The 118,408-nt window shown below is 39.1% G+C and overlaps 1 protein-coding gene across 1 annotated transcript; it reads right to left on the bottom strand.

Moving 5' to 3' along the window:
- Positions 1-19,024: 19,024 nt before the first annotated feature.
- LOC139725152 (interleukin enhancer-binding factor 2 homolog) lies at positions 19,025-110,955 on the bottom strand. The gene is made up of 13 exons (XM_071636245.1): positions 110,857-110,955; positions 106,990-107,073; positions 106,272-106,320; positions 105,523-105,585; positions 102,696-102,824; positions 101,212-101,314; positions 98,344-98,526; positions 95,639-95,717; positions 95,163-95,250; positions 93,674-93,850; positions 89,910-89,997; positions 56,136-56,291; positions 19,025-19,318 (listed from the first exon to the last, which is right to left on the bottom strand). The coding sequence occupies exons 1-12, from the start codon at positions 110,862-110,864 to the stop codon at positions 56,137-56,139; spliced, it is 1,206 nt and encodes a 401-aa protein (XP_071492346.1). The 5' UTR covers positions 110,865-110,955; the 3' UTR covers positions 19,025-19,318; position 56,136.
- Between the last annotated feature and the right edge of the window lie 7,453 nt (positions 110,956-118,408).

Raw genomic sequence — 118,408 nt, forward strand, 5'->3', positions numbered from 1 at the left:
TCACATTCCTCGAGTAAAACAAATTTCCATTATATTTTCCACAATTATTTAGTTACAAAATCATTTAAAAACTCTACCAAAAGTATGTATGAAATCGCACGATGACCAACATAAATATAAAAAATCTCCCCACCGTGGGAGAGGGGACACCCCCTCCACCCTCGCACCCTCGCCCGCTTTGCGCCCCTTTACGGAATTCCTGGATCCGCCCCTGACTATACGTGTATACAGTAAAAGGAAGAGTCATATTCGTGGCAGTGTTGCTCAATGACTGCGCTGTGGAATGTACATGTATCACATTCCGTTATGTATTGTAGTCCCCATTAAGTTTTCAGACTGACAGCACACACACATACCCACGCACGCACGCACAAGCATACACACCCTCAAAATTACTTTTCCACGAGGTGCCCCCCCCCCCATGTCTTGACCCACGGTTCGCCACTGTAAAGAATTGACCCTCATTTAGCTTATGGAGGGGGGAGGGGTAGGAGTGGTATGGCTTGTTAATCAATCCCCATGCATTACACGGATACCTCACTATTAGCTCAGTTTGGGAAGGGATAATGTGGCCAGTGGAAATGATTCAGTTATAGCTTCGTACATCATTCCATAGAGGCAAGGGGGTGGGGGTCGACGGGTGAGAGATGATCGTATTCGGAACTCTTCCAACGGACCGAAAGCCGCGCTTGGCAAGATACATAATATGCGTTTAGTTTGCGTTTAGTATTCATCATAGTATAAGTGCATTTTTGTTTATTTTTCCCCTTCTTTTTTTTTTTTCCTCAAAGGTCATGGAAAGGAATAGTACACGGGGTATAACTATTAACATCTGCAAATTTCGGATTTCTCTTTGCGGGGAATGAGATCGTTTAGTAACATAGTGCATCATGCATCGTTCATGGCCTACGCCAGACAAAAAATGAACCCTGCCCCATCAAAGTCCTATGCGTCAGACACATTACAACGTCTGTGTGTGCTAATTGTTCTGATATTCAAAAAACCCAGCTGGCGATGAATACCCTATTCAGACAGTCGTCCCCAACGTTTGATTTCGGTGTGCTATAAAAACTCTCTTTCACTTGCCTCGGATCAGCAGTCTTCCCGGCGCCAGTTTCGCCAAACGAAATATACATTTTTGTTTTCTCTTTCAAGTCACCATAGACTGATTTGCCTTCCCCTTCTGTCTGTTTATGTCAGTCACATCACAGTATCTAATAGAAAAGTTCGGTCGATTCCAGAAATTCTGACGTGGATGTATCGCAAGTCCAAGTAGACATTAACATTTTGTGGCAGCAAGAATGCATTTTTGAGATAATTCAACCAGCGACACTTCTGAACTTGTTTAATAAGTTATGAGTTATGAGTCATAGTACATGCACAAATGCAAGGAGAATCGCAATTTTTTCCAAAAAGAAAAAACAAAGAAACGTGCAAAATATTACAAAATGCTGGAAAGACTACATACAGACATAGTCACATGATACAGCACATTGATTAATGAATTGTTAGTCCTACGAAAAGAAAGGTCTAAGCACAATGGTTACCTTAATCATGGTTTATCCTTTTTTTTCTGGGGGTATATCGACTGAGTCCTTGGTGTTATGACTAAGTCTTGTACGGCGTCTTTTTTTTCATGTAGTTATTAGAGGGAAACTTTTTCGGAATCTTTTAGATGTTTCCAAAAAACCGTGATATACGATTGCTTTAACCGGTATGAGCAAAGAAGCACATGAAGCTAAGCCTTATTTCACTTTAAGTCGCTGTCATAGTCATAAGCTATTGTTATGATATATTCATTAAGTACTTTCCAATGATGTTAGACTCCACCTCTCAAGCTAATGTCATCAATGGGTTATGGCCGTATAACATTCTCACATGCCCCGGCATGCTCTGACCGTCATGTGTCTCTACTAATCCAAAACGAAGTTATCTTTCTAGGTCAAGCGATAATGTTCACACGATGATGCTTGCATGAACTGCATCCCCTCTGCATTTATCTCGTAATACACGGGGAAAAGCGACTTGATCAAATAAAGCGCAAAATAAGAGCAACACTCATCGAGGTATATCGATATGACGATCGATTTTACGTTTGTGTTTTGCTATCCCGACTGGTAAACTCGCGTTATTTGTGGTATTGATTCTTAGGACAAATATTCATTATTTACCCCTCTTTCTCATACAATGTCATAAGCTACTCGTAGGCGGCATGTGAGTGTAAGTAAAACATAAGGGAAGGTACCACAAAAACAAAGCAATAACAAGACATGGGGCAAAGATGGAGAAATCGAAGAAAACGAGGCCTAGTATGAATCAAATGGTCCGTATTCAGATCAAAATCTCATAATAAGTGTATGTATCGAACCTACTGCACATGAACGGTGTGACATTCCTGAAGATAAAATTCCAAGTATAGTTTACAAGCAACTACAACAAATGTCAATATTCCATCACCAAAGAAGAAAAAAAAAGCAGTCTGGCGACAATGTCCATTACACCACTGTTCAGCTGTTATTCAAAACTCAACCTATAGAAAGCGATCGATTTCATCGGAAGATTTTGTTGTTATTTTTGTCTATACCTATACTTTTCCTCACTTGAGAAGAGTGAGTAAGAAGACCTTTAAGAATATCATTGTTTGTTTTCATTTCTTTGCATCTACGTTGCATTAGGCACAAGGATGCGTCAGTAAGTGTTGTCTGTTTTTCTTGGCGGTCATCTCCAGCCCGACAGATTTCAGTTGATGTGGTGACGTTTTCAGACGTATCATCTAATGCCGCGACGTTTCTGTGAAGGTTTTGCTTTTGTTCTTCGTTTTAAGTCGACGTAACAAGGCACATCGGATCATTGATGCGCGTGTTTTGTTTCCCTACGAAGCAGCATCAGATACCGAAAGCGAGAAAGAAATTACATTACTTCCGGAGGACACTAGTCTTGATCACATTGGTGTGACATTAGAGCACATTAACGAGACGACCGAGGAAGCCGCCGAGCCGCCGCCGAGCCAGCCTTCCAATTCACGATAGACTTTATGGCCACGGAGGCAAACGCGCAGAGCAGAAACGGACTGGTCGAATTGGCACCACGCGCGACAATCATTGATTTCGGTATAGTTCACGGTCGTGAACTATACTTTTTGATTCTTGCACGGGGAATCGAGTGTTCTGAACAAATAGTACTATGTTATAAATCAACGTTACGAAATGATACACTGTATCTACTATAGCAAATACACATGCTCTTTCACTCACCGTGCGCATTGATTCTATAGGCCTATAATACACTAAAAAAATGCATAATTAGCCCTCGTGAATAAAGAATAATTAGTGCATTCAAGATCAGGTGTTATCAATGTAAAACAGGTTGAAAATATCGCCCGTTTTTTCACTTCTTAGCGGCAGTATATATGAAGTATGCTGGCCCAGTGGAGAATAAAGCAATTGCTTCGGAACTTTTTCATGCTTTACACCATCAGTTTATTTTGTTGTTGTTCTCTCAAATGTGTCTATTAAACGCTTGACAAAGGGCAATGTGCCCGAGAATTTGTTAATAGAAAAATAAACTGTTGGTGTACATAAATATTATGCAGAATTAAAAGTTTCCTGGTATTTGTTTTCTCTCCTGCTGTTATACATTTGTTCGGCCAACAAGTGGACTATTGAATACAGTTATAGAATTTTTCAAATTTGCGTATAGTGTGAGTGGTATGAAAACATTATTCATGCATTGTTCTTCGCCATCGGAGCTGTATGCCTTCTATTGCCCATCCTCTTTGGTCAACTCCTTTTATTATGCTCCGCGCTTAACCTCACTCCAGACCATTGAAGTAAGAGTGCGTAAGAGTGCGGTGACACTGCGCCAATGCCCATTCTAACAAAGTCTGGCAGATATTAAAGCAACAACATCAGCAGCAACAACAACAACAACAACAACATCAACATCAAGAACAACATTAACAACAACATCAACAACAAAAACAACAACAACGACGACGACGACGACGACAAACTGGACCCATCGTGTCATGTTTTCATGACTCAACTAGCTTAAGCCAGAAAAAAAAAATGTTTCAGTTTAAGTTTCAATTCGTTTTGTTTCTCTACTTGTACAAGTGAAATCATTATGGCAAATCAACAACAAAGTTCTCATCAAAATATAATGTATCTACGAATACTAAGAAGTATCTCTAAAAGAATAAATACGATTACGTGTATAAAGACCATTTACAGTGTTTAAAGATACACAAGTACAAATTTATGTAAAGGAGAAAGTCATCAATTAGCAGTTTACTTGACTGACGTAACGGCCTTGGGACAATATTGTGTCTTGTAATCATCTCTCTTTTTTAATTTTGTTTTCGTTTTGCTTTTTTTTTTACTGAAGGAAGACAACACACATATTGCATAGATTTTAGGTCATGCTAACGGTACATTAGAGTCGTATAGTGTGCGGTGGGCTTCACACTTACCATCTATCAATAATTTTTTTCTCCCTTCTACATTGTTTCCTTTTCTTCTTCTTCCCTTTCCCCCTTGTATACTATACATAAGCCTCAGGGAGACATCAAACGCGACACTTTGACTTTCCAAACCTGAGCTCAAGACCACGCCAGCCTCACGCCCAGCACCATAACAAATGCATTTCATAGGCGGGAACTGCCTTTTTAAACATTGACACTGAACAAGCGTCTCTCCCGTACATCTCTTCATCACGTGCATGGACTTGGCGGCCGCCTGTCTGTATATTTTTTGCCCATGGCTACACTCCATCCTGTCATCTTACCACTCCACGTGCGGTGTGATGAAGTGCATCGTTAAAAAGCATTCAACTCATTACATCTATTTCTTTCCTTTAAGTTCCGTCTTTTCCGTCCTCCACATTATAAATCGCGCGTGAGTACCCGTATTTATATACCCATCTCCACCGTCCTAAATTTGTACACACAAAAAATTTACAGGGAGAATGCGCATAATTTGCAACGAAGGTCGCGTAATTACCATGAGGAGGATTTGATAGGTGTGTTCATTTAACTTGATCGCCAAAACGCTCACAACAAGAACATGTTTTATAAACCATGTCATTGTTTGCAATTATACTCACTTGCAACATATCCCTTTATCCATCAGCACTTCGAAATGCGAGCATTACTGTAATTGGAGTAAAGACTATCTATTATGATAGCAATAACAGTGGAAATTATGACAATTACGATAGAAACAACTACGATGATAATATACAATAGCAATAATGTTAATGATCATGAAAATTGAAATTCTCTTTCATAACAAACTGCATTGCATCATAGGCGAAATCACTGCTGTCTGTCGCAGCCCCCTGCATATAAGCTCCGTTATTACCTATTATTCATAATCTTTTTTTTAATCTTATTTCCTGTAATCGAGGTCGTCTATATGATATCATAACACTCCCGTACTTTGATGTACTCGCCGAATAAACTGGGTCGGGGAGGATGGCCTGAGGACCCAGGTCATTAAGTTGGCTCCTTCCAGACCCGGGCTGCCCAACCTGGTGCACCCATAACTCTCCATTGTATGTTCTGATTTTGTATTATGTATTGATATGTGATTGAAAGCCGAATGAATAATGATAATAATGATGATGATGATGATAATAATAATGATGACGATGATGATAATAACAATAATGATAATAATAATGGTGATGATAATAATAATAATAATAATAATAATAATAATGATAATAATAATAATAATAATAATAATAATAAATATGATATCAAGATTCTGAAATATGTACCCTTTACGGCAGTGTTCTGACCATCAAGTCTTAAACCGACTAATAGACACTAACCCCGTGTTTGTCATCGTATGAGACTCGACATACGTGACGGAAAAAGAAAACAAGCGCAACAATTTAGGCTCAGTCCAGCATGTCGCCATTCTATACCGGAAGCTCTACATCATTTCATTCGCGATATCTAGGTCCTATCGACGGAATTGAAAACTTCCAATACAGTATGTCCGAAAGCCCTATAGCAACACTTCGCTCTTCGCACTGAAGACTCAAGCAGCTGCTTTGATGATAGCGACATATAATCCTGAATGAAGTAGAAGCAGAATATAGAAAAGGCAGAGAGCTGTTGCCCTATTCAAATGCATTGTGTATAGATTGCAGGCTGTCACGTCGGGGGAATAATTAAAGATTAAATGGATCACACTAACAACACCTTAAATTTGCATGACGTTAAGTTACCACCCAAAGAATTGGCGATTTCAGTGTTCCGACCTCCCCGTGCGTTCTGAAAGTTTGATGAGACTGGCACGGACACGGAAGAAGGAGGTAAATACAATAAGGTTGTAAAAAAAAAACCCTCAAGAGCGGTTTAGTTTGTGAATCTACCCTTTTTGTAGCACCGCTGTGTCACGAGTTAATAACTGTCATTGATATTATTGTGTGCTGGGGAAAAATGGGAGAGAAAGGAGTAGTCTGGGAGGGGAGACGTGCTCTATACATCTCATATATATCTTAGTAATTATGCATATTATATATATATATATATATATATATATATATATATATATATATATATATATACATATATATATATATATATATATATATATATATATATATATATATATATGTATATATATATATATATTATAGAAGATGTGTGTGGGTCGGTGTGCGCGTACGTGATGTACGTGTGCGTGTGTACGTTCGAATTCGTTACAGTTTTAAAATTACACTGTAGGCCTAATATCCCGATGAAGTTAAGTGTGTCTGGTTTAAAACGTGTTTTCCTTTCTGTCTGTTCCCCTCCCCCCCCCCCCCCGTTTCGACACATCCATCCCGTAGAAAGCTAATTCAAGAAGTATTATGTCTACAAGGTGTTGAATAATAGTGATCAGTGCTCTTTGGTCATTTAACTCTTTATGTGCCACGTTCGCACGTCCGACTCTCAGTCGACGGCGTGCCAACTTCGCATATTCTGCTCAAAAGCACAAACCCGCCCAAACCGATTTATAAATCGCTAAATGCTGCAGTACAATGAAAGCTTTTCTCACGCTTTCGTTCTTCTCCCATATAGCTTGCATTTTATGTTGTAATAGACTAAGAAGTGGTGTTCGCTACTGGATTTGCGTGTAGATTCTAAGTTTCTGTCACGGCTGTTTTGTGTGCTGAAGTCATGCCTTTACAATGATTTAGCTACTAGTCATCTGAAAAAAAAAAACAATCATAGATTTGTCATACAATAAACATCATAGCAAAGCCTGGCATTTTCTCTACAACTTCACTCACTACATGTCCAGCTTAACAAAAATCTCTACAAAGTATAACTACGTTGGTGTTTCAGAATAATGTGGCACACAAGGGATTTCCACCATGGCATAAAAAGAGTTAAGTTTATAATGCGGGCCTACACACATTTGGTTTGTTCGGTTTTTTTTTTTTCTTTTGGCTCACGGCTATTCGCTTTATGACGACCAAACACTCACGCACACAATCACGGTCAACACGTACTTATTGTGTGGGTGTGTGTGTATATATATAAAAAAGAAAGCCATTAGAGAAAAAAAAAAAACAGGACTTGCATGTGATTACTAGGGGGAACTCGCGAGCAAATCGCGGTTTCTTTTCATCTCTGTTCTGATTTATTGGCCTAGTGCGTTGTCATTGTGTACGACTGCGGTATTTAGATGACAAACAAAAACTGAACGGTCTTGACCATGTATAACGGATCCGTCAGATGTCTTTCCTGTCAGTCTGACATGTGATTGTGCATTTTATACCCTTTGAAAGGCACTGATGGCAAGAACAGTCATGGTGTGAGACGATCTGCCCGCCGCACTACACCGACCCATCTCACTCAGCCAGGGCTTCAGTGGCTTCAGTGGGCCATTGATGCGCTTCCATCATAATTCAATAAGTGAATGGAATTCATGTAAACAAGCATCGCGACCAGAAACCCATTATCATTGTAGTATGCCGCAGTGTCAAGCGCTGAATGACCCACCCTTTATCTCCCAGCGGTCATAATTCAGCGCTGTCTGATGACATGAGATACGAGCAGTAACCATGGCAACAGACCTTAGATGGATGCCTTGTCAAAACTGTGGAGATCAACGAGATGACACGCTTAACTACGAGGTTCACATCAGGGGAAGATTTCACTTCACGACTTTTGACCGACGAGGGCGTATCAAATTAGACAGACTCGCAGAATGGTCTGTGTTGGTAAGACTAAGATTACACGTGTCTTGTGGTAAGAGGGGATATTGCGAGACCAGGCATGACGGGGCGTTTTACAGCATGAACGGTCGCCGCATTAACGCGCACGTGAAATCAGCACGCCTCCCGCGGACGCAAAAAAAAAAAAGACAGAAAAGAAAACAAAAACAGGAAATGTACACAAACACAATTTGCTTCCCCGTTAAGCCCCCGTTGTCCGTTTTGTCAGCCCTTCGGATACAGTTTTCAATAGGGCGATTACACTCACATACATTGTGTTTTCTGCAGGCTCACGCACGCTAAATTGAGTCTGAGTATATTCTTTGAAACTTCCTTCATGATCACGTTCGGTCGCATTCTTTTATTCCACATTTTTTAATGGTGTTTTCTGGTCTCGTTTGGTTTTCTGGAACCTAAAAACTGCTGCGGGCATCAAATAGGTAGGCCCAATACACGTCCGGCGAAGCGTTTTCAAAAGTGGGTGCCCACTTCCGGGTTTCATGAGCTAACAAGCAAAAAAAAAACAAAAACAAACAAAAAACAAAAAACAAAAAAAAAAAAAAATTCTGTTGCCACTTCCGGGTTTCTTCAGCTGACAAGCAAAAAAGCAAAAAAGCAAAAAACAAAGCAAAAAACAACAACAACAAAAACAACAACAACAACAACAAAAGGTCTTCAGCTCATCTTTGTCCTTCCACTACCGGATTTCTTCAGCTGACAACATACCGTTACCGCGCTCACACTTCAAGGTCTCTATCTATTTCTTTCTATTCTTTCTAGTGCCACTTACGCACTTCCGGGGTAAAGAAAGTGGGGGGCTGCCCCTCCCCCCCCCCCCCCCCCCCCCGTTCCGCCGGCCATGCAATAAACAAGGACTAAGAATGTGCTAAAAGAATTGGAAGACAATGACAACATTTTCTTTAACTTCACTACGTAATCATTCTAATAAAAACAGGTACTTGATATATATATATATATATATATATATATATATATATATATATATATATATATATATATATATATAATTCATTATATATATATCCTGAAGAACACAACCCAACACCAGCCACGTCTATGTGCAAGTTTGCTGCCAATTATATCAACTGTCCTTGCACCGCCCCGCCATGTTGTGGTTAAGTCCTTTGCTGTCACTATATATAAATTTACATAAAAGATATATAGACGCAAATAGTGCGTCTATAGGTTGCATCTGATTCTACACTGTTAGGAAGCATCATTTTTTATCAAACGATCGTGCAAGTCAACTCTTGTCCTCCCATGCAAGTCTAATGATAATAATACAAAAAAAAAATTCAAGAACGTGGATGCTTCGTGCATGGTGATCTCTGATCTTTACTCTGGCCTTTGACCTTCGTGAGAAAATCAACTCTGAACAAATGCACAGTATTATCTTACATTTCACTGATTGACACTCTGAGGTATCAAAAGAATTCTTCAGGCGAATTGAATTTGGATTTGGACCGCGGATAGAATTCTCGGGTTTGAACTTAACTTTATTTCTAAGACATTTCACGATGACCCGACCGCCTTCGGTGAGATCGGAATGAAATTAGTGGAATTTTCGTCCAAACATGACATCTGAAAAGAGACACCAAAGGACCTATTCTAAACAACCACTGCGCAGTGTTCTCTTCCACGATCTATTGATACAAATTCTATTGTTACGTCACTACATCCGTACAACGAAACCATGGATGTTCTCTTCCGGTCCTGAAAATGATATTTCGTGTCGATGTGCAGCACTTGTAATGACATCGATACATCCAGAAGCGCACGGTGTGACACAAGCACAGGTTTGACTTTCATGATGAAACAAAGTCTTACCTGATTTATTTTCCGTCTTCTCTTGTAGTTACCGATTCTTTGCCTGTTCTCACTACGTTTCTTTTTTTTCTCTCTTCTTCGTTCCCTTCCGTGTGATTGTTCTTCGTTTTTCTTGCCTCCATTTCTCATGTGGTCATTACTAACTGTCACCACCATCATCATCGTCCTCTTCTGAATTCTTTGTAAAGTTTTTCTTCCCTTCCTTTTCATCCTCTTTGAGTTTACTTCTTTTCATACCCTCTTATTTCATTTCTTTGCCATTTTTTCTTTCATTTTGTTCAACTTCTCTTTCCTTCTTTTTAAAGTTCTCTCCTTTCTCTGTACTTTTCATTTCCATCCTTCCCTTTTCCTCTCTTCTGTCTCCTCAATGATCGCCTTTTCTACATATTGTTCTCATCATCCTTCATGTTCTCCTCATGATCATATGATTTTTCTGATGATGGTTCACTCTACTAAGATCTGGGTAGTCCCAAATTGAAAGGGAAGGCAAACCCAAAGAGCAATGTGGATTGAGTGAAAGCAGCAACATTAGTAGAACACATCAGTGAAAGTTTGAGGAAAATCGGACAATCGATGCAGAAGTTACAGATTTTCAAAGTTTTGGTGTTGGAACTGCTGGATGTGGAGACTACTAGAGGTTATGACGTATGAGTGGACAACGATATAAAAAAATATAAAGGGAATTCCACAAAAATATTTTTTTCATATAAATTACACACTCCATCAACTTGATACTGACATAAAAGGGTAGCAATTATTCCCCCTGCTTTCTCACAGCGGTTAGTCAAGTGCTCTTTCATTATGCTAGAAAAGAGTGGTTTTTTTTTTCAGTGGAATTCCCTTTATATTTTCTTTATATTGTTGTCCATTCATACGTCATAGCATCTAGTAGTCTCCTCATCCAGTGGTTCCAACACCAAAACTTTAAAAATCCATAACTTTTGTATCGATTGTCCGATTTTCCTCAAACTTTCACTGATGTGTTCTACTAATGTTGCTGCTTTCACTCAATCCACATTGCTCTTTGCGTTTGAGTTCCCTTTAAGTGTGTGAATCCCGTCGTACTGTATTAGCTATTTGTTCGAATCACTTGCCATAATTTTACACATGAACGGGCGGCCACATTGGAACGCAACTCTAAAGCCGCGATTATGTCTGCTTAGTCGCCTCTTTCCCTATAAGCTGCAGTAGATTTGGTGAGAGCGAGAAACCAAAAATGATAATAGTTATAATAATAATGAATGAATGAATAAAATATAGAAATAAAAAGTACGTTAACAAAAGGTGCAGGTAAGATTCTCATAGTGATGAATAAGTTTGAAGGGTATTCCTTTAAAGATGAAGGTGGCGCTCAATTTATTGCTTTAGATTTGCGAAAGTATATAAAGCACGAATTTGGGTACTGATTATACGTCGCGAACACGCCACGAAAGCAATACGACTTGTACGCGTTGAGCGTGTCCAGTGTACCTTTAGTCCGATGTCTCAGGTACATGTATTTAGGTAAAATAATGACTACCTTCTCGAGCTTGGCATCGGTAACTCCAACGCTACGACAAACGACAACTCTCTCCCCATCGGCTATTAGTCACTTACTTGATTACAACCTGTACATTAGCAAATACGTCTCCTCTTTCAGTATTCCTCGTCCTAACTAGCGCGTCCAATGTCATCGTCATAACAATAAAGTGCACGTCACCCCCAGAATCAAAGCAGCTATAATATTTTCATCTCTTAACAATATCTCACAATGATATGGGAGATATTGATTCATACTGTACCTGCCTGTGTCTCTGAAGGCTCTGGCAAATTCTTACCGCGAACTACAGTATTCAGAACGTTTTGCTTTATTAAGTGCTCAATCTAAGTTTTCGAATTGTGAACGGAATTCTCCAGAATTACTCCTGTCGGTGATGCTGGCAAAGGAAATGTAAAAAAAAAAAAAAATGTTAACCACATTTCATCGTACAATCACTGCGTCCTCCAGTCATCTTAAGAAGTAAGATGATGTACAGCTCACTTGAGTACATCGTACAACAATTTGACTTTAGGGGAGCGGTTGCAGATGGTCATGATGATAAATTGTAATTACATTCTATGCACAAAACAGGGTAACATTTAATGTGAGAGCACCGTGGCACAATAGAAAACACTCTGCGCGACTCCGAGTTCGAATTCCCTGTCATTGCGTATGTCATTCGACAAGATACCCACTAAGTCTCCGAGTATTATGGATAGGTTCTTGACTATGCCCTGAGTGTTAAGATGGAAAGGCCCTCTGGATAAACCATTCAAACACTTATGTAGCTGCCGTAAGTGTTTAAGTATGCATGCCATCATCATTGTCCCCCCCCCCCCTCCAGCCCATTCCTAAGGGAAAACAGTTGTACCATATAAAACTCTATACATGTATATACGAGGAATAACATAAGTGACCTTTCGAGTGACCTTGACCCGGTCTGATGGGAAAATCTTTGAATATCTTGCCTGTTGGGAGACATTCTAGACCTCCGTCCACGGGTACGGTTTTAAATAGATGAGTGAAAAGGAACAACAACAACGACAATAATCCCAAAGTTGACACGCACTCGCCCATTCCTATAGTCGTTGGTCAGAGTATTAAAGGTCCAGACGCAGAGTCCAAGGATTATCGAAAATGCCCTCTGTATAAAGAAATAATCAGGGGCCGATTCAGGAATTCCGTAAAGGGGAGGCGCCTTTACAAAATTACAGGGGGCGCACGAGCCCCCTTTTTTCTTTTTATTTATTTTGTTTTAAAAAGATAAAGAGGGGGCGCGCGCCCGGTGCGTCCCCCTCTGGATCCGCCACTGATAGGGTCTAAGGTCTTCTTCCCTAGCGGGTGAATCCTTCCACGATGCACGTGGTTAATACCCTTTTCATCGCAAAAAAAAAGAAGAAAAAAAAGGAGTGATATTAAAATGTCTAACACGACGCAAAACAGACAACGAATCTCGACGAATCTTGTGTCTATGGGAAATGCGTGTTGTAGGAGAATCAGCCCGTTCTCAACGGGTTAAAATCAACAACGGACAATGCACAACCCACAACACATGACGGAATGCATTATCAATGGTGTGTAGGACGTCAGGATACTAGTAGTGAGCGATAGCTAAGCTCACTTAGGCCTTTGACTCGAGTCATATAAGCGAGGAAAGCTATTTCCCATGTATATATTCCAAAACGTGGAATAATGAAGTCTGAAAGAATTATGGAAAATCTGGAGGTCTCGCGTAACTCTGCTGGATCACGAAGAGAAACTTAATTTTAAAATAACCATCATAATTTATTGCGCTTCCTGTTTTTGTCTTTATCATAGTATACGCTAATATTCGTATTTTCAGAAGAGCAAGGCCTGCGATTTTTTCCCTTTAAATCAACTGCCCACATCTAAACAAAACAACCGTCCCTCCCCCGCCACCCCCCCCCCCCCAAAATATATATATATATATATATATATATAAATATATCTCCGGTGCATTCTTTCACGTTGACCGTTAATGCAGTCTCCGAATACGAGTTATTTGTATTATGATTTATGTAAAAAACAAAAACAATCAAAAATTTTCCGTTCAGCTACAATTTGAAGGGTTCTAATACATGTAGTCGTACCCGGTAGTCGTACGATGGACCTATTTGATCAACATTGTGAAACTGATTTTATGAAAGCGAAATATTCTACCTTGATAATGGGTGGTCATTGCACAAGACAAAAATTACTAGGGGAAATTTGTGGTCTCTTTATAGAGGAACCCCGTCAATGTCAAGGTCGCACCCTCCCCAGGGACACTCGCTGGCCTGGACTCACCCTGGCCTGGTTCAACGTGCACTGCGTCGGTGTGTGCAGCGGGGATTGGTGAGTGTGTGGGATACGTAATGGCAACTAGCCTAGAAATATTGTATTGCCAGATTATCGCCACATCTGGGACATTCAGTGCAACAAATCCACGGGGATGGAGATAAATCACTTTGTTTTCATCGCAGGTTGGCAGCTACCCGGGAACAATGAAAGGATAGGGATCAGTTTAAACGGGGTGCTATTCTATCTTAATTAAAAAAGAAGATCCCGTTTGTTCTGATTTCTTTCAAGTTCAAAGTTTATGCATGCCTGGATGTACTGTTGATATCAGAACATGGCGTTTTCCCCGACGGGTATGACCGAGAACGTACACGTGAACGAAGGAAGACAGGTCAATGACCCATTAAATCTTCTGAAAATATGGACAGTACCTTTCGATGCATGATTGCATGACCTATTAAAGACCTTTTTAAAGTGTTGCAATGTCAACTTGTTACCATGGAGCTACTACAGCAGCTCCATGTTAATTGTTACCTTAATATTACTCGCATTGTCGCTAGTAGCTCCAACACTGCGTGTACAGCTGTACTCATATTTGCATCATATCGCGAGCTTGGGCACATGAATGTGCATGGTATTTGATTGTTTTCTTTGTGAGAACTTGTACCTATATTTTTTCCTCTCTCCTTTTTCTACTGTCTGTTTCCTTCACGGTTGGCTGAATTGATGAAAAATCTTGATCTTTCCAAGAGTACCTCTAAATTTTGCTTCAAATCATATGTTCAATTCAATTCAATTCAATACACTGTAGTTTATTTATTTCCATCATCACAAAGAAAAGAAAAGAAAAAGTTGACATAATCCAAAGTGATACAATTTTTTTTTTCATTTCTCTTACACTCGTCTGATAAAGGATTTTTTCAATACAATATAAAGTATATTATACACAAATGATGTCGTAAAAAAGAAACAAGGCACTTTGCCATGGCAACAAAAATAGTAAATAATTACAATGATTATTTACGTATATATTTTTATTCACTATTATGTTTAGGTAATATGAGTGGTGTAAAAAGACATTCCACAGGGAAATATTCATTTCTGTTGCAGATTGTCTGGTGACACGACATTTGCTCCTGCGACTATTGCTCCGGTCTTATTTTCTCCATAGACATAGGGTTATGGTTACTAGTATGATAGGGTTTTAGCTTTAGTTTGATGTGAGGATTAGGATTAGAGTTATGGTTATGTTTGTCGGTAAAATTAATGTTTCGCTTGGCGTGCAGATAATTCATGGGAGCAATTGTTGCAGGAACAAATGTCGTGGAACCACTTTGTCTAGAACATTTACTTGCAATTGCACCCTGCCTCCCCAATTTTAATGCAAACAAACACACACACACACACACACACACAACCAACCACGGGAATGGGTCAGAAAAGAAAATAACATTCTGTTGAGTATGACGAGTACTTTTCTAGGGTTGCCCTCAAAAACTATTCAACTTCTCTCCAACCCATCACTCACTCCCACATACACCTTAAGCTTGTCTTTATACTGCGCCCAATCTCATGACATAGATTCGTCCAATGAAAGCAGAGCCACATAGCCTACGTATATCTTCCCAGGTCTCCGACACTGCCATCATATTAGAATTACAAACACATGAATACAACAAGGTTCGCAGCACACCGTTTTGACTTCCCTCATACCTGGGGTATAGGATATCCCCCAACAAGTGTTTGTTCTGTGGCACTGAATTGCTTGCCACACTATCCCTTCTGTTGGATATGTCAAGGACAGAGTCCTCCATAATGTTAACTGAACTATAAAATTGCCAGATATTATATGCACATGCAAATAAGGGGGGGGGGGGGGGGAAAGGGGAGAAAAACCCTCTGTGCCCTGCAGAACATGGATATCTTAAACTTGTCTACTCCAAGGCTTGGTTATTACTGTATTCTCTTCCTTGGTTGGAATTTCACAATCTTTTCCTGTTTGTCTGAAGTTTCACATACAAAATTCAGTCATTTTCTCTGCTTCATCACATTTTCACAAGACGTATCACATCAAGTTTGGAATTCATCTCCTGTGAAAGAGGTCACCGTGGTAAGAAAAAAAAAAAAGGTGCTCATTCAGAAAGGCAAGTTTACAATCTTGTTATACTCAAGGTGTAAATTTCTGTTCTGTCAAATGGCTCCAATGTGTGGAAAAGAAAGCGATCTTTGTGATGAAGAAAGCCACGGTGAGACAGAATATGTACATCAGCAAATGCGAGTTTATTGAAGAGAGACACATAACAAAACGTGATACAAAATAGTTCTTCCTCCTATGCCTCTGCCCCTTACCAATCAGCTTTGACCTGTTCTAATGTACACACTAGGAAAAAGAAAAAGAAAACATAAAGAGAAGGAACCAATTTATACTTAATATTCGTGTAGTTCATTTTCTATCTGATATTGACTAGAGTCTTGTTATTATATCATCTTCATTTATGACATGTCTTGCTTTGCCCAGCAGAGAAATTTTCATCTGTGAAAGTTGAGAACATTACAGAAGCAGAAGATGAGAGCAAAGAAGAGGAAGTGGAAAAAGAAGGTCAAGAAAAAGGAGCTGGACTAGCCATAAAAAGTTTGTTTTCTACATAATGACTCATGTAAATTAATTACACACCACATACAGCCAACCTTGTCCAAGTCCAGTCTTATTTGGACTGAAGAAATAAATTTTACTTTAGAGAAAATTCGACTCTTGCAGGATGAAAATCAAAAGAATATAAAGAGAAGAGGAGACTTAAAAAGACCTTTGACATAGGCCATTACTTCACTTATGCGAGGTTGACTTAAAGCACTGTTGACTGTAATTCCTTTTCAAAGTTGCACCAAAGATTGCTTTGGCAATCATCTAGCCCCGCTGATCATCATTTGACAATCAGCCAACATGTAGGTTTGCTATTAGTTGACTCTAGTCTCGGTCATTCCTTCAGATTTGCCAATCAATTTTGCAAAACTTACGAAGGGTTGGTCACTTTGTGGCACAGAAAATTGTCTTTATTGTCAGTATTTACTGGTGAGCTGGACTACTTGTCTTTTAATATTTCTCCCCTTGTGGAGTCCATCTTTACTGTTTAAATACAGAATGAGCATGGAACATAATTCAATAATATTAGAATTATATGAACTTTTGCTAAAACCAATACTGTACCACAACCTGAGTGATCCATCAGTCACATGGAAACTTTTGTCTCTCATTTGATATTAATACCAACTTTGATGGGATTTCCTCACATGTGGCGTACAGTTTGTACATGTTACACTCCTTGGCTGTACAGAACACCATGGTTGCGTCCATGTAATTTGACCTGCAGTGCACATAACAATATTTTAAAATCTCTTCTTTTATATTTTGATTTTTTGGGGGTCAATTTTCTGAAAAAAACCCCTATACATATGATAACTGATAAGTCTATGTTTTTCTGACCAAGCCAACTATACAGTGTACAAACAACATAAAAGCTTGGAAAATCATTTAAGATTTGGACTTTTCCTTTTGAACTTTGATTAAAAAAACAGCAACAGAATGTTAAATTAAACATCAGTTATGAGAAAACCTTTTGAAAAATGTGATATACTGTATATCTTTTTACACATTTCCCCAACATATTTCCACATCAGAAGAAAAAACATATGACAGGAAAGAAACACCCAGATTCTTTGTCACACAAAATGAAAATCAGATATTCTTATAAACATCTTGAATATCACTGTCATTCAAAAGGCTTGTAAAATGCACAGTGAAATATGGGTTCTATTCATTAAAAAGCACTAAAGAAATGGTAGGAAATTTCGTGTATAAATAGGTATAAAAAAAGACATAAGATATTAACAAATGTACCTTCATCAATAAAATATAAATGGCATTTAATACTTGAAGTCCAAGGGAATATTTTTCTACTCATCATCTTGTTATAAACTTGGCACTTCTGAAATCCACTGCATACAAATTGTCTCTCATCATGGAGCAAGATCAGATGTACAGTCATCAAATCTGCATGAACCAGGAAATTCTACAAATGCAACTTAAGACAGCAAGAGGAACTTGAGTCTTCTAAAATGTATTACAAAGTAAAGAATCCATAATAGATAACTCACAGAAATTAGAACATTTTCCTGAAAACCAGATATCACAGCTCCCCCCCCCCCCCCAAAAAAAAAAGGACAGGAGAAAGTTGTAAATAAAAAAGTTAATAAATCATGCACTATGCCATCCCTGAAGAATCTGAAAATGTCCTTAATTTAAACTGTACTGTGATGTGGTCTGAAACACAATCCTAATCTGTACAATACAACAATTCTACAACAATAGATCCGATAGAAATGTTAAACGAGACATTTCTTTAAAGAAATTAACTTTAGTTCTATTTTTTTTTTTTATTGTTGTGGTCACAACTTACATTGTGCTCTTTTTAATACAATAGAGCAGGGATGTGAAGAAAAGGTTTCTGTTTTAAGAAATGTGTGGTATCAGAAACATTTTCAGGGACAAACTACCAGGGTAGGAATCTTTGAAGTCACATGACCAAAAATACTGTCAAAAGTTCCAATACAAGGACATGAAAATTATGTGGTGACACATGTTCATATATCTATTCCGTGTTGATTCTAATCTTGTTAAAATGCTTTAGATTTCGATCTTTGGAGACTTTGCAGGTGTTTTCTTTTGGGGTAAGTTCCTTTTTTAAATACTGATAAATGTGCAAATTGAAAACAATATATGATACAAAACTATTACAACCTGTACTTCTCTTCACTATGGTGCAATGAAACCGAGAAGTATGCCTAGTTTTCACATGAATTAACCCCCCTCCCTCCCCCCCCCCCGAAATTATAACAAGTTTAAAAGCGAGAAGATTAAGATCCTAAGCAGCGCTAGGAGAGCATTCAAATTAATACACTGAGCTCATTTAGTGCACAAATAATTCACAAAATTTATTTACAAAAACATAACATCACAGATTGAGAGCACATGTGAGAGAGAAAGCCAACAAGCCATGCTACAGGAAAGATGTCAGTCAACCCAAACATCTCAGATCCCCTCCCCCCCCCCCTCCTGTAATTAAATGAATAGACATGGTATGGCACAGACCATTTTCAAAACATCCAAATTTGGGGGGTTAAACTGCACTGCCAATCCGTCGTCAATCAGTTGCCGCGGAAACACAGCAAAAGTAAGAGAGAAGGCCAAAATGTCACGGGCACTCCGTCTCTCCGCGAAGGCTGCGCGCTGGTTTGAAGGTCACCGAGCCCTGATTGATTCCGGAGGGCAATGCTCTGAGACGAGATATCCTCCGGTCTCCTTCCTCCAACGAGATCTCTCCGGCACGGGTAGTCGGCTCTCATCCCTCACACTCGACTATCTGAAGCAAAAAGATGCACCTGCAAGTTTGAGAAAAGACCAAGACAGAGCGGACGTCAAACTTCAGGTGAAACTGAATCAGAAGTATGCATAAAAATCAGTTCCACGCAGCCCCATAACCATACTGGTCAGGAACTCTGGGATTTGCAAAGATTGTAATGGTGTTGAAAAAAAAAGTCAGCAAGTCTGGATACAGATCTATAGGCATTCCTGGTGGCCCAACTTGGCTTTAAAGCCTCTCTAAATTCATATTGGGGGGGGGGGGGGGGGGGTGTATCGTTCTCAAAATTTTGTTTCATGACATCAAAATAGATTGTAAGATATTGAATTTTACATCAAATTTATAAATTACACAAGATTTAGAATTGTGCTTCTGACTTGGCCATCAAATGTGTTTCTTTTAAACTGACCAATGCTGGCAAGAAATGTTCACACAAGTAGACTAGCCACTTGTCACTGGAGTGAGGATACTAAGATGTTGGTGGAAGAACCTCACAGAAAAATAATATTGATACATAGACCTACTCCTATTCAAACACTAAACATAATCTTTAACCATGCTACCTTCAGTGTTCACCTCTTCTGTATTAATATGAGAAGATAAATGTTTCATATCCTGCTTAACCTTATTATCATAAGGAAAATCATCATCATCACCATCATTATCATCATCATCATCACCATCATTATCGTCATAATCATCATCACCATCATCATCATTACCATCATCACCATCAATATCATCATAATCATCACCATCATTATCATCATCATCACCATCAATATCATCATCATCATCACCATCATTATCATCACCATCAACATCATCATCATCATCACCATCATTATCATCATCACCATCAATATCATCATCATCATCATCACCATCATCAACACCTTCATCACAGTTACCATCACAACTTTAGAGTCACAATTATCATCATTTCCATGAACACTATAAATTTCTTCAACTCCTCTACGACCACTATCATCCATGAAGTTCATCATTGAAAGATCTGCTCTTTAATGCAACACAGATAAAATCTCATCGTGTCAAGGTCACAAAAGATGAAATAGAATTACATTTCATTATTACAATTTCATCTCTCAGTAAACCCCATCAGATAACAAAGTCCAAAGCACTAACAAAGCAAATATGACATACATTTGAATGTTACCACTTTTGATTCAAAGCCAACGATATTGTTCCTGCAAATGGATATATCTATGTCACATCTTTGTATATGGAAACCATCTATTGATGACATGCATACTGGTGAAATGCATCATTTGTTATTGATGAAACCATTATGTCTAATGCCGTGAGTTTGAATGACCGATATACTGTCATTGTCTTAGTAGAGACATTCAAAGTCTACGTCATTCTCGGGCGACATTGAAGGCGGTCTGCTGTGCGAAACTCTAGCCGCAGTTCGTGACGCCACGTGCAGACCAATCGCCATTCTGATTAGATTTGATGCGGTAGCGTGACCGCGGCAGAGGAAAAAATGGAGGCAGAAATATGACATGCTTGAGATGTCACTCATAATTGAGCATTTTCCATTCAGTGAGCCGATGCTTAATGCCAGTGTCAACAGCTCCCAGACCATTACTGGCCAGCTAATGGAGCACCAATGCTCTGACAGTGAGGGATTTCTATTATTCAACTAATTTATTTGTGGAATAAAAATTGCTGGCATGCGTGCAAAAATATGGAAGGGGAAAAAGGCTCACAACCTTGGGAGAGGGGATCGTCTCTGCTGAAACGAGTTAATTAACCATACGCTTGTGGAAATATCCTCTGTTTTTATTTGCCCTGCCTGCCTTTTCTCCGTTCCCCTCCCCCAACAAAAAATTATGGAAGATCATTTTTCTTTCTTTTACTTTGCATGAGCATTAATCAAATCTTCTCGTCTATGTTACTGTCTTCAAACAGAAAGTTTGGGACAGCAAAACAAGGAGCAATTGAAAACAATTATAATAAGAAAGTTTTATGAGTGATGTTCTTCTGAGAAACAATATATAAGTGATAACTTTTGCATCATTTGTGACCTAGTTCCAGGTTCAGGAGTTGGGGGGGGGGGGGGGCAATTCACCTCTGAAGCGTGGTTTATTCTGCAGAGCTGTCATTTTGGTTTGGTTTGTTTTTTTCCGTATCCCATCAAGATGATATAATTCTTAAGCTTGACAAGTGGCGTACCTTGGGTTTGCCATAAATTGAGGTCATATTTATTTTTTCTGCCCCACATTTCAGACTTGTTATGAGAGAGCATGTGACATTTCCATGGCAAACTAGGTGAGGTGTAACATATATCATATGGAGACAAAAATTTATTAGAGAGTTTCAGAAGTCATGACTCACAAAAACATCTCCTTTCAAACTCTCATTTGAAATCAATGGTTGTTACATTTTACTATTTTTCCCCTTATTTTTGACAGATGTCAGAGATCAGTCTTTGCCCAGAGAAATGTGCAACCTGCATAGCTTTCCCTAAAAGATATCACACTGCTTTATCAATGACTGCATTTCAAACACCACTATTTTACTTACAATATGTGACCCTGCACCACAAAACCAACAAAAAGTCACCAGACACAGAATTTCAGTTGAGGGCAGATTCTGAAAGAGCAGACTATAAGCTCTAAAATGATGTATTACTCATTTCAAATGGACTCTCCTAACCTATATGAATATTGGAAAGAAAGCACAAACTCCGGGAAAATTGTGAATTGAGAAAAGAGCCTCTGAAGTACAGAGTTTATTCAAGTACTTAATCCTTACAAAACCATTCTAGCTGTGCGATGAATGGGACAAAAAAAACAACAACAACAGGATGTAAACCATCACAGCAACAACAATGAAGGAATTATCAGATTAAGCTGAAATTAAGCATGCGCTATTGACACATTTTGTCCATGATTAATGCCAACTTTAAATCTGTAGCATTATCTTTTCAAAAGTTATTAGAGATTTAAGTGAAGAGTGTGCAAAGGATTTTCAAAAAATGAAAAGGGGCACTTACGACATACCTGATCTCACTACTTTACCCAAAAAAAAAGGTTGTAGAAAAACTGCTGCAACACACTTTCCCATTCATATTATGTTCCCAACCTCAGAAATAATGCAGAAGAAGAGTACCTCTTTCAGAAAATATGGAAAACTCAAGATTGACTTGGCTGACCTGTTTCACCTTTTTTGAGTTCTCATGTAAAATCAAGGGATGCAACTTTTTGTTGGTTTTGTGATGCATGGTCACATATACTGAGCATACAAAGTATGTGATGTATATTCCTCAGAGGAACTGGGTATCTGAATAATTTCCCTGGCCTTGAAGAGGTTATCAGAATATATTGCCTAAGCTAGGATCATATTTCACATTTGGTTTAAGAAAGCTCGGTGCAATGCGGTATTAATGAGGGCAATGTTTTCTAGCGTCACCTCAAGGTAAAGGCCTTTTATCACAAGTCGCTTTGCGCCGGAGTTGAAAAGGGTCATTTGTAATCATGTGTTGCCACCACTTCAGAAATTTGCTCACTCATTCGTTCTGCAAATGTGTGTCATCATCTGTCACAGCGCCAGTCTAACCACATATCTTCAATGATTCTGGAGTTATCTTGTTAATTGATTTGGACTTTTGACAAATTAAGTTCAAGATTATCACATTAAAATTTGTCACATGAGATATAAATACCAACTACTCCTTCATGTTTATCATCTTGCACATATGTATAGCTATATGTATTTTACCCTGCGATAGCTTTCAAATATTGTACCAGTGACTTGTTTCACTCAGCATTAATCTTGTTCTACATTTAATCCAGTTATTGATTTAAAAAAAAAATTATAAAATTTCTCAATGTCACCTTGAACATCTCCATCATTCCTACATGTATGTGTACCTAACCCAAAATTAGTATGAACAACGCCTTCAAAGAATGGCGGTGTACCATGGTTTATCAATTTCTGTAACTGATTGCTGCTCTTAAATTACTGCAAATGATCAAATCAGGACATCTGACCTATTACCATGGATGTCTCCATCCCCTGAAACAAATATTCAATTTTGGCATGAATGGGTATGCAATTAAGAAGTTTGATTGAGCTACTAAAGTCCTTCTCAAGCCACCCTCATAACTAGCGCAGAAATGCAGAATAATTGCACATGAATGAATGGACCAATGAATAGTCAACCCAAATACCCAATGCCCTTTTATTACGACTGTGCGATGTGGTGAAGACCTGGAAAGGTAACCTGGAAAGGTAACCTGAGCATTGCTTCTCGAAAAAGAGCACAGGAGACGAAGCACAGACATTCGCACACTCTATTTCAGGCCGTTTCGGCTTCAAGGACACTCTCTACGTATCTGTTTCATCCCTGTGTAGACATTCTAACAGCTGTGAGATGTGCCTGGCGGTGCACTTTACATGAACGTGCATATATACACAAAAGAAACATGGTTGAGTGGCAAGGGCTGGAAGCATCTATCCATTGTAGTGCAACATCATGTACATCCATTAACAATTATCACACAGTACAATAGCACACAAGGTACTGTTTATACCTCATTCCCTGCCTAACAAGTCATGAGTTGCTCCCAGCTAGGGTAAAGGCTAGATGCCATTTCACTGAGCTATACTTGACTAAGGGTGAAGAGGCCCTCGAAATGTTTACTACATGGGTAATTGAGGGAGTCAAGTTTCTTCATTTCATTCAGCATTGCCCATTTTATGACCAGTCATTTCCTTTCTACCGCCCCGCAAAGTAAAGACCTGGCCCCTCTCTGTAAGATGTTGGATAATTACTCTCTGGACAATAGGCCCGTTCACAAACAACGAAAATCGAAATTTCAATCGCGATCCAAATTTCGATTTTTTTCCCGACCGTTCATACACAGGGAAAAATCGCACTTCGCAGCAAGGAAAGAACGATCAGTGGCCAAACTGCGCATGCGCGAATCTTGCATGACCGAAGACTGACCCCGCAGTCCCAATAGAGTTTCGCACGCGCTACGAACGATGGGATTAAAAATACCGATTTCCGAATCTCGATCGCGCTCACACACACGACGCTTGGCAAAATAATCGCGATTATTCTGAAAAATCGCACTAATAGTGCGAGTTGGATCGCGATTACGATCGCGGTAATTAGTGAGATTTTTCTGTCCACACTGGAAAAAATTTCGAAATTTTGATCGCGATAAGAAAATCGATTTTTAAATCGCACTTTTTCCTTTGTGTGTGAACGGGCCTAATGTTACCCAGCAGTAAAGTGGCAGTTAATCACAGTTATTGGGTCTGACTGTCCTGATGGAGTGTAGCTCGGGGAACACTTCTGAGAAATTATCATCACTGAGATGGAAAGGCAGTGTTTGAGGACGAGGGGGTCTTATTCATAGTTTGGCTTTCGAGGAAAACTTATCAAAGACACTGGGCGGTGATGCAGGCATTGCGGAGGTGGCATATTTTGTGACATTCAAAAATGAGATATATGCACAGTATGACTCCCAAGTGTTTCAGCACTGTAGTATTATATTATAGTATGCATGAAGTGAAAGATGCCGAGTTGAGCAGTGCGCCTCATCTTTCAAAGAGGGTGAAATCTTGTTTCAATGCATGAGTAAGACCTTTCACTATTTGTTTTATATACAACACTTTGTATCAAACTGGATGTACAATGTAGTCTGTACCAATTCTTGAAATAAGTGCAAAAATGGCAACCATTATATTGCAAAAAGGCAAATGGGCGGCACATACAGTCAGACATACATGCAAGCAATCAGTTGAAGTTGTTAACAGGAAAATAAGTGACTGAATGCGTGCTTGTAACTGATTCAGTGTGTGCAGCAAAGGTAAGATTTAAATACTGTGATATCAGAGGTGTGAAATGGTGAAAAAATCATATATAGTTGATCTTGAGTTTAATAGGGAGTCAATGCATATATGGGTGATGTTAGCTGTGGAAAATCTAATTTTTGACAAAATATTCATTTTAATTTTAAATATTTTATTGACAAAAACTGCACGGCTCATCAGCAACAGGAGCAATGGTACTAGTTTGTTGTTGTTTTTTTTTCTGTGTGTCACATGATGGACAACTGACCCAACTGGAAAGCTAGAATCTGCTGTACAAGGTGGCTTAAACTTTGGACTCTAAGAAAGGAAATCTTAGGGTTCAAATTATGCCCAGCAGTTACATCTGTGGACAGGCCGATTTATCCACAACACTATTCTTGATCCAGGTGTACTAAAAGGAATTTGGGTGGTGTTTCACAAAGAATAGAAGTCAATCTTAAAAGTGAAGATCAACTTATAAATTATGGTATACCACTAGTTTCTCCGTTCATTTTCGTCAGACTCTCAAAATCTACTTCAAATTCTTATCAAAATGTATAAAATATTGTCACTTATCTTATTTTGTCTATTAATGGCTGCAAGAAAAAGCTTCAAAATTTTAAATTTCGTCAAAAGTTAGAATACCATTGAAGGCACACACAGCAAACTATAATTCTAAATTACTTTTGACTTTTAAAATCGTCTTAAATTCTTCGTGAAACACTCTCCTGGTGAAATGCTGAGATGATACTAACGGCAGAGCCCTTTGGGAGAACAGAGCTACATAGTGTTGGGAAGGATGAATGCAGCACTGTTTCTCACAGATCAAAACATCAATATACACAAATGCTACACTGAAGATACTATCAGATCCAAGGTATCAACTATAATTCTATTTTCATTTCATCCACATCTCACAATTAGCTCTAAATCTCTGCAAAGATCATCTTGTACAGTTCACAAATGTTCATTTCAGTACCTGGTATTTCAAAGGTGAATAACATTTTCATCACAGGAACGCAGTCTTGTTATAAAGAGAGGGGAAAAAAAGCATGACCTACCCATACGAGAGAAACATGCTACTTTACGTGTAGCAATTTGCTTGGTTAACACCACTGCTTATTTGATCAGGGCATAATTATAATCACACCATAGGCTGATTCTGCAGTGTCACAATAGGCTGAGCACATTAAGACTAAAATATGTGGGAATTAATTGACAGGAAAGGTATTAGATTAATAATATCTGACTGATGCTGTTTAGGCAAACGGTATTAGATTAATAATAACTGACTGATGCTGTTCGGGCAAACGCTACACCAAGCATCATCACTGTGTTACACATTGGGTGTGGGGAAATTAAGTGTGGTTTTATATGCCATGCTGAGTAATTGATTATTGTTATTCCTACATCTACTGGGGAATACAGTGCACATACATTTTTGTAAATTTCCTAAGATGATTGAAAAATTTGTGAACATCTATATAAGTAGTGACGTTGAGAATGTTACATGCAATATACCCTTTGATACCTTCAAGAAGAATCTCACTGCGTTTCATGCTTTGTGCATGAAACGAAACAATATAAGGAGATAATTTCCTATACGTCAATGAAAATGGATAAGAACTTCTATACAAGTAAGGTAAAGGCCTTCTAAATATGAAGACTATCGGTATTTATGAGGTGACTCATTAAATGAATAATTGGCATTTAGACTGCCATCATTTTCTCTATTTTTAAAGACTATTCTCCATCAGGTTCGCTCAGGAGTTAAATTGATGTATCGCACTGATTTCAGCTTGTAAAAGATTGATGCTATCCTTAAAAGTGACAGTGGTGAGGGACGAAAACGTAAATGGAAAGCCCAAGAACATCTTCATGATTTTGCACCCGCAGAAGACATTTATCAGCCAGCACTGCTGTCTGCACAAGTTTGAAATGTCAAACTTTTTTTTTTTCTTCAGTTACACGAACATGCATGTATGCACGGCACTCGTACAAAGCGCAGGTGGTAATGTCTCTGGACATGACAAATTTGCTCTCATGTTTCAGGTGCATTAGGTACATTTGAGAGAGGAATGATTTTTGGAAAGGATGATTCTGTGATTCCGAGTGCTCCATCAACAGCATGTGCAGCATGCAGTCCTACTCTAACATGACACGATGGCTGAAACGTCATATATTCTTCCTTCGCTTGTTTATTTGCTGTTGCTGCTGTTTTTTTGTTTGTTCTGTTTTAAGCAAGAGTCTCAAAAAACCTGACAAAAAGAAGTGCTTCCTGCAACACTATCTAGGGAATCCAGTGCTGGTAATAGCATTTTTGTTCTTCCACCTACTTTCTGTCTCATATTGGGTATTGCAATATGGCTGCAGGTCCCTGCGATTGTTATGGTCGAATGTATACAGAGATGTGTGAGTAAAGCAGACAGCAAATTTTCTGGGCAACTATCTCCTTTTCTTTTTTTCTTTTTTTACCTTGGGCTCTAAAATCGCCGCGGTAATTGCATGTTTCTTTTGTTGGATGGCAGGCGAACTCGACGAGGATTAGCAGCGCATCGAGAGTGAGGTCTGTCTGATGCATGGGTTCAAGGTATTGTGTTCTAAAATTGTTCGCCGAGACCATACGGTCACCAGGACACACTGATGTTCACGGTGTTTTGTTGCACACTTCTGGGAGTTCTGGAGACAACGGCGGCTGGGCAATAGCACGCTAGACTGATACATGAACAGAGCAAATCTGAGTAAAGCCCTTTCAATACATCTTACGCAGAAAAAAATAATTCTACTGCTTCATCCCCCCCCCCCCCATTCCTCTTGAGGGGATGGGAGGGAAAGACAACATTTTATATGTTCTGATAGGGTTCTTGCAATGTAGAGCATTACTAAAATCCCTGCATAATGCAGCTCCCAAGCTGGACTACTGTATACGCCATATGTTTTGCAAGTCTAAATTTTTGCGAATCGGGAATTCCAGATAATTTTGCGAGTGGTTGAATTCGCGATCGTGGAGTCCTGTACTAAACGGAGACATGTACATGCGTACGTCAAATCCACATCGGGATCAGAGTCTTGAATTTAGCAAATAGCACCAGACTTGCGAAATTCGCAAAAATAAAAACCTCGCAAAAAATTCGGCGTATACAGTACCTAAAAATGTACATTTCTAGGCATTGAAATAGAGTGACACTTGAATACATTCTTTGTTTTTATGTTGTTTATTCTAAAAATAAGAAAAATTCTGTTGTTGCTTTGATTTCTCTTTAGGGTCGGGGCATCAATATTTCTTGTTGCAGCAATAGGATGTTTTGAGAACATTTGAAAATTTTGATATGTTTGAGAATTGAATATAATGTGTGTACAAACATAAACACAAACACACACACACACACACACACAAACAAACAGACACAATGTAATAAATATGAGCAGCCTCGCGAATATACTATAAAAGAAGTCTGTTTTCTAATGATATTCACCATGATGATTTGCCCAAAAGTCGAGTGCGGGACCATACAAGTAGCAGAGTGCTAATACTAATATAACACTCAATTATCCATTTTCATTCTCACAATTTTCTTTGATGATATAAATAAAAAGTTATCCCAAGCAGAAATGGCATCTATGCATACAGTGCTTTGCTAATATAAAAATGTATATATAATCAATCTATAGCTAATGGGAATGTGATGCAAAATATATTAAACACAAACAGAGGAAAACTGACCAGAAATGAATATAATTTATTAGTGGAAGAATGAGCAAACAAATGGGATTCCATCTGGGAAAATGAGCAAACAAAATATATTACATAACTAATGGTAATTATGTTATCTGGGAGGTGATGGATCAAATATCCTCTTGTTGCACATTAGTCGTGCGGTCTCCACAGACGGCCTGAGTCTTCGCTGACCACCTTTGGTGTCAATTGGCCACAATCTATCACAGTCAAGATGGACGGATCAATCATTTGCTGTATGTGGCATCACCTTCAAAGCAAACATGCTCTGCACCATTCTTCCTTTTCATCACCCACTACAGATCTATTCACGACACGAGACATCCGCTGAGATTCAAAAGGCTAGTAACCCAGAGTCGCAAACAATATATACACTGTATGCACATTTAATCGCAGATGAAATGATAGTGATAAAATCCAGAGACTCATTTCCACTGATATTTGTTCAAGGAAATTGATTGATGAGTTTGTGTGTTTGGGTGTTAGTGTTAGTGTTAGTGTGTGTGTGTGTGTGTGTGTGTGTGTGTGTGTGTGTGTGTGTGTGTGTGTATGTTTTCAGGAGAAGAATAATGTCATTGGCACTTGGCTCAAACATTCTAATACTACTTAATGTTGGAACGTTGCTTAGATCACATTTTCTGGGTGGGATATATAATGTTCCCCTACACAGAAGCTTAAAGAGTCAACTTGCTTTTTTTTTTAAATTGTTGTAAGCCCTATAGAGCTCTTGGTCTCATGTTTATTATCAGTTATTGATCACCGCTAATACAGCAATCGCCTATTATCAGTGCTTTAGGTCTCCTTCCTGGGCCAACCTGCATGTTGCACTAGCATATTATGGTTCACTATTTCAAAAAACTTATATATGCTATATTATTATATTATCATATCATTCTTTTTTCTTATTTGCCATGGACTTCTATACTTACATTGTGCACCGTATGAGTCCATAGTAGTACAATGTACATGCTGTAAACTTCTAAGATACATGCAATACACTGTATGCAGTACGAGGTACATACATTATTGACTTGGAGAAAACCACACAGCTCACAGTGAATCGAATTCACTGCTCATGGCGAATAATCACTTTGCTGCAAATTCTGTTCTTCTGGAATTAAAGCTGTAAACGATTCTAACAAGTAACGGGCGATTGATTTGCTTTCCAGACGCAACAATGTCTGGCATGGCCATTGCTTACAATTATCACAGACAAGCACCGCATCAAGTAGGGTTCTTTTTTGTTTGTGGGGGGGGGGGGGGGGGGGAGGGAGGGGGGAGTGGCTTACATCCTCAAATGGCAATACGAGTAAACATTTCACCGGAAAGTGAAATCAGCAGAGTTAAGAGTAACAATCATGAGCGTCTGATTTGGAGAGTGGAAGCCGATTTTCATGCCATTTATTGACATTGCACCAACTCAGAGCCAGCAGCGACCACATGCAGACTGTGTGCGATATTGTCTGGTAGTTATCGATCACTATTGATTCCGTGCCCTGCAAATGTATTTTACTCCTGATTTAGACTGGTATCATCCATGTTAACCATTGATAATACCAATATATTGCCTTATCTAGTCTACTCTTGGATTTTCAGTGTTTTTTCCAGCACAAAATACGCCCTTTGAAGTCAACAATTTACAGTACTTCTTCCTTTCCTTGGCAACATCATCTCTGTTTCAAAGAAAGAATCTGTGCTATGAGGAAATTATGGCATTACTGCAAAAAGGGGAAAAAAAACCTCCCCAGTGATGTCAATATGTTTGCGTCAAAAAAAAGAGAGAAATATAAATATAAATTGAAATAAATTGAACTGAATTCTCAAAGATGCAGACATTGCTTTTAAAGATCATGTGAATTGAACATCATCTGTCTAACTGTCTAACTTGTCGCTCCTTACCAATGCAATACTTTGCAAGCATTCACATTGAATACCGGTGCGACAAGACAACTCCCCCTCCCCCCACGACTCCTCTAAAACCGGCTTCCTAATGTGATGCATCACAATCTGTAAGACATTAATGAAGTCTTTTCTGTGTGATACAAACATGTCGTGCAATGGCAGTTTGAGCTTCAATCAAAGAATGGAAATCAATTCACATTTTCTTGTTTGCAGACGCCATCTGATCATTTCAAGAAATTTCACTGTAAATACACTTGTAGATGTGTACTGTATAAATCCCTGTTTATTGTTTTCATACCTCACCAAGGGAGAATAGCTGGTAGGTGGAAACATAATCGGCTTAGATGCCGCACGTCACACACTCATGCTGTTTGTGATTTGAGACACAGTGTCTCGGAAAAAGAATTGAACAACATGTTTTTTGCGCTTTACTTGACTACACGGTCTTTTGTATCTCTATCAATGGTATCGAAAGCGGAAAAAAAAAATCTCAGTTCTAGATGCATCAAATGTTTGAAATTTTGAAACATTTTGTCTGAAATTGTGATACTCTTTGCCCAGTGAAATACCGATAATGGTTACATTTATAATCAATACATACAAATATACACTGTAGATTGCAAGACTGTTATGCTATAAAGGGTTGCCAATGATTCTGCAGATTCCAACTCTGGACTGAAATTGAAGTACACGTTTGTAGCATTAAGTGCTGACTGTCACAAAAATGAACACCAAGCTCACACCCAATTCCAAACACACATTTACATGAAAACAGCCAAAGAAAACATTACCTACTAACAGACAAACACTATTAGGCTTGCTAACAAACACAACATGCTACATGTATCAGCAAAGTTGAACAAACATATTAGACATTAAGAATGGGTTTTTTTTTTTGGGGGGGGGGGGTGGTGGGAGAGGAGGGATGTGATACAAAGATGTATACATCCTTGGGTATAAAAAGCACTAGCTCTACTGCTAGCTGAAGTAAAGTCAACTGAAAGGCCAACAACATCAAATGAATTATTAAGATTTTTTGGTTGGGTAAGATGCCCCCCCCCCCCCCCATTATAACTCCAAAACAACCAAGAACAAAAAAACAATACAACTCATGGTGAGGCATGAAACAACAAAAAACCGTCAACACACCATAAAAACAAAATAAAACCACACCTCTACTGAGTAGAAGATGCTAGTGCCACGTCCTGTCTCTAGCTGTCACTGTACCCGGATGAGTTGGGTGGGGACAGGGCAGCGCCAATCGACTCGTAATCTTCCCAAGCCAAGGATTAAAAACAAAAAGAAGAAGAAGAAGCAGCAAGCCCGAGGTAGCGCATCAAATATGGACGGGAGACGGAGCAGCCCAGGAGAGCGCAGCGCCAGCTTACTCCTCCGACTGGAACTGCAGTGCCGGTGCACACGTGAAACCCGAATAATTTGGTGAAATATTGATAGAGCTTGGAGCGATTGATTTCAGGCCAGGGACTTGTCTCCTCAACAGCACAGTGCTGTAAACACACTCATTCTTTTAGCTCTCACCTATGTGCATATTGACAAGCAACAAGAAGCATTTTTTCCCCTCCTTCCTTAAGTTACCTTCTCAAGCAGACAAGAAAAAAAGGGCAAAGCGTGTCAGGATTTGTATTTCTCCCCAGGTATTTTTGTATAATTTAGCGGTGATATTGTTACAAAGAGAGATCTTCCAGTTTGTTCTGAGCTAAGACACGCATCCATGAAGGAAGCTTCAGTGTTGGAATCTTGCTGAAAAAGCCATATTAACAAAATAAGAGAATACCTGAGGAATGAAATGAACACTCTGTCTCTAAGAAAGTTGATATCATATTACAGTATGTGGTGTTTCTCTGTGGTACTGTATGTTAAGGAACATAGGACATAGAGCTCTCACCACAGAGTCAAAGCTGCTGTCAAACACCCTTCCTTGATAGTTTGCTGCTGATTGTTGGGCTGACTAGCCCTAAGTTTTAAGTCACATGGATCCCGTTTACAGTGCGGGGCTGGGCCGAGCCTAGCAAATTTTGTCCGTTTACAGTGCCGGGCTCGGCCCGGGTTTTCAATTCAAACCTTTCATTTCAATATTTTGTTGTAGTGGCGCTCTGCTTGTAAACAAACGCAATTTGGTATAGTCTGGTTTCCAGACCCTTTGCCAACTGGACTCCGCGACAGCGACGGAGTCGACGCCTTTTCTGAGAGAAAAATCCTTTGCAGGACAAAATCACCTTAAACTATACTAGCTTTCGACTCTGAGGGCGTTAATATCCTGAAAAGCAAAATAGTACGGACAGAGGGTCTGGAAGCCAGACTAAATTTGGTACCGCATATGTGACCGTGCACCTCAAACTGAACATAAAGTCGCACACACTGATTTTGAGTGAGGACTGAAAATATGTGAAATGGGTCAACCTAGCCGAACTTGACTTTTTCATATTTTCTGAAAAGGCGGGTCTTCTTTTACATTATACTAAAATTTGGTATCATACAATGGGCAGGAAAGTGTGTTTTTTTAGCAGTTTATCTCGCACATTTTTGGTAGAATAGTGTTATTATGTGTGTCTTTAGAATCCCTTTTTCATTTCTGAAAAACCTTGTCCACACTCTTCGCTTTCAACTCTAAAAACATTTGAAAGGATAGTGCTACTGCTTTGAAAGTTGGTATTAATTATGGACAGAATGTGTAAATGAGGCATGCTTAATTTCAGTTTAATCTGATAATCCCTTAATTTTTGTTACTCTGGTGGTTTACTTCCTGTTTTTTGTCCCATTCATTGCACAGCCAGCACGGTTTGGTAAAGATTAAGCGTTTGAATAGACACTGTACTTCAGAGCCTCTTTTCTCAGTTCACACTTTTCCTGAGTTTGTGCTTTCTTTCCAATATTTAGATAGGTTAGGAGAGTCCATTTGATTTGAGTTATACATCATTTTAAAGCTTAAAGTCTGCTCTTTCAGAATATGGTCTTAACTAAAAATTCATGTCTGGCGACTTTTTGTTTGTTTTGAGGTGCAGGGTCACATATTGGCCCAGGTTGCATTTACAGTGAGAAAAGGCCGGGCCGAGACTACCTCCAGAGCATAGCCAAATGTGCAGCCAATTTTGGCCCCGCATTTGCTGTAAACGGGGTCTTGGTCACTTGCACTGGAAACGCATATCACATTTAGCACAACAGAACAGTTCTGTGACCAATAATTCCACACCTACAAAATCAGAGCTACAATTTTGTATTAAGATATATCGTAAGGAATTTCTGAATGCAAGAACAAAGTTTCTGACACACTTAGATTCTGGTCAGATATGAGAGCGGATTTCATTCCTCATCACAAAAAAACCCAAACAAACAAACAAACAAACAAACAAAAACCAAACAACACCAAACCAGCAACATCTTTTGCTTTAAGCGTGCAGTGAGGGCAAGACCTTCATTCTAAAGATATTCCTCATAAACAGATAGAGGATATATACACAGACACTTTTTAGTATTAAGTTGAGCGAAAAGAGACACCCTATGTAACCTACACCTGCTTGAGTACATGGTACAAGACTTTCTCAAAATAAAACATCTTGTTACACACTGTTTTGAGTACTTTCCAGTCTTTTCATCTTTATGTGTGAGTGTTGTTGCTTTTTATTTATGACTGGCCAGACTACAAGAGTTCACTGTGCATTCTCTAATATCTTGGCTAGAGAGAGATAAAAAAAAAGAAAGGCAGATATGTGGGAAAACAAGTCCAACAGGACAGAAAACGTAAGAGTTGAGGAATGGAGGCGGAAAAAAAAAATAGAACATCGCAATTTCTCGTAGTAATCCAGCAAAACACATGCTGGTATGAATGTTTTTCTGGGGCATTTCCCTAACAAGGAAGCCATTGCTCCCCTTACCCCTCTCCCTCAGGGTTGAAGAAGACTTGGGGAAAAGGGGTAAGTGTACCGTAATCCCTATCCCGTGATAAGAATCTCACGGCTGCTCCCTGACCCCGAGGCACCTCGGAGGAAAAAAACTCCTTCCCCAAATCAATCTAGGTGTCGCGGATGCAGAGATACAAACACTTTCGGCAGCTGCCCACGAGACGTCGCATACCCTCCTCCTCCTCCTCTCCCGCTTATCCTTCGCGTCACTCCGCCACGATGCCATCGCTTTTGGGATGTCACGCCACGGGGATGGTCTCTCGAGTTCTGTGGATGTAACTCTTACAGTTGCCCGCGGGGGAGGCTCTTCACGTATCTGCCGAATTACAAACACTCCTTCATCTGCACACCCACAACTTGAACAACTCTTCCTTTATCATTAATGCTACAAATGTGAGAATTTATCATTGCTTCATTTATGCTCCGGGCTCTGCTTGTAAAGTCTTACGGAGGTTTCCTTCTTCAACTTTTTTGCTTTGTCTTTGTTTTGTTTTTGTTTTTGTTTTTGTTTTTGTTTTGCTGAAACTACTCTGACTGTTGGGTGATAAAGTGCAGAGATAAAAGAGGCAGAAAACCATTGCATCATCATGGCAATGTCTATCAAAAAGAAGACTCATTATCACAGATTTCCCTGTTAATACTGTGTTCGTAAAATCTTTGTTCGCCACATACACACCTTATGGACAGCTTGCACTTTAACATAATAATACTGATTCGAATCATTTTAATTATCAATTGAGTATAACAACAGAAATTTCAAGACCACTTTTCTTACTCGGCACAATTCTTGGGTTTAATAGTCATAGCTGAATAATTTCAACAACAGAACACAACTTAATTGTCATCACACAGACATCTCACTTGGCACCTTGCACCTACACAAACTGAACAATCTATTCCTGATCTTTCTTTCTTTCTTTTTTGTCTCAGCGGAATTTAATGATGACAGAGTCATTCTTTGCATACTTCTTCACTGATCACCCAATTACCTATCATCAATCATTTCAGTTTCTAATTTTGTTTCCTCTCGGTGGTTCTCCTATACAAAGTCACTTTTATTATGGATGGGGGATAGGATCTTTAGGCGATAAAATTCCTAACTGCATGGCGGGTCAGGTAATGTAATGTGTCGACAGAACAGAGACAATGCCAATTATCGCTGCATTCACACACAAGAATTATCAAGTTTTCGCATCGCAATTAAAAAAAAATGTAATTTGCAACTGTTCACACATGCACACACACACACACACACAAATTAACTTGGCTGCTAATAGAGCGCTTTGAACCTCCAGACTGCACATAAACATGCCTATTAAAACAATGACCGAAATGTGATCCTGGGCATCATTGTGTGTTGTGTGCAGCTAGTGTGGCAAGTTGCATTATGTGGTTTAAAAAAAAGAAAAAAAAAAGAAGAAATTAATGGTCCCTTTGTGTGCATGGCAATTTACGACGGTAGCTAGTGTGACCAAGTATTAGATTGCGATGCGTATCCTGAGAGTTAACTTCTTCTTTTTTTTTTTGTGGCCACACAAAAGAAGAAACTGTTTTTCTAAAACTGTTAATTTCCCGTATGTGTGAACAGAACTGATTACTTGTCATTCAGACTGTTCTCTCACTGCTTGAAGAAAAAATGAGGCGCTAGAGACCCTTGGATAGACAACGGCAGATTACTAAGTATATCTTCGCGCCTTTGCCAAGGGACGGATCCCTCGCGGTGATAATTTCGAGCCAAGAGGGCTGAAACATATAAAGAGAAAATGTGATAGAAAGAGACAGTACTCCAGTTACCACACACACACACACACCCACACCCACACACACACACACACACATGCGTATGCAGATGCGCACTCACTGGCAGGTATGTTTTTCAGGTATGCAGCGTCTGCCTAATCAGGACAGCCAAGGCACGAGGAGGGGGAAATGAAAGCAATTTGCTTATAATGAGGCTGTAATTGGGATTTAGGGGGACTTGATGAGTTCCGTAACTGACGGCATTCACCACTTGGAAATGACCCCCCTCCCCCATCCCCCCCCCCCCCCTATCCTCACCACTCCCAAACAAGGACCATCTGCATCGTAGATCATTTCCAAGTTCTGCTGGCATCACATCGCCCTTGCTTGAATCCCACCCTCAAAGGAGGTTGAAAAATGCTCTTTGCAAACAACCTTGACAGGGAAAAATCTCTCGCTACCCCTCAACAGCTTCACATGCTTCCCAGACACAACTTGAATGTGAAACAAGGCAGGAAAGGTGGAGTTCTTTTGTTTTGTTTTGTTTTGTTTTGTTTTTGTATTGCAAGTGGATTGTTGATACTTTGTCACATAATCTGCAGTTCTGCAAATCAGTATGCATTCTCATCTCTCATCTCTTCTTCCCTTGATATCTGGATCAAATTCTTGCATGTGTGTGTGTACGCAACTCAACTGCAGCTCTTTGACGTCAAAACTTTGTTTGGTAATGTCTGCCTCCTCTGAGCTTATACTGATGAATATTGCATATCATTGAATTATCCAGGAATCTTTTATCCGGAGAGGTTATGACAGGCCATGACACATTTCAGTCTATTTTGGTTCATACTTTAAATAGGAGCCCCTCGATGGATTTGGTGGGCAAGTTCAGTAAATTTCAGACATCCCAGCAGTTTTATGATGATTTAATAAAAATGCCCAGGCATCACAAGAGAAGAAAAATTTATAGAACGTTTCTTTCCAGTGTTAATGTCACATCTCAGTCAGGAAATCACATTTTGTGTGATATTTCTGGATCCATGGCATTTGCTCCTGTGACAATGGCTCCCATGAAATATCCACATGCTAATCCAAACAGAAATTCTATCCATGAACATAACCCTTACCCTAATCCTCACAACAAACTAAACTTGAAACCCTATCACAACCCTAACTCTAAGTCCTTGAGGAAAGTAAGACTGGAGCGATTGTCACAGGAGCAAATGTCGTGTCACCAATGTTTCTATTATGTCTCGTGTGCATAAAGTCTTCAAGTTGGGATCTAGGCAAGAGCACCCCTCCAATAACATGCCAGTCCTCATACTATGTAAGCTGTTATTTTCGCGCACAGATATTTTCGCAAATGAGGTCACAGATACTTCGCGAGATGTGGTTTTTGCGAATTGACATCAACGCTATCGTAGATGCACTATTACCCTAGTGCATGGCGACATTTTTGCGTGTTGTTAAATTCGCGATCCAACAGCAATTCGCAAAATTTGCAAAAATCAAACCCTCACGAAAAGAACAGTTTACTGTAAAACACAATATTTTCGGGAATGAAATTTTCGCAAATTGGAGCCGACAGTCTTTTTTTGCGGCACGAAATTTTCGCAAGTTGCTGCTAAACATTCATTGCATAAAGTGTAGACAAGAACTTTCATGTGCATTTTAATTTTGCAAATCCTGGCTCTCACGAAATTCGCGAAATTAAAATGCACGTGAACACTTCTCCTTTTACAGTATACAGTACTTTTTAAATTTCAGACAAATACTGTACCATCCACCCGCAATAAGCCTGCACGTGACGTGACACATTACTAATTACTGATACAAAATACTAATTACTAATACAAAATATTAAGTGAGGAGGAAAAGGAACCACAGAGAATGAAGCATCACTGTTATGGGATCCTATTGATACCACTTAAGGAAATAATTCCTGCCGCCTGCAGTAACTTCATAACAATTGCCGACCAAGGCACACTGACACACACGCAAGGGAACCATCATGCTTCCCGTTGTAACATTTGTACACGATAGGAGTTAATACTAAAAAAAAGGAAAGAAATTACAGGCACCATTTTATTACTGGCTAATCATGAAACACGACTAGGAGATTGCTGAAAGGCAGTCTCGATTGAGTCAAAGTCATAAATCACTGCCTTATTGAAGCACATAATGATGAATCACAATATCACAGGCACTAACGGGGGAAAGGTAATTGCTGCGCAAAGTGGAAATGGATCATATTACTCCGGCTACAACGGGGCAGAATTTAAGCGCCGAAATGGATCACACATATACAAATCAATTTGTGAGAAACTGCACAGAGCTGTAGGAGTGATTTGCTTTCTTTTTCTCTAAGAAAATCATGAGTCACACTCCGTTTGTTCTTTTCTCAGATTTCTACAAACACAGCTATTTGAACATGACAAAGTGAATTTTGAATAAGAATGCAGTTATATGACAGGACATCAATTAATTTTGTAGGCCCGTAATGAAAGCCTAGAAATATCGTTCGTGTATATTTCAAAATGCGAAATTATGATTGACGCATTAATTGGTATCACAAACTCAATTTTTTTTTTTATTGCTGTGATGAAATGCCAGAAATATTACACTCAGAAGAGAAAATGCACGGCTAAATTTGAATCAAGAATAAACATAACTTTTCAACTTCCTCCTCGTGTCAACACAAACTTTTTGCTTTTGCTTTTCTGCCGATGTTTCTTTGATGTCTGCCGTGTAGCTAATTCAACTCGGATCAATAAAAGCATTCGACAGTAAGTGGCTGAATGGTGCACATTTAAAGTGTACATGAGAAAAGTCATGTTCAGAAAAAAGCAAAAACACAATGATAAGAAAAAAAAATGCTTTGAATACAAACAGCCTTCACAAATTAACGACATCTGTGCTTCCTTGACAGCATAAGTGCTCCTAAATTTTTTTTTTTTCTTTCCCCTAAGAATTTTCAGCATACAAAATTTTGATTTTATGTATTGCAGAGGCATGGGGTGGCACTTTCATAGGGTGTGACATTGCTTTATGACTTTATACAATGAAGGTACTAGGTTAAAATTGAAATCCATTTATACTCTGTGTATGTGTGTGTGCCATTTGGTTCGTTGTTGTTTTTGACGAAAGACAAGACTTGCTAAATACAAACTACAGAAGTCTAAAGAGCGGAGAAAGAGAGAGGGCGAGAACTAGGATCTGAAATATGAGGAATTTGTAATACAATGTTACACAAATGTGTGTCAAAGGTGCAGTGACAGGCAGACAAGAGAAAACAACTGGATTTCAAGTCTATACAACAAAAATCTGTCAGCCAAATAATACAATAGACAGACAGGCAGACAAAATCATGTCTCGAGCTGAAAGTAAAAAAGAAAACAACAACAAAAACTCTTCAACTCTCAAGTTTATCACTCAATGAAAGCTATTCAAATTTAAGAGAAGAAATAAAATGAAACAATGATGCAAATCTTGTAAATCGTTCACTTGTTTTGCCCACAATACATCAAAGAGGAGGAAGAAGTCTCTCACTCTGTCTCTTTGAGAAGACGTCTCACAGACACCAGCAGGGCCAGAGGACCCCCGTATCAGTCAATATCTTGCCCTCATCTGTGCCCTCCACCTGGGCATACGTGATGAGGAGGAGTTGCTGGCAAGTTGCACATTTCACTCCTTGTGGCAACCGGCAGTCCTCGTAAGGAGCCTTGTCAAACCCCCCGCATCAATTCTATTGACACATCTCTTCACAAGATCCAATACTACATCTATTAACTTGTTCTGTGCTCTTCCAGGAGGGCAGAGCTGTGGGAAAAAAGGAGTTGGGGGGGGGGGGGGGGGTTCTGGATGGAGGGAGGATGGGGAAGAACAAAAATATTCATATGTCAGGACAATGGAGGGATTCCTACGGGAGGCTTGCGCGGCGAAAATTGTGGATGAAGGAGTCGCAATGCTGTCCCTCTTCTGTTAATTGTCCATCTCATGAGCAAAATCTATCCTCACGAATCAATACGGGTTGTGCGCATGCAGGGTGTGGGGAGAATTTTTGAGTGACAAATGAAGGCAGAATGCACAATAAGCCACAACTCAAAACCCAGACATACTCTACAAATCAATAAAAATGATTTGAAAATTCTTAACCACAAGGCAATTGAACATTGGGTGACGTGTGCCAAAATGCATTAGGATGTGCCTTTATGCCTGGACTATCTTTCTACTATAAGGATTAAAAGTGGCACTCTAGTCAAGGATGGCAAAATTATCAACAGCACTGCAGTATTTTGAAGGCTGAAGGCTGAAAAGGCATATCTTTCATTAAAAACAGTACTTTTGCCTTTCCTGCAATAGACAGATGTAGTAATATAGAAACATAAATGGCAAGTTACATTGGTATTGGTAATTAAAGCACGCAGTATCAAGAGATAATGAGCATAAAAGTCATTAGGACCATGTATGCTCTAGGTTCATACCACTATGTATGCATTTGTGAAACAATATCAAAACTAAAGGCATCTTTGTTGAAACAAAATTATACTGATTCCACTTTACAGCATTTTTAGATCTCACATGAAATTTTGCATACCTTACCCTTTCCCCTGATTATAACGACTTAAAATTATTTTCTGCCTCATCACAAAGGAAGAACAAAGAACACCTTTCATAAACCTACCATATTTCTCGATTCTTAAGTTGCTCAGGTCCTGCTATTTCTGGATAAAAGCTAGATTTTAAACATGCATGGAAGAAAAAAAGCTGGGTAAGCTGCAGTACATCAAGAGTACATTACGTACACGTTTCACAAAAGATACCTTTTTTTGTAAGTCGGGATTTGCCCTCGCAATGTTCACGAGGTTCAACATTATCAGTTTCTCGAGGATAAGGACCCCATCACTGCCTGTTTCTTGATTACTTGCAAAGCATAATGGGTTTGAAAGGTTTTGGAGAAAAAAACCAACAACACACACACAGGAAAAAACCAAACAACCAGGAAAAAAAAATAATAACAACCTGGCAGCAACGAGCTCGAAAGACAGGGAGAATACCATGCGGTGGTCTGGAAATCATGTGTGTGCAAACATATGTGACACACACACACACACACAAGCAAAATGTGTAAATCACTTTGAAATTCCATCCTTATAGTCATTGGTCTTTTTTTTTTCAATAACACTTTTCTCTCTTTTTTTTCAATAACACTTCTTTTTTTTTTCAATTTGAGTAACCCAATACTTCTTGTGGGATTTACACTGCAGCGGTGGGCTTACACAGCGAACCTGTGAGATGGCATACATTAAGGCACTGCAATATCACCGCAATATACTTTATCGTCACTGTGATAAATGATCGTCCCGCTAGCACTCCACACCAGATATGAGTGCTTGTGCATTTAAGTGGAGGAACTGACAGCCACTTATTAGCGTATCTGATAGCGGTGATTTGAATCACGAAGTCCAAGTGGCAAGCGACGATCCTCCTTGGCTACCATTAATTACAGGAGGTGATGATTTCTATGTACTGTGACTAAGGTGCAATCGGATGTCTTTTCTTAAGTTTTCTATTCAAAATTCCTCATAGCTTTGAGTAGGCATGCACGACATGGCTTGGATATCTCACAATGTGATATCTGAGGTTTTACTTCTTTTTGTGTGTGTTTGTCCAAGATTAAATCACTAAATATAGAGTTCAGTATGTATATAGAGTTCCTAAGCCACATAGAGATAACCAGCACAGTTTGTCACTTTAGGATATTTTTTTTCCCAGACCTTGTGTGTATGATATTACATGAAAATGACGATGTGCTTGCTGCATACACGTAGTTGAGCAAAATTGTCTTTTTCCACTTCTTTTACTATTACCTGATCAATGATGACAGGTTACTTACTCCATACAAACTTTGGCCGATATTGCATCTTGTTAATAGTTGAATCAACATGAGATGATGATAAAACTCATGCATTACCAAGGGGATCATCATTCGTTCTCCACCAGTCACATACCCACAAACACACACACACACACACACACACATACACGTCATGTGACTTAAATAACCTGTGCAAGCCATGAACAGCATTCTACTTGTGCTCCTATTATCCAAAATACAGCAGCAAAATAGCAATTTGTGGATAATCGTAATCAAGGTATTAATACAAGTTTTTATAAATGACCTTTCTAGCACTCGAGATTACTCGCAACCATGATAACGTGAACCTGAAAAGAGTATTTACAGAAGATTGCAGCAATGGAGGTATATGACTAATACAGTCGCATGACCGTGTTTCAACCTTTTGGAATCCCTATGGACATGACATGAGACAAGCACAATGGTTCTGCAATAGGCATTTACTCTTGGTTACAATCTTCTGGCCCTAAATTGTTTGCTAGTTTCTCTTTCCATCCACACCCGAAATGCTTTCATCCCCGGTATCCTCTCAAGAAAAATTTGTTGCTCTAGTTGATGGGCAACACTCAATTAATCTATTCCCTCCTTGCAATAGTTGTTGCGCTATCATAAATTCTCTCTCTCTCTCTTAATCTTTCGTCACAGTTGTCTTTCGATCATCTGCAATTTTTGTCCTCTGGAGAATATGATCCGACGTCGGTGATGACAACAGCAGACACGCGAAGGGAGACAATGCTCATTAATTTCTGATGTTAATAACCCGGCAAATAATTTTTCAGGACATTAATCTCTTCCTCCTGTAGATGTGCATGCATCTCATCTAAACCACGCTCATCACGAGCCCATCATTAATCTGTAATCCTGAAGTGCACACTTGTAGAGAAACACTAGATTGAAAACTATGTAAGTACGCCTACACAAACTGGAGTGCCGATACTATGCAGATATTGCATTTTTAGATGTGTAATATATTACCTAGCAACCCTGTGGGGGTTATATTTTCCCCTAAGAGATTATATCTTCCTATGAAAGCATGCAGCACTGAGGGAAAATAAAGGGAAAAATAACTCCCAAGGGTCTGTCAAATGATATACTTTTATATCACACCAATAGACAAGGCAATATTTGTTACGGTTTACAAAAATACACCTCATTTCATTCTAGCCCCCCTGGACAGCCCGTAAAAGGCTGGAATCACATTACCCGACACAACGTCACTGCATGGCAATGTGATGATTTTGATTCTCGCTGCATTAGTCACGTGACTGCACTATGACCAATCACTGACCAAGTATTTATGCAGATAATTTAATAAAATGTAATACTACCACCATACGTTGCATGAGCGAAATGCCAAATCAGACTTTCATGCTTATAATCCATGTGATGTTGAAGGTGTTGTGGCCAAGTGGACTGCAGGCTGTGCTTTAAGTGAAAAGGTTTAAGATTCAAGCCCCGCCTCAGCACTTGCATTCTCTTTATCCATGAAGACACTTTGTCCAAGTTCCTCCTCACCCAAGTATGTTGAGTATGACCTAGAACGCTGAAGGTTAATGTGGCTGGATTTGGTGTGAAACGTGCCCAAAATGGCAGCCTAAATGGAATATTTCCCAGCTACTGAAGTGGGAGCACTTCCGGTCACGGGAGCAATGATGCATTTGTAAAGCACTTTAAGCACCACAAGATAGTGAAAAGATAACTGCGTAATAAAGACAACTATCATTCACTCAATAACAATTCTATACCTCTTCTTCACATGATTGCACATTCCCTGCACTACGATATATCGAGCCATGCTGAGAATACCATAACTTTGCAAGTGCATGTCCGAGGTTCTAATACTAGTAGTTCACCTGCTCTGACATTTCAGTCCAAACCTCAGCGATGTGGTGATAGTATGTTCAAAGCCAAATGCTAAATAGTTACAAAAGGAGGTGGAGGTCTAGGGAAGACATTGTCATGGCAATGAATAGATCTCTGACATAGGTAGAACATTTATATCAACCATAACTAAAGAATAAAGTACAATAGATGAGCTGCATCTGTATTTGGCCATGTTTGTCTCTACAGGGAGTGAGTGTATATTTAATTTCTCCATATCATATTTTTCACAAATTTTTTTTTTTTAGTCATAGAGAACAGGCCAAACAAAGCCTTAGTGAGGATTCAGTTAAAGGTTTTTGCACAAAGATGTCTGCAATTCAATTTGATTTTGAGCTGCCATCCTTTTTTTTTCCATAGATTTGTACAGTCTACCTTCTGTGCATGTGGTTTTCGCATTGGATAGTCCTTGTTCATGAATGCATCCATTCATATCCAGAGCATGTGAGATCATCTGTGGCATATTTTCTTCTATCTTTTTGTTTTTGTCTTTGTTTTGTTTTTTTGCAACACAGAAATACATGGGACATTAACCGGCAGGGTGGCAGACACCAAGTTCTGAATGCCGATACCGCAAGATCATCACAGAAAGTCAGTCTACGACCTTCAATGACCCCAGTTCCCACCATGATAAAGTGAACTGTCAGTCATCCCTTTCTGATTGATTTGTGCCTCTCCTTTTCATTCTCTTTCATTCTCACTTTTCCTCTCTCTTCTTTCCCTCTATCCTCTCCTATCCCTCTCTATCATGTCAGCTCATTCATCTTATTTCAGTCAATTTCACTCGACAACAATGCCTCCCTCCTCCTCCTCCTCCTACGCCCTCCCAGCTCCATGATTGAAAGATGCGAATCTTACCTCTCCGATCCCCCCTGGTGCAGGTGCGCGCAATCAACATGAGGATCCAGCCCAGCCCCTTTCACAAAACTGGAGCTACACAAGTCCCGATCTTGCATCACAAGAGAGTCGTACGTATTCATTTCGAGGGTCCATGGAGGCAAAGAGCTTTAGATAAGAACAGACTCAGACCATATATATTTTGATGCATGTGAGGTTATCTCTTTCCACACATAAACATCCGCTCAGACACACACACAGTCCACCAATTTGTCACTTTGGGTAGGAAATCAACATCCATCTTTTGACTGTCGCGCTAAAATCATATGCGATGCATCAAATTCTCACGGTAGCACGTGCCACCTGCCGCATACCATGTGATACTAGTGCCTTTTTTTGTTTCCAAACTCACAGGAGTTTATACGGTTTGGCGCTTTCACCAATGGCGCCCTCAGGATCTTATGCATCACAAACTCAGTTGCAAACATGTTTATCTTTTTTGGGTATCGTTCATAATATCAAGAAAATTGCTTCTTTGATTTTATTTCTGTCTAAAATTGAGAAGTTTTTGGCCAGTTTTTGAACACACACAATGAGGGTACTGTTATGTTTCTTTTTTAATTTTGTAAAACTCTTTCTTATACAAAACAGCTGCAATTGAAACTACACAAACAGGAATATTTCTGGGAATCATGATTTTTTTTTCTACGAAAGACACGCTTTCATGATGTTTACCTCGAAACTCTGAAACACTGCTAGGTTGTCCCTATTTGTTTCATCTAGATGGAAGATGTGGGGGAAAAAAACTACTTTACAGTGTAAGCGATACACTCGAACATCTGTGCGAAACTCTGCTCATACTTCACCATCACAGAAGTGAAATATATCGGTGCGATGCACTCATAAAGAAGAGAGAGAGAGAGAAAGATAAAGAAAGACAATTATACCATGCATACATGAATGTCACAAAGTATTTTGTGCAGGGGTACTTTGCTTGTATGAAAAAAACAAAAAACAAAATTAAATACAATATAGTTGGGCTGATGATGGGCGACTTTGTTTTCAGCATGTGGTATCTTCATATACCTGTATTACAAGAGAGAAGATTTGACTCAAATAAAACACACGTCCACATCCACAATAAATGGCTAATTACTCATTCATCTCCCTGGAAATATGACGTCGGAAGCTGTTCCCAGAGCCGGGGAAAAACCGCGGACAATTTGACTGGCGGTGACATGAAACGGGAGTGATGCGACATATGATGATGTCAAAAAATGGCTAAAGGTCATAGATCTTCGGAAAAGGGATGGAAATCGACGATTGACATTCCGCAGATGGGGCGAGCAACCAAGAGGAATTAGGCTAAATTGAAATCTCGTTTGGCCTCAAGTATTACCCATTCAAGAGGATTGAAATGGTAAGATAATGCATACCAAATTTGGAACAGAGAGGGCAGGTCATGCTTATCTTACTAATGTGGATATTTTTATTTCCTCTTTAGTTTTCTATCTCTCTCCCTCTTTCTCTCACAAAACACACAACAAAAACATACATGCACACACAATATTCATCAATCACAGTTTATATACAGTGTATATCTGAGAATGTCTTGAAGTCCCATCTCTTCCCCCCCCCCCCCAACTGTTCCAAGCAAAATACCTGCCTTGCAAAGTTTTAATCATGTTTATTCCTACAAACGTATCGGTATGTATTTTTGCTATGTACATGACATTTACACAAATCTATGCAGGTAGCATAGACAATACCATCTACATCGGAATGAGATACTGTTTTGCATACAGAACAAAATTTTCAGCAGATATTTAAGCACAATTATACAAATTGTGCATAAAATTCATCTTACTGAGGGAAAGAAATGCAATAAATGTAGAAATGTAGAAAAAAGGGGGGGGGGACAAATTTCTCGTACTTAATTAGGTCAGAGATGTTTGTTTCTCAATGAATGTAAAGTTTGTTAAATGCAATAATCAGATGACTAATCCATGACACACCATTTGTAGAGACGGTCCATTCATGGTGGTAATGACAGAGATGATTCAGTTCTTAGGGTCCTGGTACCCCACGTCGACATATGCACACAGCTCCCTTATTGTCAGGTACTGTATACTACTTGCAGTCGGGTAAATGACCAACCAAATATCTCCTAACTTTCTTGCTATCCTTATTACTGTTTTAAAGGCTTCATTCATGGCCTTTCATCTCGCAATATGTGCCGCTGCAAACTCTGGCAAAAGGGCACTCAAATTCACATAAATGTTAATGTGATGGTTTAATATGAACAGTGTTCTTAGGAGAAATGTAAAATGTATCTATACAGAACAAAATGTGTGTCATCAACCTCTGGAAAATGAAAATATTTTCACACTGATGTTCTTTCATGAAACAATTTACAGTATCATATATTATGTTTCCTTCACAATACAAAAAGAGTAATATCATACCACTGTTACACTCACAAGCCCACATTGACCAAATGCTCATTTTTCTTCCCCCGCAATCTGTCTTGCTTATTTCATTGTATTTGTAAGAATTAAAGTAAAAAAAAAAAATCTCCTTTGGGTACGTACCCCACTGGGGGCTTTGCATGCACAAACACACGCACACACACACACACACACACGTTTGTCTCTCGACTACCCCGTCCAAGATTGGGTATCATGATTTTTTTAACTGCGGGGAAAATGAGAAAGCTATCATTATGATTGCAAATAAAATACATGAGAAACACAGGCCTCCAGCACCGGTATTAAGGAAGAAAAACAAGCCGATCAAATTTCGAAGAAGTAAACCTCTCCGATTACAGACTTGCAACAAATTTTATAAGTTATTGGAGGTTAGTGGAAAAAAAGGACTGTTAATATTTTTAGTTAAATGGCATCTCTGGGGGGAAAACGAAATACCAAACCATACGAGTGTGGAAAGAGGGGTATCTAACTTCATTTCAAAATGGGCAATTTCTCCCTTAAAGATTGATTATGTAAGGATTATGTGTTGTTATACTAATGATGCACAGGATAGAGTGTGTTATCCTGTGCATCATTAGTTTTATAAAATGGGTCGAAAACTAACAGCATTATTCACGTACCTTTGTGGGTCAATACCAGTCAGCTACATGTAGCACTCGCTCAAAAGTCAAGATGTCCGAAGATGTTCGTCCCAAACATTTACGCACGTCGCACTCGGAAATCCCGCACACTCACCTAGTACTGTACGTACGTATAAGAGTATACGTACGCCACGTACTGTTTATGCACAAGAAAGGCCGCCGGCTGTTGTGGCAGCCCGCGGCCCGAACTAGAAGTTGTTTACAGGATTGACAGCGCGTATAGTAGCGCGTGACGCACTTGTAACAACTGATTGAGTGCGCACTGCTAGTGTAAAACATTGTGACGTACGTCAGGCCAGGGAGGTGGAAGAGAGACTCTTCTTAGTGCTTACCTGAAGAAAATAATGCACGCACACGTGACTCATTTCAGCGCTTCCAATTGGCTACATTCTTGAACCCATTTTATAATATGTGTTGTCATGTGTTGTTATGTGCTGTTTAAATGCTAAGATTATCTTTCTTTTCTTGGAACTCACTGAACACTACTGTCAGTCCATGAAGGATCTGAATTAATATAATGGCCATATTTCCAAAGTTGTAGGTTCAAAATCTAGGTCACTTAGTATCTGTAAGAAATGCCTTACAATGCACATGCAGTGTATTTTGAGGCCTTATTCACAAGCAGCACACAACATTTAATGATTGTTATCATATCTCATATCGTCACTGGGGCGACAAGACCATGTATCTACACAATGTCAAATGTTCAGTAGAGCTAAAAAATGGCAGCCAAAGCACTATTTGATGATATCAAATGGGATAGCCTTTCCTTTGACATGCTGTGGTGGCTTCATTTTTGGGGTAAGACAGCTCAGATTTGGATGGGACATCACTTACCCACCCGAGTATCTGACCATTAATCCCTGAAAAAGTCATGTTCACCAAAATTTGAGATACAAAGTCTTGTCACCCCAGCGACAGTACAACTGTATATGTTTAACCTGAAAATGATCAGACTAACATGGTTGCTACTCAAGTCTTGTACACCATATTTGAAGAGAAGCATTAAATTCCCTCTGGTAGCAAAATGAATAATGTCTGAATCATATCCCAGAATCCTCAACTGATTCGAAATGCCCTATCTTCACTCAACTGCACATTTGAACCTATTCCCTGAGAATTTGTGAAAGCCTTACAGACAAGGCAAACTAACCATCAGCTTCCTGTGTATAAAATGGGGTAAAGGACACTTTTTAAGGGGGAGACAGATTTCGTTTGACCCCTTTGAAATATTTTAATGTGATATTTCAAAATCAACAGTTTAGCCACTGTTGCTAGTCTTGGGGGGGGGGGGGTAATCCTCTGTTGGCGTAAGTAATCGTCAAAGCATGACATAAGAGTCTATCACACGAATGAAATTTTGCGAAGATAAACACTGTAAGAAGTTCTGCTTGGAATTTTTCCAGTGTGAACACAAACTCCCCTAGTTATCTCACAAGTTAAAACTTGCAAATGATGTTGCGACTTTAAAATATCTCTTTCATGAGTTTTGCATGTGTGTTGGCCTGAAATCTTGCTCACTACCCCTTGATGCATATAATCTCAAATCACCTACAGGAGTAGTACTGTCCTGCTCTGAAGTTCCCGAGAGCTAAAACTACCTTTAAACTCATCAAGCTCGGAATGGGCAAATGCAGTACAGACCTGCAATAAGGTCAGATCTGGAGGTGCTGCAGAATCTTGATCCAGTCTGAACACAGGTATTCAATATCTCACAAGATTATATCTCCCTCTAACAGCGATTGAGAGTAGACACATGTACTAATGAAAACAGTAACGATAATGTTAACCATCGGCCAAGAAGCTCCCAACACAGGTTTAGACATGATGTAAGAATACCCTGGATTTACTCTATAGCTTGCTTTTCATCACATGCACTGTACTCTAATTGTTATATGGCTTGTTGACTGAATGACTCCATTTTCTCAACCTTTATTACTTAAACATGATCTCATTCTTATTCATGAGTGCACACGACAAGATAGCTTTCTACAGCACATCTTGTACCTGCTGTGTGTATGTACAAGCTGTGGATTGCAATTAAGACTTTGTTGCACCATTTGAACGGAATCTCAACTCCCGAGCGTTAAGCCGGAGATGCGGCTGGTTCCACGAACTTGCTGGCGATACAAAGAGCAACTTGGTCGCACATAATGCCTGTGAGAGAGAATGTGGGGATATGAGGGTTCCCCCCCTTCCAGCGAGTCATAAAATGGGAGCAAAGCGTCTCCTCAAGGGTATCACATGACAAGTGAAGGCGATGATTACTCTTCTTTACTGACTTCGCCGTGGAAACTGGAGCATCTCCAATCAAACTGTGGAAATTAAAAAAAATACTCCAGAGATGCTGGCCACACCAGATGACCTAGGATAGCTGCATGGCAGGTCGGCGACAGTTGCAGGCAACAGACCTCCTTTTTCTCGTCTTTTTAAATCTTTCTTTTTTTTTAGCCCTTCCAAGTGCCAAATAATCTCCCCAGCAGATGGCATCAGAATATCCCAGCTTCAATATCTAGATTGAAAGAAATCAACCACTCAAGTTTCATGAATATTGTCTAGACTATTTTCAAATGTGTCCAATCGGTCACCAGAGGATGTATGTCTGTTGACTGCTCAAGCTAGAAAACATTTTTTTCGAGCCTTATAAACCTATCCAGTTTGATAAGGTTGCCAATGTCATACAATGTAGCATCCTCAAACAAAACATCCTAAACTGCTACGGCCATGAAGAGGGGGTAAGCAGGGTAGGTTGTCCACACTGTGCAAATGTTTTAGAGTGGTAGCTAACCAACAGTGAATGTGAAAAGCCACTAGGTAGCTACTGCATCTTAAGATGAAGCAGATTTGTCGCGAATTTCATGAAACCCTGTACTCTACTGTCATGTGAGAATGTGCTCTTTCCTTGGTATTTTTTTAATCGTAATGTTATATCATTAAGAAGTTTAAAAAAAAGAGGAGTAACAATACTTCCTTTCCTACTTTCAGGGTCATACCATCTTCTCTAGTGAAGTATACTGGCAATGTTGTAAGTGCTTTGAATGTCACATCGATTTGCATTTTGCATTAATCATTCATATCTGGTTTCAAGATAAAATATCAGCCTTCATATTTGTTTTATTTATTCATTCACTGTTTGCTTAAATTCTGTAGCTGTTCTGCACACTTCATAGTGCAGACAGCATCATGTTTCGTGTGGTAGTAAGACGTCACAAAGACATGTCTCGGAATCATCACTCCCACGTAAAGAAGACAAACCCATCAGTCCACAGAGATGCTTTAGCTCACAGCGCTGTGAGCGAAGACATCATTTCACTCGCTCATCATCAGGAAGCGCGATGGTTGCTAGTTAGGGGGGAGTGGCATAGTGTGATCGATTTGCGGCGGGATCTTTGACGAATAGGATCTAGCAATCTCACTAAGGTGAATAAATCTGCATGGCAGTATTTTTTTTTTTTTCTTTTTTTTTTTGGGGGGGGGGTTGTTCCTCCTTCCTTGAATTCCTCTCTTTACTCAGGCACATCTGTTTGATACTTTTCAGTCATGTTTATCTCTATCAGTACCTCTTGCAGACTCACTGTGTAACATTTCAATGGCATCTTAAAGGGATGGTATGTAGAGTATTGGTGGAGATGAGAATTGGGCTTTTAACTTTTTGCGAGATTCCAAGAAAACACTTATGATATAGTACAGAGCATACCATTTTAAGAGGAATTTAAAGTTTATTTGACAAAAATTGGGTTTGGAATGACTGAAACATCCAAAAACAAAGTAAAACAAAGAGATTCCCACACTTTATTGGAATCGCTCTTGTTTGGATATCTCAGCCATTTCAAAACCAATTTTCCTCAAGTAAACGTTGAATTCCTCATAGAATTACATGCTCTTTCATATTTCATAAGAGGTTTCTCATTATCTCAGCAAAAAATGTTAGAAACCTGAAATTAGGTCTTAACCAAAACTATACGATCCCTTTAAAAATGATGTTCAGAGAAGGGTTTACTAGAGTGTGTACCTCATGCAGAAGACGGATGAATATGTACCACTGGAAAGCACTACATACCACTCTCTGTAAATGTATGTCGGTGTAAAATTTATTTTCACACGTGGTTCTACACTCTGTTGTGATTGGGAAGGTTATTACAATCAGACCAATTCGAGAGGATTACCAGTGTATCTGCCGAAATCACAATCATAATCTTTCAATTCTTGCCTCATATGTTGTATTTTGTGTTTCCTTTTTTCTTGCTTGGGTCTCTTAAAATAAGCTTGAAAGTACAAATGGCATTTCACTCTCCTCGGGAGTACCCTTAATAAAAAAACAATAACAACAACAACAAGATAGCGTGAATGAAACCTTTCTGCATCATTATCAAGTGAGCTTTAGGGGTGCAAACAATAGCTTCCCATCCTCGCGACAATAATCTTGCTTCAAAGGGCCTGCAAAACAAATCCTCTACTCTATATTCAAATGCACTAAAGCTGGCCTGTCAAAATAAACTATCACCAGAAAGCAGGACTGTAGAGAATATGTATGAAGCCTAATACCTACCCGATGGAAGTTTAAGATGGAATGGAAATTGATTTCGAAAGAGAAATGTACACTTAAGCCCATTTCAATCACCACCACTCCCAGCAGAAGGCATCTCATGTCAACATAATGACCATAAAAATAATCTGAAATGCAACAACAACTACAATAAAATCTGCAGCTTTTACACCAGGATATACTAGTACATGTAAGAGCAGAACTACACTCACTTCGCATTCTCTTTGAACAATCACAGTTCTATAAAAACAACTTTCTTCCCCTGAAAATCCGCATGTGAACTCTTCCACAACTTAGGCATGCAAACAAGGGCCTTCATGATCTAGCCTGTAAAGAATTTAACATCCATAGCACCCTTGTAACTGTATTATCAATATAACCTCTTTACATGATATGCTTGCTACGGCATCTGTTGTTGTTGCTTCTTTTTCCCTATAGTATGCCCAACATGATACTTTCAAATATTCACTGGGGCAATATGATTGATTTTTTTCCCCTTTGTTAGCTGCTAAATTTCATTGATCTCATTTGAAACAATAGACCAGTTCATAACTCCACTTTGCGCATGAGCAGAAAAAGGTCATTTGTACCGACAGGCATTTTGGTTTATTTATAATTCAATGAATTACGCATCTGTGATGTGATGATTATTCATGTGATCGTATCTTAATGGTGCTTGCAGCACATCCACCTGACAGCAAGCCTGGTATTTGGCAATATTAAAAGAAAAAGGTTGTTATTGCATTCGATGAAATGAATGCCTGCTAAAATGTTAACTGATGGACTATTCTGGTCACCTGTAAATTGTTACAGTGGGCAAACTAATAACTACGCCCCTTTGAAAACGAGTAAAGTGCCTAACCAACTGAGAAAAAAGAAAAGTCATTTGTATCAATGTATACATTACGAGCCAATTACGAACTGGCTTATTTTACAGTTTTCATTGCGCATCCTATGCCTTATTTGAACAGACCTCCAATCCTTAAAGTTATCAATGGTAATTTGTTATTTCATTTAAACTGATACCTTCACTGGAATAAACCCACATTACCTCTGATTTCAACACAGATAGTAATTCCTTATGAGTTTTATTGATGATGCTCTTGGTCTGCAATTTTATGTCAATAAAACTTCTTGATTCCACTGTGACACTTGCGTGCTATAGCACCTGACATGTTGTTGTTTTTTTAATACTGAATCCTACAACATGAAATCATTGATTTTCAATAGCTATGCAGTTTGAAAACACTTGGGATTGTATGCTATTGCAATTCATTTCAAATTTTTATGATGTAGTTCCATTGTCTAATTGAGGAAATTAGCATGTATTGTGGAATTTCACACATAATCTGTAGTAATACTATTATTTTTTAAGTATGCATGCTATAGAATGACTGATGTGCATTATTTAGAGTGAGTTTAAACTGACAGAAAATTGCAAATTGAACAATACACACACATACAAACACATTTTTTTTTCTCATATACTGTATACACTGAATATTTCGCGAGGTTTTTATTTTCACAAATTTCGCAAGTCAGGTGCTATTCGCGAAATTAAAGACACGCAAAACTAATGACTCTGATCCCGATGTGAATCTGACGTACGCGTGTACATTTCTCCGTTCAGTACAGGACTTCACGATCGCGAATTTAACCACTCGCGAAGTCGTTGGGAATTCCCGATTCGTGAAAATTTAGACTCGCGAAATATATGTACATGTATATATACACATACACACAAACACATAATGCAAACATACAAACACACATACATATCATGCATATAACATATATATTTTTTTTTCAATACACATATGGAGTATATACATGTATACGTGTCGTGCATATTGGTGACCATCTGCAGTAGGAATGAAGTAGTGGCTGTAGAAGCTCAACTAATGGGACTGGTGTAATTTTCTGTAAGCCAATGCACACTGTGTAAACCTATGAGAGAGACAAAGTATAGATGCTTCTTAGTGTTACTTCCATTATATGCAACATGATGCATGTGTTTTGCCTAGTAGAAGAATATACCATTGCTGGGAATTTCCCGAAAGTGTAAGTATAATCGGGGGGATCTTGTCGTAAGACAGACTTAGTATAGTACTAAAGAAAAAGAATGTGAATATATATTTGGAAATGATCACACAGAGTGATTACCCACAGTTAACAAATAGCAGCCATGCATTATGTTTTTGTACAATTCTAGAGATACTTTGACTTTCACTGGAAAAGAGACAAAATAGTATGGCTGTTCCTATAACGCTGTCAATCCAGTCAAAGTTCAAGACAAGTGCAATGAATCTTTTTTTTTCTTTTTTTTTTTAGATATATAAAAACACATACAATGTGTATGCACACACACACACACACACACACACACACACACACACACACACAACAAAGCTAACTAATTTAGAGCCTTTTTCCTGTTCTTGCTCGAGACCTTGAAGCTGTAAGGATTAAAGATATGGGTTTTGTTTCAAACATTTTCACTTTGTATCTTTGGTGATTATTTGGGTATATGGCAAGACTACTGGCAGCCTGCATTCTCCAGGAATGTTTGGATTCTGATACAGTTTGCAATTGGCACTGACATTCACCAAGTTAATATTGATATAATAGAAAGATAGTTCAGAGTCTAATATGACACTGTTGATCATTGAGAAATGGAAGCTTCTATGGGTATTGCAAACACACAGATTGCTATTTAAACACTGACTTGGTCCATTGCTGACCAAAGTATAAAGCCACAGAAAGACACTCACCAAAAGCATAACCTCATGAAAATGCAAGACGAGGTCAGCCTCTCTTGACAACTAACAAATGGTGGGACGTTGCAGGGCATTACAGAACTTTTTTTTATCACTTGCCTGGTCGGGCAAGCAAATTTTCATACTGTTTCAGAACACTTGCCCGAACATGAATTTTACTTGCAAGCTCGAAAAAAAGGTCCAAAGATATAAGAAAATGATGGAGAAAATCAAATGAAAGTCAATGGCTTAATAAAAAACAATTATTTGAATAGATAGCACATGCTGATTCTTACACTTAAACACATTAAAGTGACAACCTTGGTTCGATCGAGCGTTGATGTTGCATTGCATAGGGGCTTCTTCACCTTAGTGTTGGAAAGTTGCTGAAATGAAATTAAAGTCTGTTGCATCACCATACAGCCACTATCTTTGGGCTTCTGTATTGTTGACTTCAAGGGTTGTGGGTGGGAAGGGGAGTATTAAAAAAAAAAGGCGGCTTCAAAACTTTTTGCTTGCCTAATTTGGGCAAGCATTTTTTCTTATAGTTCCAAAATACTTGCCCGACTTTGGTTTTCACTTGCCCTGGGCAATCGGGCAAGCGCTTAAAGTAGCACCTTGCGCTGAGGTAGATTCATTTACCTCACTGGTCCTGTGACTCCATGGGCGCATCCTCACTCTCCTCCCCCTCGTCCTCCCCATCCTGCCCCTCCTCCTTGTTGTCCACCGGTGGTTCGTAGGCCTTCTCGCTCGGCGTCACAACGATCCCATCCCAGACAGACATTTGGGTTGCTATGCCTGCAACAACAAAGGAAACAACAAAGAATGTCAATCTAGTTTGAAAATGGAAGTATCTTTTTTTCTTTGCCTTATCAGAGGATTTGTTACATACATGTGAACAATGTATCCTATTACTTCCAATTGTGCACAACTTTGGTTGTGCCAGTTGGAATTGTTTGCAAAGGTATGTTTTGGCATAATTTGAATAGACAAGGCAGAGACATACTGCTGTAAAAGCATGTACACAACTCTACTGACACACAGACTAAACCTGTGCATCGCCCGAGTGGTATACAGTGGGCGAACAACCAACTATGGACCACTCCGAGGGAAGGAAAATTACCGGAAGCGGGAAACCAATTTACCGGACACCTGATACTGATTTTACTGGGAGCACTAAACTGATTTGTTGGATGCATGAAACTGTTGCTCAATGAATGAAATTATCAGTGGATACATGATATTAGTGTGGTCAGTAAGATCAGAGGATAGGGATTAAAAAAAAACCCCAACAACATTGTGTTCTACCCACTGTGTGAACAAACACATTTGCATGACCAGTGCTTCACTCAAGGCATCTAATATTAAATGGTTTTTTTCATATTTGTCATTCTTCCTGCATGGTCAACCTCGAGTGCAGGAAGCCGATGATCTGAATTCTTTATGAGAGACCAATATGAAAATCAGAATCTGGCTGCACAAGCTGCCTGTGAGTACATAAAAAACCCCACACACCTTGTGCAAGAATAACAAATCTGTAACCCCTACATCATTTTAATCAGCTACATTGAACACAAGAAGAGCTCTAAAAGTAATAGGCAACCCAACTTGATATTCATTTCTAAATAATGGAAAAACAGGAACGTGGCCAAAAAACTCTTTGTTTCATGAAAGGAAGCAGCTTTTAAAACCAACAATTGCATCAATTTAAATGGGGGAGGGGTTCATTCTCCTTTTCACGTGTAAATTATGAAGAAATTACAGAAGAAAGTTTTCATGCATAATCGCATATATGGTGAGATGAATCAATGAGAAACCTATCTCCTATATTGATGCATTACGAAAGCCACAGAATTTTAATCAAGAGCTTTTTGGGAGGGAACGGGTGGGGACGGGCGCATCCCACAGAAATGCATGAATTATGAAGTATCAAATTGCCTCCCCTGGGTTAATATGTGACCACGGATAGACGCGGATTAGAGCAGATTTCCTCCCGTCGAACATGTGTTACCCCCCAAGTACTGCACTCTCCCTTCCCAGCCCTGGCTGGCTATGGAAGGCTGCAGACTGCACGAATCGATCGGGGTCACCATTTCCCTTGCTCTCCCCTTTTCATCGAGCAAAAGTGCTTTCTTCTCCGCCCCCCAGCTTAAGGGGCTTTCAAGGGAAGCGAAGAAAAACTTGCAAGAAATGGTGGGACAGTGCTGGAGAAGTAGAGGGGTGTGGAGCATCTACATCACCTCCCTTCCGACATAGATCATATCAATCATGAAAAAACGGTGGGGGGTGGGGGGCGTGGGGGAGAGTAGAAAGATATGAAGTATAACCAGGTAGTGTTCATGCCATCGATTACACCCCACCCCCGATGCTCAAATATATCTTTAAATCTTACTCTTCTTCGTCTGCTCTTTAATTCCATTCAATTTTTCCATCTGAGGGAACACTTGGAAAGCGTATAAATCGGACAAGGCGCATTACGGGACAAGGGTAGGGGCAGGGGTCAAAGAAAACCAACTTTTGATGAAGGGATGAAGGACGATCGCTGCAAGACACTGTAAGGGACAGAGAGTGGACGATAAGGAGGGCATGAGGTGCGCATCAGATTTGGCGAGTTAAGTCCCTCTCAATTTGCCTGATTGAAAATAGATTGACCGTTAGTGCCCATGCCAAGGCTGCGGCAGTAGAGAGTAGCTTATATCTATGGAAGCGTTCCCTACACATTTAGGAAACGTGGCAAAAAAGAAAAAAAAATTGGAACAAACAATACAAGATAGACCAAAGATATATTTTCTGACCACTTACAGATTTTTCATCCATTTTTCTTCAAATTTTGTATCGATGTGACCTATCTCACCTTGAATATCATTACCTTGCACAAACCATCACACACACACAAACCCCCACACACACATACACATACACAAGGTAGTGTTTGTACCAGTGAAAATTGAAATTGTTTGTTGTTGGTACCAATAAAGCTGCCAAAAAGAGGAAATATTCCAAATGGAGCATGTAGAATAATCCTTCCAGTACTATTTGCATTCTCAGAGATGCTCTGCAAAGAGATTTTCAGTTGAAAGCAGTCCAAAGTACCAACATCAATCACTCACAATGGTCATACTTTCTCATGATTGTAGTCCTGTTCATTTTGTGTTTTTCAAAACACTCTGTGTAGCTACACTAGTGTACATATCTTTTGCTATCGACGTTTCACCATTTACATGTGACTCTCCCCTGCTCCTTTCCTTCACTTCTAACTACTGTAAAATGAGGAATGTTCGCGTGCATTTTAATTTCGCGAATTTCGTGAGCGCCAAGATTCGCGAAATTAAAACGCTCGCGAAATTTCTTATCTGCACTATATGCATTGAACGCAACTGGCAATTCGCGAAAATTTCTTGCCACGAAAAAGGCCGTCGGCTCCAATTCGCAAAAATTTCGTGCCGCGAATATATCATGTTTTACAGTATCTCAGTCTCTTTTGCCTTTTTCTTTTTTAACTTGAATAAAAAGAACAACAAGAGAAAAAAATCCTCCACACACCCTATATCAGCTTTCAGGCTGCACCACCCTCACTTCCAAATAAAGAGAAAATGGTACAGCAAAAAGGTAACAGAAGCAAGATTGTAGACACACATCATATTTTGATACAGCAAATAACTCATGAAATGATACTATGAGGAAATGGATAGATGCAATGGAATAATCTTTCACTAGTGAGGCTGTCAATGATGATTATCAATTATTGGTGCGTATTGGTAACATCATCAAGCCAATCAACTATTGTTCATAGTGTAATACCTTTCGAATCTAAACCACATAAATTGAAATATAATGGCCTCTAGCAATGATCTAATAATATCCATTTTACCAAATACAATAATGCGGTGCACTATTCTGGTTTATTGTTTATTAACTCAGTCAATGTAAAATCAGTCACCATGCAAATGTTACATATTATCCATCAAAAGCAATTCACTTTTTAAAACTTCACGTAGCAGCACTTATCATCTTCAGCAGTGTAACTACGAAAAAACAAACATTGTCATAATCAATTTTGGTATGTACAGGAATGGCATGTGACAAAAAGAACATTCAGTAAAAAGAATGGGATTTACTGCATTATATACTTGAACCCTTTAGTGTCCTAGCAACGGAAAGATTCACATATGATATGCCAGATGTTGCACAGCAGTGTACAATCCCTCTCTGTTTTTGAATGTTTTCTTTAGACGCGCCCCTTGTGTCGCAGCGCATGAATGCAAACTGGTCGCCCTGTATCTGTTGCAAAGCAGGGAATTAAACACTGAATATTTCATGTTCTAAAGATAAAAGGAGGGGGCTGGAGCTTTACATGTAGATTGAATTGAAGCACCTCCTAGCCCTTTTCACTTTGCTATGCCAATGTTGTTGGTTTGTTTGTCTCTTGTTGTTCTTTTGCTCTATTTTAACTTCCCCTGTCACTCATCTTTGACACCAGACCACTTCAATCGATGGAAAATGGTATGCATGTAATACTACTACTCCATGCTTCTGTTACCAGTTTTCAGCCACCACCTCCATACTGCTGTGTAATTGACACAGATGCTCCTCCCCTCCCCTTCCTATCACAATCAGACCCTCCTGTTAACCCATTGAGGACGGACTGATTTTGCCACAACACGCATTTCCCACACACACCTGCCCAAGTATACTCAAGACTTGTCCTCAGCGGGTTAATACCTTCACGACCACAAGCACAAAATGATACTTTAAGAAAATTCCACACTGGTTAAAAGTTAATCTGAAAAAAAAAAGAGTAAATTTTCATGAGCACAATGGTGAAAATTAAGTGGAAATTTCAGGATGTTATGGACAAACTATATGACAATTGTGATATGACATCATCTACTTACTCATTTGCATATTCACACTGACTGTTCAAAAACTGTGTAATGAAAACTAGCTTCCTTAATTCTTTATTTTTCATCCAATTTTATCAAATTTTCACTCCTGTGTTTATATTTTCTTCTTTCCTATCAGAATAACTTCTAACGGTGTGGAATTCCCTTTTAAATTGCAGACCGGAAAATAAAACAAAACAAAAGAAGGATATGTTGATGGAATTTACAGAGCTGAAGAGATACAGTGAAAAGCTACTTTGGGCACAGGAGAATACACTTACAGTAGATGCTGTTTACTTCAGCAGCTAAGTCCTTGAGAAAAAAAAAGAAAAAAAAAAAGGTCTCAACAACCTCATCCATTATATGATGGGTTCTTGCCTTCCCTTAAATGAGATTTGTTTTGGGTTTTTTTAATTTTGTTGTGTTTTGTTGGGGGTGGAAGCTGCGAAATAAGATTTACAGATTAAATTGTCCTCACTGGCCAGTGGCCAGTTCTCGAATGTTCAAACACACCTCCAGAATGCCATGGCAATGAATAATGGGCCACAAGCAATACAAACTTTTTTAATCAGCTTGCTCAAAAATTTTTATTTTTTTTTTGTCCAGTATTGCATGACCACAGACACCTTTTTGATGATAGCAATCACAATTTTTGAAGGTAGACTAATTGGATAGGTTTTACCTGTGGCTGTCTCCTTTATATTGATGAAGTTTTGCTATTGCTGTTCATTAAAGTAACCATGACATTCACTGATGAAAGGTTCTAAGAGCTTAAAGCCATGTTGGGAGCAGCAAAAAATGTGGGCAACATATTCAGTAATACTCACAATAGAGTTTAATGACTAGCATACTTTGATAGAAATGTTCCTTGTATTTGTTGTTAATTTCTGCTCAGCACACAAAAATGACATGGAATGGGACTACACAACAAGGTGATTGAGTTGCTGTGAAAGACAAAAGTTTGTGTTTACGACAGGTTAGATATGGGCAGTCGAGGATTTTGGCCTTTTTTAAAAACCCTCATTACTGTCATTACAGCCATTCTATGGTTCTTTTCATTAAACTTATATGCCAAAATTCACAATGATTATATTCCTTCTGACATTTGTGTGTATTTTTTTTTTGTCAAAGAAAACAGAATAAAACGAAACAAAGCAAGGAAAACAAATATACACCTTTGTCAGGAAGCAGAGATCTCCTTTAACGAATCAGAAGAAATTCAACCTCAATGAATGAAAAATTCATTTCCCTTGGAAACTAATTTCAAGACAATAAGGAGAATCAGAAACAAATCAGATCATTTTGTGCCTGGAAGCATGCACATGGCTAAATTCTAGTGTCATGTTACGACCATGAAAGATTATCAACTTCAATTGGTCGATAGCCAGCATATCATATGATACGTTTACACTTTTGAGCTATCCTAAAATTCATTCATGCAGTAGCACTTTCATGATGCTACTGCTGTAAGAATGAAAATCCTTATGGAACCTGAAATATTTTCTTGTGCTGTGAGTTTCACATACATACTCAAAATATGGGGAGGAGGGTGTGTGAAGAACAATGTATTTAAAATGTGTATCTGGCACATTTTTTCAAATATAAACGTAAAACTGAATTCAAGGAAATATGAAACAATACCACAATGCTACTGCTGATGTTTTTGTTGCTATTGCTGGTGATTTTACAACTACTATGTACTAGTACTTCTGCGAGAAGAGCAGATTTAATAAGGGTGGGGGGATACTGATCGATGAGGTACTGGGGGCTGCATTTCATGTTCTGTTGTGATACAGAATCAGAATGTTTTTCAGAATTAGTGTTTGTTTTTGTAGCTTTGCCATTGGAATGAATTAACAATCACCATTTTCTCCCGATATTTGTCTTGATTCCTTCTGCTTGCTGCCAGTCAGACAAGATCAACTTCTGCTTTTGACATGCTGTCACGTCCCTCCCTCCACATCCCACACCTTTGTATGGCACCACTGGCCACTACCACACTTCACACTTACTACTTTCTGCTACCAAAAAAAAAACCTACAGTAGTCAGACTGTGACTGCTGCTGCTCCCATCTTTGTCTGCTGAGCATTGTACAGCATTAATTATGGGACGGGATGTGCCCCCTTTCAAATCCGGGCAAAGCGGTGTCCGACATATTTGTCCAGAGATGGGAGTGTTTAGAGTATCAAAAGGAAAAGCTGACCAAACAGTTTTGCTTGTAGGACTTGCTCACATCGAAAGATGCTGTACACAGCTTGTTCAAAACATGCGGTGTACGGGCGAGTCGGCATTCTCCTCCTCGACTCTGATTAGAGATTGTTGACTTACAAGTTACAGATTCCCCAGAGCATGCGGTGCATTCATAAGCTGTTGGGGATGACAGCTAAGGGGTTAATGGGACCAGTGGTGAGGAAGAAGAAGAAGAAGAAGGAAAAAAGAAGATGGGTGTCAGAGGAGAAGGAGACATGGAGGTATTGTCCATCCGACACTAATGAAAAGGGTAACAGACCACAAGCTCAGGCAGAGCAGCTACAGTTGCCTTCTGGGAGGTACATGAAAGAGACAAATTTCAGAGCTGTACACAGGCCGGGTTGCTATCAACTATCGTTAGTCTTGTTTAAAGGCTTTGTCTTTTTTTTCTGTTAGATACACTGGAATCTTGATTCAGAGTGCTTCCATTTATCAAATAGGTCTGATATGCAGTACATGTATTTCATATTAACAAATACAACAGATTTATTTTCTCTGTCTCTCCCCCCCCCCCCCCCAAAAAAAAAAAAAAACACCCAAAAACCAAAAAAACAACCCAAAACATTTTCTGGCTAATGTGAAGCATTCTAGAGAGCTGACTGAGGTTTGCGTGGGATGGGCAAGAAAAAAAAATCAGACAGCTTTGAAGCCAGGCTTTAAAGTAATGTTCAGTGCACTGCCATTTAAAAGCACACATGGTACACAGGGCTGCATATTTGCAGAGGGCAAATAATGAAAACAAAAAATTGCCATCGCCTAAGCAGGGAAGCTGGCAATTGAGCTCTACGTCAATATCCCTGGAACTGGAAACATGACAGAAGCAGCGTTTTTCTGTCAAAAAAGTGGGTCACTATGTGCAGAAAATATTAAAAACTTCACACAGATTGTAACTTCACTGGTCTGCACCATCATTACAATCATTACATCAACTCTCCTGGTAATACCTGATACTTGTTGCTCTGTACTGGCAACTCTTGAACTGATTTATCACTTTATTTTTTTTTTTTTTTTTTGGGGGGGGGGGGGGGGAGTGGGATAGATGAACTCATCTTCAACTGCCAAAGTTCTTCAAACACATCATTTCAGCTCTGCGTGTGACTTGAATGACCCTCTCCCCAAAGGCGAGTCTGCTAAGGAAGCACAAGAATCCTAGCGTGCCTCTCGGGAAGACAGCACCGGAGTTGAACTCCACGCTGACTTTTCTAAGAAACGGCAACAAACCAGGAGGATCACGCCACTTCTAAGCATTTCTGGTGGTCATCAATCTGCGGGATGGCAGGCAGCCCCTTCTGCGCAGAGCAAAGCGGTGTCCTTGCCGATCTGGAGAGCGAACGTCAGCGCAGGCACGTGCCCCACATGTGACGCTGCAACTTACCGACACCGTCCACAACCGACTGCCAAAATCATGCCACTAATACGAGGTTGTCATGATTGGTGGCTAGTCCGCCTGACATATGGAATTAAGGAGAAAGTGCACACAAGGAGGAGACGGAGGAGGAGAGGGGAACCATGGAACAGGCTGAGCTGTCATCAGCTCACATTGCCGAGTTATGCGCCTGGCACATAAATGCAGACACGGCAAATATTTGCCCTGCAATAAATTTGTATACAAATTTGGTGCGGTTGCTGTGTGGTTGTCGCATATTGAGGAGGGAGACGGGATCTAGATTAGATGTGGAAGCACTGATACCGTCAGAGTTGTGCATGCACCTGTTGTGCTCAACCTCTCATTTCAGCGGTCTCTTGATATATATGTTAATATGTTTCTCAGCATGCTCGTCATCTATCAACTTTGCCCATATACAAAAGGTAAAAATCATGTGAGCTCAGTCATAAAGATTATAAATGTTAAATTCCAGACATTTATGTATACCTCCAATTGAAGTTGACTTGCACTGAAAGAATACTGAGTACATTACACTTTAAATGTATTAACAAACATATGCATATATTGTACATCAGGGCTCCACATAGCGGTGGCTTGGTTGCCACTAAAAATTGAAGCCAGGCCACCATATTCCCAAAAAGCATATCTTTTGGTGGCCCAGTGGGGAAGCTAAAATTCAAAATGAAATTGTACATTTTCCTTTATAATAGCCACAAATATTTCAAATTCAAAGATTTTAGGGGGCCAAACAGAACATTTAAAGTTTCTATCAGAAGAGTTTCTTAAGCTTGGTAGATAAGTGTATATATGTATGTATACTGTTAAGTAATAACAGTGCCTATAGATAAGAAAAGTAATGATGATGAGGTACAGTCTGTCCTGGTATGTACCCAATCCACTCGGTGGAGGAAAGGGTTCGTGAGCAAAACAAGTGTTTGTATTTTACTGCTATGATGCCACACAGAAATGATTTGATTACTTGATTACCGAAATTGCACCGTACCAGCCTATACTCAAGACTCAGTGGATAGTTCCAGCACATCTCTTTTCATATTTCACTCAACTTTGAGGTGATATGTACGTTTAAAAGGATGCACGCAAACAAAGAAACGAACAAACAGATATACAAAAGACAAACTATCCAGGGGACTATAACTACAAAGAGTGTCTGCATATGAGATCTACACAAAAGACTTATTTTAACAAGATGTGAAATGCAAAGGAATTGCAAAAGCAGAGCTTGTAACTGCAGGTTCCAGGGGTAATATACATCACAAACTGATCACATATTCAGGCAGATTTTGTCAAATAATATCCCAGATATTCAGATATTCATGTAACAGCAAATCTTACAGAAAAAACACTAAGACAGTGGCAAGCCTTCTCTCCTATGCTATTTCATCACACAAACACGAGTGCATGCTCCTTGGAACGGCATTCCCCCCCCCCCACCCCCTCTCTCTCTTCAAGGGTTGCGCTCGAACAATCAACCGGCTTGTATCAAATGATTGAACGGTAATTATCTGCTGCTTATTTTCCAATCCCAGCACATGATAGGACAAGATGGATGCATGCATTGGATGCTGCAACCATCCAAAATATCTCAATGACAGAAACTCTGCTCCCAGGAGATGGATCAGCCGCATCCAAGCCCCTACCGATATCTACGACATCTACAATGTGCTTGTAGTCATAAGTGGAGTGTAACATGATAACCTTGCAGCAGTCACTGACCCACGACGAAGCGTGAGGTCACTTTCATTACATTGAGTTATCACACAGTTATGGTCATTTGCACGCCCTCTGGCAGTAGACTTGCTGTGTCTCACACAATGGCAAGGGATTTCGGGCCTCAATTCACAGTCGCTAAACCACACCCGGTAATGCGTTCGGAACGAGTCATAATTTCGATGACAAGTGAATGTACTCTCCTCGGCCATAACACAATAACAGACAAATCTGTACACAGGCGGTGAACTTGATAGTGCATAGCGCTCGCAGGTAGGAAATCATCTGGCTGAGCTCATATCAATTGTAAGCTAGTGGCGACCTGATTTTTCATCATAAACGGGATCGACTGAGGGATGAAGAAGTATCTATAAGTAATCTGATGCCATTACGGGACTGACCATCCCCTACAAACACAAGAGCAAAACCTAAAGGTTCAGACCCCCCGTGACATTCTGGGCAATAAGGTTAACATCTATAGATGATAGCTCTTAGTTTTTTTCAGGCAGAGTACAGGAACTGTCCTTGATATCTGACCCCCCCCCCCCATAAATAATGGCTTAAAGGCCCACTGCAACTGTGAGAATGTATCACATCATGTCTACTGCATGGGTAAGTTTTTGGGTATCTAATTTCGTGGCACATCTTTGCTGTTAGCACACAAAAATGAAATGATCTGCCAGCTCACTATTCTGTCCTACCCATACAAGGACAAGCAATGGACAAGCCTGATTTTTGCCACAGAAAACAAGGATTTTTGCAAAAAAAAAGACAAAAAAGAAAAAGAAAAGAGAGACAGATTTCCAAATGTATCATTATTTGAAGCTGTCCACTGCTGCATGTTTTTAAAACCAGTCAAAACCATTTTTCCTGGCTTTTCCACAAGATAATTTTGGATGAAATGAGCAAAAAAAAAAAAGAAAAAAAGAGAAAAAATACCATAAGAGATGAACATACAGTAGCGCAAAAGAACCTCACAGGGAGGTCCAATTACACCTAATGGAATAGTGCCTCTATGCAGTGACCGAAGCCAAGGTCATCAAAATCATCAAAATCGTTACTTTCAGTGCGAGTCTTTGCTGGCCTCCCTAAGTGTGGAAGTGAACCGTAACAGCGCATAACCCGTCACCTGATACTTGCTTTCAAGCAGCCCGATGGCTTCTAATATGGCCCAGTGTTCACGAGAGGAAAAACACAACACACACTCAAAAATAAAAAGGCAACAAAAAATCATATAGGCATACTGTGACATGTGATATTACTTTTCCTGCACGGAGAGTGGGCATCGCGTTAAAAAATCTTCATCTTGGCACGAGTCTCTAAAAACTTCAGACTGCTCTTGATGCAAAATGCCGGTTCATCTGCATTGCAGCTTTATATACCACAGCAACATACAGTGCATGGTGGTCATGTTCTAAGTTTATGTTTGAATTCTTAAGTTTTCTATTCAGTTTACAGAGACTTTCAACAGTACAACTCTACTCTCTCTAACATGAACACATGCATGTACCATTATCTTCTTGATATAGTACATGTAGTAAAGACTTCTTGTATTAGTAAATTATATCAAATCATATAGTGTACAAGGTTCTTCAAAATACAAGTTCTGAGGCAAGGTTAATCATCTCCCTGTACTAGGTGTTCTTGAAGAATTTTCTACACCAAATCTTTAGCCGCATTCACACAGACAAAATAGGGTGATAACCAACATGCTCCAAATGGAGGTTTTTTTGCGCCCATTGAGACAGACAAAAATATCCTGCTTATTGCCGATCGCGATAATTTGTCCATTAAACTACACATGCCCGAAATCTTACAACAGAGCGACCCTGAATTGCATGTGTTTGTGTGCCGTTCAATCATGCATATTTTGAAAAAACCGATAAAAAGATCTTGAGATTTTTTGTTCCAGTGTTCACTATAATCCCTGCAGTGCAAATTATCGTGCTATTTCTCAAATTTGGATGATGATTCTGAAAATAATCAATTCTGACACATGATTCCTCGGAATTTGGATCGCAATGCTGATCACATTATTTATTGAGATTTTTGTGTCCACACATGCAGAACTTCAAGATTTGGATCGCGATGTAAATCTTTACATTTGTATCCCACTAATTTGCATCAGTGCGAATCCCACTTTCATCTACCGGTAATTCCCCAGTAAAAGCCTGACTCTATAATATGTACACAGCTTTACTGTAAATGCCGAAAGAACAAAATCAAAAGGCTCCCTCCATATTGCCAACACTAGAGGGGGCACTGCTGTCACAACAGTTCACCAGCTGTCAGAATGCACACACATACACACACACACACACACACACACATATATACACACACACACACAGACACAGTAACCTTTGATATCACAACCACGCATCAGACAGAACTCTCAGCTCTGAACCCGCTTTTCGGCCAGCAATTCTGATCCTCCCTTCTCCCTGGTGTAAAGGCAAACCAGTTCTTGCAAAGCTGAATATCTTCATGCATGGTCACATGAAATGTCATTTGTGATAAATAAGACCTGTAGTACAGGCAAGTCAAAAGCACAACAAAACAAAATACAGACAAAAAAAAAATGGTTTTGGAGAACAGCAACAAAATATCACCCTTTCAAGCCTCGGGCAGCACCCACCTTCACAGATATTCTCGGAGTACTATTCTCTGCTGTCTATCACTTTAAGATTGTCGATTGAAACTATGCATGATGTTTATCTCTGCCAGCAAGTGTGAAAAGAGGAAAAGTGCAATCACAAAAATTCTGACATCAGAGCTGGAAAAGAACTGGACAAAATGTGTTTACTGAGAGCCGTTTCGAAGAAAGAGAAGGATTTCTTTCGAAATGCATGAGTACTATATCATCAGATTGCTTGTAGTAATGTTTACAAAATTACACAGAGGAAGTTGAACAAATATTATGATGCAAAAGCTTTATCATAGTGGACAAAACAGAGATGAAATGCTTTCAAATATGAGGAGGCCCTTGCAAAGTGACTGTAAATATCTTGGATTACTAAAACCTGATATCCACTAGTTCTATGGAAAGCCTGCAAAGAATTGTGATGGTGCAGTATACTGTTATTCTCACAGTAATGACATCAGCAGAGACCAAAACACATATATGAGGAACAAATGCATAGATGCAGATCCATGAAATAGAAAATTCTTTCTGCAATGACACCTTCTTTTTCAACTTTGTATCCACTTCTAATAATCAATGGAGAGAAATTTCAAAACCCTGTAATCTCTGTAAAACATAAATTTAGGCATGTATAGAAGGAACAAAGCTGCTGCATAAATTGTATGTACATGTAATGTAAGTGAGCAGGTGGAAAAAAAAACACCCATTAATCAAAAAAGGTGGAATTTGATAATTCTTTGTCATAAATCTTCAGACCAAAAACTATATCAAATCAATCAAACCAAATCTAAATCCTCCTCCCTCCACAATTGTGAACAGAAGCATTTTTTGTTCTGTTTTTTTACAATTATTTTGTGTTTTATGAAGGAATCAAAACATAATACAATGTTCAAAAGCAGATATAAACTGACAGGTAACCAGAATGTTAATATCAAAGCAAAAAAAAAAAAAAGTATCAAGCCCTGAAGGACTAAAATTAAGCTAGATGACTGTCTTGCATTCAAGAGTCATCACAGAAGAGAGATGATTTAGAAACCAAGAATGATACGGACATCGAGTACTGGAGTGAATTCAAATCACATGGCAGGGATTTTAACTTTGACGAGATGTCAAAATCCAGTGATGGGTCTTGCTTTCAAAACGGAGCTCAAAACACTTTCCGTAATATAGAAGCAAAGCTCTGGAATCTGAAAGCAAGGACAGCCACTAGACTACAGAACACAGGTGGCGGAAAGAAATGCCACCTGGGTGAATTCCCCTCGCATGGACGACCGAGAGATGAGCTGCAAAACCCAATGAATAAATAAAATCCTCAACAAAGCTCCCTCCATCCATTGAAAGCTGCAAAGACTACATTGTACCAGGGAGGTGAGAGGCACCTCCCTGGTTGTACACACTTAAAAATCAACACCAAACAATTTACCACGACTGTCAAAATTGATCTTTTTATCTGAATCACATAAAGGGAGAGAGTACTTTTTAAGTCTGCAGATTTTATTCAAAACTTTAATATACATTTTTTTTTCTTTTAGTAACTGAATAGCACTCTATGAAGCTCACTTCAGTCAGATTTCTCATTTGATTTTTATCTCTTTCTTTGCAGTATCCTGCAACAGTCCGCTTCTTCAAGTTTAATAAAAGTTTCGTAATGGTTTCATCACATATCACAGCAGGAGTTGCAGATACTGTAAACCATGCTGAATATTTGGGGGCACAAGATGTCTCTGTATCTTGTACAACATATCACAAGAGAAATGGTTCAAGAATAAAGATATTTCTTTTGCTTATGAAAAATTTATGCCATACCTAGTAAGATTTTAGCAAAATTATGAGCATGCCAGCTTTGCCTTACTCAACTAAGTGCACGGAATCACTCTCATGGATAACATGAATGCAAGCACAGGCATGCATGTACTGTATTTGCCCGCGATAAGGCTGTACTATTTTTAACAAAAATAAAGCGGTAAAGTCAGGGTGAGGCCTATACGCCAGTACAAGCAAATTAATGTATTGTCTTTTACAACTCAGAGAATCACCTGCCTATCCGACACACATAATCATGTTTGGGACTATGCAATGTGCCGATTGATATTGCTATTGTTTGGAAACGTGCGGAAACACGTAGAAATACAACGTTTCTTATAAAAAATAATAAAGAGAAGTAATTGAAATTTTGATCAGAACGAAATCCTCTGATCTTTCTGTCTTTTTTTTTCATCACCAAAGTTGGGATTCGGTTTATCCGGCGTTTGCCGCCTTATTGCCGTCGAATACGGTATACATACATACATGTTCTGTCACAAAGAAAGAAGTTTCTTTTCTGAATTCATTTTGGCAAAACACAGAAAAGGGTAACATTATTCAAGGGATGAATTCGATACTTTCAAGGGCAGATGCCTTTCTCACTTTTCCACGGTCCGTGGCATAATCAATGCTCTTTCAAGTTCGAAAGCAATACCTGGCCCAATAAAGAACAGGGTATGGAGTTTCCAGGGTAATGTCTTTTTTACATGCACATCCCACTTGTTATCTTCTTCTATTTCTCCCAGCATTTCATAAACAAGACATCCCTTGGAAAAGAAAAAATGAAGAGAAAAGAGAAGAAAAAAAATAGAAATGGGAGAAATGAAAAGGAGAGTTTCTAGGGGACTACAGCCCTTCTGCTCTTCTGCTTCAAAATGTCCCCTGCCGTGACACGCCAAGCATGGCTATCATACCATTTCATCTCGGATCACTGCCATCTTCGGGGAAATTCTATCGCCGGCCTGGAGAGTATCAGATCTATGAAGAGTGCTCATTACCATCGTCGAGGAGGGATCGTCGCGGTGACAGGAGATTTAAGTGAGAAACTGGGAGTAACTGCATGTGGGGGGGGGGGGTGGTGGTGGTGGTATGGGGGGGGGGGGCAAGGGTTCCTTAGATGGAGGGACGACAGGAGAATTCAAGATTGGCCATATTTTCCAGTCAATTGCCACACTTTCGCACGGGAACACAACAAGTGGTGTATTCGTCACTATATCTTACTTTCTGCCATATGGGACGAGTCTTGGTAAAAAAGACCCTGCTGGCTAATTGCTGCATTCACAGTGAGATGGTTCGATTACAACTGTGTGCTAGTTCTGGCAATAGACACCTATTTTGGTAGCAGTTTTGTTAGAAAATTCTTTATTTGTGAAATCACTGCTGATTCATTAAAGATTGATTCCCACGTGTAGTGGGATCTATTTGCCCAAAGGGCATGTTCTGATGAGTGGACTGTTAATTAGAAAATACCACAACAGTGAATATAGAACTGCAAACAAGAAAGAAACACCGACATAGGAAACTCTTCATGAGGGTGTGTTTGTTTGTTGTTTTTTTTTTAACCCTGCAATTACTAGAGATCACCAGGCGGAATCTGTGTGCAAAATAATAAATCTCAGGAAACCATAGTCTAAGTTAATATGTTGACTTTTATAAAGTTAAACTGAGTGTGTCACAATTGAAAATGATAATTCTCAGGAAACCATATTTGAAGTTAATATGTTGACTTTCATAAAGTTAAACTGTGTGTCACAATTGACAATGGGTGTTAGAACAGCTGCCCACATGTATGGCTAATCACTTGCTGTGTAATACAGCTGCAGCACAAGGTAATTCTGCGAAGGACTCCTGCCAAATTAGTAGCAGCCTGTCAAGTGGAATGGGAAATCACAAGCTTTTTAATATCGCTGCAATACCCCATTCATTCAGTTTATAAAGTTGGACACATGAGCACTCCTGAAGCACTTTGACTTCTGCCCCTTTGAGTTTGTTCACAGAGAGTCGCCGCCTGCTGTGACCACACATGAAGTGGTCGAGAGCAGGATACTGGTAATTGTCATGGTAAATTTTTGCGAGGGCGGAAAATTCACACATATAATCTGTATGCACAACGTGTCCCTCGTACCACTTCCGGGGCAATCTAAACATTAGTGACAATTCATACAGAGTGTAGGGTGCTTCAGGAGCACTCCTGAACATGGCCTCGAGAGGGGCATTACATTAACTTCAGAGTGTTTCAGGGCCCGATTGTCTGTTCATTCAGAATGTAAAGGGTCTCAGGATTGCTCCTGGAGTGCTGGAAATGCCCTGTATAAATAGGGTGTTACAGCTGTACTTCGTTGCTCAGTGGATAAACCTATAGGCTCTTGATCTTGAGAATCCTGGTTACAAGTCCGCTGACAGCAGGAGTCAATGTGCCCATAAGTGACAACACTTTATCCTTGTTGCCTAAATCAGAGTGGGGGTTTGTAGCTGTCAGTCATGTGACTCTTTGCCAATAAGAATGGAATTGCTTCTGTGGTCATATTAAACAAAGTCAGTCTCAAGCCATGTCATTCAACTTCTGCGATGAAAGCAAAATAATAATTATAGTAAATATCTAAAATGTAAAATAAAATGCAAATATGGCCCGGCAATCTCGGTTAACTTTAAACTCCCCTCCCTCTGAAAAAAAGGGAAAAAAAAAGAGAACAAAAAGGAAAAATATCTGGCCATCTTCATAAACAAATCGCCTGAAATGCTCTGTTCAGCACAAATTCCATGTCCCATATCTTTCCAACCAACAAAAAGGATAAGAATGTCAGTTTTTTACTCTGCATTCTCTTTTTTTTTAAAGTCTGTATTAGCAGCTATGCATTCAGTTGATACCTGTTACCTGACCAAAAACGAAAAGAAAAGCTTTAAGTTCACCTTGCTTTACATATTCAAACCAAAACTCTCAGCAAGTTTTTGTTTTAATTTCCTAAAGGGTGAACCTTGAGAGGAAATGGGGGGGGGGGGTGGGGGTTGAGGGTGGATCAAGCTATCATACAAGTGGCTGAAAAGGATGCATGGCTTCCAAGCTGTTACATACTAACATACTGCATCTATTTCTTTGGCACCTTTAACTCTTTCTATGCCACGGTATATGCCTCCTGTGTCCATATCATACTGCCACTGCAAGGCATGAGCACTTTTAGAAAACATTCATTTTCCAAAGCCATGTAACATTTTTTTTTTATAGTCGAAGCACTTAGGCTAGCAATGCAGTACTAGCAAAGTTGCCAAGGACATGCCACGCCTTGATGTGATGTAAATTTTCATGACAAAAGCTGTGGCTATGACGCTTTCAGTGTACTGTGGCATGTTGTGATTCATCGATCCGTTTGTGTGCTGTTGAGCATTTGAGCGAAATATGTAAAGTTGGCAAGTAGTAGTTCTAGGGTTAGTGTTGAGGTGAGCAGTACAGGTAGGCAAAAAGTTACACACATGTTGATACTCATGTTTTGCCTGTTCAGGTTACTAACACACTCGTAAGCACACGGAAGCATGGCGCAAACTAGACGAGAGGGCTCAATAATTCGGTTATGTCGCACGACTGCGACTTAATTGACCTTGCACTGTGCCCTGTCAAAGAGCAATGCCTCTCATCTGCGGTTAACCTAAGCAAGTTTGAAAAGTAATTGAGCTTACTGTTATTTCACACGGCAAATCACCATGATCCCCCAGCACATTGCGATTTGGAATGCTGTGCTCCTCGTATTTGTTACCTCATACCTAGCACATCTGATTTACATGCAGAGAAACAAACACAATTGCCTTCAAGGTCGCATCTCAATCACACTGCAAGCCATCAGAGCTTGTATGAAGGCCTCTGCTCTCAGAGCAGCCTGTTTCATACTTAACATCTACGATCAACCGGATATTCACCTAGACAAGTTTTCTCCGTTTCTCTGAACACTAGGCAAAGTGTCATAATTGTGCTCACACCATTCACACAAACCCGGCACTGGGAAAGTGTATTCAATTTGGGATATTACCAAATTAGCTGTCACTTTAATCCACCAATAGCACTTTCCCTCTTCAAGAACCCCACAATTAAGGCAAATGATAGTTCCTTCTTCAAGGGAATTGATGTCCATCTCCACAAATACTAGACTTAAAGTAAATTCCAAGTTTTTTAGCCATCATATCCCAACCTGAAAACATAGTGTAGTATTGAGACATCTCTGTGACGAGTCCATTCCTATTGATGCAATCCCAAGAGAGGAAAAAAAAAAAAACCAGAGAAAATGGAGGGCTATGACCTCTCAGAAAACATGTTTTAGGGCTGATAACTCAGGCACTTAGCTGCAAATAAATACTTGCTCTGGAGACTCTAAATGTAGTAGTTTGCTCTCCAGCTCCTGAGTGTCATCGTGCTCGTCATATGAATCTCGGGGGAATTTGGGACTTCTGCTCACAAGAGGAGTTGACCACCGTTTCATGGGCGGGACTCTCAACCTGCCGTTGCCCATGGCAACCTCTTCACAGGGCTGTTAGAGGAACCCAACACTCTCGAGCTCGCTAAACTAAAGGAAACCCCTCCCCATAGTATTTTGAATGATAAATCTGCGGGCCTCGCCGGACGTAATTCTGAGTATGCGAGGAAAATGTGCGGGGCATTACCGACTGTTAAGGAGTCATTTCCTACAGATTGTGAGATGGACTGAAACTGATGCTAAAAGGAAGTTGTTAAAATCTGCCAACATTTCCATGCCTTATCAAATCCAGCAAAGAGAACGTATTGACTGAGTCTAAATTCAAACAATACATCAAAGTAACACACTCCTGATGACAACAAAAAAAAAAAAACCCAACAAACAAACCTGGAAGATGTCTCCAACACTGGTTTTATTTTGACACACTTGAGAATTTTGCCAAAAAAAAAATTGATTAGCTCATCAAAATTACTGATGTAGTACACCCAGGCAAAAAGTGAGGCTGACGTTGTAGTTGATGTAATTTTCATATTCCATAGCTCCTTGATATTTAAGACAATCAACATAACACACAATACACCCGATACAAGCACAGAAAGAAAGAAAGAAAGAAAAGATGAAATAAGAGTCGGACTAACTAACCTTCCTTCATTTTCAGACTAAGGAACCTTTGGAATGTCACACCATATAGTTATTGGATTAACAAGCCTTCTGATCATGAACCATTTTTCATCTTCAGACTAAAGAAACTTTCAGAATAACGATGAAACTACAATAATATCTTCAGCCACATGAGGACTGACTCCTTTTCCTCATACGATTCTGAATTAAATTTTCACTTTGTCGCCTTGCTTGGTAGTGATAGAAAAACACAGCCTTCATTTTGATCTACAAAATGATTATGGCAGAAAAGTCAACGGCCATACGAGCTTGCATAATTACCTTACCTTTTGTGAACATGGAGTTATGCAACAATACATTCACGCTATTCCCATTGGCAGTCTGTCTATTTTTACTCTGGGTGGAGTCAACTGGCGATCTTGTACTCAAGAGTTCAAAGTGAAAAATGAATTTTGCTTGACGTAAGTATGGTGTATCACCGCTAAAACTATTAATTGACACTTTTCCAGCAAACATGAACTCCAAAAAATTTTGTAACATCTAAATGCCTTTGAATGAATTGCCATCATTCGATGGTATCCATTCATTATCATGCTACATGCCATATCACAATGATTTCATTATTGTCTCATTAAACAAATAGCATTCAGTAATTCACATTCTCTTGATAACACAAGAGTGAAATAAACTTTGCAAAGAGAAAACTTCAGAAAACCAAAGAGCAGGAGAGTGAAATGGCAAAGGGAAAAAGAGCCAAGAGAACGTTATTCCAAACTCTAGCGATGAAATCCCTCTCCAAAGCTATTCCTCGCATCAGCGACCGCTTGGTATTCATATGGAGATAAATGTTCGGGCAGCGGACCGTGATTATATTACAGGGAAATTAGTGTCAACACCTACGCAGGTGCACATGCAGGCAGAGAAAACCAAGTGAACACGGCATGACTATCACTTTCACAAATTGGAACACTGTGTTTAAAGAAAAGAGAGTGAACACTAAATTGCTCTCCAGATGTTTCGCATGGCCCTAGCGGAACATCATGCTACCATTTTAAGCACTTCACTGTGAGCAAAATGTGCAGATGTATGCTGGTGTGAGGGCATTTGTCTTACATACAGCGAATTGCCTCGGATGCAAGATTATTCCGATCTCGCAGTATCTATGATCAAGAGTGAAAAGATCTCCGACGCTGTCTTTGCCATAAGCGTAATATGCTTGAATCTTATAATTTTGTCTGTCTGGAACTAGGTGAGGATTGTTGGAATTTTGCTTGGAGTTACGTGTGGGGAAAAAAACAAAAGTTAAATAAAGATTGAGACCAGGGATTTCCCTTCGAGGTAACCCAACTTCTCGAGTAAGCTTAGTCGACTTCTACATATATGCGTTTTAAGACGAGGAAATGCATAAGGGAATATTGGGACTTCCATTTCGCATTTGAGATAAGTAATACAGTGCACTCTTGTTATAATGAACACGGTTATAACGAAATTCTGATTACAACGAAGTACAGATGCAGGCTGCAACATTATCAACTCTTACGTATTTTGATTGTTTATTTGTTTGGTTATAACGAAATTTTGATATAACAAAAGAAAACTGCCAGTCCCGAGGACTTTGTTATAATGGGAGTCCACTGTATTTGGCTAATCATGTATGCAAGGTTGAATGTGTTTCTGTTCTTTTCTTTTTTTATTCTGGTTAAGTATTTGTATTACAGTAACTGTAACGCCATACATTTGTATATTTAGCGAATCTCAATTTTCATGAAACGGGACTTCTCGATGATTTTGCGAGTGGTTAAATTCACGTTCATGGAGTGCAGTACTGAACACAGAAATGTAAGTGTGCACGTCACATTCATATTGGAATCAGAGTCCACATTTTCGTGTCTTTAAATTCATGAATAGCACTTGACTCACAAAATTCACGAAAACAAAAACCTTCATACAGTATTAGAAATATATTGGGATATGATTTTCATGCTAACTGATGCGTGTATTTTGTTTTGAATTCATGTTTCATTCACTGGTGTATTCATTTTGAATGTCTTTGAATATTTTTGTGCACACTTTGCATTAATAGGTTTTTGATCATATTGTTTACCATTGTTTTAAAAAGATGCAATAATACAGCCATTTGCCACTTTAGCTTTATCGAAATTAACCTTTTCACATCACATGAAATCAACAACTTTACCCACTGGCAATACATGAAAAGCCAGGCACACAAAAACAAATAAAAATGGCAAAAGCTGTTTTAAAATGAACAAAACATCTCATTCTAAACTTATGAAGTATTAAGAAATTCACATTCAGTGACAGTGGCCTCTTAAAAGGTACTGAAGAAGAAATGAACAAACACATCATAATGGCTTTGAATGAAGGAGTTGGGTGTGGTTTGCTATGAAATTATAAACCATTCAAAACACTTCTAATTTGTCTTGGATTTCTACCGCGACAAAAGTCTAATTTTGTTATTGACATTCACTTGAGTACGCGAAACATGATTACCAAGCAGCAGAGAAAGTGCCCACACATTAGCAAGAACAAAATGTCATGAATGTCGTATTTGTGCAAACCCTCAAGATGTGGACTTCTATTGAGCTATCTTTGGGGGAATGGCATGTTATAGACTATATTAACCACTAATTGTTCAATTATAAACCACAAAACTTTGGTAAACAGCGGAGACAAGGACAATTTTAAAATTGTAATTCCACTCCCTATTCAGATTGGTTCTATTGAACAGAATAAAATCAACAAAGACAGAGAAGGAATACCGGAGTTTGATAAGAACAGTGATATAAGTCGCAACCACAATATGCAAATCAGCTGAGGCGATGACGTCACGCTTCTTTTGGTGTCCAAATGTCCCCCACAATCTCCAACCCACTTCCTTTGTTGAAACAAAATTTAAAAGAAGCGAGCGTCCTAGGCAGCAAATCCGGGGATAATATTGAGGTTTGTTGAAAAAATCTGAAATCAAAATTTTCAGGTGATTTTGATACATGGAAAAAGCAAACTGTGTATAAACTTGAAAAAAAAAATCTGAAATCAGATATAAATCTGAAGAATGTCATGCCTGCAAATCCTTGCTGTATAGCAAAATCCCAATAACCTGACACTGATACACACTTGTGCAAGAGGTGCTGTAGTTGCCAAATTATCAAAAGAAAAGAAATGACAAAAACAAACAAAGAAAAAAAAAGGATTTTATAACATTTCTGTGCACCAACCAAAGGTAATACCTTCACCTATTCTGCATGTACATAGTTGCAATGGGTCTAGGGCAAATACCCCCGGGCAACTACCCCGGACCCTTCCCCTGACCCCAAACCCTAATCCTAATCCTGAACCTTATCCTAAGCCTAACCCAAACTCTAACCCTAAACCTAACCCTAACCCATATCCTTACTCTAACCTTATCACTATAAACCAGTATTTAGCCAGGGGGTAATTGCCCTGATACGAGTTGCAACCATTATCACTGCTCCAAGAACACACATAAACCTTTAACATTCCAAAACTCATAATTGGATGTCTTGATTTTACCTAATACATTTCCTCATGCTATAAACCCAACTTGAAAGTGGAGAGGACTTGCACTTTAAGTTTATCAAAGTGAGAGCCTGCTATGTTCTCCTTCATCCAAAAATAATCAGTCCCCTCCCCTCCCCTCTCCCTACTCCCTCCCCATCTCCTCCACCTCCTCCCCTGTCCAATGAGGGAGATAAATTCACTCTTGTGAGAATATGCACTCCATCATTCAGTAGCACATCTTGAAGGGGGTTGAAAACCACAAAAGCCAGCGTACTCAGAGACAGCCAAATGATGCATTCTGCCACCACCTGTCTCTGTGCTACTAAGTGGTGGTGCAGCGGATGCCTTTTAACTTCCTTGATATTGTGATTGCACGGTTATCTCTTGGAACAAGGTTAAAAAAAAAAACAAACAAAAAGAGTTGGAAGAAAACACACAGTCAGTTCTTCATATTTGCAAGTATAATCTTCAATCAGGAGAAGAAAGTGTTGGCAACATTCAATGTAAACTTTGTGAAACAACCAGAAAAAGTTTGAAAAAAAAAATCAATTGGAGGTTGAATACAGCTCAGATTCGATTTGCTTGACTATCATCTTTAGAAAGAAAGTGTCCAAATGCATTTGTACTGGAAATGTTTTGAGCATACAAGGTCAAATGTTATATTAAGGCACGGGGAACTTTGGTCAAGGAACACTAGATCTTGCCGACCCACCCCATTTGATGGAGAAATCTAGAACTGTAAAATCAAACTTAAACAAAATCTTGAGGTGCTGACAGTTCCTTTCAAACATTGTGTCACATATGCACCACCTTCTTAAATATATATATTTTTTTCCTCTTCTTTTTCTTTTTTTTTCTGGTGGTTCAAATGATGACATTGTCAAAAATTTGAGAATGTAATAACAAATTACAATAGTCACTCCCTGTTATTTGGCTATCATTTTTTTACTGGATTCTACACTCTTAAAAAGAACAAGAGACCCGTGGGTCTCGCGCTCACCTGTGTATCGCAAGTTCACCTTTCACGCAGTCACTAATCTAAATTATTCACAGCTCTACCAAAATTTGACCAGGCATTCTCAAGTAGAAGATGAAAATGTACAATAAGGGCCAAAATTTTTTAAGATTCCTTAACTTGGGGGGATTGGGGCCCCCTGGGGCCCTCTGGGTGGGGCATGGTGCCCTTTTTATAAATTGAGATCCTGACCCCCTAGGGATGCTACCTGCCAAGTTTGACGAAAATACATCATGAGGTTTTCAGGAAGAAGATGAAAATGTACAATTCAGGCCCCCATTTGGACCTTCCCAACCACCCCCCCCCCCCCCTCGCCCCAAAGAGGGGCACCCCTGGATCTCCTATGAACAAACTTGAAACTACAGTCATTAATGTACTCACTCATAGTATTATCTTAGCTCTATAACTTCTGATTCTAGAGAAGATTTTCAAAGATTCCTTCATTTCAGGGGTTTGGGCCCCCCTGGGGGCCCCCTGGGTGGGGCATGGTGCCCATTTTAACAAATTGAGATCCTAACCCCCTAGGGATGCTACCTGCCAAGTTTGGTGAAAACACGTCATGGGGTTCTCAAGAAGAAGATAAAAATGTACAATTCAGGCCCCATTAGGACCCCGCCTCACCCCCCTTCCCTGGGTCCCAAGGGGGGCACCCCTGATTCTGCCATGAACAAACTTGAAACTGCAGTCATCAATGTACAAACTCATAGTATTAACTTAGCTCTATAACTTCTGGTTCTAGAGAAGAAGATTTTTACAGATTCCTTAATTTTGGGGCATTTGGGCCCCCTGGGTGGGGCATGGTGCCCATTTTAATAAACTGAGTTCCTAACCCCCTAGGGATGCTACCTGCCAAGTTTGGTGAAAATGGGTCATGGGGTTTTCAAGAAGAAGATGAAAATGTACAATTTAGGCCCCATTAGAACCCCTCCCCACCCCCCATCCCCCTCCCCTGGGTCCCAAGGGGGCACCCCTGATTCTGCCATGAACAAACTTGAAACTACAGTCATCAATGTACTAACTCATAGTACTGTAACTTAGCTCTATCACTTCTGGTTCTAGAGAAGAAGATTTTTACAGATTCCTTAATTTTGGGGGGTTTGGGCCCCCCTGGGGGCCCCCTGGGTGGGGCATGGTGCCCATTTTAACAAATTGAGTTCCCAACCCCCTAGGGATGCTACCTGCCAAGTTTGATGAAAATTGGTCTTGGGGTTTTCAAGAAGAAGATGAAAATGTAAAAAGTTTACGCACGACACCTGAGCCTTTGGCTCAGGTGAGCTAAAAAGGTAAATCAACATTTAAAAGGGGCAAGGAGTGACAGCATTTTTAAAATGTTGTATTCACCCTTTTATCCAGCTGAATCAAACAGTTAGATACTTGAATGTTGAGTACAACATTTTTAAAACACCGTCACTCCTCGCCCCTTTTAAAACGCTGATTTACCCTTTTCTTTTTAAGAGTGTAGCAAATCCTGATGTCAACCTTGACAACTGGAAAGAACTTACAGTTGGTCAAATACAAATTGAGTTTAATATTTCAGTTTCACAACTTTGAAAAGATTTTGGGAAAGATTAATAAGACTGTGTTTGTTTGTTTATTTGTTTTACAGGAGATATCATCACCAGTCTTGTAGATGGCCACACTATGCAAGCCTTCAGTATGATTCCATCAATACTTGTGGCAACACTACACTACACTACACTACACTACACTACACTACACTACACTACACTACATTACATTACACTATACTACATTGTATGTCCTCTTTCCTTTTTTTTTATCCAGTGATATCAAATTTGCAGACAGGACTATCCACCCTAAATTGGGCTGCTGTAACAAATGTGTCATTGATGTAAAGAGCAAAAAAAAAAAAAAAAAAAAAAAAAAAAAAAAAAAAAAAACTAACAAAACCACTCAACACTTAGAACACTACTTGCAACTTTCAAAATGCACAAGATTTGATTTACACTGTGAACACACTTTGGCGGAAGTCAGATCTTGTCTGCTCTATGTTGGAGATGCCTACCAAAAGAAATTAGGCATTCCAAAAAGTCAAGTGAACTCATGACGTGTTCTCCAACACAAGTCTGATGTCACAAATCTCGCTGTTTATCGCCAAAATCTGTATTCAGTGTGAGACGAAAACCCAAGTATGATGAAGCAACCCGACGTTCTAACCAACGATGCTGGCGAGTACGGTCATCTAGAAGCGATCGTTTTTCGTGATGCAACTTGTGGTCTTTCCATTACGGGAAGCCTGATGCTGCGTGATTGAGGTCAGACTTACCTTTCCATTAACGAGGAAAAGAATGGAAAATCTTCGTGGAGACCACGAGATCTCCAGTGGGCAGTAAAACTTCCTGTAAATTGAATTTGCGTCTCAGACTAACATCCTCATGAGTGGTTTCTGTGGGAGAATCTCCTGATAAAGTGCATAACTGCAATTCTACACTTTGTAAGGCATCTATTGAGTATTCTTTGTCATCGTTACCAAATACAGCCTCTGAATTAAAGCAGTAATTTACCACATCGCATGTTGGTTTCTATACCATGTATGTCTGCAAAAGACAATTTTGCAAGGGTGGCATGGAGTAAGCTATGAGAAGTTAAATGTTGGAAAATAAAATCAACTATCATGCTCTAATTACTCGATACATGTACATGTTCCAATGTTTTACATGACAAAAGTCTATCTAATGAAGGGGGACATTAGGATCTCAGAAATAAGACTAACATTACTTCAGGGATGGTTTACACTTGACTTTAAAGTCTCCAAAATTCTGCCTCTTTATCTCCATGGAAATGTTATTGCCCTCATCACAGTCAGCATACCAAGAAACTTATGTATGATCCTTCAATGAGCCCATATATAGTTTGCAATTAATGTCAGTATTCACATTAAAGATGCTGAATTATGAGATTTCTTTGCATTCGAGTGTTACAAATAATGTGTACCATATGGCCCACAACAATTACCTGTTTGCTACAAACATTACAGCACAAGTATTTCAGTATATCTGCGTGCTCACAAAGGATATTTTGCTGTCCTTTTAATTTTCTTTTCCACAAAATTACTGCGAATAACATGCAAGTACTTACATTATCTAAAAATTCTGGCAAAGCTGAACTCCATCAGTGACAGGTACAAATTGTACATATAAAGTCTATCTTTACCCCCCACAAAAATAGATAAACAAATAAACAATAGCCAAAAAAAAAAAACACCTTTCGTCTTCAAACAACCATTCCTGTGATAACACAGACATCATGAGATTGTGACAGTACATTGTACCTCGTCTACCAGACTTGACAATGAATATTCAGGAGTATTCACGATAACATTAATGCAGCGATGGCCCAATTTGATAAAGTGTAAGTACTCTCTTCCTGTATATATATCAGCTACTGCCACGAACCCTCCAAAGTGTATCATACATTTTGATACACACATTCGTTTCATGATATGATCACAGTTCCACAAAGGCATACAATGTACAGGCTAACGAATGTACATTGTACCGTACAGGCTAAAGTGAGCATGAGTGCAACTACTAAGTAGTAGTTGATACCACAGCCACAGAACAATTCAAGGTCAGAGGTTACAAACCAATATAAGATCTAAAAAAAAAAAATCTCTCTCTTAAAAATACACAGACAAAAAACAACAACAAACCAACCTACACTACATGTATATTAACAGCAGACTTGCAATACCAAGATTCCATCATGTCATTGCAATGATACACAGTATATGCAGAAGTACAAAATGTAACTGTTTCATGATAATCTGTCAAACTTTAACAATTCTTTAATCTCTTTCTACATAGTGATATGTATGTCCCAATTCTATGAAATTCACAATTATGTTTTTAATAAAACTCTCTTGAATAAAAATCATCTTCAGCATAACAAGGTTTATCACACTGATACTATTCATAATGTACAGGGTATGCCACTATAGCATGACTTATGATTCATTTTTGTTGAAGGAAATTTCTCAAAAAAAAAAAACAACAACAACAACAACGCACAGTTGTGCTTGCCAGGATGTCTACATGTATGAAGGATTGTGACCTATTGCTATTGCAATGATACTCTTTCGACTTGTCTGAATCGAATCTGCAGCATCGTTCATAGACCCTACAAGATGACAGAGAATGGACCTACAACCATGCAGAAAACCCCTTCTGGTTCAAGCAGTGCGGCAGCATGTACTTGAGCAATTGCGTACAAAGTTGACACATAGTTTCACTCTTTCCATATGATTTTTGTGCAAAGTAACAGCCCACATTCAGTGTACAGACACAATTGATATGTGCTCGCCAGAGTACTTGCGCCCAATGAGGCATAAATTCAGTGTGCTAACAGCAGCAGCGGGGGACAGGGCATGCCAAATGAACAGGCACAACATTTGACTGAGCATACGGCACACAGCATTGTGGATGTTGGCCAACATAATGCATGTTTAATACACCCTGCTCCCTGAAAGGGCAGCAGAGTACTAGCACAGGTCAGCATTTAACTGGTCGTCATTCCTTTTCTTTTCTGCCCTTTTAATATGCATCTAAAGGAAATGCTTGTTATTAAATCTAAACATTTACATATTGGAGTCCCAAATACAAACAAACATTTAACTATTGTAAGCATTTTCTCATCACATTGCACTATAACATATGCACACACACAAAAAAAAAAAAAAAAAATGGAAAGAAGCCCACAATCGCTCTACAAGATATTTTTCATGTACTGCAGTTATCTTAACAAGGTACCCTCATATCAACAGGTGTAACTGACTTACATATTGTACATGTATACTGTCAAGAGATGCTACAGTTGTATCCTTATATTCTCACTCGATGAATGATGTAATCTACCATTAAAGAAAAAAAACCCTATAAACTAGAGAAGCACTCTCAGAGCGCAGACCTCCGTCAAGCAGCTCATTTCCACCACAGATTTTGTTCTCCCATAGAGATCGGTGACTTCCACTAGAATATGCATGCATGCTGAAAATCACCTGATTTCCCAATATACATACACGTAGAAGCCTTTTATTACATCATCAACTTCAAGCTGCGCTGTGCGCCTCACCCTTGCAGAAACTGCAGCACGCACTTAGGTGCGCATACGCAAACCTCAAAAAATCTGCAGCTTGAACTCCAAAGTTCATTGACCCTACCTGCCAAAATATATAAAATCCTTCATAAAATCTATAAAAATTCCCGGATCACTACAAAATTTTATGATCTGTTCCTTTTGCCATTCTCAACCTTCCCTGTAAGTTTCATCCAAATCCATTCAAAATTTTTGAGTTATTTTACACACAGACAAACGACAAACGCTGATGAAAACATAACCACTTTCCTTGGTGGAGGTAAAAATTGCTGTCTGAGAAGACTGCAGCATAATAGCATTTTATTACATCAAACACAGAAGGTACAGACTATGCAGTTGTATGTTACAATCTCATTCAACTAAAGCAATTTGTGGTCAAGCGAAGTCATAACAGGAAAACTCCATGGTATCTATCTATAGACACTGGATGAGTTTATCAAATGGAAGACATAGTTCTCATATGCCTGCAGCATTGCAGATTTTTGCTCTAAAAATTTACACATATAAATGCATATTAAAGAAATGTGTGAAATAATGCTGTGATAACGTAATTTCAGTTGGGTAATGACGAAAATGTGAAATATTAGCCAAAGGGTTTGTCAGAAGTACTACAGCCTCATATATCGCAACATACCTGATCATTGTTGCCACTTAATTTTTTTTCTTTTATATTTTACGTAATCATCAACAATCATCAAATCGGGCCACAGCAATATCCATCGATCTTCCGCGCTAGAGTGAATCACATGCAGCTTGTTGGGAAATGATTGCTAAAGCATGACAGATCATCACATAACATTCTACCTACCCACTATTCAACGAGGAGGGCTCTTCAGGAATAGAGTCGGGTACTTCAACTTTTATAATTGTACGCTTTCGGTCTCAAATACTCCAGAACAATTCAATATCCTGGCAAATTGTGTCAGCTCTCTAAGTTCCTTGGTAGACCCTTTCTATGTATTGCAAGCTCATTCCAAATGGTGCAAGATAGATTTTGAGTGCTTCTGCAAACTACGTTCTGGTTTTTAGTGGCAGGTATATGTACTATTGTCACAAGTCCATTTTACCAGGAAAATCAGCACTGCTGCTAGAAGTACAACGTGGGGGGGGGGGGGGGGGGGAGTTACAATTCAAGCATTAAAAAAAAGGAAGGAAAGAAAACAACATACTTCTCCTTTCAGGAAAAGCAGACTGTATACAAACTCGACGAAGTGGTAGTCCCAAGCAAAAACACACACACACATGTGATATCAAAAGGGTGAATGATACCAACCCCCTGGGGAAGATGAAAACGATCATACTGCCATCACTGTATATTAAGACCTGACAGCAGGATGATCGGGCGGAGTCGCTTTCGCTTTTGCTCCATCAGCCAATAGGCCTGAGTGCTTCCTTCATCAATTGGTAAAGACAACCTGTAACAACACGCCAGTGTCTGTGGCTGACATTAAAGCCAAGTTATCCCTATCGTTTCCCAGTGGTCTTTGTGCAGGACTGTTGCCATTTGTAACATCGGGGTGTGTGTGCATGACTTTGGTCCTGGCCAAGATTTTAAGGGAACTTAAAGCAGATGGTATAATTGGTTAGAATTAGCTTGGAAAGTTGCAGTACATGCATAAGCTAAAGTATGTACAAAAAAAATCACAATCTACATTAATGTAGACATTAACAGAAACATAGGAATTTGAGGTTTGTGTAGAACAATCACATGCTGATGCAGACATTGAACAGGGGTCCAAAGTACCAGTACCACTGGGTTCTCTGAAGGGTAATATATAAAATCTCAAGTTGTTATCATCCCCTCTGCCCCCCCCCCCCCCCCCCCCCCCCGCTCCAAAATCAATCTATTTGTAGCCTGAGGTTATGCATTGGCTATGGATTTCGATCTCAACATCCCATTCCTTGTAGCTCTGATTTATCATCCTTTGATATTTCACGAGAGATATCATTTCTCAGCTCCCTCCTACCAAAAGTATGACAACCTTGATCACTGTCCCTCTTCATGACTGCCATTAGTCGATCTTATCTCTGACTGTCCATGACACGTGAAACCAGCCAATATTATGATGCCAACGAGCACAAAAACTTCACCCCTCTCCCCGACCCCTCCATCCCCAAGTTTGCTAACAACCACACCTCCTTTGTTACCCCTGCTCAATCCTGTTTCATCTATCACTCTGCATTCATTAATTGACACCATTAGCCCACTTACTCCGGGCACAACACGAGCATTCCCAGACACTCCCCCAGGAGTCCACAGACACTGGTAAATCTGAAATATTAGAGCTGTTTTTTTTAGATTGTGCCAAGATGAATGAGACACTCACTCTATCTCACCATGTCCAAAACACTAGCTGTCATGGATCACAAATCACATACTTTCCCAATGTTGCCATGGGCGCAACGCTGTACTTGATTCACAAAGCTGTGAAGTACTTGTGAATGGCTGTGACATCATCAAAAGGAGGTGATGACACCCTGCATTTAGTGAAGGAGGTGGACACAGCAGTGAGGATGGGGGGGGGGGGGGTTGAAAATGCCACATCTAGAGACAGCGCCCATTAAATTTCTTTTTTTTTTCTTTTTTTCTTTTTTTGGCAGTAGCAGGACTCTCAGCATTATACATTCAGCGCACAGCACATATCATGAACGAATGTGATGCGCATGGGTCGTATAAATGTGCCAAAGCCAACACGGACCATGCTCACAATGACTCTTTAGGGTCATTCTTAGCATTCTGTCATCAGAGTAGAATGTATAAGTGGATGTCATACATCATCACAAATTGATGAAAAGACCTATTGATACCAACGGCTCCTAAACTCAGCACTTGTAGCAGCCGTGCTGATACTTGTCCTTTGCAGGTATCTCTGCATAAAAACCTACACAAAACTTTCATACTCATTTGTCAAGCACCACTGAGATGCAGGTTGCATGCAGACTGAAATCTGAGTGTGGAAACACTCTTATTTGAGGGGACATATGGGAATATAATTCCCCATTTTCAGGACTTTCCAGGCATACCAGAAGAGTCATAAATGGGCTTGCTCTGAATCAAAGCATTTGCTATATTTTCCTTTTCAAACCTAAGCCATGACTCACACTTCTTTATTTCTCAAACAAATACGCCTACTTGTACGGTATATATCTATTTACCTTGGACATGTCATTTGATTTCGGTTTGTTTTCAAAATAATGAAAATGCAAATTATGGCTATTTACTGGTGTTTAAGTGTGACTACTTCTTGCAAAGATCAGTTGCATAAGATTCAAATTACTTTTATAGCACAACTCAGATCCTCTCTAAGAGGGCAGTTCTTCCCATGCGGCCGCATGGCATCATCCCTTTCAATTTAAACAAATCCCTGGCATTTGGGGTAGCTGTCAAAAGGATTTGAGAAGAGCTTTAATAGACATAAGTATATTGGATGCATATCTGCTGTATTGATTACATGTAAGTAGATGACTCATCTCCTTATTTTGAGAAACTTGTCAGTTTCTGGCAATTACCATAGTAACACTCAGTGACGAGAGCTTCTCCACCAATCAAAATGAGAGATTTTACTGATATTGAAAAACACTCTCCTTCTGCCATTTTGCCGGATGTATTCTACTCTATTTATCGAAGCCAATTTGAACAAGGCACAGAATTGCACTGCATACACGTAGCTCCACCGGAAGTCAAAACTTGAATAAAATTTGCAGCACTATATGACCTTTCGTGTCATGTTTATTGATAGCCTGTACATGCAACTGTACAATACATGAGTCTGTTTGTTTAAATCCCTCTACAATTACATTGATTGCAGTACTGTTAACAGTATTCCAGGAACTATGGCATTCAAATTCAAGAATTCTTTTGACAGTTTGTATTGCAACTGACTGATAAATTGTCCTTTGATGCAAAAAACATTTATTTCTGTGTTTTTTGGTAGTGGCCAGGAAAAAACAAAACAAAACATGGGCCTACATACTCAGGCTGGACTAAATCACCTGATATCTCAATAAAATTATAATTTTTCTGCCTAAGACTTTTTTTTTTTAAAACCATGACTACTACTGAAACACTGAATAATCTGTGCTTACATTCTGTATGTTGCTGAAGGCAAATTTGTCAATCATTTGTAACTCGGTTTCTTCTTATGCTTCTTATAGATACAACATCACCAACCAAACATTAATTGCAACCACCAATTTGCCTGAGGAAGGAAAGAAGACCATGAGAAGGGCTTCCAAACATAATATCTTGCAGTTTTCCCACACCTCAATTGGCAGAAGGTACCTGCCCTGATAGTTTGGGTTCCTCTCACATCAAAAGTCAGAAATATTGTGTCAAACAGAGAAATCTGACAGGTATTATGTTTATGTTTTACTCATATTCAGTCAAAAAATACCCCATGCAGACAGAACAGGAGGGTTTGTGAGAATGAAAGACCGAATTACTGTAAAAGTGGAAATTTTCGCAGAGTTGAAATTTTCGCGCATTTTGCGCAACCAGAAACTAGCGCGAAAATAAAAGCACGCGAATATTTTTGCTGGCCATATGTTCCTGTGCGCGACGTCTTGATTCCATGGAATTAAAAACATGCGAAACTCTTCTTACCCGGCCAAGCGCGAAAAATTAGTCGCACGAAAATATCCACTTTTACAGTAATAGAAAGATGACAGTATGAAGAAGAGGATAGACAGATGGAATGACAGAACAGATGAATGGATGAATGGCTTGACAAATTACAACACAGGTTAGGATAAATCCTCAGCACGGCGAATATTTGCATAAAATGAAATACTTTGAAGACAATGAATCAATCTATCCAAGATGTAAAACTAAAACAGATTTGAGAAAAATTATCAGAAAAAATACATATATCAACGATAAAAGGCACTCACTCAAAGAGGAAAGATGTAACACACATAAATAAGCTTGAATGATGTGTATGGCAAAGTTGTACACACGAGGGATACATACCAGCGTCCCCTTCGAAGCCCAGAACTTTCCTGTGTCCACCATGACTCAAGACTCTGAGTAATGTCTGTGCTGTGAAGGCAACCTGGTCCTGAGGATACAAACAAACAAAACAAACATTGGAATGTCAATTTCATTTTTTTTTTTAATCAATCACAGACACTATAATCACTTTATCAGGTTTTCTAATATTGCATGGTTACTATTGAAATCAAGAGTGTGTAGTTTGCCATCCAAGTTACACTTGTTCTTATTTTTTAATGAAGGCATTGTTCAAGGAATTGAAGAGCTGAACATGAATTTCACGGAATGTGTAATTGGTTATACTGTGTTGGTGAATTAAAGGGAAAAGAGCCAATGTTTTCCAAATCATGAAGGTAAAGGTCAAATCATGAAGGTAAAGGTCTAACCAAGAATAGAGAAAGCTACAAGCTTACACACATGCATACATGTGCACCCCCAAACACAAACATGCAAAACATAGTTACGTAAGAAGAATATGATGACAAAAATTACTTGCATACAGTTCTTTTCTGTTCTGACGTATAGGAACTGTAATAATAATAAGTTCACTTCCTACCAAACTGCTCCATGGAAACTTATTTATGTGTTATCTTTTCCATGTTGTTACTTTTACTTATGACTTACGTGTACAGTCTCCATAGTGTTATTCACACTAAGAATGTTCCTAAATCCTTATCACATATTACTTCTACAATCATAATCACATAGATGGAAGCACAAAATAATTACCAAACTATACCAGTAGACAAATTTTCTTTCTGTTGCAGGAGATAGTGCAAAACTAAATTGCAACTGAATCCAGTTTCTGACTCAAAAAAGAAAAGGATATTTTTTTAATCTAGATGGGAGAATAGGTAGGAAATCCATGGCCATTATCGAGATAATTGCCCAAGGACTGGGTAATCATAAGAACAGATTCTGATCTGATGAAGATTATCCCTCTGTTACAACTACAGGGTGCAAAAAAGAAGAGGAATAAGGCAATAGTCCCTCCATGCTATATGCGCTAATCTACATAAAAGGCAGTACTGAGAAGAGAAAATTTGGGAGCGATCGTTTCCCTCATTTTTGCGCTTCATCATCTTCTCCAAATAATGGAGTTTTTATCTTCTCCCTCCATTAGACAATCTCCATCCATAGACTCCCTTGGAAACAAAAAATCTCTGTTAACAAATTTTTTCTCACGAATTCTATCTCCATTGAATCTATTAATGCTATCTTATCCTCTCAAAATAATTGTGCAATTCCTTTAAAAAAGAAAAGAGTTCATTTATATGTGTTATTCAAGTGTTTACGTATGACACATTCATTCCAAGCCACGTGAGAAGGGTGAATTAAGAGCCCCTTTGGTGAAATTATGTACATCTGAATGTATGCATTTATGTTTGAACTTGTATGTATGTATGTATGTAATACATGTATGTATGTAATACGTGTATGTATGTAATACGTGTATGTATGTAGTACGTGTATGTATGTAGTACGTGTATGTATGTACTGCATGTATGTATGTATGTATGTAATACGTGTATGTATGTGCGTATGTATTATATGTGCGTGTACATGTATATGTGTTCTAAACTGCATTATTCTGAGACGAGCAAAGTGATTCTGCATTCAGTCTCATCAGGTAAAGAGGAAATGCTGCACTTTTCTAACTTTATTTCATTGTCATTTTTTTTTTCTCTCTATCACATTATGCATGTGGCATAGTCATCACTCAAAAATCCCTCCTGCTCTCATCTAAACATCCTGTAGTGTGGGGACACCATGGATTGGGAAGACTAGCCCAGCTTGAATGTATTTGAGAATCCCGGTAATGAATTGTGTACAGTTTTATCACCGATCTTTGCGTAAGTACACAGTTACGCAGGTGCAAAATCTTGACTGGAGTGGACCGTTACTGATGAACGTAGGCTTCAATGTACATATTCCCTGACCAGTGCTATTCATGGTTTTTTTTAATATACCCCAGTGGGCAGCAAATGAATGGGGCCGTCCAAGAATCAACACACTATCGGGTCTTAACTCTCTCAGGACTGGTAAAACAAAATGCCACTGATATTGTGAGTAAACAAGTTGCTGATGGGAGTGAGAGGGTTGCCCATGCTCAAGTTCTGCTCAGGTCAGTGTCTTTCTATTTACAGTACTCGTGGGTTCAAGCTCCACGAAGCCCAACACGTTTGCCCTTCCGCAAGGCACTTTGTACATATTGCTGCTCTCTACCCAGGAGTACAAATAGGTACCCAGTACGATGGGAATGTTTATGTTGGTTGATCAGCATGTGTGTGCCTGTAAAATGGCGACTGGCTGGAATGCTCCCAAAGAAGTGGAAAGTGAGCACTGTCAGTGCTGGCGGGAAATCAAACGTATCCAGAGACCGGGGTAATAACAGTATGTATGCGCTTTATGCACTCTACAGAGCGGATTTAGCATAATATAAATTCATATCATTATCATCATCATCATTATTACTCCCTTGGGATAACTCTTTTGCAGATTCTCTCATTAAAAAAAGTTATCCACTAACTCTTACATACACTTCAAGTAATATGCACTGAGGAGTCACAGCTCCTTGGCAGTGATGAGGGTAATTTACTGTGTTCTAATCAAATGTGAACTGACCCCATTTTACAAATGGGTATGGATTTAATATTTATAACAAACCACCAGCTTAACAGTGACACATACAGTGTACACACACACAAACACACACACACACAACACACACACACACACACACACACACACACACACACAAACACACATATCCTAAATGTCCTGTACCCAGTTCCTTTTTCACATGCAAATTTCCTTCACATGACCATAAAGGCTGTGCTGGAGTATTTTCCCTGAGTTGTGTAACCAGGGTTCGAAATTGGCGATGGTCCGCTGGCCATTGGCCACCCAAAATCACGTCGGACTAGCCAAAAATCATAAAATTCTGGCTGTGCTGCCAAAATATTGCTTCAGTATTTTCCGCCTGGCTGAGTTGTGTAACTGATCTACTGAAGAGTGTGTACTGATGCAAAGAAACCATATACAGTTCATTATCCACTGAATTAAGTACATGTGGTATATTTTGTAGTGTTTTCAAGTTTATTTTTTTAAGCAAGTCTACTGATTTTAGTGAAATTAGCAACAATATATGGTTTTCTATAATACAAATGCACTGTCTAGTCTCCAAACTGGGAAATAACTAAGTTTTCTTCTGCTAAGGAATAATATTCATCTATTATTCAGTCACTGTGTTTCTCGATCACGAGTTTAACCACTCCCCAATTCACAAAAGAGAGTCCTTGTGAAATATATGTTGTATATAGTATACACTCAATGCATAAACATGTTCTGCAGAAATATCCAGAGCTGGCAAGATTGTATGCATCTAGATAAAATGGCATCATTTTTAGCAAATTAAATCTGTTTTTCTTTCTTCAGTGGTTGGTAATCTTTAATTTCCAATTTGCACATTGCCTCACATTTGTTTATTAGCAAATATCTTTTTCATAACATTCCCACCAGAAATAAAATATTGAGATCCGCTTACGGAAAAAACACCTTGATATTTAAGCTACGAGAGACGCCTACCCTTTTCAACTTTTTTTTTCAACATACATATTTTGCATCAAGTAGGGATTGAAAACTAAACCACTAAACTGGTAACAAGAGTATACATAGCAACTTGACTTTCTCCTTCTTCTGGTCATCACTATCCTCCCACCCATCCAATATCTGGGGCTGACCTGGTGTTCGAGGGAGAGCGAAGTGTGGATTCGGACGCCGCCGCCCTCGCACGGATCAATGATCCCGACGGACCGGGGCAGGAAGAAGCCGGCGGAGAGGAGAGACAGGCAGCGCCTGAACGCCAGGCTGATCTGGAGTGGGGTGTGGGTGGGGTTGTTCATCACACAGTAGTGTGCCTGGGCAGAGAAGCAAAAAAGAGGGGGAGGGGAGAACATTAGCTACAAGGATTACTCAGTCTTCCTCTGTGTTGTCCTACTTTTCAAAGCTGTTAAAGCCACTATTTACCACTGAGAGCAGTGATTTAAAAAATGCCTGATTTATCACACTTGATGCATATGAATACTTCAGTTGTACAGGTGTATCACAAAACACTAAACCATACGGAAATCTTGCATTAAAGCCACAAATACAAGGAGATATCCCTAATTTTCTAAAGAAACCATAACTGGAGATGGTTTATTCTAAAAATGATTTCGATAAAACCATTGTTCACATTTTGTATATTTAACAATACTTAACAGTGATTGTACTGATTGACATTTTTTATTGGTTGTTTCTATCTCCAACTCTTATTAGAGAACTATTTTAAAGCACTAAAGCTGTTTTTGCTTTTTTTTTTTAATCTGCAGATGGCAAATAGTGGCTTTAACTTTGACCAAATTGAATATTTCCATAACATTGCATAAACACAGAATACACACACTCGCCAAGTTTGTGAGACTGCCTCAATTCTGAAATGAGAACAGGTTTTTCTGTCTTTAAAAAAACCTACGTGTAACTGCTGCAAAAGGAGAATTCCCTCGGGAGGCAAGCCCTTCCAAACCACAAGAAATGTCAAAGTATGAAATAGAATTTTCATAAAATGTCAGAGGCATCAAACTCAGATAGAGTTTTCTGTGTTCCTGTCTTCTTTAGGATAAACTGAGCTCAGCAACTGAGTGACTGTTTCAGAGTAAGAAGCAGAGTGCCACGAGGAATTTTGAAGGTGACTTAGTACTGAAGACTACAATAACCCTCTTGTAGGACAAGAATGATCTGTGCAAATGAGAACAATAACTGTGCCAACTACAAGAGTATGCAGTGTTAGTCTGCCATACACAAACAGCCTACCAGAAGCATGGCGACAAAGTGTTAAGGTCAATTCTGCCCAACAAAATTGAAATTGAAACACTTTTTTTTTCAGTTTCTGATGGTGCAATGGTTCCATGATTCTTACACCACCACACAGGTATCATTTTACTGAAGATTTTACGATTATAATACCATCTGTCTACGCTCAAAGAAAGACCATGCACATGAGTACATCGCATGGCCAGTTTGTTCCTTACATAGATGCTAGCCAGGATGTACAAAAAAAAAAAAAAAGAGTATGAGAGAAAATTTGATTCAAACAAATCAGGGATAAGAGCAAGACCATCAAGTACAAATAGAATGGCATTTTGAGGTAATGGTCCCAAGAGGATTAAAGTAAGGGACAAGTCCACTTACCAGGAGGTCAATCATCCATGGATTAAGGGGCTCAAATCCAGGGAAGCGTGTCTTCAGATACTTGAGGATTCGTATAAGAACCTTCACACTGAAAGAAACAAGTAAGCACTGATATCAATGGCAATAATAATACACTTGTTGTTGTTCTGTTTTGTTTATAGGATACAGCATATTTCACTTATGTTGCATGCTCCAGGCATTTCATAACATATCACTATTACCCCAACCAGTGGAGTCAAGCCTGCACATGTATTGCAGAATTGACATTTTACCTCTTTACTCATAGACTAGATTTGCTTCTCATCTGTATGATCATTACTAAAAACTGTCCATTAGAGCAAAAAGAAAAAGAAACATTTGATATTTCAGTCTGTCTGCTGCCATTACTACATTATGCATGAGGAAATGTCTCTATCGACGATTTACTTTCCCACGAGAAGGTTCTTTCAAATTGATGATGGAAAGAAGATACTCACACTGAGTTTGTGGCATTCTCCTCAAACCATCGAGCATGGCGAATAGCTGCAAGGGCACTCTGCATGGTCTTCATTGGCACTATTCACACAAACAGACAAAGATAGATTAGTTTAGTGGCGAAATGTGGCTGATGCATCAAAGTGTACAGCTGGCCAACACCACAAATACAGCTGCCACTGTTAAGTCAGGACTCAGACAACCAGGACTACTGCTAGAACAGGACACAACACTGTACACTGGCACTAGTCCAACGGTCCCTGACCAGTAAAATCACTGTCACACCAGTGACGTTTTCAGGAATGGACAAGTAAAACATGGAAAAACTGGGTATCTACTGGACCAACCTGTCTTTCGGACCAGTAGAAAAAATGAGTAAGTGTATAGCCCTGCAGGACAATATCTTGTTTCCTAGGCATGTCATTATGGCATATATATACAGGTTAAGTCATTTGTTGATGGGATAAATTTTCTTTCCTCAGATATTTATTCAAAACATAATATTGCATGTAATTTGTCTCACTGAAGGAAGAAAATTAAAAATGTCTCCAACAAGATTTACCTTATGGGCAATAACTTGTCATCGCTTATGGCAGACAAGTAGTACATACATGTACATGTAAATAGGTAGCCTGAACTCATGTGTAATACGTGTGTACAAGAACATGTTATATTGTGATGGATCATAGGGGCCAATTTCTTAAACATTGTTAAACATATGGATGACTTATTTTCTGACCCCTTTTCATTGTGAGTTGCTCAATTGTGACAAAGTATCTACTGACAAGTCCTCCTAACTAAGCAGTGGCCACTGTACATCAACAACTGTGATAGACCATAAAGCATTCACTATAACACTTTATCACTCCGTCATTTACAAGTACATTGACCTGAAATGAGAGTTCATTCTTGATGTGAATCCTGCATGAATACCCATCTAATACATGGAAGTGAGAAACTTACCCAGTATTTATGTATCTAAATGTGACAGAGTGACAAATTTATGCACACTCTCATTCAAACAGCATTGCTATTGAAATAAACTATCATCATATTCTTCTTCTTTTTTCCCCTTTTTCAAACAAGAGCATACACTTTGCCCATGTCATACACAAATATCTTCATAATGTAGCTCCTTTTTTTTTTTAAAGAAAAAAATGTGTCCCATTTCTTGAGCTAGCTTTTCAACATGTGCAGCACTGGGACACATCATATGTACATTGTATACCCTCATGAAATATGCATACACTGTGGTTACACACATGGTGGAATACTGCATCGATCATGGAGGAAACCACGATCATTTAAAAGGCACAAGAGAGTCTCTTTATATCCATTTTCCTGGAAGGTCACATGTTTCCCAGAGGAAATTCATGTTTTAAAGCAAGTGGGAAAATAAAAGAAAGTAACACCAACCACTTGCCAGCCTGTCGATCCATCATAAGTGTCAGCGAGTGATTGTGGGGGGCTGATCTAGTTTAGAAATGCTCACAACTGACTGCAAATGTGTAATTCGTAAGACCCATGCCGACACACTTTGAAGATCGAACTTGACTAGAAGGTAGAAGGCAATATTGGGCGATTTCACGGTCAGACACGGATTACTTTCAGCCTGAAATAATCACTGATACAACAAATGCATGTCAACAATCCGTGTCTATTTTCATCACGAGAAATCAAAATAGGACATAGAGTCATTCCGCAGTGATCTGATCCAAGTGTGTCAACTTTCAGAAGAAAATATTCAAGGCGTGTCTTCACCTACCAAGCCAAAACGTGGCTTGCCAGATAGTCTTAACATTTTAGGGGATTCCCTATGAATCCACACACTAAATCAAAGGAGGGCACCCGAGAAGTCCTGTTTTTGTGATTGCTCAATGCCCTGATGTTCAAGTTACATCACATTTCTATTGGTGATCTAGGAGATGGCCTCACAGGAAAATCACTACACCTTTCCAAGCAGTGATAGCCAACCAGCAGTCCGAAGATCAATATCTACACATTTGGAATGACACAAAACATTCCAAACCTTAAAGGGAACTAATAATTATTGTAAATTGTTGACTCTGCATTGCATGTTTATGGTTTATCGCTTATCATGCCTGTAAGACCAGAGACAAAGCAAGATCTCCTCATACCAGTACCTACATTAACTTTCTGTAGGCAAGTAATCAAGTCATTGCAAACTTGGCTCCCTCACATGGGTTTGGCACGAAAGAGATAAGTAAGACATGTCTGTGTACTGGCAGGCTTATGGGAAAAAAACATGAAATAATTATCTCAAGCCCCCCAAAATGTTATGTGAGTAAACTTATGGCCGATCAATTCCTAGCAGACAATGGTTTCCAACACCTGAAAGAATATAACCTTAAAATTATCTACTGGAAATATGGAATACCCTCAGAATAATTATGTCTTCAGAAATGTCAGGAAGAAACTCCCTGCTACAAAACAAACAAGTTAATTCCATAATATGAGAAACTCACAAACAGCATTCAAATCCAAATTACACCAGAAAGTAAAAAACTTCACAAAAATCACACAAGTAATTAAAAAAAATCAATCTTGTGCATACACTTGGGTTTTTAATGTAAGCCAAAGAGAGTGTAGAATATGTGAGGAAATATTTTGTATGTGTATGTGTGTTCGTGTGTGTATGTGCCTGCGTGTGCTTTGGTGCATTCCACATCCCTTTGAATTAACTTACAGTGAATCGTTGGATCTAGCTTCTTCATGTTGGGCGGAATGGTAGTGACGAGGATTTTGACAGTGGCGTCGGAACTGCTGATCTCGCATCCAGCGTCGTTTGCCAGCATCGTCAGGACCTCCTTGGGATCCGTCTCCTTCACGCCTTCTACTACACGGTTACCCAGCGCCATCACAGCCTCCACTATTTAAGATTTAGACAGAAATCGAAGAGAAGAGGAACTAGTACATCATACAGTACCGACAGGTGTACAAGCATGACTGATTCAGTTGGCTCAAGGCAATGGTCCTACTTTTATGTCAGCATCTCCCATCTCTGCAAGGGAGCATAACATGCAGAGATACAAGTCTACGATTGCAAGGAAGACGGGTGTGTTGACTAGGTAGAATTATAAGCCATCAAACCAAACACAGCAGGCATGGAGAAACAATTGAGCATGAACTGTACAGCAAACAGACAAACAGACATTAGGAGGAACACACTTAGCACATGAAATTCTTTGGAAAGATTCCAAATGACTAAGTTATACAATGAAAATGAATCATTTTAATGTATGGGAATTTTCACAATGTAATAAGCATGTGTTGATACCATGAACACTGTACAAACTACAGTGAAACACAAGACATTGGAAAGAGGGTGCTGTATGGCTAATGCCTTGATGAATGATTTCAGACGTCCAAGTTTTTGCGTAAATATATAGCATTTGCAATCATTTATATTTGATTGCTTTCTGAGCTAAAATTCTCAAGAAGTTCTACATTGTTAGGAGAGAGAGGTCCATCCATTTTTTAATACATTTTTTCCATCATTGATATTGGTGATGAAGCCTTTCCTTTTCATGCGTTTCATGGCCTATCCTGGAGTCGGCAGTGGAGGGAAAGTTCTTGTATGTCATTCTACAACAGCAAAATATTGATGTTTAGAAAGACAAATGCACATGACTTTCCACTAACTAGAATTTCAATTATGGTCTCTTATACATTAATAAACTTGCACTGATTATAATGCTGGTATTTGTAATCAAAACCTATTCAAAAGTGATTGATATAGAAAAGAGTTAGGAGGTGCAGTTTCATAGAAAAGAGAAAAAGAGAATTTAAAGATTAGGGTCACTGAGGTGTACTGTGCAGAAGTATCAATGAAAAAAGAAAAATGGGGACAGAAAAAGCTGCAATTATCTCAATTTGGGTTTTGTTTTGAGCTACAAAATTATGACAGTGGGTAGAACTTTTTTTTCAGGTAAGACAAATTTTAAAATTAAGAGTCAACCGAAATGACATCTTTTGGTTCATTCCAAAGCATCCTAATCTGCGACTTTTGTGGGCTTTGACCTGGCTGGTCACATATGTGACCGTGCATCACAAAACCAACAAAAAGTAGCACGCACTGATTTTGTGTAAGGCTGAAAATAGGTGAAATGGGTCAACCTAGCCAATTTTAAGTTGTTCATATTTTCTGAAAGAGCAAATCTTCTTCTTTATTGTGCTAAAGTTTGGGATCATAAAACAAACAGGTAAATGTGGTTTTAGTCATCTTTCTTGAGATTGTTGTTGTTGTTTTTTTTTTTAGATTAGTGTGATAAGGTGTGTCTTAAGGAATCCCCTTTTCATTTCTTAAAATTCCCATGCACATTCTTAATTTTCAACCCTAATAACTTAAAAGAAAGGATAATGCTACTCCTTTGAAAGTTGGCAGTAATCATGGACAGAATGTATTAATAAAGCATGCTCAATTTTGGCTTAACCCTATCTTAACTGTGGGGAGGTGGGTCAAATTGACCCCCCCTCGACATTTTGTGCCATGATTCCGCACCGAGCTCAGATTTTGCCATGTCGTTTCTTGACTTTTTTTATTGAAGTCTCCCGCAAATTTTGAGACCAAATTTGCGACGTCCGGGTACACCGTTCTGAAGTTACGTAATGTTTTGCATATGCATGTCAAAACCGAATATAGCTCAAATTCATGATATCGTGTGCAAATCCAATGCAAATTGTGTTTTTTTTTTGTTAAATTGATATAAATTAGATTATTTCAATTTTTACATATTGAAATTAATCAGTTCTAATGTAGATAAGCTTTAAAAAGTGCCTGCAACAAATTTTGGCAAAAAAACCCCAACAATACAAAACAAAAGGTCGAAAAATAGTAAAATACATAAGAAATTAACAAAACAATAAAAAGCAAAAGAAATTGATTTTAATTGTGCAATCCTTTTTACAAGAAAATTATTCGATGTGTCTTGAGGAATTCTTACACAAAAATTTAGCAATCCTTCCATCTTTTTAATGGAATTACAGGTGAAAAAATGATTTCATGCATAAAATTGCATAATTAATTTACCAAACATAGAAAATCAATATTTTTCTACTGTATGACCATGTAATCTTGTAGTTGACATCCGTCTCTATGTTCAGGCAAAATTTTGTGGCGATTGCGCCATCAGCGGCTGAGATATGAAGGGGTGGTCAAATTGACCCCCCACCCACAGTAAAAACTTGGTCTCAAATAGCCCAGTTAGAATAGGGTTTATCTGATAATCCCTTTATTGTTGTTGCTCCAATGGTTTACATCCTGTTTTTTGTCCCCATTCATCGCACAGCTAGCGCAGCTTGGGAAAGATTAAGCGCTTGAATGGACTCTGTACTTCAGAGTCTCTTTTTTCAGTTCACACTTTTCAGGAGTATGTGCTTTCTTTCAAATATTTAGATAGAATAGGAGAGTCCATTTGAATTGAGTTATACATCATTTTAAAGCTTAAAGTCGGCTCTTTCAGAATCTGCTCTTAACTAAAAATCCATGTCTGGTGACTTTTTGTTGATTTTGTGATGCAGGGTCACCTAAGTTGGCTCTACACATGATACTTACTTGTGGGTAGAGTTTTGAAGATGACCACAAGATCTGCCACAGGGCTGTTTGCCATGATGGTGCCCTTCTTGAAGGAGCCCACCTGTCTCACCTCCTCTATACTCTAGTAACATTTGTCAAAAAGGTGAAATGATAATGCACGAGGTTATATAGAGCATCAGGATTGAATGTTTATATTTCTTATATATTGTATTACATGTGATCGCAAAACAGGGTAAGTGCCATTTTTAAACATTTGAAGTAAGTTCATCATCAGATAAAGCAAAATGAAATCTTCCCAGTGATACCTCACTTGTTACACAACTAGAAATATTCTTGAAGATATGAGTAAAAAATCCCACATTTTCAAACTTTTTGTGTGTGTTTTTTAGCAAATTGAATAGCAAATATATCACATTAACAAGAATGCAGTTAACTTATTTCACAATCAAACTCTTCAGGTAGATTTCCCTTTTTCTGTTTCCTTTTTTATTTCCACACAATAACAACTTTGTGCTGCCTTCCACCTTCAAGAGAATGTCAAACTCATTGGCAGGTAAGGCCACTGTTCACTGATCTCTTGCTTTCATTTGCATCCATTATTATAGAAAGTGAACATTATTCAAATGATGCAAAACACGGATAGACAAACTTGTCTACTCAGTATGAAAATCCTGCAACTGACACACATGTGGTACCAAATGACTGATACAATTTTTAGGTCATCAAGATTCTATAACAGCAGCATTGACAGCTTAAGGGAAGAAGTCAGATACTGCCTCTTTGATCATCTTGTCATATGCCAGTATATCACTGTAAAATCATATGTAATGACTCTTTTTCTCTGCTCTTTCAAAATACAGTTGAACCTCTCTTATCCGGCCTCCCTTTATCCGGATCTCTCTATTATACGGACGCAATCTCGCTGTGATTTTTTAAAAATAATTATGGGAGGAAAGGGGGATTCCCAAATCCTTGAGAACTCTTATACAAACACACATGAATAACATATTACTTCCAACATGATTAACATACATTACATCAAATTACCTTCCAAATTGCTTACCTTCAGACATATTAACATCCCCAAACGTAACAATGAAAAGGTTGCAGTATACACATTACTACATGTGGTACTACAATGGGCTACATCAGTACATGTGTATGTATATGTACATGTATGAAGCATTGAGTCTCCCGTATCCGGCCAAATCCCTTATCCGGATGAGCCCCGGTCCCGACTTGTCCGGATACGAGAGGTTCAACTGTACACAATATTTAGGCATTGGCGGACCTACACTCATAATGACTAGATGTGGGAATTTCAGGTAGACAGCGAAAAATGATTAGCCTCAGACAAACCTGGGACAAGTAAACGAATGGTCATGGGGAGAGGAAACATCTCTCATTCTATTCTTAAAAACATTATCCTATGTTCCCACATGCAAGATTGGGAACAATTGGCCAAGGAGGGCATAAAGTAGTGTAACCAAGAGGTTACTCACCACTTCAAAGTTGGCTGGTGGGGCAACCATCAGGTTGTCCAGTACTGAGCTGATTTTGGTGACAAGGTTGAGTACTGCTGTCTGCTCCGTGGTGCCTGGCGTCAGTTCTGTATTCTTCTCCAGCAAACTCTGGTTGCCATACAGAAAAAAAAAAAAAACACATAAAAATTTGAGGAGGGTCATGGTGGAAAGAACTACATAGATAGGTATGCAGAACCAGATACTCATGATAAGAAACTGTTTGACAAATTGACAATCATAGAGGCACAAACTTTGTATCATATTCCATTTAATAGCAAAGTGATTCACATGCTCTAATGGCATGCACTATACAATTTTCAATAGTCAATTTTCCATAGAAACATTATGCTAACCCTAAAATTCAGGAAATAGAAACAACTACGAGAAAATAATGTAAAAGCAGGAATTTTCACCTAAATCCCATGTACATCACTATTAGCAGGTTTTGACAAAAACAGGAACACAAGGGTATAGACCGATTCAAGCGACTGTTCATGGAAGTGCGCCCTCTTAAGGCGACGCCATAACTGGGGGCCAAAAAGGCTGGGTCGGCAAGCGCCCTGCGTGCGTAGCAAGGGTGCCAGCGGCAGCCAGTGCTTTTACCACCCGGCGCCAGCCGGCCAGCTAGCTATCTCTGGCGCTGGCAGCGATCGACGCATCTGGCTTTGTGACAACAAGAGTCTACTTTTTTTTTTCGCTAGCTAATTAAAAAAAAAAATTAAACAACTTATACCGACTATGAGCGAATGGGTAGATGACATACGGCTGTAGCCAAAACTTGAATTTCAAGGTAAATATCGGCACGATCCGTAAATGTTTGTAGACTATTTCTTTGGCGATGACTTGGGTACTCGCGTGTAAGCCCCGTAGATTCACATTTGTGGAAGAGAATAAAAACCGCTGGGGAGAATTATTGCTAGGCGCAGGCAGACGTCTTGCTAATAAGCCTAGGCTGTTGACAAGTTAACTGATATATAATTAAATACAAATAATGAATAAGAATCTTGAGCTAGATATGGCGCAATAAATTGCAAGCTATCAGTTAACTTAACCTAATTTTAGGGCAGGCTAGGCTTTACTCGGGAGTGTCGGGCCAGCAGGGTACAATCTGTCTAACGTTAGATCTTGTCTAGAAATCTAGGCAAGAGTCCAGACTAGACCTAGACCTATTGACTTCTAGAACCCGTCCCTACACGACGGTTGTCGATAACTTCAGGCAAGCCTAACTAAGCAAAACAAACGGAATATAAATCTAGGCGTTTCTGATAGGCTGTATATGCCTAAACTTACGAAACGACTACGTCGCCTGATGTCTACAACCAAAACTTCTACTGTTTTAGGTCTAAGTAACCTTGCATAACATCACGCCAATGCCTAATATCATAATCTACAAAAGTGATTTTTAAATCATACTTTCTTAGTATGATTATGAAACGGATGTTTGCCACCATCCATGATTTAATATTTATAAGTATCACTTTATCAAAAGTCAAATTCAGAGTTCCAGGCCAAAATTGAATAGGCCTATGGTTAATTCAGTGCTGAACATTGAAGAAGTGCAAACAATATAAGAATTTAACGCATCTTGAAACATTTATTTAGCTGTAGTATAGGCTGTAAAATGTTTGTCATAATAATAAAGTCTAGCCAGGAAGTGTATTCTAACTTTGGCAAGTAGGACACGAAGGATTTGTAAAAAAAAAAAAAATCAGTGAATTATCAAATTCTTTGATCTTTGATCTAAACTTGTCTTCTAAGATGAACAACATATTTTACGAATATGCAGTGATAACCTAATTAAATAGAGAATCTAGTAGACATAGTTTGTTTCGAAATCTGTGCATTTTTATACCGTTGTATTTCACTTAATTGTCTTTAATTTTGCCTTGATTTATTATGCGTCAGCGGTGTCTGAATTTCACACACTGCCGTGCAGTTTCCATTTCCATTTTTCTGTTATTTGTGTACCAAACAACTGCACGATGTGTTTTCCTGATCCTTCCTTTGAAGCTTTCAAAGTAGATCAATATGTCTGAATCATTCAATTTGTCCAAAAGAAGGGCATTAAAAGCCGCTGAATGACTTTTCCACACAGTGAGTAAACAATCACAATTATAATACAAGTTGTATTAGCGCGGCGCCGGCGGTCGCCGGCCGCGGCGCAGCGGCCAGGCCCGGCTAACTATGCGCGATGGGTACGCTAGGCTGCTAGCTGCAAGTGCAACTCGCTGGGTAGCTAGCTCGCGGAAGCCCCCGTTGGCCCCCAGTTATGGCGGCCGTTATAGCGCCGCTAGCGGCGGTAGGTGAATAGGCCATCGAAATTGAATCGGTCTATAAGAAGCTTCTTCTTCCCTAAGAATAAAATATTCCTATTAAATGTGAGCAGTTGACAGGTATGTAGATACCTGGGTAATAACAGCTGACTGCATATTTGAGAAAGGAAAATAATGCAAAGAAAATAATTACACCTGACTTTATCATAGATATTTTGAAAAAGGCAATGATTTCGCTTCTTCTGTAATGATGATTGATTAAATCATTTTCAATTACTATTCAAGCCACTGCATAAAAAGGAGCTGTCCCTAAGCTTCAGTATTATTGGCATTTCTGAACTTGACCAGAATTTCCTCGTTTACTTTGGCCTGGTTCACAATAATTAAGACACGCCGATATAAGCACACTTGTGCTACAAGACAACCACCACAAAACAGTTTGGATGGTGTTGGACTATTTTTTTTTTCATGTGAACTGCCCTTGGACTGGAAATGATTAATCTGGAAATGGTGCATGTACTGTTAGACCTTACCATCTGCAGGGGAGTGTCTTCAGTATTGGATGATGGCTTCACCTTCTGGAAAGCACCTTCACACTGTAGGAAAGAGCACATTCCAAATAAGAGGAAATTGGAAAAGATGCAGTTCTTCATTTCATGATAGGTGACATAAAAGTTAAGTTTTTGCATTTCATCAAGAAGCACTAAGAGATTCTGGCTTTATGTCTTCATGTACTACTTGTCCTTTAAGACCTAGCTTTTATAATTACTCCTGTTAAGCAAGAGCCTGCATGTAAATCCTACAGCCCGAGTCATAATGGTTTCTAGGTAGGCATAGAAGCACATATTAAACCATACACCTGTAGTATAAACATATGCACATAAAACTTTTCTGATATGAATTAATATAATATAATATTGTATCATCTATTGGGGACCTCGTCAGTGTCACCACTGTTCTACCACAGGATCCAGCCATTATGATCACCTTAGCACTGCCAGGCAACCACTTATACTCCTGAATCAAATCAGGATTAGAACTCAAGACCTTCACCTGAAAGTTAACGAGTCTCATTCACTATATCCAAATTACCCGCTGTAACTTCCTTAATGACTGTGAGAGTATTTTGATGAAATATTTAGATGAAATGAGCACTTTCGCGAGAAGTGTACTGCCTTTAAGATATGCAGCTCTCAAACCGTGACAAACTACAGTGTATGTGAGCTACATGTCATTCATTTTCAGTCCATTGAATAAAAGTAAAAATCTCAGGAAATCTCACCTGGACAAGGTCAAATGGAACATGAGGCATGAACGCTGGTGCCCGCCACCTGAAAATATAGAATCAAATTATTAGTACTCAACTCGCTGAAAGTGTCTGTTTTTTTCACTTTCAGCATAATTTTGCTCTTTGTATCATGTGCAGCAAAATACCACAATTGCAATCTGATCTGTTGTGTACTTTCAACATCAATTACATTGACTAGCATAGTAGCAATCTCAGTTAAGTTGACCAATAATTCATTTCTGTCATGTTCAGTCAATACTATTTCCTCTTTGAATGGGTGTGTCAGTCCCTTTTGATCAGTGTTGTAGGGAGAAAAAAAAAAGGAAGAGAGAATCCATATTAGCAAAGGTCCCCCACATGCAATTATTGGAAGATTTTCAATTACCAACAAAGTCTACAAGAATTGACTTGAGCCAATGAATACTTTCAGCTGTTAGCTGTCAGGTTAACTACAAGCTGGCCTAGATGGCTGGTGTTGATTCTTCATACATGTACTTGCTATGCTAGGTTTATTTCTGAGAACCACTGGAGGGATATGGGTGGAATACGAGGCACAATTAGAGAATTCCCCATAGAACTGAAAACCTAAGGGTATCCAGCTCCGGATGAAGGTTGGGGCATGATGGTCGGAGGCAGGACGTCAAACTCAAAAAGGTTTGCTAAACGTTTTGCATGGGTCTGTCACACAAGAGACCAAGAGATAGATACTTACATTCCCCTTGGTCCTCCTGGGCCCCTAAGAGGGCCCCTCATGCCTGGGGCACCGCCACGACCTCGTCTAGCTGTAGTCTTAGATCTGTGTAATGATCACAAATGAATTATGCAGTTACACGTGTACAAGGGATAACAAAAAAAGAAAGAAAGAAACAAAGAAAGAAATGGCAGATGCATGTTTTTGTTTTTGTTTTTTATTTTAGTTATTCTACTTTTTGGGTGTTTGGCAATGAGTACTTAAAATACATATTGTTTTAAAAGAGAAAATACATATTTCATTTAGAGTCCACCATTTCTTTCGAAGAATATCACAATTAGCGTAATTTAAATTCTTCTTTAGTAGCAATGAATGCATGTATATGATTGTGTTTTAGCTGCGGCACGTCATCTGCTGGTGGTTAGGTTGGTCTATTTAATGACATCAGTAAAAGCTTTGCCAAATTTTCCCAAATTCATCTGATGTGCTTGCATTACTGCAGACATCATACGAATTTTCTCTTTGCCCTTGTTGCATTCCCCATTGTGAAATGAGCAAAAGTCTTACATTTTGTCCTTTCCAAGATTCTAGCATACACATAGCATATAAATTTGTGCAAAATGGTAATTTTCTTTGAATGTTCACTTCAAGAAAACAAGTAGGACTTAACAAGTGTAATCATATGCACCATGGGAAAAAATATTACGTTTTTCAGAGGATCTAATCTTTATTTCGCATCAGTGGAGCTCTAGAATCGGAGATCTACATGGAAAATAAAAAAAACATACTGGTAACATACGTTCCTAAACTGATCAGCAGATTTTATCTTGAAGAGAGGGTAACTGATAATTAAAGCAGATTGCGAACGAGGGTGGCAATGTTACGACTACAGTTTTTCTACACTTTCTATGGTGATCCTCATCATTTGTGAAGTGATGAATGAAAGACGCTCCACGAGGATACAAAAAAGATGGCAAAATAAAACACATCTTTATAACATGATTATTTTACATATAATAAATTTAAAAAGGAAATAATAACTTTTTACTTTTTACAATTTTTTTGCGCGCTATGTGTCTGCTGTTATACGGTTTGGGCAAATAAGTTCTGGTGCATGCTGATGGCAAACTCTGATCAGCCCGGCTCGTTACATTGAGCAGGCTTCTCGGTCGCGCACACAGACCTAGATCCCTCATTTGCCGCACTCAGGACCCTCTGCCCAACGCATATATGGTGCACAAGCAGACTCCCAAATGCGATATATAAACATCAAAATTATAATATTATTTCATATATACTTTCCATTAAATAAACATATAATTTACAAATAATTCATTTTTTTTTCATTATGTAATGAGCAAACATCCGGTTGTGCAGTGTGCAAATCTAAATTAAATAAAACTCAAAAGATAATTATCTGTATAACTCTATAAGACTTTATAAGACTCTATAAGACTTATATATGAGTCGCGATGATTTTAGCCTTTGAACAAGGCTCTTTCGCTGCGCACTGTGTCGTGGCGAGCGAAAGGGTCTGAGTGAAACGCGCCCACACCAGCAGAGAGCAATCAGGCGCCAGCTGATGTCGCTCAGCAAGAGTGCCTGGTCAAAAGGCCACACTTCTACCGACTAGTGCCAATGCACAGGTTTCAAATCCGTCCTACAGAGCAGTTGTCTTCTCGCAGATCCCTCCTGACCAAAGCATTTAAAGTCATCGATTTGGACAGAAATGGACTATTAGCGGAACCACACGTTCCCTGTATCCTGTTGTCAATAACTGGACTACATCGGTATGTATTCAAATTGATACATTTCTTAGTATTTAAGTTGAAAATTAGCCACAATACTATGCCTTCCCAGATCCCAAATCCTACAATGCGCACCCTGAACGCTTCGCGTTCGGGCTGGTTGCAGTTACCCCAAATATTGCTGCATTATTGTACATCATATTCATACATGTCATGTCTAACTTATTTGAATGTAAAAAAGCTGTATGAAATTGGGGTTAAATGGTAACGTTTGGTCCGTGCGCGTACAATAGCGGGCAGAGCAGCCCCACAGGAGCCAGGAGGAGAGCCTTCAGTCTGTATAGGAGGGGATTCCGTGAAGCCAGATGCAGTCTCCGCGGAACATATCCCTGACGACCAGATACAGTGGTGAGACTGATCTTTCGGTCAAGTGAAGGTCATAAGACAAGCACTAGCGGTAAAGACAGCCACTGATCTTCGGTGAAAATAGATGGAGGATATCAGCATAGCGACCACGTTTACTGCACGTAAGTGTACCGATATAGTGATTGTATGGAGCATGCATTTGGCTTGCCATAGACGTTCGTGCGGTCATTTTTCAAACGAAGGCAGCGATGAATTGGGGAGTGCTGCAAAGAAGTGGAGGAAACAACCAGAAAACAGGAGGAAACAGTGGAAGAGGTGAGTCAAAATGTTTACTGATTAATCCTGTATATATTTTTTCCAGATCAGTTTGAAAACCAAGCTGGAAAAAATGATAATAACCATTTTTATGCGGGGGGAACTGGGTCGAAGTTGCGTTTCCGCCAGAACGATGGAAATCGTTGCAAACATGATGTTCGAATCACAAACCTGAACTACTTTTGCCATCCTGCACGTGGGTTTGCGTCTGCTACCTACCGCTAGTAGCCCGAGGAGGACGATCTGTTCGGCATGCTAAGTCGAAATTTCGCACTTATTTGTCGTGACCTTTGGTGTATTTTGTACTTAATCCACATTGCACAAAACATAGCAGTATCGAAACTTCACTTTTTTCAATATTGAAATGTTTTCTGATTTTTATAAAGGAAAATTTATCGAGCGCATGTTAGCGCATGTGGCAAGAACGGTACACGAAATGGACCTTGCAATGCCTGTTTCAGTGAAATTGGCTGCCCGATCGGAGCCCGAGAAGAGCTTCGCGGTTGCTGCTGCGGGAGTTGCTATGGGTGTTGTGTGATTTACGACTGCCCGCGGACGCCACGCGCTGGCTCAGCTCTCTACTTACGATGATCGGCGAATCGAAGCCGCTAGCGGCCGCTAGGGCGCTCGCTACTAGTACTACAATGGGAAAATCGCAAAAGCGAAAAGTTATTAGAATGCAAGATTTTTACAAGAAAACGAAAAAAATCGGCTGATTTCAATACTTTTCATGTCTATAGGTATCAATCTACTGATAATTGATCTCATTTCATGGCTATTTAAATGCGAAGTTTTTCACCTTAGACATACATGTCGGTCAAACCACAACGAAGCAAACTGAGGTGAAAACCGACCAGTTTTTCTTGAAAATCTTAAATTTACATCAAGGAATACGTGTTATATTAGTATCATCACGGTTACCCGCACGTCTTTTACATGCTCTGTCTATGCCATGGCCTAACACTTAGTAGTGGGAACGCGGGGTGACGTCCTGACGAGGTGCAGGCCCCTTCCTTAGCGCACAACTAGACTATTCCGCATCGTTTGCGTTTGACGACAGTCAACAGACAATAGCTGCAAATTTCCGGTATTGATCACTGAACTTGTCATTCCATTGGAATTTTCAGCATTTTTCCTGTATGTGAGTGGGATTTCATAGAATTTCAGTGTCGTAATGTGATTTAAACATGCATTTTTATAAACATTAGCTATGACGAGGTGCAGGTCACCTGTCACTCAGATACACTAGTACTGTGTCTGTAGTGTACACTGTAGAAATCTATAGCTACTAGGCCCTACTCGACTCCTACTTTAGACACCGCACCACCGACCGCCGCACCAGGCTGGGCAGAGTCTGAGAAATACCCACCAAAACTTATAACACATAATAGAAAACTGCGGGTAAGAGACCAATCTAGGGAAATTTATATCAGCTAAATTCAAATATGATAACAATTACCGTGTCATGATGTCAGACTGCTACTCTTATGACCTCAGCAGACGAAAAAAATGACGACGTTGTAGAATAAAAGGCCTTTCTGTGTGAGGTACGGGTTACAATGATGACAGAAGTGCGTGCAATTAAATGTACATGTACACACACACGCCGTGCCGTACATGTGCATCAAGCGAGCCGCATGTTACCGACGCTGACAACACTTAGCTCGCGGCAAGGCTATTCTTCTTTTTCTTTCATGTTCTTCACACTGGTAATGTGCTACGTACAAACAGTTTTTCCAGGATTTTCACCAACCTTCTTCGAAATAAGAAGGAGAAAGGTAATTTTGTTTGTACTATAGTTTTCAAGTACAAATTTTTTATTAATTTTGAAACAAATGAAGCAACATGAAGGGAGAGAAAAATCATAATGCAGTCTTGATAGCAGGCTTCATCAAAGCCGGTTTGCGAAGCAATCCGGAAACAATCCGAAGAACCGATAATCCGGTAATGTGTTCATAGAGAGAGTGTCATTCTCTTCTCAAATTGGGCAAATTTACGCTTGGGTTCTACTTCTATATAGTCCAGGCTAGAAGGCACCTAACCTTGTTTTTTGATATATACAATGTTTTTTGATGGTTTCTTGTCAATTCGAGGGTGCTGGTTCCAAATCCGATTGATGCCACTCGCGTAACCTTGAGCATTTTCGGCAAAATGCAAAAATCCAAAATGGCCGCCAGATATGCTAATTTGGCCGTGATAATCACTATAATGTGCATTCTGTGACCATTTTTTTCACCAAATTTTGTATATTTCTGTTCCTAGAGTTACTTCATGTGCATTTGCAACTGAATTTTCATTTTATAAAGTTTTATTTGGTCTTTAAAGCTCATTTTCAATTCAAAATGGCCGCCATTCCTATGCTCATGTACAATATGAATGGCAAAAAGTATGCATGGGGGATATAGCAAATTTACTGTATTTCCAGTTCCGTACCTATGCTGTTATAAAGTGTTGCATGTTTAATACATATATCCTGGGTGCCACTTACAATATAAGGGGCCTACATGCATTTTTATTCTTCTAAATGCAAAACTTCAAAATGGTCGCCACTCTTATTCTCCTGTAAAAAATGAATAGCAAAAATATACGTGGAAATAGAAAACTAATTTGCTGTTTTTTTTTCTAACATGCAGCTACATTGTTTGTTAAAATTTAGTGCTGATCATTATCTGAAGGATGTTCTTGTTTTAAATGGACAATAACCTGCATCGCTTTGTTATGATATAATTTAGGAGTAACGCCATGATATTATCGAGCAAACTTGATTTTCTTCATTTCTATTGTCTATAAAGCTCTCTTTAATTGGATATTTGGCAGCAGGTGACATCAGCCCCAAATTTGCAAGATTCTCAGGCTAAAGATGCATGTCAGTCCTGCAACTGCCTTAATTGCAACCACATCTGATTGTGTTCAGTACTTCCTCAGGGGGTCAGAGGGTGATTTTTTGCCAAAGATACAGGATGAAGACATCGAAAGACTTGCTTCACCACCCTATGAAGCCCTTTGGCTTTGTTGCCAGGCAAGAGACATGTTGTAGGTAACTTGGGTGGTATCAGAGATGGTTACAGCTCGTTATTCCGAAGGTTCGTCATTCCGAAGGTTCGTTATTCCGAAGGCTCTTTATTCCTAAGATTCGTTATTCCGGAGGCTCTTTATTCCTAAGATTCGTTATTCCAAAGGTTCATTGTTCCGAATTTCATTTTCGGATTGGCCAATCTTCGGAATAACGAACCTTCGGAATAACGCCACAAATTTTGGGATTAACGAACCCTTTTTCATTTTCGGATTAACAAACCTGTAGGTATAGGGAATTTGCGTGTTTCGGATTAATGACCCTTCGGAATAACGAACAGCACCCATCAGAGATGACATCAGAGTCTCAGACCACCATCTGCACCACCCTGTTTTGGGGCCAAGGCTTTGAAGCGAAGGAGGGAAATCTATTGGTTGGCTTGTGGGATTTCAAACGCATTGATGGCAGGTTGTTCGAGGGGGGGAGGTTTAAGAAGCGTTTTGTCAGATTTGTTTTGTGACAAGCTGTTATAAGCTACTAAAATCCTTGTATCTAATTGGCTTAGAGCAAATTTGTCAGACAAACTTGTCAGACAAAACGCTTCCCCTTGTAAAGCAATTGCAGGATATCAGGGGTCGCGGAACCGAGGGTTGGGCAGCAACAGAGGTGGGGGCAAACATGTGTAAAACAAGCCCCTTGACTGAAATGGACCCATTACACGTATATTCATCATGAATCTTCTGCGTTATATTAACGTTGGTAAATATTCCATGATTCCACCACTCATCATTGAAGGAAAGGCATGAGCAAAGTACTCATCTCCAGACAGAAAATGAGTCACTTTTACAGAGGCAGCATCATATGCGTCAATTCCATTACAAAGTGATTGTATTCCTAGACAAAATACAAAATTATTCTTGGATATTTCAAAATAGGACAACTGTGGTGTGATATACTTTCTGTTTCCTGACTTTCTGTTTATTATGATAAAATAAAAAAATATATAGTGGTACTACTAGCAATACTTTACCAAACTCTTTGTAATCCTCCAAACACACTTGTCCATGCTGTTACATTTTAACCAGCCTTAAGCAAGTAGGGAAAGTCATGTAATCACAGAGCCAGTGGTAAATCTTATCTACGATATACAGATAAGACAGGAGGTCATTTGTCATTTGTTTTTTCAAGCAAATCATATTCTGGGTGAACATGGCAAAATGTGGGACGGTTTTTTTTTATTTCAGAGATTTGACGAAAGGAAGTGAGGCGGTCCCTTTGTTCCACTTTCCCCAGCCTCCTGTCCTTTCTCGGATGAAGGGGTTGAAAAGTTTGTGTAATATCGCTTTTAGATAATGTAGAACAGAACAGTTATTTCATTTGTGTCATCATCTAAGATTTAGCCTTTTAATTCAATAAACACAGTGAATATTATGATGTTGAACATCTCAAGGCAAATAAGTATCAAATGTTCATATTTAATAATTTCTAATAAAACATCTTGATGTTGGCGTCAATTCAAGTTTTGGTGGGTTTTTCCCCAATTCCTAGGGGAAAATCACACATTGAGATGCAATATAGCAAGTTTTAATGTTTGCATCACAACTAAAACAGCTTTTTATTATGTTAGTACCAACTTTCTGATTTATAATCAGTACCCAAATTGATAACCAGTGTAGCTGCGTGACAGAAAACAATAAAGAAAATTTGTTTATTATACCATGTCCATTTTGCCATTTGTATTGTACAGAGGAATATGAGTGGCATCCATTTTGAAGTTTTGTTTTAAGAAGAATATATAAGCCTACAAACAATATGTTTCTGTTTGTTTGTTTGCTTGCTAGTATCACTCATCAGATTTGCATTGCTCATGCAACACTTCATAACAGCATAGGTACGGAACTGGAAATACAGTAAATTTGTTACATATTTCCATGCATACTTTTTGTCATTCACATTGTACATGAGCGTTGGAATGGCGGCCATTTTGAATTGAAAATGAGCTTTGAATACCAAATGAACCCATATGACATGGAAATTCTCTTGCAAATGCACATGGAGTAGCTCTAGGAACAGAAATGTACAAAGTTTGGTGGAAAAATTGGTCACAGAATGCACATTATTGTGATTATCACGGCCAAATTAGCATATCTGGCGGCCATTTTGGATTTTTGCATTTTGCCGAAAATGCTCAAGGTTACGCGAGTGGCATCAGTCGGATTTGGAATCAGCACCCTCGAATTGACAAGAAACAATCAAAAAACATTGTATATATCAAAAAACAAGGTTAGGTGCCCTTTCTATGGAGCCTAGCCTGGACTAATAATGATAATCATGAACATCGATTGCTTAGCATTTCTCTGGGCATGGCTTTGATGTCCCATGCTCCAAGCCGCTCTTCCATAGAGTTTTGATAAATTATGGAGACTATAAAGACGAAGGGGCGGATCCAGGAATTCCGTAAAGGGGAGGCTCCTTTACAACATTAAAAGGGGGCGCACGTGCCCCCCTCCCCTTTTTTTTCTTTTAATTTCTTTTGTTTTAACAAAAAATAAAGAGAGGGCACGAGACCGGTGCACCCCTCTCTGGATTCGCTACTGAGACCGAGGTTCTTGATTTTAACTTAAATTTTAAGCATGTATTTCAGAGAAAATGTTAAAATGCAGTATACGAACCTTGGTGGTAATATGGTACAGAACAAATCCTTCCAGTTTTTGTTCGAATCTTATTGTTACTGATACCTCAGGACTGTCAAATAAAGGATCTCATAAACGTTCATATCGTCCTTAACTAGGATTTTTAGGGGGGGGGGGTTCAAAATTGGAAATAGTAGACCTTTCTGAGGGAGTTAAGCAACCAAGCGGGATAGGGTCTCACTCTGGGAGGGTATATTTTCAAACGTAAAAACAATCAATTCTTCACCTTTAATAGTTCGGATTGACACATGTATCAACCATGAAGAAAAGTCTCTAATCATCGTGCCTTTATACTGAATTGTTCCTATATCTATTATCTGTACAAGTTCATCATCATCCTTCTTGGATTTGTGTTGCTGAAGATAGGGGCGCAAAGCGAGGGAGCGTAGCGATCGAGCTAGGGTGTGGGGGGGGGGGGAGGGTGTGTCCCCTCCCACGGTAGGGAGATTTTTTTTTATATATATTTATGTTGGTCATCGTGCGATTTCATGCATACTTTTGGTGAGATTTTTAAAATGATTTTGTAACTCTGAATAATTATGGAAAATGGAATGGAAATATTGTTTTACTCGAGGAATGTGATATAGACTGCAGTAGAATTATATAAGCATAGTTTCGGTGCTCATGAAATAAATGACTGATTGATTGATTGATTGATTGATTGATTGATTGATTGATTGATTGATTGATTGATTGATTGATTGATTGATTGATTGAAGATGATAATGATTATTATTCTTATTAAAATGAAGCCACATATAATCCCAATATTGCTATGATCATGTTCTTCACTACGAAATTAGATTATAGGCGCGAGCGAGCGTATCGAGCGCTCAGGATTATTTGCTTGATAGCAGCTCCTGGGCTTGCTGGCAAAGTATCCTCAGTAGACAACCTAAATGTACGTATCAGAAAATCTTCAGTAAATATCTCGCTCAGTCACCATAAACGCCGACCAAGCGGGGGGGGGGGGGGATTTGTACGGATTTTCATGTTTTTGTTTTAGTTTGGTTGTTGTTGTTGTTGTTGTTTTATCTTTAGAAATCATTCTGTCGTATATGAAGCTTTGGGAAGAAGTTTTCACTTTTTTTGTGCTCAAGCGGACCCTGCTCGCTGGCGGGGTGGGGGGGGGGGGGTGGGGGGGGGGGGGGGTTCGTTCGAACCCCTTAACCGCCCCCCCCCCCCCCCCCCCCCCCCCCCCCCCCCCCCCCCCCCAGTTACGGGCCTGATATTTGACCATCATCTTCCGCAAAATTTTGTATATGATTGTGTTCGTCATGTTTAGCACTTGACTTGACAAAGAACGTGGTGTTATGCCATTTTACTAAGTACTACACTGCCACTGCTCGTATCATTTTAACTCTCATCATGCCAGGGATGTTGCAGCTGTAGGGACTAACATTTGATGCATATTTGCCACCATGATGACAAGCATGACAACCATGATGATAAACACAGCGTCGTATGCGTGGGACTCCTTCACTCTAAGAGAAATGAAATGTAAACATTTTGAATGTTAAAAACAAACGCAAATAGAAGGAAACTGACAAGAAATGAATTTACATGTAATTCATTAGTGGACAAATGAGCAAAGAAAATGGGATTCCGTCGGGATTCGTATTTTCTTTGCTCATTTTTCCATTTTAGATATTTCGTATCACTCCAACCTTTTGCTGTTAAAATGTTGAATTTAACACTCAAAATATTGAACTGTCATGTCAGAAAATGGTAAATCCAACATTTTGAGTGTTGAAACATTTACGAAAAGGTTGGAGAGGTGACAGCATTTAAAATGTTGATTTTCAATTTCTGTTGTACCATTTTCTCTCTTTCTTTCTTTCTTTCTTTCTGTCTTTCTCTCTCTCTCTCTTCTCTGTGATAGGGTTACGTAGTCAGAGGGGATGTGCAGTGTTTGTTTTTACATTTATTCTGTAATCTTAGTTTTATGGGTTTTTCTGTGTGTATTGGATATTATTTCAGTAAGGTGGTGTAATTTGTAATAAATATTGGGCATATTAATTAGTAGTTATTTATATGCTCTTATGTTTTAATAGAAATGTAATTTCATTTCTATATGTATAATTGCATATTTTTCTTGCCTATTTTTGTGTCTTGCCTAGGATATATAAACTAGTTTGTGTATATGGTTTTATGCAAGTTTTTTTTTTGTATGTTGTATCGATTATTGTATTACGCTATGTATAGGCTTTTATTTCACTGACTAACTGAAAAAAAACAGCCGTGGCTGATGTTAGTACCGTGTCAGGGCCGGCGGAGCGTTTTCAAAAGTGTGTGTGTGTGTGGGGGGGGGGGGCACTTCCGGGTTTCATGAGCTAACAAGTAAGAAAAAAAGAGGTCCTCAGCTCATCTCTCCCCTACCATTTCCGGGTTTCTTCAGCTGACAAGCAAAAGAGAGAGAGAAAAAAAAAAGGTCTTCAGCGGAAAAAAAAATAACCTTACCGCGCTCACACTTCAAGATCTCTAACTATTTCTCTTTAGTGCCACTTGTGTATTTCGGGTTAAAAAAAGTGGGAGGGGGAGGGCCCAAAGTCATGACACCTTAATGTATTCCTTTGTATGGTGCACAAAGAGTGGGGGGGGGGGGGGGCCGAGCCCCCTCCCCCCCCCCCGGTTCCGCCTCCCATGATTAAACAAAATGAATGAATGAATGAATGAATGATGAATGAATGATGAATGAATGAACGAATGAATGAATGAATGAATGAATGAATGAACGAATGTTGAATGAATGAATGAATGAATGAATGAGCGAGCTAGCGTTGTACATCAGGGTGAGTGCCTCTGTCCTTGCTCAGCAGACTTGACGCCCTGTCGTGCATCACACAGTCTTTGTTCACTTAGCAGGATGCCGAGCTCTTTAACTTGCTATACTTTAGTACTTATATTGGTTAATTTGGACCTAGCTTTCTTTCTATCCTTTATTTTTCTATTTTCCCTCTCTATATCTCACACGTTGAATTCATTATTCGCCGAAACAAGCTTAATAATTGTAATGACCAATATCTAAGAGTTGTTGTTTATAGAAATCACTATTCCTCAAGGCAAAACTGTTCGGATTAACATTGCTTACAAACCCCCGTTCTAGTTATATTGGCTGACTTCATGATTAAGAATGTTAACTGTATTAAATCACGTGAAATTCTTGAAACACTTTTTGTCAGCCCCTGTCTTGCCGCCGATGAAACCCAAAGCAGGGGAAGATAAAAGACTTAGTTATAAAACAGCTCCAAGACATCTGAAGATTTCGAAAAAAAGACACCGTCCGTTCAATGGTTTTGTTTGCC

Source organism: Diadema antillarum, unplaced genomic scaffold, assembly GCF_040938485.1.
Source record: "Diadema antillarum isolate AM-2024a unplaced genomic scaffold, OU_Dant_1.0 scf00000016, whole genome shotgun sequence".
Taxonomy (NCBI): Eukaryota; Metazoa; Echinodermata; class Echinoidea; order Diadematoida; family Diadematidae; genus Diadema; species Diadema antillarum.

Excerpts from the sequence above, each read along its gene's own strand:
- LOC139725152 (XM_071636245.1), bottom strand. Across the intron at positions 106,321-106,989 it reads CCAGGAGGACCAAGGGGAAT|GTGGCGGGCACCAGCGTTCA; the intron begins GTAAGTATCTAT and ends CTATATTTTCAG. Across the intron at positions 105,586-106,271 it reads TTCCATTTGACCTTGTCCAG|TGTGAAGGTGCTTTCCAGAA; the intron begins GTGAGATTTCCT and ends TCTTTCCTACAG.